Source organism: Panthera tigris, chromosome E2 (genome assembly GCF_018350195.1).
Source record: "Panthera tigris isolate Pti1 chromosome E2, P.tigris_Pti1_mat1.1, whole genome shotgun sequence".
Lineage (NCBI taxonomy): Eukaryota > Metazoa > Chordata > Mammalia > Carnivora > Felidae > Panthera > Panthera tigris.
In genome coordinates this window covers 44,216,452-44,329,749 of record NC_056674.1, presented here as the reverse complement: position 1 = coordinate 44,329,749, position 113,298 = coordinate 44,216,452, and the positions used below count along the sequence as shown (strand labels likewise).

Genomic DNA, 113,298 nt, shown 5'->3' with positions numbered 1-113,298 from the left:
CAGAATTTCCGTAGGCCCCCAAAGAACCTTTTGTCTATGCATAAAAGACTTCTATTACTTTGGAAGAGGTGACAGAACATTCAGGTTCCAAAGGTGTATATATGACTGGCATAAAGAGGGGCTCAAAAACTAAAACAAAGCATTTGCGTCAACCGCACGGAGCTAAGATTACAACAGAACTGAGTAAGGTACTTAGAGGACTCAGAAGTTAGAAATCTATCAGGGTAGCTAATCTTACAATATAATAAAGTATCGCTTCTCTAGCATAGCTTTTTAGCTTCAACCAATCTATTTTGGAGCAATTCAAGAATTACAATTCAGATGGTGGATTTTGTTGAATATAATCAAATGTTCATTAGAGAGCAAGCAATCATTTGCAAACGGCCTTCTTTATGAATTACATCAAATTTAGATTCACTTTTAAAACTTAAATATACTTTGGTTCAGTCACCTGAAGTGGGAAGAATAAGAGGTGGCAAGAAGTTTATGTTCAAGTTTATCAGTCTGAAACAAAAGAAGAAATCTCGTTAAAATATTTTGTTGAGTTAATACATAACAACAACCATTCTTCTAGTTGGTGGTTTAGCTAGTGTAAAAAAAAAAAAAAAAAAAAAAAAAAAAGACAACAGATGTACAGGTGTGCCCCATGAGCCTAGTTTTGGTTACCTTAACTTGAAATTCTATCTTTGATAGAATGAACTTGTATCATTGATCTGCCAGATGTGTTGTGTGTGTTGTAGAGAAATGGTTTCAAATCTGCCACTAAGTAGTCTATTACCAGCATAAAGTAAATTTCAGTTATCAGTACACCATAGGAGTAGCTAAATTGCTCAAAACCACATAATCCTGAAATACAACATAATTATTTTATAACTGTCTGCCATCACACATTTATTGTCTATACACCCAGCACAGGGAAGGAGACAGCTTTAAAAAAGAGGGAGGGGGGGACTGCTGCTGTCAGTATTAAAAGACAGTACGTAGAAAGTCAAACTAATTCTGGATTACCAAGCAATCTCGAGAGAGAGAACAGCAGCAAATGGCAGATTCTTATGCTTTCATCTTCAGGAGGGGGGTTGGGGGGAAACCGCAATAACATTTTAAACTTAACTGAAAGAGATTTCCAAACTTAAGATAAAATATAATACCACCTGGCATATTATAGACCTGATCGAGATCTACATACAAAAAGAATGAATGGGATTATGGTCAAATTCAACTTAAAGTTTAAGTAGAATCCCCAATTTAAAGAAGTCTTTTTTCCTTGGGTAGATGTTTGATCTGACTGGAGCAATTTGCTTTGAGACCAAAGAGATCTGACATTTCACTTCTTCATGATCAACTGAAAAAAGATGACCTTTGGCTTTCTAACCAGCCATTCATTCATGCCACCAATGGTGGATGGCAGCGACAAGGAAATGTATGCTGGATATTTGGACAGTTTAAATATTATGTACAATCAATAGCTTATAACCAGTGAAAATAAGAACAGTTCAGCGTAAGTGTCCAAGATACAAAACAGCAGAGAAAGTGCTTAAGTCTACAGGTCTTCCCTGAAAGCTTCAAAAATGTTTAACTTTTAAGTAGGTAGGGCTTTTAATAGAATTTGCATAGCAGCGTACAATATAATTTGCATTAAAAAATATGGAGATTCTTCCATGTTTCTGAAAACATACAAATATATCCACATGCATATAAATTAATAAACAAGAAGACCTGGAGGTTCTCACAAAATTAAAAAAAAAAGTTCATCATAACTTTTTCTCAAAGTGGTCACGCTTTTGTCCATCAAAACCATTTACAGTGAAAACTTCTTCTGGGAGAAACATAATCTTGTCCAGATTCCACACAGCTTAATTTTATTTTTAAGAAAAAATTCTAGTTTATTAGCTAAGTGCATCTAATCAACTGAAAAAAGCTTGGTTACCATTCTGCCTAGGAAGATAAATTAGGAAAACAATCAGGGACAACTTTAATCATTTGTTGGTTAGATTAGATTGGTAGGTTAGATTAGAGAAGAAATAAATAATTCAATCTCTCCTGCCATCCAATAATGTTCAATAACAAAGTTTGTGAGGGTATAGCTGATAAAAACATGCACTATCAGACTTCACCTAGCCTAAAAAGTGCTCAAACATGGCTTTAAAATAGGTGAATGACAAATAAGGTAATATTTTTGATTGCCTGTACAGGTCCCAATATGTAATCTGAACCTGTCTACTAGGTAGGTGAGTTTCAGTTCGAACTATCTAATAAATACTGTATAAACATACATTTAAGTATTACTTCATATAAAATAATAGATACTAATTTCTAGGTAAGGTTTGTTTGGTAACTTCAGGAAAGGACTTACCTTTTTCAGAATAAGAATGACAGCCTTTTTTTTCTTTCCTTTTCTTTCTTTTTTTGGAGAGGAAAGGGAGAAATTTTAAGGAATGAGAAGGAAGTATTTTCACACACCAGGTGGCTACTTCTAGGCTTCTGTGTGGAATATGGAGAAGATGTCTAAGCCCCAGGTCTGGGGGCGGGGGGGGGGGGGGAGGTCGAGGGGCACAGGAAGCGATCCATTGGAACGAGGCACACACTACTCTGCAGGTTCCTTTCCGTTCTACACAGGCAAGCCCACAACATTCTCAACAATTTTCCTGATTTGAAATGAAAAAGAAATGAAAAGCTGTTCTATAAAAGATGTGAAATATCAAAAATGCCCATTTTTAGTTATCATTTGAAAATAATTTGCCATGTTTTGGCATCTTAATACAAAATACATATTAATCAAGGCTGTCCTATCCGTAAAAAGCTCTTCATCTGTGGTTTGAAAGTTCCACAAACACACTTAGTTGAATAACAATCTGGTCACCCACGAGTGGAAAGCTGCTGATGTTAAACAAGCAGCTTAAAGGCTCTTGCTCTCGGGGGTGCTAGTGGTCAAAGGAAATCTCCCACACATTTTCATTTCACATTAAGACTCGAAAGATTTAAAAACCTTATGGACCTTGGTGACAATTTAAGCTGGAACAAAATGAGCCAAAATGGCTCACATGCTTTTCCTTCTCCTGCCCACATTTTCATCACACCTTTTTTAGAGTTCTTTTTCATGTAAGTGATGAGCAGGGTGGCTCAGAAGTTCCCCCTGAAAATATTCTCAGTGGCTTAGCCTTTCACACTAACAAAGAAAACCTCCACCAAATGGCTTCGCTGCAAAGTCTGTGACTGCATTGTGCAACGTTTCAGATTAATAATGCTCTCACTGCAAAGTGTCTAAGCTCCCTTATCTGAGGGTATTATGTGTTGAAATTCTGCTTCCAGAAATCATAGCTGGACCTTCAAGATATTTTTTTTCCTTCCCTATTTGCAAATTTACTTCAGCTGGAGCCAAATACAGGTTTATGAACCTTTAAAACGTTAAAAAAAAAAAAAAAAAAAAAAAAAAGCCCTTGAAACACATATTCTAGTGTAGATGTCAATTTCCAGTTTTAAGTGGACCACATCATTCATTGTTGGAACTGTAGCTGGGGGGAGAACAGTTCTCTCTCCCCAGCCTGTGCATGTGGTTATTCTCACCGTACACAAGGGGAAGGAGGACCGACTTATGGGCACAGGGAAAACAGTGGGGTTACAATGTCTAACTCAAACTCTGTTCATGAGTCTGCTCTTTCAAATGTCCTACCTAGGTCAGTCGGCACTCACACCAAATAGCTCGTGTTTTCCATAGGATTGTGGGGTTTTTTTCCTTCCTATTTGGAGTGCTACCTTCCTCCACTCTCCAAAGAGCTCACACCCTCTTACGGCATACCTCATAAATCTAGTGAGAGCTCGGCATAGACTTTTCTTCGGAGAACACAGAGAACATCCAAGTCAATATTACCTTCTCTTTCAGATCTGGGGACTGTGGTCATCTTGACATTTTAGACAGCTCTTATATTATTTTGAATGTTTTCAGATATATACCTCCTTCATAATTAGGAAAAACAAGCTGAATGTGTTTCTCTAATACTACAAAATCAGCAATCTTACTGCTACTATGTCCTAAAGATGATGTCCGGCAACGCTTAGCAAAACCCAGGTAGCTATCCCATGGTCTCGTCACCCTGCCCGCTGTCGAACGCATTACTACACCAACAGTGAGTCTTGAATTAGCAGCTGCCTGTCTGTACCAATCTGCTTCCACAAAGGGCCAGGGCCAGGGCCCTGCGTGGGCTCACAAAACCCAAAGCAACGCAACATGATGTTTGTGAAGAGCTGCCTTTATAGAGTCTACTCTTTAAACAAGCAGGCTCTCCAGGATTTATCTTCCCCAATGAGATCTGCCCACTAGAAAAGATACTACTCAGGAAATCCATCTTAAAGACTATTCCTCAAAACTAGGATGGATTATCTCCCTGGAATGGCAGTGATATCCAGTTATTCATATAGTGACTAATAAAGCTCCACTAACCCTAACCAAAGGCACATTTGGTAAGCAATAAAAAATGGCTTAGGCTAAAATGAGGACTTTCTTTTAAAATAAATCTTATCCCCTGGCTCCTACCAAAGATTAATCAGAAAAATCTAAAACAAGCAAAACTCTTCTTTCAAATCAGTGGCTTCCAACTCGGTTACCACTAGAAAGGAAGTGGAAGGCAAGGCAAATAAAAATTTGCAAGTTCTAAGTCCTAAAGTTAGCACTCATGAGTGGCAAAGCTTGTGATGTGATGGGAAGTGATGGCCAGGGTGGGATGCAGGAGAGCCAGGACACATGGAAGAACACTTGGGTGTGCAATTCCAGGACTTCCTAGGGTGGAAGGAATAAATGACAGCCAGCTCCGACAGAATGTACGACCTATCTGGAATGGCCAAGAAGCACAGGCTGTTGCCAACTAGCACCTGGGAAGAGACGGTCAAATGAAGCAAGAGACCAAGGCTACGCTCGAAACAAATCCTGTAGGAAGAAGAAAACGAAAACAACTCTTCGATATTTGATTACGTCCCCAAAAACCCCCACAATGAGCCATCCTTCTTAACAGGGGAAATAAACCTAGTTACTTAGAAACCACATTAGGAAACTATACAGTCAATCAACAGCTTCATGTTGGAGCTTATTAGAGTACTAGAATTTCTGGCCAAGGTAGCTTGTGAAAGGCAGGCTCTTCTTTAAACATGGTTACTGTTCAGCAGTGATTTGCAGGTCCTTGTCAAGGCACTGTGCTGGAGGAGAGAGAGCTTTCTTTTTGTGCTTTTTTTTTTTTTTTTGAGGTGGAAATACTTCTTGTGACATTCAAGACTCTTTTCTGATTTTCTGCTGCTCATACAAGCAGTCCCATACGAGTGACTTTGGCTGACAAGAACGTGTGCAACACAAATACAATCGGCTTCGGACAAGAGTGCAGGTCCATGGTCTGTGGAGAAAGCGCATCAGTTTAGCACTACCATACACAGAAGCTTTATTTGCAAAAAAAAAAAAAAAAAAAAAAAATTTAAGGTTTATTTTCAGAGAGAGTGTGTGTTGAGGGAGGGGCAGAGAGAGGGAAAGACAGAATCCCGAGCAGGCTCTGCACTGTCAACGCAGAGCCTGACACAGGGCTCGATCCCACAAACTGTGAGATCATAACCCAAGCAGAAACCAAGAGTCGGATGTTTAACTGACCGAGCCACCTAGCCGCTCCTACCCAAAAGCTTTAATAAACAGACACAAAATAAGTAAATTTGGACGTGATGTTCTACTTTTTAAAAAGAATTTGGATTAAGAATGTCCCAGATTTATAGAAATTCTTGGGAGTTTCTTAAAGCCACAAATGAAAGTATACTCTGAAGTAAGATCATTCAGTGGAGGAATTAAATACTGGTGTGAGCCCCCACATCACAATTAGAATACAACTGGTGGTGTACCAGATCCCACTATGCCTGGTAGAGAGAACTAAAAAGTAGAAGATGTAAAAGAAAGAGGAATATCCTATATGGAAACCATTCATTATGGTTATATTCCCAGGAGGAAATCACGGTGAACTCAACTGAAATGTGACTATGGATGGGTATGATTTTTGACATCCCTCATAGGTTTGTAATGGGAATGAGAGCTCCCAAGGCTCGTTAGAAGGGCTAGCTATACCCTCCTAAGCACAAGTGTCTAATCTGGATGGCTGACACCAGATGAACAAGGAGACCCGGCGTCAGGCTGAGTGAAACGAGTGATTCGTCAATCATTGGCGCTGATACATAGATTAGGAATTGGACCTTGTTAACTATGCCTTTTAAAGAAAAGTAAAACCTGATTCAAAATATAAATTACAGAGCACTAATTTCATCATTAAACTTTGTATATATTAAGTATAAAGCAGGAATTAAAACTATATAGCCAGGGGCGCCTGGGTGGCTCAGTCGGTTGAGCGTCCGACTTTGGCTCGGGTCATGATCTCACAGTTCGTGAGTTCGAGCCCCGCATCGGGGTCTGTGCTGACAGCTCGGAGCCTGGAGCCTGCTTCACTTTCTGTGTCTCCCTCTCTCTCTGCCCCTTCTCTGCTCATGCTCTGTCCCTCTCTGTCTCAAAAATAAATAAACATTAAAAAAAAAATTTCAAACTATATAGCCAGGATTGCTCTAACACCTGGCTTGCTAAATGACAACTGCTAATAATAATTTAATAGGTTAATTTAATAGAAGCATTTAACTCTCTCTAATGCTTCAGGCTTTTGAAAAGCCCTGGTCCATGCCCCCATCATAGTCTCCTAAAGGTTTATCTTTGAAAATAAGATTTTTAGACATAATTTCTTATTTGGAAGTTGAACTCCATTATCTCTAAGATCTCTTTCAGTTATAAAATTTCAAGATTCTGTTTTGCAAATTTCCACCTATGGTGATTATGTCAAGAGACATAATAGTTCATGTATAAGATTTGAACTACTGGCTGAAAACTGATAAGAGAGACAAGGCATTATTTTACTCCTTTATCTTAACTTATGATTTCTGAAGTATACTCAACACACTCTGTAGTTCACTAAGGGAAATCATGAATTCCTGTTGACATTTTTTTTTTAAAGACAAGGATATCAAAAAAAGAGCATAACTGTATGGAGATACCCATGTATCTTTTTTTCTGATCATCACAATTTCTGTAGCGACCAAGTCACTCTGTTACTTTTAACTCTTATCTCAACCAACTGCTAATAATAGCAATGGATAGAATTTATTTATTATAGTTTACCAGCTTTTGTACTTTATATCTCATATTCGATAAAAGCCTGTTTCTTAAAAGGGCTGTATTTTTTTTATACCAATCAAACAAAACTTTTTTCCTTTAAGTTTATTATTTTGAGAGAGAGAGAGAGAATATGAGCGAGGGGCAGAGAGAGAGGGAGAGAGACAATCTCAAGCAGGCTCCATGCTGGCAACAGTGAGCCCAGCACAGGGCTCAAACCCACAAACCGTGACATCATGACCTGAACCAAAATCAAGAGTCAGATGCTAAAGTAACTGAGCCACCCAGCTGCCCCCAAACAAAACTTTTTAAAAAGGGAATGATTTTTGGGCACCTGGGTGGCTCAGTCGGTTAAGCATCCAACTTCGTCTCAGGTCATCATCTCATGGTTCATGGGTTCGAGCCCCGCATCGGGCTCTGTGCTGACAGCTCAGAGCCTGGAACCTGTTTTGGATTCTGTGTCTCCCTCTCTCTCTGCCCCTCCTCTGCTCACACTGTCTCTCTCTCTCTCACAAATAAATAAATGTTAAAAAAAAATTTTTTTTAAAAAGGGAATGATTTCCTAATGTGGGGAACAGAAAACACACACACACAACCCCCTAAACCCAAACCCAATACATCTTGAAGAACAATTTTCTGATTGCAAATGGACTATCAGTCCATAATTTTCTATGCAAAAGGTAAGAAGCAATGAGAAAACAAAAGAATATCTATTAGAGTAGAATGGTTTTCCGTGACACTCTTACCAGTTCTCCCTCAGGACCACCAAAATCCAAATACAGATTTCTGATGCCATCATCAGCAGACATTTTCAGCCTTTCAAAGGGGTAGCGGTACAGTATGCTGCTGGAACCTCCATTTTCCTTGGAGACAGTGAACCCATTTTCATAGTGGACAGTGAGTCTTACCTCTTGGCCATTTAATGTGCAGCCTGTTGAAGACAAGCAAAAGCCATCATTAATAAAGTTACTGCTTCAGTTATTGAGTGGAAAAGAATTCTTCTGACTGCAAAAAAAAGGAAAAAGAATCTTCTTTTGAGAATGTGCAATACCTAACCTACTTGGAACTCCTTCAAGTAAATCTTTTTCTGGTTGCTTGCATCCACATCTTGATGGAGATGAGAAAGCGATGGCCATAACTCTCCACGACATCTGATTTGATTCAGTTTAATTCAGTGAGAGTATCAATTAAACACCTGTGCTGGAAGTAGGCTGTGTGAGGTACCGGAGGAGTAACAGGCATGGTCCCTGCTCTCCAGGACTTCATAAATGAAAGGCATAAACATGAAATCCCTAACCACATGAGGTAGAATAGACAGAACACGACTAACAATAGAATGAATAAGGCCAAAGTCAAGGAAATGTTTCCTGGAGGAGATGGCACTTCAGATAGGCCCTAAAGAATAGGTCAAACTGCTTAGGCAGTGAAGTATGGGAAGGTTTCAAGTATGGGAAGGTTTCTACCAAAGGAGAAAAGGCAGAAATGCCTTTCAGGGGCAGTAACATGGTTTGGTTGGTATCTAGGAAGAGGACAAAGATAGTGTTTATTATCAAAGGCAAAGGCTATAGTTGCCAAAAGTCATACAGTCGGACCTATCAAAGATAAAATTCAAAGGTTTGATCTGAATTGACAGGACAAAAAAAATTTTGGTCATCAAGATTGGCAAATAAATGTCTTCTCTCAACACTGGTAAAGTTTCTGTTCCATTAACACCTGAGCACAGTTTTGTTGTTAGTGCAGTGTTGTTGGTGCTACAAGTGTGAGGCCCTCTGAGACCTGGGAATTCACATAGCAGTTTGTCAGTTCAAGTCCCGAGTCAGACTCCGCACTGACAGTACAGAGCTTGCTTGGGATTCTCTGTGTCCCCCTCTCTCTGCCCCTCCCCTGCTCTCTCTCTCAAAATAAATCAACTAAGAAAAATAATCTCTGGAGGTAGAACTTGGGCATCAGTATTGTTAAAAAAACTCTCCTGGGGGCACCTGGGAGGCTCAATGGGTTAAGCATCTGATTCTTGATTTTGGCTCGGGTCATGATCTCTTGGGTTCTTGATATCAGGCCCTGCTTTGGGCTCTGCGCTGACAGCATGGAACCTGCTTGAGATTCTCTCTCACCCTCTCTCTCTGCCCCTTTCCCACTTGCACATGTTCTCTCTCTCAAAATAAATAAATAAACTTAAAAAAAAGCACAACTCTCCAGGCTATTCCACTGTGCACAGAGCATTAATACTGTTTTTTGGGCACCATTCCTGATGATTAGGCTAACCTTATTTAAATAAGTAAATATAAGACATTGGGATTGGGACAAGAGGGCCAGTAATACTCCATTATTCTCAGTCCTAGACTTCACAGAAAATCCTCAAACTAAAATTCTAATGTTTCTTCTAGCTTCTCGGTGAATATTACATTGTAAAATTCTTTAAAGCGATGGTTGTGGTGATGAGGTTAACTCATGGCTCCTTAGGCAAAAAAATAAAAATTACTGTTTTTTCCCATTATACAACTATGATATAACTTTAAAAAGTGAAACATAAAAGTAGTCTATTATTGCACTTGGAGTTAGGTATGGAATAAAAGCCAGGGATGTCAGGTGTATAAGACAGTATCTTCCTCAACAGCTAGGATGTGGATGTACACACCCACCCATCCTCTCCTCTCTCTGTCCGTTTGTCCCTCTTCCAGGGACAAGGCCAATCCCTCCATCTGTGCTTTGGATGCCATCCATTCCCACCTTCTCAGAAACTGTCCAAGGTTGATTATTCCTTCTTCCTCTGCATTTTCAACATTTCCCTTTAAACTAGATCTCTCCCATTAACCTTTTTAAAACTTCAGGTTTCTCTCATTATTGGAAGAAATGCCATCACTTGACTCCTTACCTTCCTCTTTCTCTCTCTCTTTTTAAAAGATTTTCTTTTTAAGTAATCTCTACACCCAGTGTGGGGCTCGAATTCACAACCCCAAGATCAAGAGTTGCATGCTTCATGGACTGAGCCAACCAGGTGCCCCTTGTTCCTTTCTTATAGCTATTTGGTCAAAGGCATGAAGTAGGTCTTACTTATTTTTATTTCTCTCATTACAAAACATAGCACTTTGTAATTAATAAAACAGTAAATATTTGTTGATTTAGTGAATTAAGAGAAACTGATACTGTATATGTCCCCCAGGAGTTTAATCTGGGCATAAGAATGAGTCATTGAGAGGGGGAAATTCAGGGACTTAAGGCACTGGTTTTGGAGTCAGAAGAGACCCAATTCAAGCCCTACCTACATTAACCCCAGTTCTTCATCTTTTTTAAGTTTATTTTGAGAGAGAGCATGTGCACAAGTAGGGAAGGGTCAAAAAGAGAGACAGGGAGGCAGAGAGAGAATCCCAAGCAGGCTCCACACGGTCGGCACAGAGCCTAATGCGGAGCTCGAACCCACGAACTGTGAGATCTTGACCTGAGCTGAAATCAAGAGTCAAAGGCTTAACCGCTTAACCAACTGAGCCACCCAGGCACCCCTCCAGTTCCTTCATCTTAAAAATGGAGGTGATAAAACTTGCCTTAGAAGGGTGTGTGTTAGGGTTACAGGAAACATGCATTCCACTCATGACTTCTAACAACTCTGATATGTACTCACTATTCTTTCTGCTTCTCATTATTCAAAGGCATTATTCTTTCTGCTTCTCATTATTCAAAGGCACGGGCTATGCCTACCGTATCCATTTTAGTATAGCCAGTAAAAGCAGAGTATATACTCAATCAGTATTTACCCAGTAGATGAATAAAAAGGGATCCAAGACGATTTTATAAAACTGAGAACATGGATAAAGCAAACTCTTTGGTCATATGTCCTAACAATATAAATACTTTAAAATGCTCATTTTTTTGGGGCGCCTGGGTGGCTCAGTCGGTTGAGCGTTCGACTTCGGGTCAGGTCATGATCTCATGGTTTGTGAATTTGAGCCCCACATCAGGCTCTCTGCTGTCAGCATGGAGCCTGCTTTGGATCCTCTGTCCCCCTCTGTCTGTTCTATCTGCTCTCTATTTAAAAATAAATAAAACATTTTTTTATGCTCATTTTTCTTCTCCTCTTGCAGATTTTCTACATATTTACTAATGCAACTCTTCCCATGTCTACTACTTCTTAGTAGTAGTTCTTGTTTGATTTAAAAATTTTAATAAGCTTAGGTAATTGGTATGATGAAATTAGCCTTTAAAAGCATACTTCTTAAAGCTCAAACAATTATACACATATATGTATTTTCCTATTTTGAATTCCTGTGGAATTCACAGGATGGAAAATGATAAAGCTTAATGCACCCGAGGGAAATAACTGTGCTCTGCCTAGTGATCCTGAAGTTCACATGTGCTAGAAGGAGAAAGTCTTTGTGTATCAGAAGGATTACTGGTCAATTCTACTGTAATCTAATAAAGGTTTAAAGCTAAATGAACATTATGAAGTTCATGTATTGCATTCACTAGTAAAATCTCATAGGTAGTCCCTAACATTTTCCTAAATGAGTAAACTATATAATACATAAATAAATAAAACATAATGAAACACAAGAGACAAAGAAACAGAACTTAAATGATTTCTTCTTGTCAACTTCCTTTCTTTAGGCCACAGATATCTGAATATGTAGTACAATGTGCCATAATTATAATTTTAAATAAACCTTTCTGAATCTCCCAACAATTTAACATCAAGGGGTAACGTGCATCTGAAGGACATGCTGGCTTACGTATGTATGTGTGTGTATACGTGAAGGTGGATGTGCACGGTAAGCATACACATATTAAGACATAACAGATCAAGTGTGTGCATGCACGCACATACAAAAACACATCTGAAAGGAATTCGGGCTCTCATCAAAGCAGTTCACCTTCAGCCAGTTTAATATATCTGACAGAGCTCTAAATACAGTAACGAACAAGTACGTTTGTTGACCTGAATTGTGGAAATGAAAGTATTACCAAGGTAAGATTAAAATACAGCTGTGAATGAGAATAAAAAAGTTCCAGATTACCAAAAAATGTTTCTTTTGTCTATTTTAAAGTATAAGGACCGAACCAGTCCTTATTCTCTCTCCCCAAGCCATCTGCATTTAAACAACTGTGAGCCAGGGACTGGACAGATTTTTATTTCCTGCCACAAGTGTAGCTGTCAGACAAAAAACAACATGAAACTAAAAAAAATGTTAAAAATCCAAGTTGCATTCTTTGTTTTGGGAAACATATCTCTCTGGATCCTTGAAGAGGATATGGTGATCCCAGATGCCAGTCAAGGGCCTAAAGCGTGTTCTTGGGCTCCCCAAAGGAACACGGGGCATTGTAGACCTTCACACTGAGGACACAACCCAGAAAGCACATTCTGTGGCCAAGACAAAAACCAGAGTCCTGCAGCCCTTGATGTTGTGACTAACATCTCCAAAGAGAAAATGGGCAGGAGACAGACAAGTGAGAAAGACAATGTGGATATGGTAGCCTTGGTCAAAATCCAATGTGTGGTCTTACTAGTCATTACTTGAATCATCATTGTGGTTGTGAGGAAAGTACCGAGCAGGTCCTAAAGAGTTGAAGAATTGGGTCATTTTGACAACACTTAAAAAACTGTCGCTGTGCCAGTTTTAGAAGATGACCCACAGAAATGCTGCCTATGCAAATTCTAAAGCCATGGAGATCCCTCACTTTCCAAAAGCAATGGAAAGGAAGATAAGTATCACAAGACATTCTGCTCTTCACACATTTTCTCTTTCTAAAAAATCCTATAAAGCTATGTTTATAGAATAAAATGCATAGAGAAGAGGGGCAAAATCAAATAAACTGACTTTGCAGTCAAGATAATCAAAGTAATTCAAACCCTATTAGAAACTCAAACATTTTGACTATTCTTTGTTCTTGCTAAAATGGAAAGTAATCTGGAAATATCTATACAGATGTATATATGTACATACACACAAATATATACAAATGAAACCATAAGGGTGCCTAGGTGGCTCAGTCAGTCAAGCATCCAACTTTGGCTTAGGTCGTGATCTCACAGTTTGTTAAGTTTGAGCCCCACATCAGGGTCTCTGCTAATCAGTGCAGAACCTGCTTTGGATCCTCTGTCTCCCTCTCTCTCTGCCCCTCCCTCGTTTTCTCTCTCTCTCTCTCTTTCTGTCAAAAACAACATTAAAAAAAAGAAACCATATAGACTAGCCACAAGAGGGCGTTTCAACAATGAAAAGACACCACCAGGCTTCTTTCCTTTAGATGCTTATTTCAGTAAGTGCTGAGCACACACTTTCAAACTTTTGAAGACAAATTCCTACTCAAAATTCCTCATTTTTCTACAGCCATAAGCCTTGCCAGATGCTTATATTTTAAGGATGTCTATCCATATCTTAGACACCAAATCTTCTGAAATAGAGGGTTAGTGCATCTAGTACTTCATTAATGAATCTTTATACTATCACATACAGATTAATATGAGGAACAGCAAAACTGCCATGTTGTACATAGGGTGTTATGAATGAGCCACGTACAAGGCTACTACTGAAACAGAAAAACCAGGTTTCTTTCTATCATGATAATTTTAAGCTGCCATATTTTGGAATATTTTTAAGTCTGGCACATATGTTAATAGTTTTTACTTTAAAATAAAGTATAACAGTTCCATTTAACTACTGCTAGAAGTGATACATCAGGATCTATACCTAGAGAGACTTCCTTAATTAGTTCAGCAGCAGCATGACAACCCTGAACGAGTATCCTGGTCCAGGTTGACAGATCCCGATGTGTCTCCACTCTGAAGAGATGCATCTCAATGCCCTGCCGAGAGCCCGTCCGAGTAGCAAATGTAAGGTCAGATCCAAGTGAGGGTGATCGACATCCAGAGCCAGAATGAACCAACCTAGGATCACAAAAAGGGCAAAGATCAAAAAGTAATTAATGTATCGTTACAGGAACATGTCAGCAATTTATACTGAAAAATAAGCAAAAAATTATAAAAGCCCTCAGCAGTTATTGGAAAAGTATATTTCAAAACAATATTATATAGTCTTTGAAGTATATACTATTCTGTTTTCCCATAAAATCACCCCTATTGTCACAGGCACAACACTGGGCTGGATGGGCTAATGCCCAATTTTCCACTGGCTTTTTTATGCTCTCAAAAGGCTATACATACCAAAAAAAAAAAAAAAAAAAAAAAAGATTCAGTTTTGGTTAGGAAGTGTTAAGCCCCCACACATGCACAGCCTCCCCATTACCATCACTCACTTGACGGTCATTTTTTTTTTTAAACCAAGAATGAACCTACACTAACACATCATAATCATCCAAAGTCCACAGTTTACTTTAGGGGTGACTCTTGGTGTTGTACATTCTATAGGTTTGGACAAATGTGTAATGACATATATCCATCATTATAATATGCAGAGTATTTTCAATGCTCTAAAAATCCTCTGTGCTTTGCCTATTCATCCACCTCTCCTCCTGGCAATCACTTATCTGTATACCTTTTACCCTCTTTTCTTAGTTGCATTAGCAACTAAGCATTGTTGGTATGATGTTGAAAAGGAGTGGCAAGAGGGGACAGGACATCCTTGCCATGTTCCTGACCTTAGTGGGAAAACTTCCTGTTTCTTCCCATTAAGTATGATGTTAGCAATAGATTTTTTGTAGATAGTCTTTATCAAGTTGAGAATGTTCCTCTCTATTCCTAGTTTACTTTTTTTATTATGAGTGGGTGTTGGATTTTGTCAAATGCCTTTTCTGCATCTCTTGATAGAGTCATATGATTTTTCTTATTTACCTTGTTGATATGATGGATTACTTTAATTGACTTTCGAATAATGAACCAGTCTTGCATATGTGGGATAAATTCCATTTGGTCATGGTGTATAATTTTTTTTATACTTTTTTTAATTCATTTTGCTAATATTTTGTTGAGGACTTTTGCATTTATGTTCATGAGAGATACTGGTCTACAGTTTTCTTATAATGTCTTTGTCTGGTGTTGATATTACGGTAATGTGAGCCTCACAGAATGAGTTAGGAAGTATTCCCTCTGCTTCTATACTCGGAAACGGATTGTAGGGAATTTTTTTTTTATATTTATTTATTTTAGGAAGGCGCATAAGTGGGGGAGGGGCAGATGGGGGGGACAGAGCATCTGAAGCAGGCTCTGCACTGACAGGCTGACAGCAGTGAGCCCGATGTGGGGCTCGAACTCACAAACTGCAAGATCATGACCTGAGCTGAAGTCAGGACTCTCAACCGACTGAGCCACCCATGTGCCCTGGAATTTCTTTCTTAAATGTTTGGTATAATTTATCAATGAACCCATGTAGGCTTGGTGCTTTCTGTTTGGAAGACCCTACACTTTTCACAAATATTAATTAAAAATGGATGTTAGATCTAAATGTGAAATGTAAAAGTATAAAATTTCCAGAAGACATTAAAAGAGAAAATCTAGGTGATCTAAAAAGATACAACACCAGGGGCGCCTGGGTGGCTCAGTTGGTTGAGCGTCCGACTTCGGCTCAGGTCATGATCTCACGATTCATGATTTTGAGCCCTGCGTTGGGCTCTGTGCTGACAGCTTGGACCCTGGAGCCTGCTTCGGATTCTGTGTCTCCCTCTCTCTCTTCCTCTCTCTCTCTCAAAATGAATAAACATTAAAAAAAAAAAAACAACTTTAAAAGATACAACACCAAAAACATGATCCACAAAAGAAAAAAGGTGTTAAGTTTGAATTCATAAATTAAAAACTGCTGCTCTTTGAAAGACACTGCTAAAAGAATGAAAAGACAAGCCAGAGTAGGAAAAAATATATGGAAAACAAATACCTGATAAAGGACTAATATCCACAATAAACAATGAACTCTTAAATTTCAACAATAAGAAAACAAAAAAACCCAGTTGAAAAATGGGCAAAAGAGTCACTTCTTAGTATATATCCAAAAGAAGTGAAATCAGATTCCTGAGATATTTTACATCTATGTTCACTGCAACATTATCCACAATAGCCAAGAGGTGGAAGCAACTTAAATGTCTACTGAAAGATGAATGACTGAAGAAAAATGTGGCATTTACATACAATAGATTATTATTCAGCCTTAAGAAGAAGGAAATCCTGTCATATACCATAACACACAAGAACCTTTTAGATATTATACTAAGTGAAATAAGCTAGTCACAAAAAGACGAATACTGCCTGACTCTACTTACATTAGGTATCTAAAGGGGTACAACTCAGAAACAAAGTAGAATGGTGAGTTGAAGCCAGTAAGTTGTATCAACTACTGTGCATCTCAAGGGTTTCAATGAAATGCTTACGTGAACATTTCTTCATCTAACTCCTGGTTGACTAGAGCAGGGACCATTATTTCTGATAAATGTTGTGCCTGGGGACTTTGAACTTCAGTCTGTTCAGAGAGCGTATATTTTTTAGGCTGTGCACATTATGATAAGAATGAGACATAATTAATTTCTGTTCCTAAAATAAATAGCCAGTGAAAACTGATTTTCTAAATTTCGAAGCTACTCAACTATAACTCTTGACTTCCATTCACTTGAAATGTGATACTGTTCCATTATATTAAAAAAACAAAAAATGATGTGCCATCTTTTTACTTAATTTTTTGCTTGTTTTTATTTTTATTATTTTTTTAAATGTTTACTTATTTACTTTTGAAAGAGAGAGAGAGAGAGAGCACAGCAGGGGAGGGACAGAGACAGAGAAGGAGACATAGAATCCAAAGCAGGCTCCAGGCTCTGAGCTGTCAGCACAGAGCCCGACGTGGGGCTCGAACCTATGAACCATGAGATCGTGACCCGAGCCAAAGTTGGACGCTTAACTGACTGAGTCACCCAGACACACCTTTTTGTTTGTTTTTAAATGTTTATTTCTTTTTGAGAGAGAGTGTGAGCGTGAGCAGTGCGGGCGGGGGGGGGGGGGAGAGGGGAGAGAGAAAGGGAGACAGAGGATCCAAAGTAAGCTCTGTGCTGATAGTAATGTGGGGCTTGAACTCACCAACCATGTGATCATGACCTGAGTTGAAGCTGGATGCTTAACCAACTGAGCCACCTAGCTGCCCCCATCTTTTTGCTTTAAAAAGTGAGTTCAAACTCATTTGTGGGGGGCTAGGTAGTGATGCTCTTGAAATACTTTTAGATGTAACAAAATGAGAGCCTGAACTAATGTTTTGGGGAGAAGGTTCAAATCAAGTATGAGACAGCAATGAAACAAAGTACAGAAGAGAAAATACTGAGAAACAATTAGCAAAAAACCCCAAAGTTTCTATCATACATTGTATATACTCTGTCCCATACTTTTTTTTTTTTAATGTTTATTTTTGAAAGAGAGACAGACCGCAAGTGGGGAGGGGCAGAGAGAGAGGGAGACAAAGAATCCAAAGCAGGCCTCAGGCTCTGAGCTGTCAGTACAGAGCCTGACGTGGGGCTTGAACCCATGAACAGTGAGATCATGACTTGAGCTGAAGTCGGACACAACCGAGTGAGCCACCCTGGCGCCCCCCCATGAGATTTCTTAAGAACAGAGTTTCAAGGACAAAGACATGTAACATTCATGAACTAAAAACTATTTTTAGATACAAGGGAAACAGCAGAATATTGTCTAAGAAAGTACTGAGTGTTAACAAAATATATTTTAAAAATCCCTTCAACTAACAATGAAAAACTTCCCACGAAGAAAAAATCTCAAGCCCAGATGGCATTGCTGGTAAATTCTACCAAATATTAAAAAAAAAAAAAAAAAGAATTAATGCCAATCTTTATGAACTCTTCAAAAAAAAAAAAAAAAAAAGACAAAGGAGCACTTCCCATCTCATTCTATGAAGCCAGTAGTACTCCAATACCACTCAAATATCCTCATTAAAATACTAGCAAATTCAATCTAGCATAACCAAATAAGATCTATCCTGTAAGTGCAAGGTTGGTTTAACACCTGAAAAGCAATATGGTAATATACCATATAAACAGATAAAGGACAAACCCACATGATCATTGTTATTAGACATGGAAAAAGCATTTGACAAACCCCAAACCCTTTCATGAAGAAAATACCCCAAAAACATGGAAGAGAATTTCTTCAACCTGATAAAGGGCATCTATGAAAAACCCATAGCTAACATCACACTTAACGGTAAAAGACTAAATGCTTTCCCATTAAGATTGGGAGACAAAGATGTCTGTTTTTGCCACTTCTATTCAACATTTACTGGAGATTTTAGCCAGAGCAACGAGGCAAGAAAATGAAATAATAGGCACCCAGAATAGAAAGTAGTACAACTACCTCTTATTTGAAGATGATATGACCTTGTACATAGAAAGTCCCAAGGAATCCACTAAAAACCTATTAAGCTAATAAGTTGAACAAGAATGCAGATCAAGATATAAAAATTAATGTCTTGATTATATACACTACCACCAAACAACCTAAAAAGGAAATTTAAAAAACAATCCGAGGCGCCTGGGTGACTCAGTTGATTAAGTGTCTGACTCTTGGTTTTGGCTCAGGTCACGATCTCATGGTTAGAGTTCGAGCCCCACATTGGGCTCTGTGCCACTGTGTGGAGCCTGCTTGGGATTCATTCTCTCTCTCTCTCTCTCTCTCTCTCTCTCTCTCTCTCTCTGTCTCTCTCTTTGCCCCCCTCCCTCCCCTCACCCCCCCACCCCGGTCTCTCTCTCTCTTTCTCCCATCTGAGTACTAATCAGGTCCAACCCTGCTTAGCTTCTGAGATCAGACGAGATCAGGTGCGTTCAGTATGGTATGGTTGTAGACTCTGTGTCTCTCTCTCAAAAATAAATAAATAAACTTAAAAATTTTTAAAAGAAAACAATCCATTTAGGAAATAAATTTAGCAAATGAAATATAAAACTTATACTCAGAAAACTACAAAGCATTGCCAGAAGAAATTAAAAACCTAAATAAATAAAAAGATACGCTGTATCACAGACTAGAAGATAATATTTTTAAGATGGCAATATTCCCTAAATTGATGAACAGATTCAATGTGATCTCTACCAAATTTCATGTCTTTTTTTTTGCAGAAATTAACAAGCTGATACTAACATCCAAATTAAAATGCAAGGGACTCACAATCACCAAAATAATTTTGAAAAACAAAATTGAAGGATTCATACTTCTGATTTCAAAACTTACCACAGGTATATAACTGATAGTCCAGAAAAAAAAAAAACAAAACCTTACAGTTATGATCAATTGATTTTTGCCAAGAGAGTTCAATGGAAAAAGAATAGTCTTTTCAACAAATGGTACTATGATAACTGGATATTCCCAAGCAAAAGAATGATATTTTACCACTACTTCATACTATACACAAAAATTGACTCTAAGAATTAAGTGTAAGAGTTATAAAGCTTTTAGAAGAACACAAACAAGTAAATTTTTGTAACCCTGGATTAGGGAAAGCCTTCTCAGATTAAGACACAAAAATGAGACACAACATATGAGAAGACTGAGAAATTGGACTTTATCAAAATTAAAAGTTTTTCTGCTTCAACATTTTTTTAAATGTTTATTTACTTTTGAGAGAAAGAGAGAGAGACACAGAGGCATGAGTGGGGTAAGGGCAGAGAGAGGGAGACACAGAATCTGAAGCAGGCTCCAGGCTCTGAGCTGTCAGCACAGAGCCCAATGCACGGCCTGAACTCACAAAGCGCAAGATCATGACCTGAGCCAAAGTCAGACGCTTAACCAACTGAGTCACCCAGGTGCACCAAAAGCTTTTGTGTTTCAAATGACACTATCAAGAAAGTGAAAGACAACCCACCGAATGGGAAAAACATTTGCAAGTCATATATTTAATAAGGTATTTGTCTACAGAATATATAAAGAATTCTTACAAATGAATAATAAAAAAGCAACCCAGTTAGAGGATCAAGGATTTGAATAGATATTACTCCAAATAAAATACACACATGCCAAATAAGTACATGAAAAGATGCTCAACATCATTAGCTGTTAGGGAAATGCAACTTAAAACCATGAGGATGAGCTACAATGTATCATGCTAAGCGAAATAAGTCAATCAGAGAAAGACAAATACCATATGATTCCACTCATATATGGGATTTAAGAAACAGAACGGATGAACACATGGTAAGTGGGGAGGAAGAGAAGAGAGGGAAACAAACCCCAAGAGACTCTTAAGGATGGAGAATAAACTGAAGGTTGATAGAGGGAGATGGGTGGGAGATGGGCTAGATGGGTGATGGGTATTAAAACAGGCACTGTTGGGGTGCCTGAGTGGCTCAGTTGGTTAGGTGTCCAGCTTTGGCTCAGATCATGATCTCACGGTTCGTGGGTTTGAGCCCTGCATTAGGCTCTGTGCTGATGGCTCGGAGCCTGGAGCCTGCTTTGGATTCTGTGTCTCCCTCTCTCTCTGCCCCTCCCCTGCCTGCTCTCTCTCTAAAAACTAAGTAAAAACATTAAAATTTTTTTAAATAAATAAAAAATAAAAAGGGCACTTGTTGGGGTGCCTGGGTGGCTCAGTCAGTTAAGCATCCGACTTGAGCTCAGGTCATGGTCTAGCAGTCTGTGAGTTCCAGCCCCACATTGGGATCTGTACTGACAGCTCAGAGCCTGGAGCCTGCTTCAGATTCTGTGTCTCCCTCTCTCTGCCCTTAGCCCACTCACGCTTCTGTGTCTCTCTCTCTTTCTCTCAAAAGTAAATAAACACTAAAAAATAAATAAAATAAAATAAAACAAAATAAAATGACATAACATAAAAAGGGCACTTGTGATGAGCACTGGGTGTTGTATATAAGTGGTCAATCACTGAATTCTACTCTAAGTGGTTTCATGTCTCACATTTAGGTCTTTAATCCATTTTGAATTTATTTTTGTGTATGGTGTAAGAAAGTGGTCCAGTTTCATTCTTCTTGTGTGTTGCTCTCCAGTTTTTCCATCACCATTTGTTGAAAAGACATTCTTTTTCCCACTGGATATTCTTTCCACCTTGTTGAAGATTAATTGGCCATATAATTGTGGGTTTATTTCTGATTTTTCTCTTCTGTTCCATTGATCTATAGGTCTACTTTTATCCCAATACCATACTGTTTTGGTTACTACTGCTTTATAATATAACTTGAAGTCCAGAACTGTGATGCCTTCAGCTTTGCTTTTCTTTTTCAAGACTGCTTTGGCTATTTGGGGTCTTTTGCAGTTCCATACATATTTTAGTATTCTTTCTTCTAGTTCTGTAAAAGATGCTGTTGATATTTTGATAGGGATTGCATTAAATGTGTAGATTATTTGAGTAGTATAGACATTTTAACAATATTTGTTCTTCCAATCCACAAGCATGGAACATCTTTCCATTTCTTGGTATCATCTTCAATCTCTTTCATCAGTGTTTTACAGTTTTTAGAGTACAGGTCTTTGACCTTTTTGGTTAGGTTTATTCCTAGGTATCTTATTGTTTTGGTTGCAAGTGTAAATGGGACTGTTTTCTTAATTTCTCTTTCTGCTACTTCATTATTAGTATATAGAAATGCAACAGATTTCTGCACATTGATTTTGTGGACTGTGATTTTACTAAATTCGTTTATTAGTTCTAGCAGTTTTTTGGTGGAGTCTTTTGGGTTGGCTGCATAGAGTAGCACATCATCTGCAAACAGTGAAAGTTTTACATCTTCCTTACCAATTTGGATGCCTTTATTTCTTTTTGTTCTTATTGCTATGGCTAGAACTTCCAATACTATGTCAAATAAAAGTGGTGAGAATGAACATCCTTCTCTTGTTCCTGACCTTAGGGGAAAGCTTTCAGTTTTTCCCCATCGAGTATGATGTTCGCTGTGGGTTTTTCACATAAAGTCTTATTATGTTGAGGTATGTTCCCTCTAAAACTACTCTGTTGAGGGCTTTTATCATGAATGGATGTTATACTTTGTCCAGTGCTTTTTCTGCATCTACTAAAATGATCATATGGCTTTCATCCTTCCTCTTATTGACGTGATGTATCACATTGATTGACTTGCAAATGTTGAAACACCCTAGCAACCTAGGAATAAATCCCATTTGATCATGGTGAGTGATTTTTTAAAATGTATTGTTTAAGTTGGATTGCTAGTATGTTGTTGAGGATTTATCCATCTTTGTTCATCAGAGATATTGGCCTGCATTACTGTGTGTGTGTGTGTGTGTGTGTGTGTGTGTGTGTGGGCGTGTGTGTGTGGTGTCTTTGTTTTTTTTTTAATTTTTTTTTTAATGTTTTACCTTTGAGACAGAGAGAGACAGAGAATGAGCAGGGGAGGGGCAGAGAGAGAGGGAGACAGAGAATCCAAAGCAGGCTCCAGGCTCTAAGCTGTCAGCACAGAACCCGACACGGGGCTCGAACTCACAACCCGCGAGATCATGACCTGAGCTGAAGTCGGGCGCCCAACTGACTGAGCCACCCAGGCGCCCCTGTCTGGTTTTGATATCAGGGTGATAATGGCCTCATAGAATAAATTTGGAAGTTTTTTTTCTTCTATTTTTTGGAATAGTTTGAGAAAAACAGTTATTAACTCTTTTTTAAATGTCTGCTAGAAATCGTCCAGGAAGGCATCTGGTCTTGGACTTTTGTTTGTTGGGAGTTTTTGATTACTGATTCAGTCTCCTTGCTGGTAATTGGTCTGTTCAATTTTTCCATTTCTTCTTGCTTCAGTTTTGGTAGGTTATGTGTTTCTGGAAATTTATCCATTTCTTCTAGGTTGTCTAATTTTTTTAGCATATAGTTTTTCTTATATTCTCTTACAATTATTTGTATTGCTGTGGTGTTGGCTGTTATTTCTCCTCTTTCATTTGTGATTTTGTTTGAGTCCTTTCTCTCTTTTTATAAGTCTGGCTAGAGGTTTATCAATTTTGTTGATCTTTTTAACAAATTGCTCCTAGTTTCATCGATGTGTTCTGTTGTTTTTTGGTTTCTATATCATTTATTTCTGCTCTAATCTTTATTATTTCCTTCCTTCTGCTGATTTAAGGTTTTGTTTGTTCTTCTTTTTCTAGTTCCTCTGACTGTAAGGTTAGGTTGTTTGAGATTTTTCTTGCTATAAACCTCCCTCTTAGAACCACTTTTGCTGCATCCCAGAGATTCTGGACCATCGTGTTTTCATTTTCATTTGTCACCATGTAATTTTTTATTTCTTCTTTAATTTCCTGGCTGACCCATTCATTGTTTAGTACCATGTTATTTAACCTCCATTTGCTTGTGCTCTTTCCAGATATTTTCCTGTGGTTGTAGTTTCATAGCAGTGTGATCAGAAAAGATTCATGGTATGACTGTGATTTTTTTAATTTGTTGAGACTTGTTTTGTGGCCTAATATGCGATCTAATCTGGAAAATGGTCTATGTGTACTTGAAAATAATGTGTATTCTGTTGTTTTAGGATGAAATGTTCCAAATATAAATGTTACATCGATCTGGTCCAGTATATCATTCAAAGTCACTGTTTCCTTATTGATTTTCTGTTTGGATGATCTGTCCATTGATATAAGTAGGGTATTAAAGCTCCCTACTATTACAGTGTTACTGTTGATTAGTTCTTTATGTTTGTTATTAACTATTTTATGTGTTTGCATGCTTCCATGTTGGGTGCATAAATATTTACAACCGTTATTTCTTCTTGTTGGATTGTCCTCTTTATTATTACATAGCATATAATAAAATACTTTGTTATATACTTTGTTAATATACTGACAGACTTGTCTCTTGCTACAATCTTTGTTTTAAAGTCTATTTCATCCAATATAAGTATTGCTACCCTGGCTTTATTTTGACGTCCATTTGCTCAACAAGTGTTTCTCCAACCTGTCACTTTTAATCTGTAGATATCTTTAGGTCTGAAATGAGTCTCTTGTAGGCAGCATATAGATGGGTCTTGTTTTTTTTTTACTTATTCTGTCATCCTATGTTTTTGGAATGAGGCATTTAGTCCCTTTACATTCAAAGTAAAGTGGGTGATGGGCATTGAGAAGGGCACCTGTTGGGATAAGCACTGGGTGTTATATGGAACCCAATTTGACAATAAATTCTATATTAAAAAAAACAAAGTAATAATTGATAAATATGTATTTACTGCCATTTTGTCACCTGTTTTGTGGTTGTTCTGATAGTTTTTCCCTGATCTTTTCTTCTCTTGCTCTTTCATGGTTTGCTGGCTTTCTTCGGTGATATACTTGGATTTCTTTCTCTTTATTCTTTACATATCAATTACTGGTTTTTGATTTGTGGTTACCATTCAATTTGTATATGATATCTTTTGTATATAGCAGTCTATATTAAGTTGATTGTCACTTAAGCTTGACCACACTGTTGACTCCCACTGCAATGTGTTAGGTATATGGTGACATATTTTTTACATCTTTTATTTTGTGAATGCCTTGACTGATTTTTATGGATATACCTATTTTTACTGCTTTTGTGTTTCTTACTTTTCATACTCATAGTCTTTCCTTTCCTCTCAAAGAATCCCCTTTAACATTTCTTGAGGGCTGGTTTAGTGGTCATGACCTCCTTTAGTTTTTGTTTGTCTGAGAAACTGTTTATCTCTCCTTCTATTCTGAATGATAGCCTTCCTGGATAGAGTATCGTGGCTGCAGATTTTTCCCTTTCAGGACTTTGAATATATCATGCCACTCCTTTCTAGCTAGCAAAGTTTCTGCTGAAAAATGGGGTGTCCCCTAGTATGTAACTATCTTCTTTTCTCTTATTGCTTTAAAATTTTTTTTCTTTATCATTACTTTTTGCCACTTTAATTACTATGTGTTTTGCGTGAACCTCATTGGGTTGATTTTGTTGGGGGATCTCTGTGGCTCCTGGATCTCGATATCTGTTTCCTTCCCCAGGTCTGGGAAGTTTTTAGCTATTATTTATTCAAATAAATTTTCTGCACCCTTTTCTTTCTCTTCTTCTGGGATCACTATGATGTGAATGCTATTGTGCTTGATGGAATCACTGAATTCCCTAAGTCTATTCTCATTTTACATAATCTTTTTTTTTCTCTAACCTGCTCAACTTGATTACATTCATTACTCTGTCTTCACGGTCATTCATTTGTTCCTCTGCTTCCTCTAGCTTGCTGTTTATTCCATCTAATGAATTTTCATTTCACTTATTGTGTTCTTCAACTCTGGTTCTTTTTTAGCTCTTTGTTAATGGTCTCACTCATGTCCTCCACTCTTTTCTCAAGTCCATTGTCTATCTTTATGACCATTACCTTAAATTCTCTATCAGGCATATTATTGATCTCCATTTCATTTAACTGTCTTGCTGTGATTTTGTCCTGTTCTTTCATTGGGGATATAATCCTCAGTCTCATTTTTTTTTTTTAATGTTTATTCATTTTTGAGAGACAGAGACAGAGTGTGAGCAGGGGAGGGGTAGAGAGAGAGAGGGAAACACAGAATCTGAAGCAGGCTCCAGGTTCTGAGCTGTAGCAAAGAGCCTGATGCAGGGCTCCAACCCATGAACCACGAGATCATGACCTGAGCCGAAGTCAGATGCTTAACTGACTGAGCCACCCAGGTGCCCCCCTAAGTCTTCTCATTTTGTCTAACTCTCTGGGTCTGTTTCTCTGTGTTAGAAAAGCCAGAGATGCTCTTCAAAGTAGTGGGTGGGGCATGTACATTTAAGAAGGTGGCACCAGTCCTCTTCCACAGGGGATGTGCAGCCATTGAGGACACTGGGGCCAGTGGGGACCACCTCAAGCCTGTGTGGTTGGAGGATTAAGGTTTAACAAGGTGCATGCAACCTCCCTGGAAGGTGGCCAAGTGCCACCACCAGGACCAAGGCCCAATAAAATGAGCAGGTTGGGAGACATGGTGTTGAAGTTTATGCAGGTCTTCTACGGGAGGGGACCCAAAGGCAAGTGTGACAGGAAAGGGTGGATAGGTGGCTCAGTCAGTTGTGTCTGACTCTTGATTTTAGCTCAGGTCATGATCTCATGATTCAGTTCATGAGATTGAGCCCTCCATCGGACTCCATGCTAACAGTGCAGAGCTTGTTTGGGATTCTTTCTCTCCCCCTCTCTCTCCCTGCCTCTCTGCGGCTCACACTCTCTCTCCCTCTCAAAAAATAAGTAAATTTTATTAAAAAAGAAAAGGGTGGATCCACCGAAGCACACGGTGAAGGGGTGGCTTGTTATAAGCAAGTTAGGTAGTGAGTAGTGATGGCCGTGTGTTTATGCTGAGGGGCAGGGGAGGGAAATGGAGAAATGGCACCTATAAGCTCCTTTGTTCCTGGAGGGGGTCTCTCTGCAATCCCTGCCTCTCTGGGACCTGCTTTGAGATAAGTAAATTACTCTCCCTCCCATATGACCCAGGTGTTTTTCAAACTGCTGCTTCTACATTGGATCTCCTTGGGTGTTTCTTGTGCTGTCTCTACAAGGGTGGGGTCTCAGCTTCCTACAGCCCTTGGGGCTCTCCCAGAGCCAAGCCCACAGATTTTCAAAATTCCAGACTTTAAGCACGGCTGGTTATAAGAACTCATGAAATTTAGCCCCTCAGTTTCAAAGCCAAATGTTACGGGGATTTGCCTTTCCTGTGCAGGCTTCCTGACGTGATAGCCTGTTTCTTGCCCTTCTCTGTGCCTGTGGCTCCCTCTGTACTGCAGACGGCCAGGGTCCTTTTAGCTCCCCACCATGTCTCTGCCCTTTCTACTCTCTTCAGTGTAGCCTCTTCTCTACCTTTAGTTGTGGGGTTTGTTCTGCAAGCCCTTGGGTCGTTTTCTGTGTTATCTACATTGATGTGTTATCTAGTTGTACCTGGGGGATGAGGTAAGCTTAGGATACTCCCACTCTGCCATCTCTCCATAAGTTGTTTTTTTCAAGTAAAAAATGGCAGTCCATGAAAAAACATAGGTACCTAAACCAGCAACTCCACCACACACTTGTTTTTCTTTGAGACAGCTATCATACTACAGTACATGGCAGAGGTGCTTTGTGAGTACTTCCCACCTCATCTTACAGAATATTAAAAATATGAATATTCAAGGATTAAGATTAAATAAACTCATAATTTGTACTTCTCCAACAAAGGCACTTTGAGGTTAAACTGGCATTCCCCATCTCCTCCCGCAAATCTATACAGTTTGGTGCCAAGTGCCTTGATTCATGCTAAGGCACCAGCAATTTTACCAACTCTCAGTACAAATATCAACAGGGAAAAAAGCAAATAATATCTTAGTATTACTATGAAAACAGTTTTCAACTCACAGACCCCCTGAAGAGGGGATCCTCAGAGGTCCATGAAAATATGCTTAGAGAGCTGCCTCCCTGAGCTGGTTCCTATAGAACCAACATGCCAATTAAACATGAATTATCTCAGCAAGAGTTACGTAGGTTTCAAAATTACTCCACATATGATCCAAGTAAGATACAGCATGGGGAAAGTGCCAGGGTGGATTCTACCACATTCAGTTTGATTGTTAATCCCATGACAGACGTTAAAAAATATAAGGTCTAGGAGAAATTTTCCTACAGGTTTTGATTATGAAATATCTGGCAGAAGAAATCTAATTCAAACCAGCTGCGGACTCTTGCTGAGCAGCAGTTGGTTAGAACATACTGCCAAAAGGCCCCCTTTAGTGGGGAGGCCAGATGAGCTCATGCAAAGGCGTTTTAGCAGCTTTTGTCCCCTAAGTCCCATAAGCACAACACCACTTCAATTTTCCACACTGTAAAGTAGCCACACTTTCTTTGGATCTTTTTCTCTTTCAGTCAAAGATCAAAGTTTATAGGAAAAGACTACAAAATGCACATCCTGCAAAATCCACAGCCTTTTTAAAACCATTGTGTTTTTCTACCTGTGTCATGTTTCTGACTTACTCTCTAGAAATAAGTAAAATAAAATTAAATAAATTAAATAAAAATTCTCTTCATTTATCACTCTCATATTTTATTTAATTCGTCACCAATGTGAAGTAATAGCTATTAGGTACACAATACACATACACACACCTTGGTTTCTAGGAATCTGTAAATGTGCAAGCCAATAAATGATGTTAATTTATATTACTCTAGCAACATTCTTTGATTTTTAAACCACAATTAACTCTTATCAGGGACCACCTACCTTTGTGGGTAATCAAGGTCCTTGATTTCTTTTCCTTTCCTATGTCTTTATACTATCTTTTTTTCTTTGTCTCATCTACCCATAAGAACATTTTCCAAAGTATTAGAAGTAGAATTAGTGAAAGTGAATATTCAGCCCTTTCTCATTACTCATAAATCTCAAACCCTCTCTTTCCCCCCACACTAAAAAGACATAAACGTACCACTTTCTGGCCTTGCTTCTCTCTGCGGGATACCTCTTGGTCTGGCTCCAGCCTTTGGTTTCTCTCAGTGGCCAAATTCTACCCGCTCTGGGAGGCAGAGGATGATTAAGCCCCACTTAATTCTATCTTGCAGTGACTTCAACCAGTTCCACCTGGCTGACAAGGCCACATGGAAAAAATAAACCTCTCATCTGCCTGTCATCTTAGTTCCTAATCCCCTGGTACCTCCTGAACAAGGAGGAAAGAATCCCTACTGTTAAATTAATTAAACCTCTTAAGAAACAACATGTTCAGAGAACTACAGGCTCCACCCATTTAATTGATGGCCAAGTTCAATTTGCATGTCTAGGTTGATCCAAATAATACATTTTAGTTCCTTAAGTTTAACATGAAACTTTCACTACTTACACAAACTAAGTTCCTCTTTTAACAATGGAAACAAACCATTTATACATTTTACACAGAATTTCTCTTTGACAGATTTTCACTCAATAAATAATAATAATTATAATTAAAGCAGCTAACATTGACTTGAGCATTTACAATGTGTCAGGTACCATTGTAGGCATTTTACAAGTACTAACTCATCTAATACTCACACCCACCCTATCTCATTAGGATTCACTTAATAAATTAAAATTCTACAGCACAAAAAGGTTAAGTAACATGCTGCCAATTACCCACTATACATGGCAGAATAAGGACTCAAACTCAATTTATTAAGGATTGGTCTTAGTCTCTTCTATTACATCTTTGGATTTTGGGGGCGGGGGGAGGAGTTGTTTTAATTATAATAGCTTTACTGAGATATAATTAATGGCTTTCAGCATTTTCAGAATTGTGCAGTCATCGCCACACTCAAGTTTTAGCACATTTTCGTTACCCCAAAAAGAAGTCCTATACCCATTAGCCATCACTTCCTATTTCTCCCAACCCCTGCCCCTTCCCAAGTAATGAATAATCAACTTTCTGTTTCTATAGATTTGCCTATTTGGGCCATTTCACATAAACTAAGTCATGAAATATGTGGTCTTTTGTGTCTGGCTACTTAGCATGTTTTCGAGGTTCAACCACATTGCAGTGTATTCTTTTTTACTGATGAATAATATTTCATTGTATTGATATACCACGTTTGTTTACCACTTGGTAGACACTTGGGTCATTTTCATTGTTTGGGTGGTATGTATAATGCTGTTATGAACATTCCTGTATAAGTTTTTGAGTGGACATAAGTTTTCATTCCTTTTGGTGACTCAATGTTTAGCCTTGCGAGGAACTGTCAGACTGTTTTCTACATCAATTGCACCATTTTACAATCCCATCAGCAGCGTATATGGGTTCCATTTTCTCCACAGCCTGGTCTACACTTGTTTTATAATTATAGCCATCTTGTGGGTAGGAAGTGGTATCTCAATGTAGTTTCAATTTGCATTTCCCTCATGTTGAGCATCTTTTCATGTGCTTATTGCCCATTTGAATATTTCCTTTGGACAAATGTCTATTCAGATCCTTTCCCTATTTTTAATTGGTAATTTATATTTTTATTATTGAGTTGTAACCGTCCTTTTATTTTCTAGATACAAGTCCCAAATTAGATGATTTACAAATATTTCCCCCCATTCTGTGGGTTTTTTCACTTTCTGGATGGTGACATTTGAAGCACAAAAGTTTTTAATTTTAATTAAGACCAATTTATTTTTTCTCTTGTTCCTTATGCTTTCGGTGTCCTATCCAAGAAAGCTCTGCCTAAACCAAGGTCATGAAGATATACTCCTGTATTTTCTCCTAAGAGTTTTAGAGTTTTAGCTCTTAAAACTTACTTATCTCTTTTCCCTATTTGCAAGTTAATGCCACACTGATAGTATACACAGAACAACCCCATTTCCTTCTGTAGTACGAAGTACTTTCGGGATCTAGGCCCTGTATGTCAATGGCCAGAACTTATCTGTTTATAGGACTGTACCTTCTAGTATTGAACTCATCTATGGGATGTCACAGATTTCTGCTCCATGCCTCCAGTGACACACAATTAGGGAAATGTGTAAGGATAAAGCTACCCTCCTTGCATTGCATGATCATAACTGAAGTAGAAGCTTCTTCCATAAAATTTAAACTTAAGAAATCTCAATAGTCATATTCATAAACTCTAAATTTTGGAAAATACAAATTTAATTGATATAACTACTGATAGGTCTACATGTTTTCATAGGATTCCTGTCAGACTCCCAATGTAACCATGACCAAGAAACTATAATTTAAGTAATAGAATTAAACTCAATTAAGATTTATTGAGGGCCCACTATATGCAAAGCATCATGGGAGTGCTGAGATGACAAAGTCATAGTTCTTGACCTCAAAAGGTTATAATTTAGTGGGGATTAAAAAAAATCTGGAGGGGGGCGGGAACAAAACCAGAGAAACTCATAAATTCAGTCTTTCTGCAGGACCCTTATGTCCTCAAGGAATTAATGAGGGTGCACCTGCCTAATTCTGAGGCTCAACAAATCTTTTATCACTATTCTGTGATCTAGGTGCTCCAGCTCTAAATTACAGAGAAATTCCTAAAAGCTATATAAAAATTATATTTTTATGAGGGGCACCTGGGTGGCTCAATCGGTTGAGCATCCGACTTCAGCTCAGGTCATGATCTCACAGTTTGTGGGTTCGAGCCCCGCATCAGGCTCTGTGCTGACAGCTTGCTCAGAGCCTGCAGCCTGCTTCAGATTCTGTGTCTCCTTCTCTCTCTCTGCCCCTCCCCTGCTCATGCTCTGTCTGTCTCTGTCTCTCAAAAGTAAATAAATGTTAAAAAAATTTTTTTTAATTATATTTTTATGAAAATGGCATATATAAAAGAAATTGGCAAATTGAAGGAAATCCTATAAAACGTGCAAGTCTTCCTATAATTTAAAGAATATTCTTCTTCACATGAATCTTTGTCTACTCAAAGCAGGAACCCCATCATCCCCCTGACCCCACAACCACACTGCTCCCTGGGGGACACACCAGGGGTGACTCCATCATTTAGCTTTTTTTTTTTTTTCTACCCAATACTTTTCTGTGGAGCTCCTTCTTAATGTGTAATTTTTGAGTTACTTCAAAACTGGATTATTTTTTTTAAGCCCAAATAAAGCTGAATGTGAATATGTTTTCTAGTCTCACACCAGTTTCCAGTTACATCTGAAGAAATCTTGGCCCCCAAATCTACATATCTCTATTCTTTTCCCTTCCAACTCTCCACATCTGGCATGCTAGAAACATCCTGTTGTTTCAGGTCAAATCAATGTTTATTTGCTGGCACCAAAATTGTGTGCTCTTATGCCAGAGACAGAATTGAAGAATATTTTGGCTGAGTTATGTGGTTTATCCACAGTACCACATTCTGGTTTAAATGATTTCATCACTCAGTCAAAAGGCTGCCACAATTTCAGTGGTTTTCTAGTCACAGTCAATAAAGTAAAGGAAGAAAAAAACCCTACTATTTATCTTCATGACTAAGCAAGATTTGAAGGGAGCAATTAGGAATCTGCTTCAACAACTTAAAAAAAATGCTAATGAAAGAAAACATTTATTCTGAGCTAGGAGCTGCAAAATAATAAGGTTGTGAAAGATAAGTTTTCGTCTCAACCAACTATATCTCAACCAACAACTTAAATGCTATTTTAAATAACGAAGATAATAGAATTCACCTTACATTATTTTTAGATTTAGAGTAGGATAGCTTTTTTTTTTTTTTTTTGTCATTATACTTACCTTGTAGCAACAAGGGGGTAGCTATGACATGGTGATGCCCAGGCATCCCTTGTCCATGGCATACAGTCATAAAGCAGCAAATCCTTCTCAGTCACAGCCATAAGGACAGGTCTCCACTGTTGTCTTCCACCATCTAGCTTTGCCTGTTACAATGGTAAAATCCAGAAAGCAGAGCTAACTATAATGATATATAGCTGTAAAAGTCCCTTCAGTGATGGTCTAACATTGTGGGTCTCCATTTTGTTCCCTGATCCTAAGAGACTTGAGGAACAGGAAACATCCCATCAGGTTCCTTTCCACTGGCTGGGACTCTCCAATAGGAGTGTGAGGTGGACCGTGCAATCTGAAAAAAGCTCTCCCAGAGTTACAGACATTATCTAGTGATAGGACTCTGTTTTTACAGAGTTGCCCATTATATTTTAGGAAGTTTCTGTTTCTGTTTTAAATGTACCATTGCATTTACGTACATAAAGTTCAGTTAACCCTGTGAGGGCTTAAAAATGTAGGAAAACAACTACTCTTTATCCATACTGTCAAGGACCCAAAGCCAAAAAGCAAAAGACGATGCTCAAGAAAAGCCCTGGTATATCAAAAAATTTCCCCCATGAGATGAGGAACAGGGAATGCTTAATGATAGTGTTATTTTTTAACAACGATCCTTCAGCTATCACTGGTGGCTTCAAGGGATATCGAACTGATGAATCACTTATCTCTCAAAGAGTTATCTTTAAAGCTACTTCTTATTTTTCCTTCCTTAATGATTTCTGAAGGTAATTTGGACATGTCAGAGCACCTTAAGAATGTATCTATAATCTGAAAAGTGGCCTGAGTGGTTCGGTTCTGTGTTATAACATCTATTACCAGAACTTTCCCCTCTTAGTTACAGCCATCAGCTAATTCCAGGAGTTGGAAATGAATTCTATCCAGGGAAACGCCTCATGTTCTTGGATGTGCTGAAAGCACAAAAGGTATGACCCAACTCTGAGATTCCAGCAAAGTACTGTAGAAATAGTTATGCTTCTCTGGACAGTGAACCCAAGCTTTCTAAGATTCTATATTTAGTCTATGGGTAACTCTGGAGGGAAAATATCAGTTCTAAAGAGGTTGTCTTGGATTCTTACATTTTTGGGTCAAGATAACCCAAAGGGATTTCTAAGTCTTTGTCTCTGAGATTGTTATGGATAATATTGCAGTAGGAAAGATATGGTAGTCTTCCCTAGGCATGGTTTTGCTTTTCACGATTTCAAAACCTACAGTCAACCATGGTCAGGAAGCAGATGATCCTCCTTCTGATGTATGGTCAGAAGGTCAATCATTGCCTAATGCTATGTCATGATGCCTACATCATTCACCTCACTTCACCTCATCACACAGGCATTTTATCATCTCACATCATCACAAAAAGGGCTAATACAGTACAATAAGATATTGTGAGAGAAAGAAACCACATTCATATAGCCTTTATTATAGTATACTGTTATAATTCTTCTTTTTCATTATTAGCTATTGTTAACCTCTTACCGTGCCTAATTTATAAATTAAATTTTATTACATGTACATAAGAATAGGAAAAAACATTATATATATTTTACATTCAGTGCTACCTGTGGTTTCAGCCATCCACTGGGGGTCCTGAAACAGATCCCCTCACTTGGGGTGCCTGGGTGGCTCAGTCTGTTAAGTGTCTGACTTTGGCTCAGGTCTGATCTCACAGTTCATGAGTTCAAGTCCCACAGCAGGCTCTGTGCTGTCAGTGTAGAGCCCACTTCAGATCCACTGTCTTCCTCTCTTTGCCCCTTCCCAGCTTGTGTGCTCGCTCGCTCTCTCTCTCTCTCTCTCAAAAATAAATAAACATTAACATAAAAAAAAGAAGAAATATATCCCCCATACAGAAGGGGAACTACTATAACATAAAATCTATCTTTCAAAGAGGTTAAAATGGCAACCTGACTTTTTAAAATTAACTTTTCCTCTAAGTTACAAGAGAGATTTTAAAGGCTCGATCAGAGTATATGCAGCTGGAAAACCCAAATTAAATGCATTTGTTCCCAGAGAAGATATTTTAGGCAATAAAGGAAAATCGCTATTATCAATAGAAACAATATCCACTTTTAAGATAGAACTTTTTGTTCAACTAACAACTTTTAGGGGCACCTGGGTGGCTCAGGCGGTTAAGTATCTGACTTTGGCTCAGGTCATGATCTCATGGTTTGTGAGCGCGAGCCCCGCCTTGGGCTCTGTGCTGACAGCTCAGAGCTTGGAACCTGCTTTGGATTCTGTTTCTCTCTCTCCCTCTCTCTCTCTCTCTCTCTCTCTCTCTCTCTCTCTCTCTCTCTCAAAAAATGAATAAGCATTAAAAAAATATTTTAAAAGACCCACAATTTTTCAAAACTATTCTTTGGACCTTTGGAGTCAGTGTTTGGAGAACTTCTTTTCCCTCTTCTACTTACCATTGTAGAAAAAAGAAACGTCAATTCAAGTCATTCTGTTTGCCTATTTGCCTGAAGTTATAAGGATACTATTTGCTCTCACTGGAGTCAAAATGCTGCCTGCTCTATAGACAGCATGTATTTTTGTTGTGGTAGCAGTCCAAGCAGCTTTGGGGCTCCACTATTAAGGTTTTGGTCAGAGAAAAAAGGGATACTAATGTTAGGGTTCTGGTCTGTTTGGGTTTCAGCACCCACACATACACACACCTGGCCAAACAACAGCCTTCTCCAGATTTTATTTTTTAATAAAGTTGTAGAGCACTAAAGATGAAAAACTAATGGTTACTATTCATTCCCTAAATCCTTAATCCTATAAATCAATCTTTTTGACAGGTGATGTACTTCTGTTCTTTATTTTGTTATGAGGATAGAAAACAGAGAAGAAACTAAATAAACCATTCCAGTAATGCTCATTTAGTGTGTATGTTCTAATTTGAGTCTTTACACATTTTGAGAATGATCAGGAACAAAGCTGTGGAAACAAAGCTTTCTTTGGCTGTCTTGTCTTTTCTAATGAATACTCAAAAGCCTAAAAACTACTGGTCTTAAAGGCAAATACGTCCCCCATTTGGTGGACTTAAATAAAATTCTCTTTTAAGACTATAACCAACTAAATAAACTATCAGTCACATAAAAATCAGTATCAATGAAGAGACAGAAGTCCCTATGGAGAGAAGAGCTTATCTATTGGTTATCAACTACCCGTATTATAGGTTTTCTCTGTTTTAAACAAACTGAGTTTTTAACAATGTGAAATAACAAAACAGATAAATGAGAGACTATTTAAAGTTAAATTAATGATCCTTCCTAAATTTATCCCTGTAAAATGACTATCTTTTCTAAGTACAACTGAAACAACTTCATGTATACAAGATTTTCAATAAATATATCTCATGCCAAAAGAAATGCTTATCTATATTGAAAAGATTATATAATATAAAATTATTTTGACCATTTTCACACTCAAAGAATTAAACAATGTTCCAATTAGAAAAGTTTTGGCATTTGCTTAGTCCAACCTTTATCAGATACATAAACTCAACATAACACTTCTGAGAAATGTATCCAGTCTTGCTTGAACACCCTATACTCTGATTTGGATAACCCCCCAAAAAAGTAAAAATCAAGAGTATTTTAGAAATAGTACTTGCAATTAGTTCAGTGGTACGATTTTTCAAAGTGATTAAACTTTCTCACTTAGTATTATTTCCCAAACCTGAGCTTGTGTTCTTGGATAATATTTTATAGTTAGTGACTTCTCTGCTTTTCTTATACATATGTATAAACATACACAAAAAAATTACTGAGCATCTACAGTATACATAGCATTAGGCTAAGTTCTTTGGAAGCAGGAAAGATTTGGGGAAAAAATGTGCTCCTGTGTTCTAAGAGCTCAAAATTGATCGGAAGACTCACCACATAAATATGGCCCATAAAGTACATATTGTAATGAACTGGTGGCTTTATTTTTCTCCTTTCTACTTGTCTTTGTGTAGCATAAACTAAATTAATTTCACTTTGAAAGTCTGACAGCTCTCATGTATTGCTGGTGGGAATCTGATGGAAGGCAATTTGGCAACATTTATCAAAATTACAAATGCATATACCCTTTTTAAAACATTACGTCTGCAAATTCTTTACTACTCTTCCCTTTAAGAGGTGGAACCTTTGGGTGTAGAGTGAACTTAGTAACTCGCTGCTAATGAAAAGAAAAAAAGCAGAAGAAACTACGTCAAAAAATGGCACTGTGGCTTCTATCTTGTTCTTTCTCTCAGATCACTCACTCTGAGGAAAACCAGGAGCTATGTCTTAAGGACACTCAGGAGGCCCTGCACCAAGGCCTCCATGGCAGATAACTGAGGCCTTCTGCCAACAGCCACGTGAATGAGTCATACTAGAAGCGGACCTGCCAACACCCCAGTCAAGCTGTCAGATGACTGCTCCCTGGCTAACAGTTTGACTGCAACGTCACAAGGGATCCCAAGCCAAAATTACCCAGTTATACCACTACCCTATTCCTGATTTTTAGAAACTATATGAAGTAAATATTTATTTTAAAGCCACTAAGTTTTGGAGTCATTTTTCATATAGCGATAGATAATTCACACACCCTGGGACCCAGCACTTCTGGAGATTTCTTCTCCAGGTATAGAAATATCCCCTACTTTCTAAGCTCTCAATATCCAAATACAGGAACTGTTGCATCAGTTACATTTTTGGATAAATCCCTTACTAACCAAAGTTTTACTACTCACTCCTGTAAACTGAAGAACCAAATATATTCAGATAATACAGGTTCCCTTATTATCTGGTATATATGAACTTGGAAACCAAAGACCATGGATCGCATATGTATGGAAGGATAAACTACAAGGTCATTCACAGTACCATCGCCTATAATGGCAAAAGATTGTAACAAAACTGGGAGGAGTGCTTATTTAATTATGGCCACACAATAGAAAACTATACAGTTATGAGAAAGAATGCTCTCTCTGCACTGATACGGAAAGACTGCCATGATATATTAACGAAAAAAAAAAACAAGGTATAAAGTAGTATGCATAATATGTTGTCTTCTTTTATAGAAAAAAAGAATATGTGTTCATATTTGCTTTTATTTGCATAAAGACACTCTCAAGTGATTGTCTGGAAGGGAATGAAAGTGATTACCTCTCTAGGGGAAAAGGGTGGGAATTGGCTAGATGGGGGACAGAAAGGAAAGTAAGACTTTTCACCTATTAACTTTTTATTCTGACCTTTGAACCATGTGAATGTATTACCTTTTAAAATCATGAACATTTCTAACATGGCTGAAAGCACAGCACAATTACTACTCAATTGAGTTTTTCAATCAGCATATAAAATTTTATTTATTTATTTATTTATTTATTTATTTATTTTAAATGTTTATTTATTTTTGAGAGATATTCAGACAGAATGAGAGTGGGGAAGAGGCAGAGAGAGAGGGAGACAGAGAATCCGAAGCAGGCTCCGGGCTGTCAGCACAGAGCCCGACGCGGGGCTCAAACCCACGAACTGTGAGATGATGACCTGAGCCGAAGTCGGACGCTCAATGACTGAGCCACCCAGGCGCCCCTCAGCATATAAAAATTTAGAAGCAATGAACTTATGTAACTCAACACCCAAAAAACAAATAATTCAATTAAAAAACGGAGAGAAGACATGAACAGACACTTCTCCAAAGAAGACGTTCAGATCGCCAACAGACATAAAAAAGATGCTCAACATCACTCATTATCAGGAGAGTGCAAATCAAAACTACAATGAGATATCACCTCATACCTTTCAGAATGGCTAAAATAAAAAACACAAGAAACAACAAGTGTTGGCAAGGATGTGGGGGAGAAAGGAACCTTCATGCACTGTTGGTGGAAATGCAAACTGGTGAAGCCACTGTGGAAAAGTATGGAGGGTCTTAAAAAAATTAAAAATAGAACTACCCCACAATCCAGTAGGATTGTAATACTACTGGGTATTTACCCAAAGAATACAAAAATACTAATTCAAAAAGATACACACACCCCTATGTTTACAGCAGCATTATTTACAATAGCCAATCTATGGAAGCAGCCCAAGTGTCCATTGACAGATAACTGATTAAAGAAGATGTGGTACAGGGGTGCCTGACTGGCTCAGTCAGTAAAGTGTACAACTCTTGATCTAGTGGTTTGAGCCCCACGCTGGGTGTAGAGATTACTTAAAAATAAAATCTTAAAAAAACAGATGTTGTGTGTGTGTGTATATATATATATATACACACACACACACACACACACACACACGTATACACATACATATATATACATATACATATACATATGTACACACACACACACACACGGAATATTATTCAGCCATAAAAACAATGAAATCATGCCATTTGCAATGACATGGATGGACCCTGAGTATATTACTATGCTAGGTGACATAAGTCAGAAAAAGACAAATACCATAGGATTTCACTCATATGTGGAAATTAAAAAATAAAACAAATAAACAAAGGGGAAAAAAAAGAGAGAGACAAATCAAGAAACATTTTTTTTTGAGGATAAAAAGTGCATTTTATTTTTTTTTAAGTTTTTATTTTAATTCCAGTTAGTTAACATACAGTATTATGTTTCAGGTGTAATTCAAACAATTTCATACATGACCCTTGTGCTCATTACAACCAGTGCACTCCTTAATCCTCATTACTTATTTTACCCACCCGTCCCTCACTTTCCCTCCAGTAACCATCAGTTTGTTCTCTATAGTTAAGAGTCTGTTTCTTGATTTGTCTTAGTTTTTTTCCTTTGCTTGTTTATTTTGTTTCTTAAATTCCACATGAGTGAAATTATATGGTGATTTGTCTTTCTCTAACTGGCTTATTTCACTTAGCCTTATACTCTCTAGCCCCAATCATGTCATTGTAAATGGTAAGGTTTCATTCTTTTTTATGGCTCAATAATATTCCATTGTATCTATATACCACATTTTCTACAGACATTCATCTATTGATGGATGCTTGGGCTGCTTCCATACCTTGGCTACTGTCAATAATGCTGCTATAAACATAACAGTGCATGTATACTTTTGAATTAGTGTTTTTTGTATTCTTTGGGTAAATACCCAGTAGTCTGATCATAAGGTAGTTCTATTTTTAACTTTATGAGGAACCTCCATACTGTTTTCCACAGTGGCTGCACCAGTTTGCATTCCTACCAACTGCACAAATGGTCCCCTTTCTCTCCACATCCTTGCCAACACCTGTTGTTTCCTATGTTTTTTATTTTAGCCATTTTGACAGGTGTGGGGTGTTATATCTCATTGTAGCTTTGATTTGCATTTCCCTGGTGTTGAGTGATGTTGACCATCTTTTCATGTGTCTGTTGTTGGTCTTCTTTGGAGAAACGTCTGATCATGTCTTCTCTCCATTTTTAAATTGGATTATTTGCTTTTTGGGTGTTGAGTTTTAGAAGTTCCTTTATATTTTGGATACTAACCCTTTATCGAATATGTCATTTGCAAATACCTTCTCCCATTTGGCTACTTTTTAGATTTGTTGATTGTTTACTCTGCTGTACAGAAGCTATTTTTTTTTAACTTTGTTTATTTATTTTGAGAGAGAGAGAGAGAGAAAGCACGCGAGCGAGCATGAACAGGGGAAGGGCAGAGAAAGGAGAGAGAGAGGATCCCAAGCAGGCTCTATACTGTCAGCATGAAGCCCAATGTGGGGCTCAACCTCACCAACAGTGAGATCATGACCTAAGTTGAAATCAGCAGTCAGACACCTAACTGACTGAGCCACCCAGGTGCCCCAGTGCAGAAGCTTTTTATTTTGATATAGTCCCAAGAGTTTATTTTTCCTTTTGCTTCCCTTGCTTCAGGAGACATATTTAGAAAGGTGTTGCTATGGTCAATGTCAGAGAAATTACTGCCTGTGCTCTCTTCTAGGACTTCTATGGTTTCATGTCTCACATTTAGGTCTTTAATCCATCTTGAATTTATTTTTGTGTATGGTGTAATAAAGTAGTCCAGTTTCATTTTTTTCATGTTGCTGTCCAGTTTTCCCAGCACCATTTATTGAAAAGACATTCTCTTTCCCACTGGACATTCTTTCTGCCTTTGGTGAAGATTAATTGGCCATATAATTGTGGGTTTATTTCTGATTTTTCACTTCTGTTCCATTGATCTATAGGTCTACTTTTGTCCCAGTGCCATACTGTTTTGATGACTACAGCTTTGTAATATAACTTGAAGTCCGGAATTATGATGCCTCCAGCTTTGCTTTTCTTTTTCAAGACTGTTTTGGCTATTTGGGGTCTTTTGCAGTTCCATACATATTTTAGTTTTCTTTGTTTGAGTTCTGTGAAAAATGCTGTTGATATTTTGATAGGGATTACATTAAATGTGTAGATTGTTTGGGTAGTATAGACATTTTAACAATATTTGTTCTTCCAATCCACAAGTATGGAACGTCTTTCCATATCTTGGTGTCATCTTCAATCTTTCATCAGTGTTTTACAGTTTTCAGAGTACAGGTCCTTGACCTCTTTGGTTAGGTTTATTCCTAGGTATCTTATTACTTTGGGTGCAAGTATAAATGGGATTGTTTAGTGTATAGAAATACAATAGATTTCTATAACTTTTTTTTTAATGTTTATTTTTGAGAGCAAGAGAGAGTGAGCGAGCATGAGCGGGCAGAGAGAGAGAGAAAGAGAGAGAGAGAGACAAAGAATCCGAAGCAGACTCCAGGCTCTGAGCTGCCCACACAGAGCTTGACGTGGGGCTCGAACTCACAAGCTGTGAGATGATGACCTGAGCCGAAGTTGGATGTCCAACCGACTGAGCCACCCAGGCTCCCCAAAATGCAACAGATTTCTGCACGTTGATTTTGTAGACTGTGATTTTACTGAATTCGCTTATTCTAGCAGTTTTTTGGTGGAGTCTTTTGTGTTTTCTACATAGAGTATCACATCATCTGCAAACAGTGACAGTTTTATTTCTTCCTTACCAATTTGGATGCCTTTATTTCTTTTTGTTGTCTTACGTCTATGGCTAGGACTTCCAGTACTATGTTGAATAAAAGTGGTGAGAGTGCACATCCTCGTCTTGTTCCTGACCTCAGGGGGAAAGCTTTCAGTTTTTCCTCATTGAGTATGACGTTCAGTGTGGGTTTTTCATATACAGCCTTTATCATGTTGAGGTATGTTCTTTCTAAAACTACTTTGTTGAGGGCTTTTACCATGAATGGATGTTGTACTTGTCAAGTGCTTTTTCTGCATCTACTAAAATGATCATATGGTTCTTATTCTTTCTCTTACTGATGTGATGTATCACATTGATTGATTTTCGGCAAATACTGAGTCATCTTAAAACCCCAGAATAAATCCCACTTGACTGTGGGGAATAATTTTTTTTAATAATATTGTTGAATTTGGTTTGCTAGTATTTCATTAAGAAGTTTTGCATCTATGCTCATCAGGGATATTGGCCTGCAGTTCTCTTTTTTAATGGTGTCTTTATCTGGTTTTGGTATCAGGGTAATGCTGATCTCATAGAATGAATTTGGAAGTTTTCCTTCCTTTTCTATTTTTTGGAATAATTTAAGAAGAGTAGGTATTAATTTTCCAAGAAACAGACTCTTAACTATAGAGAACAAACTGATGGTTATCAGAAAGGAGGTAGATGGAGGTATGGGTGAAATAGGTGATGGGATTTAAAGGGTACACTTACCATGAAGAGCAGTGAGTAATGTATAGAATTGCTGAATCACCATATTGTACACCTGAAACTAATATAACACTGTATGTTAACTATACTGAAATTAAAATAAAAAACTTAAAAAAAATTTAGAAACAATGATAAACATAACTAAAATACTAAAACTTTCAAAGTCAAAAGTACTTATACCATGACTTTCATTAGTTTCTTCTCTTCTTAGTTATCCTAATTATACTTCCTCAAAATTATCACGGCGTTAATTCTGTGTTCTAATATATTATAAATTATTATCTGAAATGTTTATAAAATCTTAGAGTCATAAGAAAAACAGATTAGTAGAGTCCAAAGTTGGTCTCTATACAATCTCCTGGGAAGCTATCAAACAAGACTGCTGGGCCCCACCAAAGATCTATCAAATCAGAACCCTGTTGAGGTGGAAGGCCAGACCTCACAAACTGTAGTTAAAACAAAACAAAAACAAAAGAACAAAATATTCCTGGGCTGATATTGACATAATCCCTGCCCCCCCTGGACACACATGAGGGATTTAGGATTCAAAGTGATGAAGAAACCTTTAAAAAGATCTAAAACCAGTGAAAGCCAGAACTACCACTTGAACACTCATCTTGGAACCCTTAGTCCAGTCTTCCTTTTCCAACAACTTTTGCCCCAGCTGACAGTGAAAGACTCAAAAGAAGGATGTACTGTAACATCATGTATACTCAGAGTCTCCCTTCCGTCAAAATGGGATTTAATCTAACTTGGATTAATTTTTTCTTTCCTTTTACCCAATGTCCCCTTAGGTTTTGTTTCTCCTTTTTTCATTTTGTAGTTGTGGAAGACAACTGTACATTTGTATCGAATGGCTTATAAGATAATTTGCATATTTTATGCTTTTCTCAGAACAGGGGAGTAAGCTTTCTGGCCCTGAAACTCTTGACAGTAGACTAGAACAGGGGTTGTGAAACTAGGGCCTATGGGCCAAATGAAGCCCAGTACCTGTTTCTGTAAATAAAGTTTTATTGAAACAGAGCCACACCTCTCCATTTTCATACTGTCTACTACTGTTTTCTTGCTACAACTGCAGAGTCAAGTAGTTGTGACATTGTCTGGCCCTTTGCAGAAAAATTTTGCTGATCCTACTCTAAAATCATGAAAATTACCCTCTGTCATTAAGGACAGAGATGGTAATAAGACTATCTTTTTAGTTATGTTGTAATGATGATTATCATGACAGTCAGTTCTTCTGGTGCAGGTGATAATTAGCAACAAATAACTAAATGATAGGGAGGAGAAACACAAGACCGACAAACAAAAGATCTGCAAGCTAGATATCCAGGACCTGACCACATGATAAATATTACAGATATATGAAATGGGGGAAACACTTTGGCTCTGAATGGTGACCCAGGGGGACCCTGCCCTGCCTGTCAACCCACCTGTTCTGCCAGCCAGGCAATGTGCTTGACCTCCTTGCTGCCTCCTGCTGTACTGGTTGCACCAAGCATGGCATTGAGTTCAGCCAATACCTGTGGGAGGAGAGCCATTATGTTGGTGTGGATAGCTACGAACCAGGAGTGTGCTGTGGCTGTATCCTTGCAGCGTAGGATCAACGTGTTCCTGCTATCAGGAGAATGTAGTTCTATCAATCTGTGTGGAAAAAGAAAAAAAAAAACAAACAGTAAGCTAGATCAGAAGTCATCAAACCTGCCAGAGTGCAACAAACATAACTGGAAATCTATTTTAATTTTAAATCCCAGAATAAAGATACTTTCTCTTAATTCCTTAGGGTCCAGTTCCAGAGAAAACTACATATGGAAAGATAATCATCAGAAATACTAACTGCTGGGTCTGTTGTTTTAGTGTGTTAACGTAATGACCTAAAATGAAGGAACCTATTGTATGGCCTATAGTAAAACACCTCACTTTGCTTTAATTTCCATGTCAAAGAAATGGAAACCATGCTTGTTGAATGTCATAGGCACATTGTAAAGAAGGAATTGATATTTTTTTAAATATGCAGAAAATTCTGGTATAAGGTATTGCTTGGTAAATACATCTGACTGCCAAATAGTGAACTGAAATTTCCACCATGTGGAATAAAGAAAAGAGAAAATAACTGAAGAATATGACTCTTTATGAAAATATGAAACTGTTTTTTAGTATCTGGGTAACATTATATGATTAAATCAGCCACTGAGTCATAGTAGAAAAACAGTTAAGATATCTTCAACTCTATGACTATTACTTGTCAGTGCTCAACTGAGAACAGTCTATACTTCAAAAGTAACCTTTAGGAATCTGCTAAATTTTTTTACAAGTACATTGGTCAAATTTCTTAGAAAGCAACTTATTGAGTGCTTTCTTCTGCTTTGGTCAAAGTTTTTGCCAAGATGAGTTTTAAAAGTCAAATAAATGTTGTGCTCTAATGGGGGAACATATGTACCTTTCAAAATGGGAAAAAGAAAAAGCTCTTAGGAGTGTTCTTCTTGGTGGGTTAGAAACTGACCAACTGCTACTGACCAAGGACAGATCTTTTTATTCTTTCATCTTTCTGAAGACAGTTTTTCCTGCCTTGAAGCACTGTCACGAGATCCTACATCACCTGTCAAAGATAAGCAGTTTACATGATACTAGCATTCCTGCCTTGAAGTTTGCGCCCCTCTCTTTTGCCACATTTCTAAACCCTTTATGATTACAAGTATTTTAATTTGACACAGTTAATATGGCAAATATTCACTCAATTGGTCAGTCTGTCCTTTCTTAAATAAACATTTATTGAGCACCTACTATATGTCAGTTAGTGTGAGACACTGACATTGGAGATACAGTGGTGAAAAAGAAAAAAAATAATCTCTATCCTCATTGGACTTATTGTCTAATGGGGAAGGTAGAAATTACAGGTTACACAAAGTGCTCCTATAAAGGACTGTGATTACTATGAAGTTCTTGTTTAAAGGAGGCAAGATGGTAGGGGTGAAACAGGACTGCAGGGGAGGCCCCTATACCTCTGAGGCACACTTACTGAGCTAGTGTCCTGCTTTGAAGCAGGTTTTATTTGTTTATTATTTTTTTAAATGTTTATTTATTTTTGAGAGAGAGAGAGACAGACAGAGTGTGAGCGGGAGAGAGGAGGAGAGAGAGGGAGACACAGAATCTGAAGCAGGCTCCAGGCTCTGAGCTGTCAGCACAGAGCCCAACATGGGGCTCGAACTCACTGACCATGAGGTCATGACCCGAGCCGAAGTTGGGTGCTTAATCGCCTGAGCCACCCAGACGCCCCTGAAGCAGGTTTTAAACACATCTACCTTATATTACCTACTCACCTATCTATTCACTTGCCCTCACACTAGAGTTAGTCATCTAGTTATCAGTCTATCCATGTTTTATATGCCTTCAAAGTTCTAGGGCAATAGCCAAAAGACCAAGAAGTTCTAGAAAATAGCCACAACATAAAATAAAATCTGGGAACAATCAAAACTTCACTTAAGCCCATACTAGAAAGTTCATACTAGTCAGAAAAAAATCTTTAGATAGCAAGTCATAAGCTATTTGCTTTTATTTTACAGTTTTAATGAATTTATTTATTTGATTTCCTATCCTATAACTACATATAGTGAGAAGTAGCTTGAGACCAAAATTTAGGGGGTTTGAGTAGTAGGTTAAGTCTGGATACTAATAGGTAAGCAATGTGGAATCCTGAGGATTTTCAACAGGGGAACAACATACCAAAACAATTAAAAAATAATTTTATGAGGTATCTGTACATCCATGTTTATAGCAGCATCATTCATATAGCCAAAAGGTAAAAAACAACCCAAATGTCCACTGATGGGATGGATAAACAAAATGTGGTATTATATAAACAATGGAATATTATGCAGCCTGAAAAAGGAAGGAACTTCGACATAAGCTACCACATGGGTGAACCTTGAGGACATTGTGCTAAATGAAATATGCCAGCCACTACGGGAGAAATATTGTATGAGTGCACTTTATATGAAGTATCTATAGTAGTCAAACTCATAGAAACAAAAACCAGAAGAGTAGTTGCTAGAAGAGGGGGGGGGAATAGGAAATTGTTGTGTAATTAATAGGTACAGAGTTTTAGTTTTGCAACATGAACAAGTTCTTGAGATTGTGGTACTATATATACACTTAAAATGGTTAAGATGGGAGGAGTTTGGGAGGCTCAGTCAGTTAAGCGTCCAACTCTTGATTTCAGCTCAAGTCATGATCTCGTGGTTCTTGAGTTTGAGCCCCATGTACAGCTCTGCGCTGACAGTGTGGAGCCTCCTTGGGATCCCCTCTCTTTCTCTGCCCCTCCCCCACTCATATTCTTTCTCTCTCAAAAATAAATAAACTTCAAAAAAATGGTTAAGATGGTAAATTTTATGGTATGTGTATTTTCCCACAATTAAAAACTGTAAAATAAATTAATCAGAAATAATCTTATGGTAGCATGTAAGATGGATTACAGTAGAGAGAGAAATGGCCTGGGGAGATTTAATTGGACCCAAGAAAATCTACACAGAGCTCACCAGGAGGACAGACTCCTAGATAGGAGGAATTCATCCATCCTAAAAGGCAGCAAAAGTAGAAAGAGGAAGATAAACAAATACCTTAGTATTCATATTGACCTTTATCTAGTACTTCATGTTATTTTATCATATTTATTATTTATTATTTTTGATGTTATTTTTCACTATATCAATTGTTGCTGTCATGGTATTTAAGGTATTTATTTATTTTTTATTAAAAAAATGTTTTTTTAATGTTTATTCATTTTTGAGAGAGAGAGAGAGAGAGCACAAGCAGGGAAGGGCAGAGAGAGGAAGACACCGAATCTGAAGCAGGCTCCAGGCTCCCAGCTGTCAGCACAGAACCCGACATGGGGCTTGAACTCACGAACCACGAGATCATGACATGAGCCAAAGTCAGACGCTCAACCGACTGACCCACCCAGGGACCCCTTCAAGATATTTATTGTCTAAAAAACTGATTATATTCTCTAGAAGAAAAATAGCTATACATCTGTTATGGGACGAAGATTTAAAACAGTACATTATACTCAATAACAATAAACTATTACACTAAAAGGTAGAATAATTTCTATTTTAATTCTTTGGATGAGTTAATAATTGTATTATTCAGAGAAACTGCTTGTCTAATCATTAAAGTAGCCAAACTTAGAGTAAATTTACTTAATGACAAGTAGTTATCTATAAAATACAATGCTAGATTATTAGATAATGTGTGAATATAAACACAAAGCAAGCTGTTTTATATTTTCTTTATTACTTATACTAATCTTAAAAAAAAAAAGTATTTCCAGTATTTCTAGAACTCCCTATATACCACATCAATTGAGCAGCACACACATTTAGTCTATTCCTTCCTGAAATCCCACTAAATACAATTAAAGGGGATTTCTGAAAAACTTAACGGACTTTTTCTTTTAGCAGGAGTAGGTTTACATAAAAAAATGAGTAAGAACTATAGAGAACTCCCAAATACCCCTCTTTGCCTCTCCATAATATACCTTAATATTAACATCTTGCATTAGTAGGGTACATTTGTTACAAATGATGAGTCAATTCTGATACAATATTCCTTTAAAAAAATTTTTTTTAATGTTATTTATTTTTTGAGAGAGAGAGAGACAGAGAAACAAAGCACAAGAGGGGGAGGGGCAGAGAAAGAAGGAGATACAAAATCCGAAGCAGGCTCCAGGTTCTGAGCTGTCAGCACAGAGCCTGAGGAGGCACTTGACTTGAATTCACAGACCATGAGATCATGACCTAAACCAAAATCAGACATTCAACTGACTGGGCCACCCAGGTGCCCCTAAGAATTGTTAGTTAGGCGCCCCTCAATACAGATACAATATTAGGAATTAAAATCCCAGTTCACTCCTTGTGTTGTATATTGTGAGTTTTGACAAATGTATGGCATATCTCTACCATTACTGATAGAGAATAATTTCACTCCTCTAAAAATCCCCTTTGTTCCACCTATTGATTCCTCCATCATTCAGGCTCTGGCCCTGACTTCTGGCAACCACTAATCATTTTACCATCTCCATGGAATCACACAGTATGTTGCTTTTTCAGACTGGCTTCTTTCACTTAGCAATATGCATTTAAGGTTTCACCATGTCTCTTTTGGCTTAAGGGCTTATTGTTTTTGTTTTATTGCTGAATAATATTTCAATGTCTGGATGTACCACAATTTTTTTTATCCATTCACTTACTGAAAGACTTCTTGGTTGCTTTCAAGTTTTGGCAATTATGAATAAAGTTTCTATAAACATCTGTGTGCAGGTCTTTGTGAGAACCTAAGTTTTCAACTCCTTTGGGTAAATACCAAGGAGCACAACTGCTAGGTCATAGAGTAAGACTATGTTTAGCTTTGTACAAAACTGCCAACTGTCTTCCAAAGTCTCTGTACCATTTTTTATTCCTACCAACAATGAATGAGTTCCCATCGCTCTACATTTCTCTCCAGCATTTGGTACTGGTCAGTGTTTCGGATTTTATGCGTATTGTGGTATCTCCTTGTTTTAATTTGCAATTCCCTGATCACATAGGAAGTTGAGCACCTTTCATATTCTTTAAAAAATTTTTTTTTCATGTTTATTCATTTTGAGAGAAAGAGACAGAGAGAGAGAGAGAGAGGGAGGGGCAGTGAGAGAGGGAGATACCGAATATGAAGCAGGCTCCAGTCTCTGAGCTGTCAGCACAGAGCCTGATGCAGGGCTTGAACCCATGAACTGTGAGATTGTGACCTGAGACAAAGTTGGATGCTCAACCAGCTGAGCCACCCAGGAGCCCCAGCACCTTTCATATTCTTATTTGCCATCTGCATTTTTTCTTTGTGAGGTGTCTGTTCAGATCTGTTGCCCATTTTTTTTTTTAATATATGAAATTTATTGTCAAATTGGTTTCCATACAACACCCAGTGCTCATCCCAAAAGGTGCCCTCCTCAATACCCAACACCCACCCTCCCCTCCCTCCCACCCCAATAAACCCTCAGTTTGTTCTCAGTTTTTAACACCCAATTAAAAATGGGCAACAGAGTTTATAGCAGCACTCTGTTGCCCATTTTTAATTGGGTTGGTTTCTTACTGTTGAGTTCTAAGAATTCTTTGAGGGGCACATGGGTGGCTCAGTCAGTTAGAGTCTGACTCTTGATTTCGGCTCAGGTCATGATCTCATGATTTGTGAGTTCAAGCCCCACGTCTGATGTGTGGAGCCTGCCTAGGATTCTCCCTCTCTCTCTGCCCTTCCCCTGCTTGCGCATTCTCTCTCTCTCTGTCTCTCTCTCTGTCTCTCTCTCTCTCTCTCTCAAAATAAATAAAAAACATTAAAAAAAATTCTTTGTATATTTTGGATACCAGTCCTTTATCTGGTAAGTATTTCACGAAAGATTTTCTCCCAATCTGTGGCTTATCTTTTCATTCTCTTAACAGTGGGTGAAAATTAGTTTTATGTGTCACCTTAACTGGGCTAAAGGATGCCCAGATACCTGGCAAAACATTATTTCTGGGCGTGTCTGTCAGGATTTTTCTGGAAGAAAGTAGCATTATCAATAGAAAATGGCCTTGGGGTGCCTGGGTAACTCAGTGGGTTAAGTGTCCAATTTCAACTTATGTCATAATCCTGTGGTTCATAAGTTTGAGCCCTGCATCAGGCTGTCTGATGTCAGCACAGAGCCCACTTTGGAGCTTCTGTCCTTACGTTCCCTGTCCCTCCCCTGCTTGTGCTCTCTTTAAAAAAAAAAAGGGTGACTGGGGGGTTCAGTTGGTTAAGCATCTGACTTTGGCTCAAGTCATGATCTCAGTTCATGGGTTTGAGCCCCACATCAGGCTCTGTACTGATGGCTTAAGAGCCTGGAACCTGCTTCGGATTCTGTGTCTGCCTCTCTCTCTGTCCCTCCCCCAGTCACGCCCTGTCTCTGTTTCTCAAACAAATAAAATAAAATAAAATAAAAATAAACATTAATAAATAAATATTTTTTAAAAAAGAAAGAAAATGGCCCTTGATAACGTGAGTAGGCATCATCCAATCCAGTCAGGGCATGAAGAGAACAAAAATGTGGAAGAAGGGTGAATTTGCTTTCTCCTTGAATTGGGACATCCATCCTCTCCTGCTCTTGCACACTTGCACTCTGGGTTCTTGGGCCTTTGGACTCAGACTGAATTACACCAATGGCTTTCCTGGTTCTTCAGCTTGTAGACACCAGATCATAGGACTGGCCTTCATAGTGCACTAAGCCAATTCCTATAATCTAGCTACCTCTCTATCCATCTAACCATCCATTCATCTAACCAACCACCCATCCATCTATCCATCCATCTACCTATCCATCTATCCACCCATCATCTATCCTACTATTTCTGTTTTCCTGGAGACCCTATTACAAGTGTCTTTTTTCAGAGCAGAAGTTTTTAATTTTCATGAAGTTCAACTTATCAATTTTTTTTGTTTTCTGTATTGTGCTCTTGGTGCTGTATCTAAGAAGTCATCAGCAAACTTTATTTTTTTTTTTTTTTATTTATTTTTTTTTTATTTATTTTTGGGACAGAGAGAGACAGAGCATGAACGGGGGAGGGGCAGAGAGAGAGGGAGACACAGAATCGGAAACAGGCTCCAGGCTCTGAGCCATCAGCCCAGAGCCTGACGCGGGGCTCGAACTCACGGACCGCGAGATCGTGACCTGGCTGAAGTCGGACGCTTAACCGACTGCGCCACCCAGGCGCCCCTAAGAAGTCATCAGCAAACTTTAAAGGGGATTGATTGATAGATTGATTGTAAGTAATCTCTACCCCCACTGTGGGGCTCGAACTCACGACCCCAAGATCAAGAGTCACATGCTCTACTGACTGAGCCAGCCAGGAGACTCTAAAGGGGACTTTTAAACAGCATAATCCTGGGGCACCTGGGTGGCTCAGTCAGTTGAGCATCCAACTCTTGGTTTCAGCTTAGGTCATGATCTCATATTTCATGGGTTCAAGCCCCATGTCAGGCTGTGCGCTGACTGTGTGGAGCCTACTTGGGATTCTCTCTGTCCCTCTCTCTGTCTCTGCCCCTCCCCTGCTTGTGTGCGCTCTCTCTCTCTCTCTCTCTCTCAAAATACATAAATAGGAGCACTGGGGTGGCTCAGTCGGTTAAGCATCTGACTTTGGCTCAGGTCATAATCTCACGGTTCGTGGGTTCAAGCCCCGCATCAGGCTCTGTGCTGACATCTCGGAGCCTGGAGCCTGCTTCACATTCTGTGTCTCCCTCTCTCTCTGCCCCTTGTCCACTCACACTCTGTCTCTCTCTCTCAAAAACGAACATTAAAAATTTTTTTTTAATAACAAATAAATAAACATTAAAAATGTTTCTAATAAACAAAAAGCATAATCCTGGGGTGCCTGAGTGGCTCAGTCAGTTATGCATCTGACTCTTGGGTTTTGGCTCATGTCATGATCTCATGGTTTCGTGAGTTCAAGCCCTGCGTCAGGCTCTGTACTGGCAGTACAGAGCGTCCTTGGGATTCTCTCTCTCTCCCTCTCTGCCCCTCCCCTACTCATGCTGTCTCTGTCTCTCTCAAGTAAATAAATACACTTAAAGATAAAAATAAATAAAAATAAAGAGCATAATCCTACAAGAAAGAACAGGGAAGAGCAACTACAACAAAATTTTGGAGGCTGGCAAACAGAAAGAGGAGTGAAACGACTTAGCAGACTTAAGAAAAATGGGGAGAGTAAAATCCCAGCCAATCCATATTACAGAATACTGAAGAGGATGAACAAATTAGAGGCACCAGTTACCTCTGGAAGTGGGAGTAAAACACAAAGCTAAAATGAAGAGGCTGGCTGAAAGTCTCTTCCAGCATTTCCCACACCCAGCAGCCAGTGACTGCCCCACCCTCAACCCAGCAAAAGATGCATATCCGCTCTCATCCCACTCAACTGGTAGAAGAGCCAGTGATGTCCCTAATTCAGTTCTTCTGTCAGGTTGGTTGTTCAGGGCCATTTATTTCCACCTGGCTGCTTTGGCACTGTAACCAGCTTAACATCCTTTAAACACATGCTAAAAAGTTTGGTCGCAAAACCATGACGAGAAATTTCTTTCACTCCTCCTACTGACCTACTTAGTACTAAAGATAGGAATCTGTTCATCCTTCTCTAGGCACAAAATGTTCACCTTCTGAAAAAGCCTTTACACTTCATACTGTTTCTGGGACAGTCTCTCAGACTCCTTCGACACAGTCTAAAGTCTGAAAATCCTGATGTCAAAGATCCTAGTTATTAATAACTGGAAGAATGGAAAATAAATCTGTTATAAAATAAAACTAAACCTGATTAAACAGGATAAGATACTAGGACCACTAGGCTGGAAAAAGATGAAAACAGACAGTACATTAGTTTATAAGGCAGGAGCACCAATTTTTCATGAAAAGAGAAATCTAAGTGGGTTTTTTTTTTTTGTATTTTTTTAAATGTTTATTTATTTTGGAGAGAGAGAGAGCGAGCGAGCAGGGGAGGGGAGTGGCAGACAGAAAGGGAGACACAGAATCTGAAGCAGGCTCCAGGCTCTGAGCTGTGAGCAAAGAGCCCAATGTGGGGCTCAAACCCACAAACCGCAAGTTCATGACCTGAGCTGAAGTCAGACGCTCAACTGACTGAGCCACCCAGGTGCCCCTGAAATCTAAGTGTTTCTTAAGAACAGATTGTGAAATAGAAAATTAACTTACAAGAAACCGAAAAGAGACTCCAAAACAGGACTGAGGATTCTAGGATGCAGAAGACTTTGTCTTTGGAAAAGGAGCCCCAGAACTGATAAAGGAGACAAAGTATTTCAGAAAGTCTACTACTGTTTTAAAAGAAAAACTCGAATGAAAACTCTGCTAATAAAAATTTGAAGGCAGTCTGCCAGTAATTGTTCAGCCTACAGGAGAGAGGAGGAGACAGCTACAGTGTGAAAAGTTTTGGCTTCTAATCAAACCACTGAGGATTTCCTGAGAAATGCAAGTACATTTTGATCAGATGAATCAAATCAATGTTTAGGTACACCGGAACATAGGATTCTGTAAGTCTAGCCTGCCTATTTCTTCTTTTAGTAAAGTCTTGGAGATAACATATTTTATTCAGTAACAATCATATTGTTTTATAGGTCATAAAGCCAAAATTTAGCTTTTACGTGGAAAATAGCCAATGTGAAGATGACCAAGACTTTGTGAACCACCTCAAGGTTAAAGATTTATATTTCTGAAAAGTAGCATTTTAAAAAAAATGTTTGTTTATTTTATTTTTCAGAGAGAAAGAGCAAGCACAAGTGAGGGAGGGGCAGAAAAGAGGAAGACAGAGAATCCCAAGCAGGCTCCACACTGCCAGCACAGAGCCCCACACGGGGCTTGAACTCAAGAACTGTGACCTGAGCCAAAACCCAGAGTTGGACGCTCAACTGATTGAGCCACCCAGGTTCCCTGAAGAGCAGCATTTGAGAACATCTTGTCCTTGCTGAACTCCGTACTGCCCACAATGCCATTTGTGAAAGAATGGGCTCGTGTTCTCTCTCTGGACTTAATCATTATTTATTTAGCTTTCACTTCCCACAGTGAACTGCCTAAAACTATCAGAAGCATCTAGTGAGGTCTTGAGAACAAACTTCCTCCTCCTTATTTACTCATTCTGATGATCAGCACTTTTTTCAGCTCTAGATGTTGAAACTAAATCAAGGTAGTAAAACAGAAAAAAAGGATGTTTCCCCTCTCATGTCAAATAAACTTTATGTCGAAATGAAAGACGATCCAAAAAGAGATTCCACTACATACCACCAGAATAGTTAATATTAAAAAGACTGACTCCACCAATGTTGGTGAGGATGTGGAACAACAAAACCGCTCATATACTGCTGGTGTATTTAATTTGTTAATACAGTATTAATTTACTGATAATAGTATTCATTTAAGTGGCACAATCACTTTGGGAAAAAAGTCTAGCAGTTCTTGGAAAACTAAACCTGTTTCTTTTAAAGATTTTATTTTTAATAATCTCTACACCCAGTGTGACACTTGAACCTATAACCCCAAGATCAAGAGTCGTATGCTCTACCATCTGAGCCAGCCAGGCACCCCCAAAACTAAACTCTTAGACCCTGCAATTCCACACCTAGGAATTTACCCAAGAAAAATGAAAATATACGTCTATAAAGGGGTGTACAAAAATATTCATAGTAACTCTATTAATATTAATTAATATTAACTCTGAACTGTAATTAACTGCTAAACTCTAACTTTATTAACATTAACTCCCATCAATGGGAAAATAGACAACGAAACTGTGATATATTCATATAACACCGTATCATTCAGCAATAAAGGATAAAAAATTTTTGATATATGCAACAAGATAAATGAATCTCAAAACTTTAGGCTGAGTAAAATAATTCTACCACAAGAGTACATATAATTACATTTATACAAAGTTTTAGAATAGTTAAAACTGAGGCGCCTGGGTGGCTCAGTCGGTTAAGCGGCCGACTTCGGCTCAGGTCGTGATCTCGCCGTCCGTGAGTTCGAGCCCCGCGTCGGGCTCTGTGCTGACAGCTCAGAGCCTGGAGCCTGTTTCAGATTCTGTGTCTCCCTCTCTCTGACCCTCCCCTGTTCATGCTCTGTCTTTCTCTGTCTCAAAAATAAATAAAACCTTAAAAAAAAATTAAAAGAAAAAAAAACTGATCTATACTAGAAAGTCAGAACAGTGGTAACCTTCAAAGGTGGGAGAAAGAATTGACTGAGAAGGGGCACAAGAAGACTTTCCAGGGTGATGGCGATGTTCTTTATCCTGATATGCTTGGGTTACAAAACTATATCCACTTGTCAAAGTTTATGATTTGTGCCTTTTATTATATGTAAATATTTCCTCAAAAGGAAAAAAAAACTACAATGAATCACCCAACTACTTATTTATATGCATGCTTAAGTATTTAGGAGGGAAATATATTATCTGCAATTCACTTTGAAGTGTATCCAAAAAAAAGTAAGAGGGAGTAATGGATGGATAGATGGGTCAATCTGTGCTAAAGCAAGTATAGTAAAATGTTCATGGAGAATCTAGGTGGTGGGAAAATGAATGTTGACTATAGAAATTCTTCTGACCTTGCTACATGCTGGAAGATTTTCCACAATAAAATGTTAGTAAAAAAAAAAAAAAAAAAAAAAAATGATGGGAAACCACATGCCTACCAAGGGCTTAAAAACCATATTAAGTATTTTCCACATTAGGAACATTCAGGCCTATTTCTTGCTCTGAGTTTTACAAGAGACTGTGTTGAAGATTAAAGTTTTCAAACAGAAATATGGTCAGTTATATAAAACTGCAACTTGATAAATGTTTTGCTCACAGATGTCCTAACGAGACCTGTTTTTACTGTTACCACAATGGACTATTTTTTAACATGGCTTTAAATGTTGCAGCTATGTTACTTGTCATGACATTTTCCTGTGACAGAGCTAAGATAAACTTAAGGATCAAAGAGCTTCAGGTGATTTTATAGATATTATCTTATTTATCCTTGAAGTAGTTCTAAAAGACTCTAGTTGAGCAAGCGTTATTATGTCAATTTTACAGACAGAGAAAACAGGACAGGGGAATTAAGGGATGTATTTAAGGTCCTAAGGACATGGCCCCTATAATAACAGTATACTGAAAGCTTACTATGTCAATTTTACAATCATTCTCTTATTTAATCTGCACATAAGCTTTCATTTTATATAGGAGGAAACCAAGGTTTACAGAAAACAAATAGCTTGGCTAAAGTTACAAAGCCCATCATCCTAACTTCTATCTAATTAGTTAATGGGTTCTGAACACTTAGCAGTTCTGACTGCTAAGACATACAAGATAGATGTTCACATTCTTGTGGACATAACTGAAGTTATGCATAATCTTGCCAGGTACTTGTAATTCTACTTCTTCTCTTTTTGTCTAGTCAGCACACTGAAATGCAAGTAAGAGTGATATAGAAATAACTTTGAATCTCTTCCAATTTATATTTTATAAAAAGCAAACTATCTACAAATTTTAGTACTTCAAGTAATATGAGAAATAAATTACTTTGCAGCATTAAGACTGAGAATCTGCAATCACCTGAATCTTTTAAGACCTTTCCTTGTATTTTATAACACGGTTCAGAAGACTAACACATCTTACTGAAGAGCAAGGTGTAATACAATTCTTGTATCCCAAACTGCCCTCTCCAATTGGTTTTGAAGGCCTATTTCAAACCTGATCATGCACCCAGTGTCTTTAGCATTTACCATTTATGCTACAGAGAATGCAGCCCCAAGTTTTAATGAGCTCTAAAAGATGTCTAGGTAGAAGATAAAGTAGCACAACCTTCAATAATACAGCCAAGTCACATCACCTTCCTCCTTCTTTTTCTCCCCACTCCCGACACCCCAGAGTTCTACAGAAACTTTATAATACTTTAGCTTTTTCTCTAATATCCAGCTATATCAGCAGCACTAAGGGTGCTGTAGACTGAATGCTTGTGCCCCCCCACATTCATATGTTAATACCCTAACCCTCAATGTGATAATATTAGGACATGGGGCCTTTGGGAGGTGATAAGTTCATGACAGCAGAGACTTCACGAATGGGATATGTGTTCTTATAAGAGAGACTCCAGAGAGCTCTCTAGACTCTTCTGCTGTGTGAGGACATAGCAGGAAGATAGCCACCTATGAATCAGGAAGCTGGCCCTCACCAGACACTGAATCTGCCAGCGCCTTATCTTAGATTCCTATCCTGTCCCAGAAATGTGAAAAATAAATTTCTGTTGTTTATAAGCCATTCAGTCTATGGTATTTTGTTACAGCAGCCAAAACAGACTAAGACAACAAACAGTCTATTCTCATTCTCAGAAACGATTTACAATGAAGAGACTTAGCCTGAAAACTTTGGTCAGCCTGACAACCAGTTGATAAATTTAGTTGCTGTTCGCTCTTTATCACATTGTTTCTCTATTCTAGTTCCTTCTTTGTGGTCCCTACTAATTTTTTTAGGTCCATGATTAACCAAAGGCTCTATATAAGTATATCTCATTTGAAGAAAAAAATTAATTTTGGCTTAAGAGGCAGAAGTGATTCTTTACAAATTAGATTCTTACTTTATGAAAAAAATAGAGCATTTCATTAAAGACTAACGTTTACTGTATTTTGATATGATTTAACATGCACACAATCTTTCAAAAATAAACCTATATGTAACTCGAAACAATTTCTATAATATCTTGAACTTTTAAAAGAAAGCAAACTGAGCCTGGGTGGCTCAGTCAGCTAAGCAGCTGCCTTCGGCTCAGGTCATGATTTCACAGTTCGTGGGTTCAAGCTCCACATCAGGCCTCTCTGCTGTCTGTGCAGAGTCTGCTTAGGATCCTCTGTCCCCCTTTCTCTCTGTCCCTCCCCCCCTTCTCTCTCTCTTTCTCTCAAAAATAAATAAATTAAAAAAGAAAAAAAAAGAAATTATCCAATCCAGAGGTGCCAGGGTGGCTCAGTCCGTTAATCGTCCAACCTCAGCTCAGGTCATGATCTCACAGTTTGTGAGTTCGAGCCCATATGGGGCTCTCTGCCATCAGTGTGGAACAGAGCTTGCTTCAGATCCTCTGTTCCCCCCCTCTCTCTACCACTCCTCTGCTCTCTCTCTCTCTCAAAAAATAAATAAATTAACACTGATACTGAATCAGTAATTACATTGGTTGCTTTAAAATTAGATTGGGGGCACTGACTGGCTTGGGCAGTGAAGCATGTAACTCTTGGTCTTGGGGCTGTGTGAGCCCCACATTTGGTGTGGAGATTACCTGAAAATAAAATCTTAAAAAAAAATTATTCAATCCAGCTCTCTCTTTTTACAAATAAGGAAACTCAAGGGGCGCCTGGGTGGCTCAGTCGGTTGGGTATCCAACTTCAGCTCACGTCATGATCTCACAGTTCGGTTCATGAGTTCAAGCCCCATATCAGGCTCTGTGCTGTCAACAGAGCCAGCTTTGCATCCTCTGTCTCCCTCTCTCTCTGTCCCTCCCTCACTTGCACTCTCTCTCTCAAAAATAAACAAACTTTAAAAAAAATAATATGGAAACTCAAGAGACATTAACTTGCCAGGATCACATTGCTAGTTGATGCAGCCATACCTATGATCAAATCTCTGACTCTATACACTAGCCACAATATAAGGAGTTTCCATCTAAGGGGACATTTAAAAAAATTTAACAAGATTTTTTAAAATTATAGAGTAATTTCATATTGAGAGAAGGACTAACACTCCAGAAAATATAAAATGAAGAGCAGAAGCCCTTCCTCTCCTACCTTCTAATCCTATTTCACTCCCTGGTAGTAACCACCATTAAATTTCCTGCCTGTTTTTCCAAAATATTTCTATATAAGTACATGTACATATGTGTGTGAAGTAATTTAAATATGGAACTCCAAAGATTATTCACTCATCTCAGGCTGATGTTTTCCTCCGTATAATATAGTCAACAGTCATATTATTAAAAATATACATAAGTTATATTGCAACATGTCCTTAAGTTTATAAAGCTGTAAATGATGTTCTTCTTAGGTACAGCTCACCTGTTTTCCAGATCCGGCATGCTTAGGTTTCTAGCAGCAAAGCACATTTTGAGAGGGATGACCTTCCTGTCCTTGGTGCTGTTCTGGTGTTTTGGAGAACCAGAGTCCTCACTGCCACTAAAGCTTGGTGACTGAGGAGATGCACCTTCCCACGGTAGATCTGATACTAATGATGGCTTCTTGATATATGGTGTTACTTCTCGGATGAACTTGACTATGAACAAAAATCAAAGAAGAAGGTTACTGTTTTTGCTTCCTATGAAAAAATGACAACTGAAATACACACATACACATAATATCTGCCAGGAAGTGAAAAAAATACACTAAGTTAAAGAGCTAGCACACAGAATCTTAGGATTGGAGGGTATTCTGAGGCCACATAATCCAAATGAAATACCACTACTATGTTCTAAAAAGTTTAACTTTTGAGCTTTTGCATGTATTGTTCCTTCTGCTTAGGACTCCTCTCTTTCTGTCTGTCTGGTCAACTCTACTCCAAAGTCACCTCCTCGGCAACCTTTCCTGTCAACTCTCTGCAGGGTATTACCATTACACCTCTATAACAACCTCTTGGCACCCTGGGTTGTAATCCTTGCTAATACTTCCGTTTGCTTGCTGGGTCTGAGTTCCCTAAGGGCGGAATTATGATTTATTCTGTCTTAATATCCAACACCTAGAGCAGTGTGTGCTCAATATATGTTTGAATAAATGAGTAAAGAAATAAATGAACAATTAAATACTTGAATTATTTCCATAGTTAACCAGTCACAAATGAATCTTCTGGTGATAGATTCCGTACCTCCTGAGACAGTGCTACCTAGCTTTAGACAACTCAACATTTACAAACTTCTTGAAACTTCCACCATTGGTTTGCCTACCCACTGAAGCCATACAGAAAAAAACTTAATCTTGGGGCGCCTGGGTGGCTCAGTCGGTTGAGCGTGTGACTTCGGCTCAGGTCATGATCTCGCGGTCTGTTTGATTCCCGCGTCGGGCTCTGTGCTGACAGCTCAGAGCCTGGAGCCTGTTTCAGATTCTGTGTCTCCCTCTCTCTCTTCCCCTCCCCCGCTCATGCTCCATCTCTCTCTCTCTCTCTTTCTGTCAAAAATAAACATTTAAAAAAAATTTTTTAAAAAAGAAAACAACTTAATCTCTTCCACATGAGGATACTTCAATTATCTAAAGACTGAGATTATTTTTCTCTCTCTTCTCCCAACTAAGCTAAGTATCTCTAGTTCAATTCAATTCAACACAATGAATAGCTTTAGCTATTGTGTCAGTAATTAGGCTAGCCACTAAAAATACAGTAACAAATGAAGCAAGAACCCTGCCCTCACAGAATGCCCCATCTAGTAAGGGAGACAGCTATGTAAACATCATTACAGATTTGAAAACAAGTACAAAAATAAAGTGTATTCAAGATAAGGTATTTTGATTAATGGTAGCCCCAAATTAAAACACAGCTTTAGTAGATGGAAAACTTTTTTCTTTTTAAGTTCATTTTTAGGACTCATAAAATACTTCTTTTACCTCAGTCATGACTGGCGACTGCTGTCATTTGAGGCATAGGGTTCTTGTTTCAAAAACCAGATAAACCGCAGTTTATTAAAATTTCAAATCGCATTAAAAATGTAAATAGTTGAATGCAGACGCATCAGTTATCATTACCTCTGCTATCACGATCTATCAGTATTCTACTTCCCTCTCAAATTCTAATGTGGTAGGTCATCAGAGTAGTATCATGGGAATCGAAAAAACTAGAAAGATGATCATTATCAATGTTTATCAATATCATAATAGTATTAATATTCTACAGCATTAGAAGCTTTACAAGCCTAAGAAACTAATAACAAATAGATTACTAAATCTAAAAAATAATTTCAGATGTTTCTAAAAACAGGCTTAACAGTATTTAAAATATTTTGTCTTTTGAACTAATGTACACACACAAAACAAAATTCAAAAAGTATAAAAGATTTTATAGTAAAAACTCTAGATTTCTAGCAGCCCAGTTCCCATCCCTTGAGGCAACCATATGGTCTTTGAGGGATATGCTAGATATGCTAAGCGTATGTAAAAATAAACACACACACGTGTACATTACTTCACATAATGGTAGTGTATAATAACTACTGTTCTGCACCTTGCTTTTTTCATTTAATAATATTGGTAAGTCTTTTATAAGCCCATTCTACAGCTCATTCTACAGCATGCTTTGGACTCAGATGGACCTGGATCAAATACCAACTGTGTTTTCCAACTCAGTTACTAGACTTCACTTGACTGTTCTAAGGTCCTCACCTATAAAATGGAAGCAACACTAAACAAGTAAAAACTTCAGGCATATACTAAAAATTCAATAAATAATACATGCCTTTCTTTTCCTTCTCTAAATTGAACAGTTAGAAAAGTTAAAAAATTTTAACAGCCATCAGTAGAAAAATGAAATTATTTTCTTGTAAATTATTAAACAAGATCTGCTGAAATTAAGTATAATCCTAGAAAATGTAACAATGTTAATGCCAGCATGTAGATACAGTTTATGGGTGTTTCTGTATGTGTGTGGGTGCTTTCTATGCATAGTTGTAATATGTGCATTTCCAGGTGGAGAAGGTAAAAGCTAGCTGCCTCGGGTCACCAAGGAGATTTTTTCATCCTAGAAAAATGAGCAGAGGTGCAGCCAGTATATCCCTTGAGTGGCTGACTCAGGCATTTCAGTACATTTTTTAGTTTTATGCTTTCAAGAAAGAATTAGATCACAAGAACTTTAGCAGAAATTCCTAAGTTTCCAGTCACTGCCAATGGTAGAGATTTGTTTTCTCAACATTTAAGACACTATAACCACTATTGGGCTACCAATGAAAGGAAATTATAGGCATTCTAAATGACTACTCTTGAATATTATAGTGGCTGGAAAAGGACCCTTCACGATATACTCAGAAGTTTATTCAGTAACACAGTCGATCACTGAACTGATGACTGCACGTATGTTTAAACTGACATACGTAAAGAGCCTATTTCATGGCCTTATGAAAGAGCAGTAGTTTCACTTGAGTTGATGACAATGATGTCCATATCCCAATCTAACTGGTCATCCATAATGGGTAAAGAACTGTTTCTTTTCTTTCTTTTTTTTTTTTTTTTAAGTTTATTTATTTACTTAGTAGGGGGAGGGGTAGAAAGAGAGGGGGAAAGAAAGAGAATCCCAAGCATTAACAGCACGGAGCCTGACGCAGGGCTTGATCTTACCGACTGTGAGACCATGACCTGAGCCAAAATCAAGAGTTGGACACTTAACAGAGCCAACCATGTACCCCTAGACATCTGTTTCTAATTTACCTGAGATTTGGGAAAGGTGGGGAGTTAACAGTGTTCTGTTTTAGTCTTATTAGACCTCTCCAGTTACCACAGTACTTTAAAATGGACACCTGGCTAGATAAGTAGACTCTACTACACCCCTTCATGGCAGTCAGGTCGACTCAGAACTCAATATATTTCACAATCTCATTTTGCCTGATAGCTGAAAATCATCCTCAAAATGTTTAATTAAACACTATTTGTAGTGTTTTAGGTGTTTAGATGTTTATCACACTTACTGAAAATGAAAGAGGCTTCCCTGCACCCTAAGAGCATCATTATAACCCTTTTGTCATTAGAGTGACAAAAACACATACATGTACTGTATATGCCTCTGGAGAGATGTCTGGAAGGATTTTCATCAAAATACCAACAGTGCTTATATATAGGTGTAAGACTGCCTTCTTTTTATAATATAGTTCTATATATTTGACATTCTCATGAATCCATATAATTTATAAAACTTAAGAAATGAAGATAATTTATTCTGAAACCTTGCTCAAACTTTAAAGATGGAACCACCTTAAATTAAAATCTTGATGAGCTTCAAAAACTATAATGCATTGGATGGGATCCAAGATCCAACTGATTCTTACCGAATTCCATGCTCAGGTTTATAGGAGGCCCATGTATTTTAATGAGGTACTCTGCTTTCCTGCTTTGGGGCATTAGGCAACATCGGATTTTGAGCTGAATGCCATTTTATGATTTTTTTTTCATAATGCAGACATAACTTACGCTGTAAACACCAGTGTTCTAGTAAATCAATCACCTTCTCCTCCAAACACCTTTTCTTCCAAACATCTCTCATACCGTAATTATCTTCCTCTTTATCTCTAACACTTATCCTTTTCTTACCTAACCTGGTGACCTTTACTATGAGTTTAAGTGAAACCAATGAATCAGACAATGCGGGCAGAATGGTGCCATTATTTTCCTAGATGGCCACCAGAAACATTAGGGAGGAATTATTTACTTTCAGTAAAAAGTCTTTTACATTCTCAACTTGCTGGTGTCTTTCAGCTCAAGTATCCTGTCATCTGGGGTTTGAGTAGACTGCACAATCTAGGGATTGGCACTATAAACCCTAAACATATTCAGAGTGATTATGGTTCCACTATACCTTTCTATTTTAAAGCAACATTGCATATTCACTAATTCACTGCACTCCTGGTATATGCCAGGAACTGTTTTAGCAACTTAGAATAATAAATCCATGAACAAGACATACAAAAAAAAAAAAAAAAAGGATAAATGTAATTAATAAGTAGAATACTACTTGGTGATAAAAAGTAATGAACTATTGATACACTGAGCAACTTAGATGAATCGCAAAGATATGCTGAGTAAAAGAAGCCAGTGTTGAAAGGTTACATTCTAACGATCCCATTATTGAAAAGACAAAAATATGTGACTAAGAACAGATGAGTGGTTGCCAGGGTTAGGAATGGGAAAGATGTGATTCATTTTTTGGAGGATGGAACTGTTCTGTATTATGACTGTGGTGGTCATTATAATTTATACGTGTGTTAAAACTCAGAACTGTATACCATAAGATGGGGAAAAAAGGCAGTTTTACTGCATGATAATTAAAAGATAAGAAAAAAAAGTAAAATATATAGTATGTTTTAAGATGTTAGGTGTTACGGAAAAAAAACAGTAAGAGAAGGCAGATCAGGAATGCTGCAAGGGGGGGTTCATTTGCAATTTTATTTTATTTTTTTCAATTTGCAATTTTAAATACGGTGGTTAGGGTAAGCCTCATTAAGAAGACATTTGAACGAAGACTTAAAGGTGGTGGGGGAGTTAGTTATGCAGATATCTGGGAGAAGCATTTCATAGGGAGAACAGTGTCAAAGCAGTAAGGAAAGTCAGTGTGACTAGTACAGGGTAATCGAGGGAGAAAGAGTAGAAAGTGGGGTCACAGAGACAGTGGGAGTGGGAGGCAGATCATGTAGTGACTTTTAGGTTCACTGTAAGCACTTTTGGCTTTTATTCTGAAATGGTAATACATAAGGAGTTTTAAAGCAAAGGAGTGACATGATTTAACTTGTATTTTAATCGTCCTCACTAGTATACTGAAAATAGAATGAAAGAGGAAAAAGGCAAAAGGAGGAAGATCAATTATTAGTGACAGATTACCGAGGCACCTGAGTGGCTCACCCAGTTAAGCACTGACTTGATATCGGCTCAGGTTGTGATCTTGCGGCCATGAGATTGAGCCCCGCAACAGGCTTGTGCTGGGTGTGGAGCCTGCTTGAGATTCACTCTCTTTCTTTCTCTGACCCTCTCCCCTACTCACACTCTCTCTCTCAAAATAAATGAAAGGAAGGAAGGAAGGAAGGAAGGAAGGAAGGAAGGAAGGAAGTTAGGAAGGAAGGAAGGAAGTTAGGAAGGAAGGAAGGAAGGAAGGAAGGAAGGAAGGAAGGAAGGAAGGAAGGAAGGAATGGGGCGCCTGGGTGGCTCAGTCGGTTGAGCATCTGACTTTGGCTCAGGTCATGATCTCGTGGTCCGTGAGTTCGAGCCCCACCTCAGGCTCTGTGCTGACAGCTTGGAGCCTAGGGCCTGCTTCAGATTCTATGTCTCTCTCTCTCTCTGTCTCTCAAAAATAAATAAACATTAAAAAAAAAAGTGAAAGATTATGGTAGGGGGACCCAGGGGACAGGAATGAATGTGGTGAGGGTGAGATTCTCTACTAAAGGTAGACCTATTTACATATCCTGACAGGATGGGGCAGGAGTGGGGGGGCGAGGGGTGAGAAAAAAGGGAGAAATGGAGAATAATTTTAAGATTTTTGCCCTAAACAACTGGCAGGACAGAGTTGCCTTCAGCAAGTTTAGGAAGAAAGATTAGTGAGTTGATACCTGTATTAAACAACCAAATCTAACTAGCAGCCAGATACATGAGTCTGCAGTTCAGGAGACAGGTGTAAACCCGAGCTACAAATTTGGGGACAACTGGCATATGGCTGATACTTTAAGCCATAAAACTGGAAAAGATTACAGTATAAGTCAGGGTCCCAGCAGCAAATGAGTGAATGGCACAGGATTTAATAAAGAGACAATTTATAAAGTTGTGGGCAAGAGTTCAGGGAAACACAAGGGAAAACAGAGTGTGATATCCTGTTTACATACCTAGGCCTAAAGGAACCAGGACAGGAAGTGGTTACCAGACCCAGGGGAGTACTGTAGGGGGCTGACTAGTGACCTTCAGTCAATTCAGCTAGATTGGGAGCCAAGGGGATAAATGCTCCAATTTCACTTTCGTCCTTCTTTCCCTCCAGGCCCTCTTGTTGGGACTCTACATTGACCAAACTCAACAAAAGCCAAAGGGCAAAGCAGCTTGTTGATGTAATTCATGCAGGTCAGCCTCCTGGGAAAGAAAGCAGGTAGAGAAGGAAGAGTGAACCTAGAGGGGCAAATGGAAGACTTCCAGCATGACCGCCAAGGAAGTAAGCATAGATGTGGAAGAGGACTCTCTACTATTAAAGGACAAGGGAGAAGAGAATGAGCAGCAAAAGAGACACGAGACTCGTGAGACAGAACTCCATGAAAATACTGGCCTACAATAGTTCCAAGTTCACCCAAACTGAAAAAGCCATGCTCTGATCTTACTAACCCTGACTTGGTTCCTTCCTCTCTTTACCACATTTTGGAAAAAAAAAAAAAAAAAAAGTTTATGCTTGTTTCTATTTTCTCCTTTTGCTCTTTAACCTTTCCTGAATAAAACTGCATTTGAAAGAGTTACTAATGTTTTCTCACTCAATCCAAATTTCTCAATCCTTAATCTTGCCCATTTCAACATGTGACGGTGTGCTCCATCAACTGTTTTTATTCCTCCTTTCTATGCCTTTATTTTCAAAAGCCTTGTTTCTCCTCACATACCTGCAATGTAGCTGCTCCCCAAGGCTCCAATTTTAGCGCATTGTTCGCACTTTGTCCTCTAGTCCCTAGCAACTTTCAATGCTAGATCCCCAAATTTAACATGGATCTCTAGAACCAGTTTCTCTTGTTGGTCCCAATTCCTGCCACTTGGGTGCTGTCCCAGCCCTTCAACATCAACATATCCAACTGTGAACTAATCTTCATTATCCTTAATCCTCTCCTGTGTGCATTGTTTTCATTGCTAGCATTAGCATAAGCATTTTTCTAGCCATCCAGTATCTAAACCAGTAGTATAGAAAGTTTAGTTAAAGCCCAATAATCTGTATCTTATTTTGGATTAAAGACCTAAATGTGAGACCTGAAACCGTAAAACTCCTAGAAGAACGTAAGAAGTTATTTCTTTGACATCAACCAAAGCAACAATTTTCTAGCTATGTCTCCTGAGGCTAGGGAAACAAAAGCAAAAATAAACTACTGGGATTACACCAAAATTGAAAGTTTTTGCACAGTGAAGGAAACAATTAACAAAATGAAAAAGCAACCTACTGAATGGGAGGGGAGAAGATATTTCCAACTGATATATTTAATAAGGGGTTAATATAGGAGATATATAAAGAACTTACAAAACTCAACACACACACACACACACACACACACACACACACACACACACACACACCAAATAATCCAATTAAAAACGGGCAGAGGACCTGAATAGACATTTTTCCAAAGAAGACATATAGATGGCCAACAGCCACATGATAAGATACTCAACAGCACTTATCATCAGGAAAATGCAAATCAAAACCAGAGTGAGATAACACCTTACACTCATCAGAATGGCTAGAATCAAAAGGACAAGAAATAACAAGTGTTGGCGAGACCGTGCAGAAAAAGGAACCCTCATGCACTACTGGAAGTAATGTAAATTAGTATAGCCACTGTGGAAAACAGTATGGAGGTTCCTCAAAAATTTAAAAACAGGAATACCATATGATCCAATAATTCCACTACTATTTACCAAAGAAAACTAAAACAGTAAAAACACTAATTTGAAAAGATATATGCACCCCCATTTTTACTGCAGCATTATTTACAATAGCTAAGATATGGAAGCAACCCAAATGTCCATTGATAGATGAATGGATAAAGAAAATATGAGGGGCACCTGGGTGTCTCAGTTGGTTAAACATCCAACTTCGGCTCAGGTCACGATCTCACAGTTCTCGGGTTCGAGCCCTACATCGGGCTCTGAGCTGATGGCGCAGAGCCTACCTGGGATCCTCTCTCTCCCTCTCTCTCTGTCCCTCCCCCTCTTTCTCAAAAATAAATAAACATTTTCAAAAATTAAATAAAAAAATAAGGGCATCTGGGTGACTCAGTCGGTTGAGTGTCCGACTTCGGCTCAGGTCATGATCTCACAGTTCGTGGATTCAAGTCCCACGTCTGGCTCTGTGCTGACAGCTCAGAGCCTAGAGCCTGCATGGGATTCTGTGTCTCCTTCTCTCTCTGCCCCTCCCCCACTCGTGCTCTCTCTCTTTCAAAAAAAAATAAACATTAAAGAAATAAAAGAGAAAAAGGCAGGAAATTCATGTCTCTTTATATTTTCTTTGTCTGAAGACATGGGAGGAATGATTTGTGAGGCTGTAACAGTGAGGAATAACAAGATGATCACCTGAACCTCAGATCTAATACAAATTTGATTTATAATACTTTGGATTTGCTTACCATCATTTCCAAAGTCATACTTATTTTCTCATTATTGCCTTATCATTTAACCCTGTGGAGTTAACTCATTCCTTCTTGCTAGTCACCAGGAGGGAAAAATTCCCAGTACAGAACCCAAGCATGTCCTCAGAAGCAGTTCATGTGCCTGTAAGATACAATTTCTACGTTTTCCAGTTAAAACAAATAACTATAGTTCATGTTGGTCCTGCGATTTTCAATTCATTTCATTACCCGTCTTTCCTTCTCCATTCAATCCAAGCCCTTTCTAAGTCAATAAAAATAGGATATATCCTTTTCAAGCATCTCAAATTACTCTTAGAAAGACAAGGAGAATCAAGTTTCTTTTGGAACCTCTGAGCAATAGTGGGATGAGTCTAAATAAGACAGAAACAAGGTAGCTCTGAAATTTGTTCCCAGTAATTAAAACTTCAGGATTTTTGAAGTATAGCCTTTTATAATACACTTATGCAAACTGGCAACAAAAATGATATAGTTTTTAGGCCTCAATCAAATTCTAACATGGATATCTATTACTTTTGTACAAAAGTATTAGCTTTCACACTTTGATATGTACAAGCATAGAACAAAACGCTAGATTGAAATAATTTGGGTCTTTGGACTCTTTATAATTTCTCCTTGGTAGTCTTTAACTACTAATCTTACATGGTAAAATTAGCTGTGGGTCATTTATAAAGTAAATATATTTTAAGTGAATTTAAAAGGTGATTTTCTTTAGAATGTTTCCTCAAATTGGAAAAAATATGCAAGCTTTTCAACTTTTTATTAAAAAAACTTTTAAACATCTTAGGTTTGCATTTTTAAATGTTTCTGTAAGGAAGAAAGCTACCAACAAACTTCCCTGTGGAAAGTGCCATACATTAAGTATGTGTGTTTAAAATCCTATATATAACTAATCCAAAAACTGAGAAACACTGCATCTGAAAAATGACTTCAAATTACATATTTTTCTTTTTCTAATTGCTTCTCGGCCTTTTGGCTAACATCAAGTGTAGTACATATTTCTCTTTTCCTTTTGGTGTTGAGATTTGTATTTATTTTCTATGTTCTATCTCTGTTGTTATGAGTCAATTCCACTTTTAGTACTTCTCTTTCTCCTAATAAAAAGAAGTATCACTTTATGAGAAACAGCCTTCCAATCTGTTTCAGACCATTCTGCTTACCTCAAAACGTACAAAGCAGAGAGAGAGGACAACTGACAACAGTAGAAAAGTCTTGACCACCTAACAGAATTAGAAAAAATAGAAAGATAGGACTTCATTTAATTTCATTTTCATTGAAGCAGAGGCAATTTGAAAAGTAAGCTGCATAAGAAGGAGGAAACTGGTTAGGAATAATTGATACTGCTTCTTAGTCTCCTGCTGAAATATTAAAATAGAGGCTAGTTTTTTGTGAGGAAAAAATGAACCCTACCATATTTTATAAAATACCATAAAATGACTCAAACACTATAAAACTAAGGACCAGACTAAGGGTATCAGAGTTTCCAAGTGCCAAAAGCGAGTTCTCAGTTTTATATCCCCCCCAAAATTATATAGTTAGTATGTCCATACAGTGATCAAGAAAATATGCCAATTTGCTAATAGCAGTTATATTTGCACTGCAATTATAGGGACTTCTATTTTTGTTTTGTTTTGTTTTGTTTTTGAGAGAGAGAGAGAGAGAGAGAGAGAGAATAGCTTAAGTAGACTCCACGCCCAGTGAGGAGCTGGACACAAGCCTCAATCTCACCAAGGTGAGATCATGATTTGAGCCAAAATCAAGAGTCAGATGTTTAACCGACTAAGCCACCCACGTGCTCCGGGGACTTCTATTTTTGAAGTTAACTGTTCCTATAATGTTTAAGCTTTTTACAATAAACACGTGTTCTATTAAAGTTAACTTTAAAACACATGCTGCCAGTTAATAAAAATGAATTAGAAAAGTAATTTCAGAAATAGATTCAATAGCAGAAATTAGGCAATAGTGGCAGAAAAGTCACTATTCAATAAATGCTGAAAAAAATGGAGTATCAGTATCGAACTGTCTTAGATCCACAGCTCACACCCTATAATGCACTTGCATTAACCTATAATCGATGCCCTTTGCATCATTTTTATAAAATCATTAAAGTATAAAAGCAGAGCATCAAACTTTAAAGTCAAATGACTCTCAGTTCAAGTCTTGATATCACATTTGCTTTTGGGGACGTTTGAAGCACATAATTAACCTCTCTGAGCCTCAGTTTCCTCATTTATAAAACATAAAATACCATTCCTAAAGGGCTATTGTAGGTATTAAATGAGATAATGAACGAAAGGTACCTAGGCCTGTGCTTGAGTGTCGTAGGTACTGAATACTAGTGTGTACGTGTGCATGCAATTATTACAACATACTTTGGAGGGAGTATAGTAAGATAGAGTCTAAGATTTGAGTTTGAACTGACCAGATTCGAAGTTCAATTCTGCCAATTATAAACTTTGTGATTTGGACAAATAATTTCATTTTTCCAATTTCTAATCTATAAAACTCTAATATTAATCCTAATGCCAGTTTTACTGAGTAAATGAGAGGATTAAATAACATTAACTAATAAAATAAAATAAAATAAAATAAAATAAAATAAAATAAAATAAAATAAAATAAAAGTAAACTGTTTGAGAGCCTGGAAAATAGTAGGTGTTGAACAAAAATGATTTACAGAATGGGATTATTATGCAACTTTAATGTTAATTATTTAATGAAAATCTGGAGATGGTAGTGAAGATATCTCCAGAAAAACAGCAATTGTTCTTTGTCTCCCCTTTCACAAAAAGACCAATTTTGACAGCACATAGCCTTCTTCATTTATATTCCTGTAACACTCCCCTTATCACTGTAATGGTACTTGTCATGTGTCACAGTTTCTGTTTTGCCCATCTCTTCCACTTGACCAAGGTACACTGAAGGGATTAAACTCAAGACACCATAAAAGTCCACCATAATTACAATACATCGCTTCTATAGTGTTTATCTACCTGTGGTTCTTTTACTTTTTCCTTCTAGTCACTTGTCAGAGCTATGTTGCAATTTGTGCAGGACTATTTAGGGCCCTAATACATTCTCTCGCACATTCATGAAGCAAAATCCATGTGTTTTTCTAGTATGCACACAATCTTTCTGTGACCCTGGCTTGACATTACATTTGCTTCTAACCCTTTAGAGTAAGTTGTACCCCACTCCATATGACATCATTATAACAATATGCATGCTTAGAGGGCGCCTGGGTGGCTCAGAAGCAGCCGACTTCAGCTCAGGTCATGATCTCGCAGTCCATGAGTTCGAGCCCCGTATCGGGCTCTGTGCTGACAGATCGGAGCCTGGAGCCTGCTCCTGTGTCTGCCTCTCTCTCTGCCTCTCCCCCATTCATGCTCTGTCTCTGCCTTTCAAAAATAAATAAATGTTAAAAAAATATCTGCATGCTTAGTTACTGCACAAATGAATTTTATCCATTAGTCAAAATTTGGCAATATTATCAATAGTGTTCATAGCAGCGATCACTAACACACAGAAGATGTGCTGTAAATAGTGGTTAGATGAAGTATGAGAAATTCTGTCACAAATATAGATATATTTTTGTAGTCCTAATTTCCCTGTCCTGGTGAATCATGAAAAGTATTTATGGCATGAGTAATAAAATCCAGTTAAAAAGTGTTGCTAATAATGGGTCGTCTGGCTGGCTCAGTTGATGAGGCATGTAACTCTTAATCTCAGGGCTGTGAGTTCAAGACCCGTGATGGATAGAGAGATTACTTAAAAAAAAAAAAAAAAAAAAAAATGTTGCAGGGCTCAGTCAGTTAAGCGTCTGACTCGAGATTTCAGCTCAGATCATGATCTCACAGTTCATGAGATCAAGCCCCAGGTGGGGCTCTGTGAGCGGAGCCTGCTTGGGATTCTCTCTCTCTTTCCCTCTGCCCCTGCCCCCTGCTCACACACACTGTCTCTCACAAAAAAAAAAAAAAAAAAAAAAAAGTAAAGGTTGTTAATAGATATAGATTAAAGTTTTTGCAAATATTTGGATAAAGGATTATTGCTCAACACTGTTAGGTGCCTTTTGGATATGTGGGACCGGGTCACTCCTTCCATATACTATAGGTTATCACATAACTTCTGTATGTATCATCTTTGTTGAGGTTCTCCTCAGCTAAATTTGCTATTTGAACAAATCTGCCATTAGAACAAAACTCTCCTTAATAAACTATTATTTACTTAAACACATGGCTTATGGATACACAGTTCTCGCAGTGACATAAAAATTTAATCCTATTACGAGAGGTCAGTAATGGATTAAAAAACTCCTTTATAAGAAAATCCTTTCCTCAATAAACTCAGGCTTTCATCTATTCCTAACATAAATGATAAGAAATAATTTCTTACTCTTAAAAACTATGTTTCCCTCTTTCATCAACAAAGAACTCTCTCTTATGTATTAAGCATATGGGATATTTACAATGTCTGATATATATATATATATTCTGTCCTCATGTTGTGTAGTTGAGAAGGAAAAAGAAAACATGTACCCTCAAAAAGACCAACTAATAAAGTAGAAATTATAAAAGACAAAATGTGATAAATGCTATAAGAGAAATAGAAATAAAATGTTATATACAATTGGATATAACAAAAGCAAATAAAACAATTGAAAAATACTTAATAAAAATGCTAATACAGTAACATTTTCCCATTAGACCAAAAAAAATTTTTTTTAGCTGTTTAAGCTTCAAGGAAATCCTTATCCTTATTTTTGTTGCTAAGTGGATGTGTCCTGGACTAGCTGGACACACCGGATGGTTTGTTTAGATCAGCACCTAAGTGATAACTATAGACGGAAACACAATATTAAGCAAGCACAATAGCTGTGTTCAAGGGGTCAGCAAGCACTCCATCCTGCACATCCAGTCAGAGTTACCAGTGGGGAAGGAGAATGCCATCCAAGTTTCCATATCTTTAAACACTTGGTAATTTTTTTTATTGTACAAAAGAACTGCTATTCGTAACTGCCAAGCTTTTGTTGTCATTAGGGATTTTCTGACCAAATTGGCAGAATTAACTGAGTTCAGGAAGAGGAGAAGAGACAAAGATGTGTTCATGTTCTCTTCCCCCTCATTCTTATGTAACAAACAGCTAAGGAGTCAGTTTTAGTAGCCTGAGAATTGTCAGAGTTCATAGGAATCAACTGGTGAACGCTGAGCTGAAGTGCAGTCCATTACTCAGTCCACATCAAACAAATGTATTCACTGATAATTTTTTACTAATTTTTTAAATTAAAAAGTAATGAAAACAAAAGCTGGAACACTTGAGCATCAAAATAAATCATAGTGGCATGGAATTATAACCTATAAAATAAAGAAAATAGCCATGAGTCCATATTGATATAAATAATTGAACAAATAAATAAATGGGGGGGGGGGGAGAAGGGACAGCTCCTAGAGAACAATTCCAATTAATAAGTGTAAAAGAATGAGAGAAATAGAAAATCATCATTAGACCACTATAATAATAATTGTGACAGGCATGACCCGTTGATGAATGCTAAAATTACTGAAAAGTTTAAAGAGTAAAGGGTGAAAGTTTAAAGAGTAACAGGATATTTGCAGTTTCAATTAATCTCCCCCAAGATATCTGTTAATTACAAAGGGGAAAATGTAACATTATGTGGAGAAACCTGACAGTAATCAAAATTTACAACACTGGTATTGAGACATATTGATGTCATGGGCCCTATGTTCTCATATACACTGAAAAGGAAGTATCACCTCTGTGGCATTCTTGCTATAAACAACTAGTAAGCTCAGTCTATTCATGATAAAACCAGACAAATTGAAATTGACATTCTACAAAATGACTTAAATGATTTGAAACTGAATACCACATAGGGTTAGTTAGCAAATCTATCATCTTACATAATTAGAATTTTTTTGTGTGGTGAGAAAATTTAAGATCTACTCTCACAGCACCTTTCAAGTGTATGTAACACAGTATTGTTAACTATAGTCCCCATGCTGAATCCCCAGAACTTATTCACCTTATAGTTGGAAGTTTGTAGCCTTTGATCAACATTTTCCCATTCCCCCCACCCACTTTTACTTCATTCTTAATGAGCCAGAGTAAATTTGAGGTGTGAGAATAATGACAAAAGCAAAAAATACCGTCATTCTAAAGGCATCTATATTTAATTCCAAAATTCCATTAAGGTACTATTATAGAGCAGCTTTGGACATTTGAGGGTTTGCCCTTGCAACTGACAGTCAATCTGTGTTAATATTAGGTTCCTATAATCAGTAAGAGGGCTTATCTTGAGATTATATTTATCTTTATGCATGCTAAATCCTCCTCTCTCTCTCTCTCCTGGAGATTATGCCAGGAAAGAAGAAAGATTCACCAGTGTAAGTACACATGAATTACAGAGGTACACTCAATATAGCCTAAATAAATTACTATACTTAGAGATTAATGAACTAGCTATCAATTTCAAGTGTATTATGTTTGGCCCCCTTCTCTCTCTCTCTCTTTCTTACTCACTCGCTCACATTCATCCAGTGTCTTGGGGACAAATAGTAATCTAAAAATAGATAACTTACAAATTGTAGGGCTAGCAGACACCTTAGTGATAATTCAGTCCAACCTGTTCATTTTTAAACTAAAATTAAAATTAATTGTAATTAGTTGAATTAAACTAAAGCCCTAGAAAAATGAGGCTGAGAAAAAAGAAAACTTCTTCAAAGACATACAATCTGTGGCAAAGCCATGGCTAAAAACCCATGTCATCTTTTCCCGAATATATCCTCAGCTTTCAGTTTGCTTTTTTATCTTCTTATTTTTATTTTTTTTTAATTTTTGCTTAATGTTTGTTTTTTTTTACGAGAGAGTGCACAAAAAAAAGAGAGAGAGAAAGCGCACGTGGGGGAGGAGCAGAGAGAGAAGGCAACAAAAGATCTGAAGCAGGTTCTGTGCTGAGAGCAGCAAGCCCATTTGGGCGCTCGAACTCACGAACTGGGAGATCATGACTGAGCTGAAGTTGGACCTGCAACCAACTGAGCCATCCAGGCGCCTCTGGTTTTTTAGATAGTGTAAAATCATAACTAGCTGGCTAACAATCTTGCAGAAAGGTAATTTTATTACTACTACTTTACCGTTAATATATTTTAAAGACTCAGCCAGAGTCCTTTCACCTTGTTATAATTCACCTTCTCTATATGAGACATAAGACTTTAAAAAAAATAATCAGAGGGGCGCCTGGGTGGCGCAGTCGGTTAAGCGTCCGACTTCAGCCAGGTCACGATCTCGCGGTCCGTGAGTTCGAGCCCCGCGTCAGGCTCTGGGCTGATGGCCCGGAGCCTGGAGCCTGTTTCCGATTCTGTGTCTCCCTCTCTCTCTGCCCCTCCCCCGTTCATGCTCTGTCTCTCTCTGCCCCAAAAATAAATAAAAAACGTTGAAAAAAAAATTAAAAAAAAAAAATAATCAGAGATCAATGTTTAACTCACTAGTACACCCACTCTGAAACACATGGTGCTTTCTGAGCCATCAGAAGCACAGTGGGGCTGGAAGAGTCACAGACACTGTCTCCTTCCTTGTCATGACCATGGCAGCAATGGCAGGGGAGAGGGTAGTTAGAATAGTGGCACAGTAGCCCCAGCCAAGTGAAAACTAAATAAAAATCATGAGGTAAGAATACAATTTTTCAGGGGCACCTGGGTGGCTCAGTCAGTTAAAAGCATCCAGCTCTTGATTTCGGCTCAGGTCATGATCTCACAGTTTGTGAGTTCAAGCCCCATGTTGGGCTCTGTGCTGATAGCGCAGACAAGGCTGTTTGGGATTCTCTCTCTCCCTCTCTCTCTGCCCCTCCCCTGCTTGTGCGTGCTCTCTCTCTCTCTCTCAAAAATAAACAAACATTAACAAAAAAGAATACAAGTTTTCAAAAGAAAGCTATTCCTTTTTGGAAAATATTGTGCTTCCCTGTGACCATCCCTTTAGAACCTATATCTCCGTAAGTGTCTTAATGACGTTTCTTTAGATTTCAGTTTCTTTATATGTAAAACCTATCCTTTTCTTCTTTTAACATTCATTTATTTTTGAGACAGAGAGAGACAGAGCATGAACAGGGGAGGGGCAGAGAGAGAGGGAGACACAAAATCTGAAATGGGCACCAGGCTCTGAGCTGTCAGCACAGAGCCAGACGCGGGGCTCGAACTCACGGACCGTGAGATCATGACCTGAGCCAAAGTCGGACGCTTAGCCGACTAAGCCACCCAGGCGCCCCTGTAAAGCCTATCCTTAAGGGGTCATTGTGAAGATTAAGTAAATTAAAGTATGGAAAATGATTTCAGAAATTATAAAAGCCACACAAATTTGAGAAATTACTGTTATTACCTAATGCAGAACTTGACAATCATTTCCACCAGGTTCAGAAGTTAGCATGGTATCTGGCAAAATGCAGATGCTCGGTGTTTATTAAATGCATAGTGAACAAACCTGGCTAAGACCTCCTCCCAAGGGCATTATCATAGAGCATAATGGATTACATGTGATGGGAATTCAGAACAATGACCGCAGTGCCTTTCTGAGTCTGACCTATACACATCAGAGAACTGTGAGAGCTAAGGAGATAAAGTTCACAAAGGAGACTAGGGCTCTGAGAAAAAAAGGGTCCTCTCAGTACCTGTGTTCTTGAATGTATAAGCCCATCACATCACACAAAGGACATAGAGCAAAATAAAGCTGAAAATTTAAGTGGAATACAAGCCTCTTAAAAGAAGACAAAATTGAATAATTCTTAAACTTGGATTATTCTGCTGAAATGTTCAGTGACTGGATAAAATGTTTTGATACCATACATACTAATTTTTAAAAATGCCTCAGTGCTCTAATTTTACAATTATATTTTTATTTTCTGTTGGTAGAAATCCCAAAAGTACAAAAGTGTGAAATATTATCTCAGCAATAATGCAAAGAGGATGCCTAGAATGAGTAGGAAAGCATACACATATGAACCATAATGGGATCTTTAATAGGAAATGTCTCCCTTTTTTATGTGGGTTAAAAATAAGAACTGGAAGAATACAAAAATACTAACTCAAAGGATATATGCACCCTGATGTCTATAGCAGCATTATTTACAAGAGCCAAATTCGGGAAACAGCCAAGGGTCCATTGATTGATTAATGGATAAAGAAGACGTGTTACACACACACACACACACACACACACACACACACACACACACACACACACTACAATATTACTCAGCCATAAAAAAAGAATGAAATTTTGCCATTTGCAACAACATGGATGGAGCTACAGTATTATGCTAAGCGAAATAAGTCAGTGAAAGAGAAATACCATATGATTTCACTCATATGTGGAATTTAAGAAAGAAAATAAACAAGCAAAGGGAAAAGAGAGAGGCAAACCAAGAAACAGACTCTTAACTATAGAGAACAAACTGATGGTTAGCAGAGCGGAGGTGGGTGGGGGGATGGGTTAAACAGGGGATGGGGATTAAGGAGGGCACTTGTGCGGAGCACAGGTGATGTATGGAGGGGTTGAATAACTATTTTGTATACCTGAAACTAACATTACGCAGTATGTTAACTAACTCGTTTTTAAATAAAAAAAAATAACCTGGAAATCTCTGACAACACATATGTCGGGCTCCCCAGCCTCATGCAAAATTACAAGTGTCCAGTTACTTTTCTCTTGTCTTCTTTCTCAATAATCTGCACCCTCCCCAAGAGACAATAATGTGGCTCCTTGTTCTCACATAAAATAACCCTCACTCTACAAGAACTTAAAATGCACTTCATAGATCCAAAACTGTGGTAAAATACTGAACTCCTGAGACCCTTAGGTCATGAAATCCTATTCTAACCCTGAACACAGCATATTTGAATTTATTTTTTAAAAATTTTTTAATGCTTATTTTTTTGAGAGTGAGAGATGGAGACAGAGTGTGAGTGGGGGAGGGGCAAAGAGAGAGGGAGATACAGAATCCAAAGCAGGCTCCAGGCTCTGAGCTGTCAGCAGAGAGCCTGATGTGGGGCTCAAACTCCTGAACCTCGAGATAATGACCTGAGCGAAGTCAGATGCTTAACTGAGCCACCCAAGGCCTCTGAAGCATATTTGAATTTATAATTATTGGTAAGTAATTCTTACTAAGGGTTAAAATCGATATTTTTTGAGTTTTATTTGTGCTGAAGGCACAACACACTGTACAAAAATCTTAAAATAATAGTATTTCTCATAGTATAGCCTATTGGAATAAGGAAGAAGACAAGAAGTACATAAGTAGGAACATAAAAGAAAATAGATATAAAGCTCTCATGGTGTTAGTTTCTCACTGAATCAGCATTTATAGATCAAACCTATTAGAGGCAAAATACTGGGAAACATAAGATGAAACATGACATTCCATGTCTTCAAGAAGCTCAAAATACAATAGAAGACATAATTACACAATCACCATCCTCACTACTCATCTGTGTTGTATGTGCCAAAAAGAGTTACGTGTTTTATGTGTATAATCTCATTTAATCTCACAACAAGTTGGGGTCACATTACCCCCACTTTACAAATGGAAACCAACATCTTAGAGAAGGTAAAACAAAACAAAACAAAACAACATGCCACTCTGCCATTAAATAGCAAAGATGGAAAGAAAGACCAAGCACATAACTAGTTAGTACTCTTATATTTTACCACTGAACAAATAATTAAGCATGATTATAGAAATATATATAAAATGTATTATACAAAGTAAAAAAGGTAACCTAAAAGAATACTTTACTTTGAAGACAGAAGATAGGATGGGGCCAGTCAGGAAAGGTTTCACATAGGACACTTTGATCTCTGAAAGATAAGCAGAAGTGCCTCAGGCAGACAGGGTAGAAATGAGTGATCATGGCTGGGGTTACAGCATAGAGGCAAGGAGGAACACGAAACATTCAGAGAAATGTAAGTAGGTAGGAAAGGCTAGAGTAGAGGCTGCAAGGTGGAAAGCAGTGATCTGCTATTGAAAGATTGGCTAGGGACTGCGTTCGCGCTTTCCCCTGGTTAAAAAAAAAAAAAAAAAAAGAAAGATTGGTTAGGGGTGCCTGGGTGGTTCAGTCAGTTAAGCATCTGACTTCAGCTCAGGTCATGATCTCACAGCTTGTGGATTAGGGCCCTGTGTGGGGCTCTATGCTGACAGCTCGGAGCCTGGAGCCTGCTTCGGATTCTGTGTCTTCCTCTCTCTCTGCCCCTCCCTTGATTTGCACTCACTCTCTCTCTCTCTCAAAAACAAATAAATAAACATTAGGGGTGCCTGGGCGGCTCCATCGGTTGAGTGTCTGACTTCAGCTCAGGTCATGATCTCGTGGTTTGTGAGTTCGAGCCCCACGTCGGGCTCTGTGCTGACAGCTCAGAGCCTGGAGCCTGCTTCAGATTCTGTGTCCCCCTCTCTCTCCGCCCCAACCCTGCTTGTGCTCTCTCTCTGTCTTTCAAAATGAATAAACATTAAAAAAAATTAAAAAAAAAACATTAAATAGGAAGAAAGAAAGAAAGAAAGAAAGAAAGAAAGAAAGAAAGAAAGAAAGAAGGAAAGAAAGAAAGATAGATAGATTGGTTAAGGGTTATCAGCCACCATGAAAAGTAGTCCTGGCTGTTAAGGATTATTCCTCCTTAAAGAGCTACCAAGGCAAGTGTACAAAAGGAAAGAAGGGCTCTAAAAACTACAAAAGAATTTTCTTTCAAAGCAGAGTCTGAGATCACTACAAAAACACAGATCACAAACTTCCTCAGATAATGCATAAATGTATATTTTATAAGAATTAAGTTAGGTATGTCTGGGTGGCTCAGTCAGTTAAGATCTGACTCTTGATTTTGGCTCCCAGGGTCATGGGATCCAGCCCTGAGTGGGGTTTGGCACTGAGGTGAACATGAAGCCTGCTTAAGATTCTCTTCTCACTTCCCCTCTGCCCCTCCCCTGCTAGTTTTTTTTTTCTCTCTCTCTCTCTAATAAAAAATTAAATTTTAAAAATAAAAGAAGTGAGTTAAAGAAAGTCCACAAATAGATTTTAATCATGCATCAAACATGTCACATGAGTTGTGAGCAGGACATTATAAGACACATACTACAGTGTTCCTGCCCTCAAGTAATAACATATAATCAGGTAAAGGGATTGTCTCTGTGCACTCCAAAGATACCTGCACAGGTTATCCCAAATTTAGCTTTAGCCTTAATCCACAAATCCAAGTAAAACAAACCGCAACAACAGAGGCCACATGGGAAAACCTTTTCAATATAACTTGCTTCTTTTTTATTTCAAGTTTATACTGAAGAATAGTTAAAGAATGATTAAATAGCATTAGAATCTTGACATTTATAATGGTTAATTAAGCAGCCTTAAATATATACACACAAAACAAGTTTTTTTAAGTACATGCCCAAAAGTACTATGGAATTTTGCCCTAAGCCTCAATCCAATAAATATAAGATTTCCTTTTTCCTTTCATTACTTTACAACAATTTCATCTCCCCCCTTTTTTTTTGAATCACAAAAGTAATTGGTCACCCTGTAAACATTTTAATATCACAGAAGTACATAATATAGTAGATGAGATGGCTCTGTGAAACTTCCCTAAATGATCATCGTGAGAACACAAACTGCTTATCACTATTATAATAAATCATGTAGGTACATCTATAAGAATATAATAATATATTCTCTTACCTTATAAAATGATCCAAAATAAACTATAAACAGAAGAAATCTGGGGAAAGGGGAATCTTTAATTTATACACTTTCCTATTGATTGCATTTTTAAAAATATTCAATTATGTTGTGACAAAGTTATTTTTAAAAATTAAATAATGGGGCACCTGGGTGGCTCAGTTGATTGAGTGTTCAACTTCGGCTCAGGTCATGATCTCATGGTTCATGGGTTCAAGCCCTGCATCGGGCTCTGTGCTGATGGCTCAGAGCCTGCAGCCTGCTTCAAATTCTGTCTCGGGCCCTCCCCCGCCCCGCCCCTGGCTTGTGCTCTGTTTCTCTGTCTCTAAAATAAATAAACATTAAAAAAAATTTTTTTTAATTAATGACAATGTCAAATTTACCAAAAACTGAGGAAATTACAAAATAGAGATCTCCAGAATTTTGCTGTGTATATCTGTGTATATAACTATCTTGTTAAACTTTTAGGGTTTGTCCTCTAAAGTTGTACATTTTCCTAGTTATGTAAGAATCAACATTTGGAATGAATTTTGATCATAATTAGTAAAACTGTAGGCTCTGGAGCCAGATAGCCTGGGTTCCTATCACACCTTCTCTACTTGCTAGCTATTCATACTTGGGCATATCTCAATACTTCAAGTTACTTACCCTTAAAATAAGGGAAAACAGTCACTCCTTCATGGAGTTGTTATGCTAATTAGTTAAATGAGGCAAAGCACTTAGAACAGTATCTGGAACACTGTAATTGCTCAATAAATGTTAGCTATTATAATTGCTACCCATTCTCTTAACAGTAGTAGTATTAATTTTTTAAAAATATGCCAGATATTGGGGTGCCTGGGTGGCTCAGTCGGTTAAGTGTCTGACTCTTGATTTCAGTTTAGGTCAAGATCTCATGGTTTGGTTCGTGAGACAGAGCCTCACATCGGCCTCCACACTGACAGTGCAGAGACTGCGTGGGATTGATTCTCTCTCCTTTCTCTCTGCCCCTCCCCACTCGTGCTCTCTCTCTCAAAATAAATAAGTAAAATTTAAATGAATGAATGAATGAATAAATACGGCTCACAGAAGGTATTCCTCCTGTAGGGAAACTGGAGATTAATTACCTACATTTTGCCCAAATAGTGTATTTACTGGAGACATGAGTAATGACAGCTAAACAAAAAGTTAAAAGGTAGGAGCCAAGAGTGGCTTCCCATATTCATTAACACTTCCTAATAGCATAACTATGCAAAGGGCCTGAATAGAAAGACAGGATTTCATGAATATACAATAGATTCTCTCTTGTTTTGTTTTATTTTGTTTTGTTTTGTTTTGTTTTGTTAGAGAGACAGAGCAGAGGGGCAAAGGGAGGGAGAAAGAATCTTAAGCAGGCTCCACACTCAGTGCAGAGCCTGACACAGGGCTCAATCCCACAACTCTGGGATCATGACCCAACTTGGAATTAGGAACAGACACTTAACCTACTGAGCCACTCAGGCGCCTCTACAATAAAATCTTTTTATTTGAGGAAAAGTTACTTACCTTTTTCCTCTCTCAAATTCATCTAAAGTTACCAGAACCCTGAAATTGTGTTTGGGATCACTAGGGGATCATGTGTGTGAAATGTCAAAGAAGTAGACTGTAAATGTTAGATGTAGGAAAGAAAAAATGGGAAAGATAGTATTATCCAATTAAAAGAAAAAGCCCGCTAATTCAAAGGGATACATGCACCCCTATGTTTATAGCAGCATTACTTACATTAGCCAAGATATGGAAGCAACTCAAGGGTCATTGAAGATATGGCACACACACACACATGCAACGGAATATTATTCGGCCATAAAAAAAATGAAATCTTGCCATTTGCAATAACATGGATGGAGCTAGAGAGTATAATGCTAAGTGAAATAAGTTAGAGAAAGCCAAATACCATATGATTTCACTCATATGTGGAATTTAAGAAACAAACAGGCAAAGGGAAAAACATATGAGAGAGAGAAATCAAGATGTAGATTCTTTTTTTTTTAATGTTTATTTATTTTTGAGAGAGATAGAGTGCTCACCAATGGGGGAGGGGCAGAGAGAGAGGGAGACACAGAATCCCAAGCAGGCTCCAGGCTCTGAGCTGTTAGCACAGAGCCTGATGTGGGACTCAAACCCACGGACTGTGAGATTATGACCTGACCCAAAGTCAGACCCTTAACCAACTGAGCACCCAGAGGCCCCTGTAGATCCTTAATTATATAGAATAAACTGATGGTTAACAGAAGGGAGGTAACAGGAGCAGGGGGGTGGGGTTTGGGGGTAGGGGGAGATGGGTTAAATAAGTGTTGGGGATGTAGTGAGCACTGAGTGAAGTATGAAATTGTTGAATTACTATATTTTACACCTGAAACTAATATTACACCGTATGTTAACTAACTGGAATTAAAATAGAACTTTAAAAAAAAATAAAAAAGAAAAAGCCATTATGTCACACACACCAAACAAGATGCCAGAACACACACCCAAGGATCAATGGAGAGAGGGAGAAGGAAAGAAGGAAGACAAAACTGCTGGTCTTTCTCCCTGCCTTATGAGGGATCACAAGAAGTATCTGTGAAATTTGAATTCCAGTAACAACCTCTTCCCTGGGATAGAACTGAGGGCAATTACAGAGAAATTACTGAATATTTCTTCCCTTGAGAGTAAACTGGGTCATGCATATGTGGATTCCCCTTTGGTAAGGGTGCCACTCTGTACGCAGCCAATTTAAAATACAACTTTAGGGAAACAAAACAAGATTATCAGTACATAAAAACTGAACATATGTGGATGATGCAGCGGTAACATCACTGAATAATTTCCATTACTACTTCCATAACTGAATTCAACTCAACAGTTAAACAATTTAAATTAAGCAGAAAGGTAATTTGATGCCAAGAAAGATGTGGTAAACTGGAGAGTGGAAAAATACTTGCTTAAGCCACAGACTATTCATCTGAGATGGATCATTGAAGGGGCCCATGCTGTAAATTTCCTTATGCTGGTATATCATCTGAAAATATCTGGCTTCAGTTTAAAACAGGATATTCTTAAATGTCTTAAGTTTCCCAAAGCTTAAATCAGCAGTCAGTTCATTTAGTTTGTGGGCAATGCACTAACTTAAGATCCTTTCTTTCCACAAACCAAAATTAATCAATCATCTGTCTCTGTAAAGAATCTGTGCTTCTGAAAGAATTTTAAATCTATGTTAGGAAAGGCCTGAGGTAGTAAGTCTAAAAGGAGGAATTGTGGCAAAGTCTCACTTCTTAGAAACTGCTGTCTCAACATGTTTTTCTTCTGAGGAGCAATAAAATTCCATATATGATATAAGACTTGATGTGGGATGCCTGGGTGGCTCAGTCATTTAAGTGTCTGATGATTTTGGCTCAAGTCATGATCATCTCATGGTTGGTGAGTTTGAGCCTCGCACTGGACTCCACGCTGACACTGCAGAGCCTGCTTGGGATTCTCTCTCTCTCCCTCTCTCTGCACCTCCCCTGCTTTCTCTCTGTCTCTTTTTCAAAATACATAAATTAAAGGGGTGCTTGGGTGGCTCAGGTGGTTAAGTGTCCCACCTTCGGCTCAGGTCGTGAACCCATGCTTTGTGGGTTTGATCCCAGCATCAGGTTCTGTGCTGACAGCTAGGAGTCTGGAGCCTGCTTCAGATTCTGTCTCACTCTCTGTTTGCCCCTCCCCTGCTCGTGCTCTGTCTCTGTCTCTCTCTCTCAAAAACATTAAAAAAAATACTATTCCAAATAAAAAAATAAGAACTTTAAAACTTTTTTTTAACATTTATTTATTATTGAGAGACAGAGACAGAGCACAAGCATGGGATGGGCAGAGAGGGGAGGAGACACAGAATCTGAAGCAGGCTCAGCACAGAGTCCGAAACAGGGCTTGAACTCACAAACTGTGAGATCATGACCTGAACCAAAGTCGGATGCCCAACCAACTTCCCCCAAAAAGGGAAGGAAAGGATTTAAGGAAGCTGCTTTAAATGGAAAAGAAACAGCAAAAATCCAAAGATGAACATTATTTTTAAAAGTAAAATTATTTTAAAAAATAGTGCATAAAATTCATGACCTGCATTTAGTATGAATAGTAACCATCATATTATATTTGTTGTAAGCTCTATCTATCTATCTATCTATCTATCTATCTATCTATCTATCTATCTTTAATTCAGAGAGACAGAAAGTGCAAGCAGGGGAGAGAGACAGAGAAAATCTTAAGCAGACTCCAGGCTCAGTCCAGAGCCCAACACGGGGCTTGAACCCATGACCCTGAGATTATGACCTGAGCTGAAATCAAGAGTTGGATGCTCAACTGACTGAGCCCCCAGGTAGGTACCCCATAAGCTCTTGAAAGGTACGAACTTTTGTTTGTTCAAAATAATGCCTACTAAATGGGAAGATGTGAGGAGTTACTCCTGCTTTCTTCATTAGCCTTGAGTGAAAATTGGGAAGGACAAAAACAATGAAAAAGCCTCCTAGCCAAAGAGAACAGAGGAGACAGGGCCAGAGGCTATAGCCCCTTGATCATATAATATGAGGCTGCAAAAAAGTGTGCCTAGCTCAAGGTTAAATTTGATATGCCTGTAAGGGATCACAGAAAGGCTGGGAACAAAAAGATGTAACTAAACATCACAGATACTCAGGTAATAGCTGAAATTATAGGAGCAAATGACCTAAACATAGGTTGTATACAAAGGAGATGAATGAGGATCCTATCACCTTCTATTGCTTCACTGACCTCCTAAACTAGCTAGCACCAGTTTCTCCCAATAGGCAGAATGAGATCCTGAAACAATTTTCCATGCAGATATGAAGTACAGAAAGGAAGTGAGGTTAACATTTTTTGAACACCTATCATGTGCTAGGTTATATAAAAAACTTGACATAACCTTCACAATCATTTGACTGAGAAAGAAACTGAGGCTTAAAGTTATTTTCCTGACATCATGCAGAACACTAGGTCTCCTTGGCTCCAAAGCCAATGCTATTTCTATAATATAACACAATCATCAGCACAGATTCACTTGGGTATATTCTGCTCAACAGTACTTTCTCTTTCCCTGGAAGAGAGGCAGCCCTGGCCTGTTCTCGTCACCTTACTGGGTCATAATAAGCCACTGATTCTCTAGCTCTTGCCTTAATTATGGCTCTCAGGCTGTGCCTCGACTGGTTCATGACAGCTGTTCAGCTTACTCCTACTGCTGAGGAGATGCTGCAGAGACAATGTCATGGAAAAGGCATGCGTGAACTGCTGGTAAGTTAAAAAACACGTAAGAAGCAGAATTCTACCAGGGTCAAGACTTCTAATTCTATCATTCTCACTAGTGGAAAGGATAAGGAAACAGTCCACAATAGTGGATATTTCACAAATAATTTACATCTTCACTATTTGTTGTTGTTTTGTAGCAGCAGCTTTACCTCTCTAATTACACTGTGCTCAAGCAAATATTAAAATTCATCTTCCGTCTCAGAGTAAATGCAGCAGATTGTGGCAATTCAACGCTCCACCCGGAAACAGGACAAAAGAAACCTGACGGAGATGAAAAATTCTAGGAAAATAAGTAGCAAAACTGATCCATCTTACAAGAATCATTAAGAGTTGATTGCTCAGAGAAAACGTTTTAACCAAACATAAAACAAAACAAAACAAAACCAATTTATAAAAAAATAAATTCCGGGTGCAGTACAAACTTAAATATGAAAAATAAAACTTAAAACACACGAAGGAAAAAAGAAAGAAAGAGAATGTTTTAACCAAATTTAAGATTATTATCCTCCAAATAAGAAATCCAAAATAACTTTTCAAACTTTTTTCCAAAAATCTGGGAATAGCTTCTCAGGGGAATCTCCTGGGAGGCGGAGAGGGAGATGTGTTGCTGTTGACAATAAACACAAAAACACAATCTAACAGGGTTAAACATTCCTTTCAGATGCACTTTGTTCCCAAACTGGTTAATACCCAATGATTTACTAACAGTCCCCACCCCCAACCTAAAAATACATTTCTCTCATAAATAATTTTAGATTTCTTCAAATGGATATAATGAATACCTTACTAAGCAGTATTAAAGGGTTTTATGTCCATGCCTTTTTAATCCTTCCTATTTCGCCACATCCTCCCCTCCCCATTCAGCCTATCAACTTGGCAAAAATAAGTTAGCCTGGTATTTTAAGTACAGACCTGCATTTGAGACAGTCTTACAAGTTCAAGACTGCAACTTTTGGCTCACTGCATTCTCTCCCATTTATTCACGTTAATGAGTAGTCCTCCTAGTTTTGTGGCATTAATACCATTACAATGCTACAACTGTACAAGATGCTTAAACAAAAGGTAAAGGAGGCATCAAGATCTTTTAAATAATCATGCATTCACAGGTAAGACTTCATTATTCCAGGTAGCAACTTCTAGGCCAGGATGCTGTTTTCCTATGGCTTTCCTGAATATTCTGCTTCAAAACCAGACCCTAAAAGTGTGATAGGGAGTAATTATAATAAAACAGAGAGAGAGGACTCCATTTGTCTGATACTTCAGTGATCCATTGCTGAAGAGGAAACACACATAAATAGGTCAGGAGCGTAGAGCAAAGTGTTTGCTAAAAGTTACACAGCAGTCTTCTGCCATCACCCCACAAAGAGAAAGAATGAAGATCTTTAGGGTAGAAGAACCTGGTCAACCAGTTGAGGACAAAGTGATAGCAAAGAAAAACAGTCAATATGAAAAAATTATTTCAAGATGGATCATAGGTCTAAACTTGAAATGCCACCATAAAACTTCTAGGAGAAAACACGGAATATCTTCGTGACCTTGAAGTTGGCAAAGATTTCTTAGACAGGACACACAACACCAACCGTGAAGAAAAAATTGCAGCTCAGCTAAATATCCTTAATGGAAATGAGTAGACAAGCTACAGATTAGAAAAAAAATTCACAACACACTCTTCTGACAACAAACTTGTACCTGGAATACAGAGTTCTATAAGAATAACTAAACAACCGAGTAAAAAATATATCTAAAAGAACTTGAACTTTAAGATATAAAAATATATCTTAAAGAACTTGAACTTTTAAAGATACATGAATGGTCAATAAACACGTGGAAAGGTGCTTTTTCTTTATTCAACAGGGAAATGGAAATTAAAAACCACAACAAAATACCATTTCATAACTATTACAAGGGCTAAAATAGTAAGATGAATAACATCTGATGTTAGCAAGGATATGAAGCAATTGGAACTCTCATACATTGTTGTTAGGAGTGTAAGATGGTACATTTACTCTAGGGGATTGTTCTGCAGTTTCTTTTAATGTTTGTTTTTTTTTTTTTCACGTTTATTTATTTTGAGAGAGAGTGACAGCAGGGGAGGAGCAGAGAGAGGGGGAGAGAAAGAATCCCAAGCCGTCCAGAGCCTCACTTCCTCAATTTCATAAACCATGAGATCATGACCTGAGCTGAAACCAAGAGTGAGATGCTTAACCAACTAAGCCATCCAGACACCCCTAGAGCATATGGGGGTCATAAGATCGTGCCCCACGTTGGGCATAGAGCTTACTAAAAAAAAAAATTGATACAGATAAAAACTATGAATCTCAAAGGCATGATGACAAGTGAAAGAAGCCTTATGCAAGACAGTGCCTACTGTATGGCTCCATTCCCACATAAAATTCAAGAACAAAACTGGTAAAAGAAATCAGAAAGTAGTTATCTGGGCTGAAGATAGGGAGAGAAATTGACTTGAAAGAGCAAAGAGAACCTTCTGGGGGTGACAGAAATGTTCAACAGCTTCTGTAGTGGTTACACAGGCATATATAATTGCCACAACTCATTGGGCTGAACACCTAAGAACATATTATTGTATTAATTATATTCCAATTTTCAAAAATGTTAAGGAATCAGAATTAATCCAAGTGATAAATAGTCCAGCACAAAGAAAAATCTGACAGCTTTTTAATTTCATCTGAATTTTCAAGACTGAAATATTTAAAATATGCTAAAGGGGCGCCTGGGTGGCTCAGTCGGTTAGGCGTCCGACTTCGGCTCAGGTCATGATCTCACGGTTGGTGAGTTCGAGCCCCGCGTTGGGCTCTGTGCTGACAGCTCAGAGCCTGGAGCCTGCTTCTGCTTCTGTGTCTCCCTCTCTCTCTGCCCCTCCCCTGCACATGCTCTGTCTCTCTCTCAAAAATAAATAAAGAGTAAAAAAAAAAAAAAAAATTGAAAAAAAATATGCTAAAAAAATGTAGTGTCAATATCATGAACATTCATATAACTCAACTTGATCAATCTTAAACATTCTGTCATATTTGTTCAGGTTTATTTCCTCACAAAAAGCCCCCATGAACCTCTCTTTGACTCCATTCATCTTCTCATGCCCTAGTAGTAATCATATCCTGAATTTGGTGTATAACAAGTTCATTATTTTTCTTTTATTTCAACTCCAGAGACCTAAAAAATGAACTACACTGAAAGAGAATTTTTAGGGACCTGTATTTTAAATAACCTTTTTATACTTGAGATTTAATGCTCTGTATATTCCATCCTTCTTTCATTTAGCAAACATACATGGTAACAGTGATACGAGTGATGTTTTGCTAGGTGCCAAGGACACAGTCTACAGGAGAATGCCTGGCGTAAAAATAATTTCATGCCAGTGTGCTAATGCTAATAGAGAATACATAAAACTTTTTCAAAAGATGTTGATTCCTTACCTAATCAGAATATTCCAAACATCTAAATCATTATGAGTAGATTTGCTTGACAACAAAGGCCAACACAAATATAATATTTATTGCAAATAATTTCCCCCTTTCTCTTGATTTTTCACACTAAACAGGACAAAGAGAAAGGAATTATTTGGCATCTAAGTCCTAGAGTTTGGTCTTTCTTTGCCAATATTCATTAAGAGAGTCTTGCCCTCATTCACTAAAGAACAATGAAGAAATCTCAAGTTACACAATAATCAGTGGCAAAATTAATTGCAATCTAGATTACTCAATATTCCTTCTTCCTAAGTGATTCTTTTCTGCTTGAAGAAGACAGCTTTATAAATGCTGCCTGTGTTGGTCCAAAGGAGATTAGTTACAATGAAAGATGGAAAAGCAAAGGCTGATTTATCTGCAGATCTACAACATAAAATCTCTTATCTGATACTTGTGTTTATCTCTATCACAACAATAAAGTTCACAATAAGGTATTACAAATCCTGAGGCTCCATCTGAATGATCAAAAAGAGATTAAATTGTATTTAGGGTATTTTTAGTGTTAAAGATAATTTGATTATATTTTAACCCTCTGACAATCCATGATGTATTTGTACACAATCAGTTTATTTAAAAAAAAATCTTTTTACATTTATTTATTTTTGAGAGACAGAGCACAAGTGGGGGAGGGGTAGAGAGAGAGAGGGAGACACAGAATCTGAAGCAGGCTCCAGGCTCCAAGCTGTCAGCACAGAGCCCACTGTGGGACTCGAACCCACGAACTGCGAGATCATGACCTGAGCCAAAGTCGGACGCTCAACCAACTGAGCCACCCAGGTGCCCCTACAATCAGCTTATTTTAACAACAACTCTTCATTCTCTATCTTATATTTAGAGTGATAAAATATGAGAACTAGAAGGCATCCTATTTTTAATAGATAAGAAATACAATGCCTTAATGCTGAAATTATTTTTTCCAAGGTTACATAGAATGCTAACGGCCGTCAGAAATGCTTTGCTTTATTTTTCTCCCAAGTATCTTGTCCTCTTGTGCTTGGGTTTAGAAGTATTTTTGGTGTCAGAAGACTCAGGTAGTTTCTGTAACGATCACGTCCCAAGGACTGGAGATATCTTAAAGATCCCAAAGACTTCTTTTGAGACCCAAGCACAAAAGAAATAGAAGAAAATATAAGAAAAAAACCCAAAAACAAAAAGATAAGAGCGGGAGGAAACTGGTTGGTTGAAGAATAACAAGAGTGGACCAGATCGTTCTCGCAACCACAATCTCCCTAGAGAGAAGCAGAGGGAAAACATTTTTCTTGTCAAAATATACATATGAAAATATATATACAAATATATATGAATATATTTATAAATCTGCCAGACCTGGCTACTAAAAAACATCTTGGCAGCATTTAAAATTATTTTATTTCTTTATTTACCAATATCAATGCCATAGACTAATCTTGTAATATTATTACTCCATATCCAGAAACGAAATTAACAAGTACAAAAATCAACTCTATGACACTGTAGGTAGACAAAGCAGATCAATATTAAAACATCTGTGGTAAGCAGTGACTTGCAGAAATATCACTTTAGTCTTTGTCTTATTTTTTGGCAGAATTTATATTTGCCCAGAGCCAGCTTAATTTTTTTCAATTACTTTTACTTTCTGTTCATTGAAAAACAAATGCAGTTTTATTCTACAATGTAATTAATAATCTTTGAAGAGACTAATGCCAAACATTTATCCTTAGCACCTAAAACGTAGTACTGTTTACTAGGGTTTTTAAAAATATAGATAGCCCTTATTGCAATGAAAACAGCTAACAATTTAAATACTTCTACTGGCCACCAATTATAGCAGAATAAGGAGGTAAATCCAAGACGCTTAGTGTTCAGTGAAACAGATTGTATTTCATTTGGGCAAACATTTATTTGTAAAAGTAAATATGGTTTAGAGATGTTTTTCAAAAGTAAACTAACACAGGGGCGCCTGGGTGGCTCAGTCGGTTAAGTGTCCGACTTCAGCTCAGATCATGATCTCACAGTTCGTGGGTTTGAGCCCCGCGTCAGGCTCATGCTGACAGCTCAGCGCCTGGAGCCTGTTTCAGATTCTGTGTCTCCCTCTCTCTCTCTGCCCCTCCCCTGTTCACACTCTGTCTCTGTCTCAAGAATAAATAAACACTTAAAACAACAACAACAATAGTAAACTAACATAGTAATATACCAAAAATGGAAGAGCACCAAAAAAGTTTGGCTACGGGGTGCCTGGGTGGCTCAGTTGGTTGAGCATCTGATTTTGGCTCAGGTCACGATCTCATGGTTCGTGAATTCGAGCCCCATATCTCTCTCAAAAATAAATAAATAAACTTAAAAAAAATTAAAAGAGCTTAGCAGAGTGAGCTCTCAATAACATCATTATTATTTCCATTGTTTTAATTTTTAATTTACAATTTAGTTATAAAATATTTTGAGGCACCTGGCTGGCTCAGTCAGTACAGCATATGACTCTTGATCTAAGGGGTCATAAATTTGAGCCCTACGCTGGGCATACAGATACCTTAAAAAAAAAAAAAAGTTTTTTAATTCTATAGCTTCAACATTTGCACTGTAATAGCAGAAGCAAGTTTGCCTAGAAACCACCCCATTCCACATTTCAGTTTGGCGAGGATGCCAATCTTGATATAACAGCGTTGGGCACATGACCCAGGTCTAGATCACAGTCTCCATCACCTTAGAAATAGTGCTAGTTTGAAGAGGTGGACAAAGCAGAGCTAATCAGAGTCCTTGCCAGAGACTGAAATGCAGGTGCCAGAAGAAAAATGTTTCTTTTTTAACAGGGGTTATTAAGTTAGGGTGATATATTCCTAGACTGCCAATGCTATTTTAGCTGACTAGGCAGAATTAGACTCCACAGCAGGAGATGTTGCAGCCAAGATAATCTGAGCCTTTGGATCCCTCTGGACCTAAACCTAGATCCGCCCCCAGTCTTAAGAACTATGTGAGGCAATACGTTCCACTTCTGCTCAGTTTGGTATGGGTTTCTGCAACAAAAATACTTCTTACTAAAAACTGTATGCATCTATTTCAATAGACAAAGATTTTTCTCTATCCCAACCTACTTCTACCTTCAAGGCCTGCCCCTGAGCTCTATCTATACATTTTTGTTGTCTATACATGTTTGTATACATTTTGTTGTCTATACATTTTTGTTTGTATAGATGTATACATCTATACATTTTGTTGTATCTATACAGTCATGATGCATACTTGTGAAGTTGCTTGAAATTCATACAAAAGTAATGTTCAAAAACTCAAATAAATGCTGGGAATGATTTATTAGTCACTTCAGAGTGTCAAAAGTTTTTGAAAATTTCCAACTAGCTCATCTGTACCCAAGTGTATTCTTCTTGTGTTCCTTTTATATCTGTCTATAAAGTTTCTAAATCCCTCAACTAATAGAGTAATTAAGACCATCTTCTGATGTTTTTAGAACATCATAGTAGATCACTGTTGTTTATGTCTGCCTGGTATCCATTTTCCTTTCTTCTAGTAACACCATGTTGACTATCCTTGGAGACACCCCACTTGCAGTCCACATAGAACCAGGGGAATTACCCTATTCCCTGACTCCAAGGTGAGTACATGATCTGGGCCTGGCCAATCAGAACTCCTTGCCACATGATTGGAACATGGATGAGTGGGGTCCAACTTCTGGCAGAATGATTGGGAAATAGGTGTTACAAAGACATTAGTTTTCTTCAAATGAATTTATGAATTTAATACAATTTTAATCAAAATCCTAAAGGATTTTTTAATGATAAAATCATTCTAAAATTTACCCAGAGAATTAAGTATACTCTCATACCACCCTGCAATTGTTTACTGTTATTTTTCAAATTTTTCTTGACTGGTATAGTTCACTTGAATGATCAGATATTAAATGTTCAAGGTTTAGTATGTTACAGTTTAGTATGTTACAAAACACTCAAATAGAATATAATACAAAATCCAGAATCAGACTGCAGAATACAACAAATTAATTATATAAAAGGGTCCATTTCAAATCAATGAGGAAAGGCCAGGTCATGCCTACGGTGACAGATACACAGCATGTGTACTATACCTCACCTGTGCGGCACACTCATTGCAGACATCACTAATTAAGCAGAGCATGCTTTCCTGTTGGACCCAGGTATGGCTCTGGAATCTTTCCCTACATGGCACTCCAGGCAGCCCCATCAATCTATTAGACAACTCATGCAAGAGCATTATTTGGCAAATAATGCTAAGATAATCAGCTAACTGTTTGGAAAAATAAAGTTAAACCTCTATGGCAGACCATATGCCAAAATAAATTCTACGTAGATTAAAGAGTTAAATGTAAAAAAATGAGACCATAAAAAGACTAGAACAAAGCTTTTGCAAAAGATATTCTCTGAGAGAAGCATAAGCTCTGAGATGAGGAAACGTGAGAGGGAGTGATGGCAATGCCTTGGTTCTTGACATCACTGATGCAGGGCTGCTTAGTTTTTTCTGGAGTCCTGAGACTTGTCTGTATCTTTACAGTACCACCACTATTTTACTTAAACTAGTTTAAATAGCCTTCTGTGCTTTAAAACCAAGAGCACATTAAATAAGGCATATATACTTTCTTTCAGAAATTTTTTTGTTGATCAACTCCTTTTACTACTAATAAAGAAGTTTATGATTTTTTTTTTTTTTTTAAATAAGAGAGAGGGCGCCTGGGTGGCTCAGTTGGTTGAGTGTCCAACTTCAGCTCAGGTTGTGATCTTGTGTTCCAAAAGTTCGAGCCCCGTGTTGGGCTCTGTGCTGACAGCTTAGAGCCTGAACCTGCTTCAGATTCTGTGTCTCCTTCTCTCTCCCCATCTCCCACTCATGCTCTGTCTCTCAAAAATAAACATTTAAAAAATTTTAAACGAGAGAGAGAGAGAAAGAAAGAGAGCACGCATGAGCAGGGGAGGGGCAGAGAAAGAGGGAGAGAGAGAATCCCAAACACACTCTGCACTGATGGCCCCTGTGGGGCTTGATCTCACAAACCATGAAATCGTGACCCGAGCCTAAATCAAGATTCGGACACTTAACTGAGACACCCAGGTGCCCCAGTCTATGACTTTTCTGAATCCCTTTCAAATCAAAGCTTCCCATTTTCTGACTGTGAAGTATAACATTTTATATACATGACAGATTATTCTTAACTGTAGTTATAGGTCAAAGCATTCTAGCAACTTCTAGCGAGCCAGATTACAGAAACAAACCAAGTTGGAGTTTAGTAACTTTTACTCTTTCCAAAAAGCCAATCTACTGACACCATAATCACTGGCACTTTGTTCCTATACAAAATCATTTCATGAGATTTGTTTTTAAAATGAAATCAAACACAAATTGTATGAAGAAATCAGCGTAGCTTCCTTAGAATGGCACTCACATAAAGTGAGTAAATCAACTGTCTTTCTCCAGACACAAAACCTTAAGTGTACCAGAACATACAATCATTTCTCTGAAGCTAACAGCTCCTTTCTCTAATCTAGGGGGGGAAACCCTTTAAAGGAAGAATATGCTCTCATGCTGTGTGACCAGATGTAAAGTACTGTTTATAAAACTAAAATTTTTCTTCTCAGTGCCCAGAGCCAGCAGTCATATCACCTAAGTGCTTTATAACAAAGCTAAATGGTATAAGCTTAACACCCTCCCAAAGTATTCCATTTTTTCCCACTGTCAACAACCATTCTCCTATTATCCCCGGAGAGAAATCTCAGGGCTAATTGATGATATCCAATCTGTACCCAAAGCCCATCATTTCTTCCTTGAAAACAGTGGCTCTCAATTTTCCACCCAATGTCTCTGATGGATCAAATGCCTGGCTAGCAACAGAGGCGCACTGCCAGAGATTCTCCACACGTGTCAAATCTTTGGGAGCACAGGCAGTCAGAAGGAGGCTTTCTGGGTGGAAAAAGGTCCCCGGCGGATTCTGCTGACCCCTGGCAAAAATCATCTGCTTTAATATGTTTCCTGAATTGCATCTTCGTATCTATTCCCTGCTACCACCACTACCCCATTCAATGATTATCATCTCTGCTTTGGGTTGCTTTTTACTCTAACAGCTGTAGTTTTTCCTACCTTTTGTCTTTCCTCTTTGCATTGGATCCAGATCATCCACTGCTGCCAACCCAAAATTCTGTTCCCATCATGTCACTTCCTGGCTCAAAAATGGATTGCATCAGTTCCCCACTCCTTCTATCTCTTCAGCCTCTTCCCTTGCCTGTTGGCCTTGTTTCCTTGCTCTACAAATATGTCCCAATTATTTCCCATGTAAAACAAAATAAAGAACAACCAACTACAAAACTAAAACGTTCTTTGGACACTTCATTCAACTCTAGTTACCATCTTTGCTTCTTTGATTTTTCTGAGAACTTTTAAAAAGCATAGTCTATTCACTGCCTTCTGCTCCTGTCATTCTGCTGAAATTGCTCTTATGAGAACTTTAATGATCCGGTTCTCTAATTACCAAATCCAACAGATTTCATTTTTGTTCTTTACTTTCTTGGCTTCTGATGCTGATCACATCCTCCTTTTCAGATTCTTGCCTCACTGACTTCCACAGGACCATTTTCTCCTGGCTCTCTCCCTACCTCCTGGACCATTTCTTTCCAGATTCTTCTCCTCCCACTCCTTGCTTCAAATGTAGGGGTTCTGCAGGGTTCCATCCTGGTTCTATCTCCCTTTTTTATTTGCATCCTCTCTTGATGATTATATCTATCCTCATGGCATCAATTACCACCTTACCCTAACATCTCCTAAGTCTTCATTCAGTTCTCACATTTCTCTTCACTATAGACCACACTCCAGACCCGCTATTGGACTTTTGTGCCAGAATGTCACACAGGTAACTCAAATTCAACACGTCCAAAACCAAACTTATCTTCACCCAAAACAGAGTTCCTCCCCTGTCAATTTTGTTATCTGGTTTCCTAAGCCAGAAATCTAGGAGTTTCCTCCACTTTCCTTTTTCCCTCAGTCCCCAAACCGATCATTTAGACCTGCTGTTTCTATCTCAATATTTTTCAGTCTCAATATCCTTATGGTGTCACAACAGCTTCCTAACTGCTTTCCCTTACCTCATGTCTTGAGCTCCTACACTCCATCTGCCACTCTGAACCTCCTAAGACATCACTCCCTCACTTATTTTTAGTATTTTCTATTTAATGTTTATTTATTTTGAGAGAAAGAGAGGGAAAAAAACATGAATGGGGAGGGGCAGAGAGAGAGACTCCAAGCAGGCTCCACACTGTCAACACAGAGCCTGATGTGGGGCTCAAACACATGAACGTGACATCATGGCCTGAGCTGAAATCAAGAGTTGGACACTTAAATGACCGGGCTACCAAGGCACCCCATCACTACCTCATTTAAAGCCCTTTAAATTAACCTGGTGGCTCCTAGGCCTAAAACTTCTGACAGCACACACCATTAGGAAAAGCGTGAGCCTACACTCTCAATCTGTGAATATTGTCTAATATATGTATATTATTAAACATCCATAAAATATAGAAATCAAGAAAGAATGAGATGAAGATGAAATAAAAACACTAACATATTTCTGATGATGTCATACTATCATTGTTACTACATTACTCAAACTAGAATATACTCTTAGGGTCAAGTTCATTAATAATGACAATGTATTAATCCACATTTCAAATAAGTCTTCTTGGCAATTTCATTTTTTAGGCTGACTTCTTGACGATAGGGTTACCTTGAGATGTGACAAAGAGCTCCTATTAGGAGAAATGTTGGCTTTGCCTTTTTGTTATTGTTTATAGTGTTATAATTGCCTTCAATCCACGGTTTCTTTGTGCAAATCTTTAAGGCACTCATTTATTTTGTGAAGACTAATTTAGTTAAAAGCACATGCAATATATCCATTCAATCATGCTCAAGAAAACTGCAGTAAGTCGCGGTATGAAAATAGCAGACTAAACAAACAAACAAACAAATAAATAAAACAAGAGCAGACAAATTAGTAAGGTCGCCACTAGCAATCCCTTTGCTTTGTGAAGCTTCCACTCTTTCCTTGAGATTTCACCTTGTGTACCAAATGTGTAATGGCCCTGTCTTGTAAGACTAAGAGAACAAGTGTCACCAATACATTAAATATTAATAAAGCTCAAATTCTTTTTTCAGGTTGAAAAGCAAATATAAGCCCTACTGAGAGACCATTGCTTGCACTGCACACAAGGCACTTGATGATCTCTGGCCTCCGCCCATCTTCCCAAGTACACACTTCCCGTACCTTACTTACCACGCTTTACTTCTCTCAACACCCCAGCTACTTATCACTTTCCAACCTTTGACACGCTGTCTCCTTTGCACTTCTTTCTCTCCTCTAGGGCACCAAATTCTCACCTCTTTTAAAGCACTTATCACAAACCTATTATAACTATTTCCTTCCTAGCCTAAAGGGTGGGGATTACTCCCAATTTTTAATTCCCGGCATCTACCACAACACCTTGTTTGCAGTAGCTACTTAATAAATGTTGACTGACAGAATGAAAAAGGTCCAAATTCCTCTGGCTGGCTTTCAAGGCCTTGCATAATCTGGCTCCAATTTATCTTCCCAGCTTTATTTTCTTCCAAGTTCAATCCTATTCTCCTCGCTTCCTATCATATGTCAAGTTCATTTTGGCTTTTGCTCAGGTTATCCCCTCAATTTGGAAGGACTTCCACCTACAGGGAAGCAACGTGTCCCTCAAGCCTCCGATCAAACGATCCTTTCCCCAGGACGGCACACTCTGCTCTTCCACCCTATAACTGATCATTCCCCTCAGGGAACTCTTGAAGAGGGAGTACTACCCATTTGATCAATTTCTGTGTGGCAGTTTTCTCTTTCCAATTCCAGTGTCAGCTCTTAGACACCAGGGACTACCTTCAACTTATTTTGCACGCTGACCTCTCACAACACATTACAACATGATAATGTTCAGGAGATCCTAAGAGACCTGAGTGACTGGCTGTACGTAGCACAGTACAAGGCAGAAAGCAATGACCTGGGTTTTAGTCCAAGTTCCACCACTAATTAGCTAGTTGACCTCAAACGTGTCGTTTAACCTCTCTGGTCATTAATTCCTCATCCAGAAGATGAGACTTTACAACTTTAAAAAATCCTGGTAAGAGTTTTCCTTTTGCCCAAAGAGCATTAAAATTTTTCCTCTAAAAATCAAGAGAAATTCTGAGACCTTTAGTAACTCACTTAACTTTAATGAACTTTAGCGTAATCATTTGTAAAACAAAGATAAAATGCCCATCACTTCCAAGGACTGTGTAAAGGTCAAATGAGAAAATACAGATAAAAGTGCATGGATAATTTAAAAATGTTAATAAAAATGTAAGGCATTATTATCTTATTTAGGGGAAAATGCAAGCAAGTGGCATTATTTGTTGTTCAATTAGGATAGGATGTAAACCTAACCAGGAACAGTGATTGGATCCTTGAATAGTCAGTCAGCTCAGAATAGCTGGACACTTCCACAGCCACAGGCTGTACCTCATTCCTTATGTACAAAGACACACATTTGATCACAAAGTAAAGCAACCTTTATCCCGGAAGAATTACACAGCAGGTAATATATTAAAGTTACTGAGTTATCAGTTAAGATCTAAATTAAAGCCTGGTTTTGGTTTCTAAAAATGTTCTTAGAATTTTCATAACCACTCCATATTAGAATCAATAAACTTCTCATATTTGATAATAATTTGGGGGACACATTTTAGCACGAGACTCTATGAGAAGTGAACTGGTTACAAAAATATAGTTTCTCATATAAACATGTCTAATCATTCAAGTGAAACATGATGAGGCTAGTTAAACAAAAAGGAACACAGAAACACAAACTTCCTGACAATTTAGATGTTCTTGTAGAGATAAATGAATGACTACACACACAAAATCTCAAAGAAAATGTAAAATGTTTTCCTTAGAAGACTCCCAAGTCGTCCAACATACACTGAAGAAACTGGCAGTATAGGAATCCAAACTAGCTTCTTTAACTTAGCAGCCTAGTAATGTCAGCAATATGTTACATGTCCCCTAACACACACAACGAACCATATTATATAGAACAGTGAAAATCTCAAGCCATTCTGGATACAAAAATTATTTTCAATTTTCAAGATACGTTTCATGCCAGTCCACTTCCTCTATACACTTAACCATTTTCTTTTCAGTAGATTTGATAACAAAACTTAGAATTACATTTAGGCAATAAATGATTTTCCAACAATATTCCAACGAGAATTGCTTCAAAAGTACTGATCATTTCTCAAATTATCAAACTTTTTTTTAATGTTTATTTATTTTGAGTGCAGGAGAGTGTGTGTATGCCAGCAGGGAAGGGGCAGAGAGAGGGAGAGAGAGAATCCCAAGCAGGCTCTGTGCTGTCAGCACAGAGACTTAGGTGGGGCTCAAACTCACGAATCCTGAGATCATGACCTGAACTGAAATCAAAAGTCACATTCTTAACCAAGTGAGCTATCTAGGCATCCTTAAAATATCAAACCTTAAGTTGAACACTTTAAAACTGTCTTCCCTAACCTCTTCTGGAACATTTTCCAATGTATAGTCTTATTTATGTTCACTTAGTTTATTTCATAGCCCTAAAAAATATAAATGCTAGAAGCTACTTAGACCCTATTTTTAGCACTCAGGATACACTAAATTCAACATCTAATATCTGACAGGTGAGTAGTCACCTCTTTATGCTTAAAATCTGAATAACTCTGCATGACATATCTTAGTATCAATGCTAACAGTCACTAGCTAAAACTGCAAGTACACAGTGAGTAGCAAATTTTAAGGTTCTGAGTGATAAAATCACTTCTTGACCTTTTGGCTAAAATCAAGGGTAAGGTATGGGGGTGCCTGGGTGGTTCTGTTGGTTAAGTGTCCAACTTCAGCTCAGGTCATGATCTCATAGTTTGTGGGTTTGAGCCCCGCATCGAACTCTGCGCTGACAGCTCAGGGCTTGGAGCCTTCTAAGGATTCTATGTCTCCCCTCTCCCTGCCCCTTCCCCGCTCATGCTCTCTGTCTCAAAAATAAAACAATAAAAAAATTTAAAATCAAGGGTAAGATTCTACAATAAATAAATAAATACATACAATAACAATAAATAAAATAAAAAAGAAGAACAAAAAAATTAGAAAAAAATCAAGGGTAATGTTCTGAATGGTAAATGTGAAGAAGAAAAAATCAGAGGAATAGGAAACTAAATGCAAAATTTTTTAAGTTTATTTATTTACTTTAAGAGAGAGAACACATGAGCAGAGGAGGGATAGAGAGAGAGGGAGAAAAGATGAGCAGAGGAGGGACGGAGAGAGAGGCAGAAAAGATAAAGAATCTCAATCGGTCTCCACGCTGCCAGCCAGCGCAGAGCCCAGGGCGGAGCTCAGTGCGGGGCACAAATTCAAGAGCCATGATATCATGACCTGAGCTGAAATCAAGAGCTGGACACTTAACCGACTGAGCCACCTAGGTGCCCCTAAATGCAAATTAAAAATAAAAATGTTGGCCTATACAAGAGATGTTAGGAAAATAGGAAAACAAGAATCTTTGCTTCTAAGAAATGCAAACTCATTTCTTTCTTTCTTTTTTTTTTAATGTCTATTTATTTTTGAGAGAGAGACAGAAAGCAAGCAGGGGAAGGACAGAGAGGGAGAGGGAGACACAGAATCCGAAGCAGGCTCCAGGCTCTGAGCTGCCAGCACAGAGCCCGACATGGGGCTCAAAGCCATGAACCATGAGATCATGGCCTGAGCCAAAGCCGGACGCTTAACCAACCGAGCCACACAGGTGCCCCACAAACTCATTTCTTAACCTGTTTGCCTAAAGTAATTCTTTTTCTTACCATGTTTTTCTTTTCAAGTAAAATGGAACCTTGGATTTTAACTTGTTATCCTGGCTATTCTGAGAGTGCTCGTGTTAATTCAGAGCATACCTTCATGACCCAGTCCTACCTTCCTCATTCAGAGTTTTGTTTTTGTTATTGTAGATTACTGCCATATTCCCAGATATCAAAAAGTATCAAATGAATAACAACCCTTTGAAGGCGGTATTATCATCATCCTGGTTTTTCAGATGAGGAAACCAAGGCTTAGCAAGGTTGAGTAACTTGCCTAGGGGTTACAAACCACTACTCAGAAACAGACCCACGTCTGTCTGACCACAAAGTCCTCACTTGTACTTACCCTCACCGGGCAGAATAACTTCGTAATGTTTCTCATTTGTGTGTATTTTCTGGTGGCAGCTTTCTCTTAGGGGAAACTTTAGCTTCACCATCAACCTTTTCCCAGGCATCCTCAACCTCTGATCCCCATTAAGGTCTTCTATACATCTCTCCTTCCTTTGTGTCCTCTCCAGAGTTCTATTATAACATCACTTTAGCCCTTTGCTGCGGTTATTTCTCCCCTCTCTCTCTTATGTCAACTCCAAACTTCCTGAGGGCAGGAATCAGGGAACTTCAAGCGCCTCTGACACATGGCAGAGTTGAGTAATGTTTGATGTATGAATGAATAATCCTGACAAATCCATGGGATAATAAGGAGCCCTTTAGCTCAGTTCCCTAACCACAGGCAACCAGAGACTACTGCTTTCCTTTACCAGGGGGTGGCAAGGGCATGCCTAAGATTCCCTGCCCACACCACAAAAGAGTATCACTGTGCTGCTTAAGACAGCTTTTCAAGTTTTGAGACATCTAATGGAGGAACACTACGGTTCCAAAACTTGAAGGGCTAAGCATAAAATCTATCTTTTAGCTCTCGATTTTAAATAATGTTTGCTTCAATTAAATGACTGTTTTCAGTGATTTTGCATATTCTAAGTAATTTTATTTTTATATCTCTTTGTCTTCAAAGTGCAATTGCATACTTCCACACACATATAAGGACAAAAACTACTTGCCCTTTTTTTTTTTTTTTTCCAAAAACTACTTGTCTTTTACAAATTAGGAAAATAAAGTAGAACCTGTGTGTTAGGTAAAAAGGCACTCAATAAATATGTTATTATGCTGCTGTTTGTAAATCCTCCTCCTAAAAACACATGTGGCCTATTTTAGACTAATGAATACTGGGAAACATTTACTAGATGATTTTCATTTAACTGATATGAATACCAGGTTCAAAATATACCTAAACAAAAGCTGTGTTTTTAAAAAAATATATGGTGTAGGGGCACCTGGGTGGCTCAGTCGGCTAAGCCTCTGACTTCAGCTCAGGTCACGACCTCACTGCTCCTGAGTTTGAGCCCTGCATCAGCCGGCCTTCTGCTGTCAGTGCGAGGTCCCCTTTTGCTTCCTGTCTCCCTCTCTCTCTGACCCTCCCCAGCTCGTGCTTTCTCTCTGTCTACAAAATAAAAAATAAAAATATGTGGTGTAAAGAGATGAAATATCTGTCTGTTACCACCGAGTACTACATAAACAGTACTACTTCAATATTCTGGCTCTGGGGCTCCTGGCTGACTCACCGAGTGCTGACTTTGGCTCAGGTCACGATCTCATGGTTTGTGGGTTCCAGCCCCGAGTCCGGCTCTCTGCTGACAGCTCAGACCCTGGAGCCTGGTTTGTATTCTGTGTCTTCCTCTCTTTCTGCCCCTCCCCACCTCAAAACTAAAATAAACATTAAAAAAATTCTGGCTCTAAGAATTTATAACCAAATGCACATCGAGACCAACTTCAAGGTACATATTTAAGGTTACAATTTTTAAAATAATTTTTTTAAGTTCCTTTTACTCATTTTGAGAAACAGAGAGAGCACAGGAGGGGCAGAGACAGAATCCAAAGCAGGCTCCACATTGTCAGCATGGAGCCCAATATGGGGCTCAAACTCACCAACCATGAGATCATGCATGACCGCTTAACCAACTGAGCCACCCAGGCATCCCGGTTACAATTTTTTTTTACATACCCACTACCCAAGCCACAGTCTACAATTTTACTCCATTTATTAACACTAATTTCTGAGAAGTGTCTGGTCCCACCTATAGTGAGATATAAATAATACTTGTAAATAGAATATTATAAAGATGGGACACGGAAATTTCACACTTGGAGCACATACAAACTAACATTTTCCCAAATATTTACAAGCAGATTTGGAAAGAAAAAAAAAAAAAAAAAAAGTGAAAATCACTTTGCCAAGCTGGACTTCTGACCTCTCAGTTTGTGACTGGCCTCCCATTCCCCAAGTCCCTTCTGTTCTTCCTCTGCCAGGAATACCCTCCTGACTCATCTCTGCCTATGTCCATTACTTCCTTGGAGACCTGGCTCAAGATTCAGCTCCTTGAAAAAGGCCTCCCTGACGAATCCTGATTTCCACTACTTCCTAACTTTGCATTTCCTTGGCATTTATATATAGTTTGCATTACATAATCAGTAACTTGTAAGTTGTTTTGCATTTTTCCATCATGTCCCCAACTAGAGACCAAATACAGAAACATTATCTGTTATATCCTCGTCTATATAGCCAGTAATAAATGCTTCTTGAATGACTGAATCACCAGTGAAAGAAAGCCAATTGCTCACAAATTTCTGAAGTAAGCCAACTGGCTTTTCAGATCACATTTACAATACTCTACCACCTCCAATATGGATGGGTCCTTCAAAGAAATGAGATTTAATTTGGCCTGCCATAAATTCATCACGAAGGATCCAGGTTACAGATCACTATACACTTAAAGTAAAAGTAGTGGCTATTCAAACCTATCTTGAGATTTAACATTTCAGGCTTCATTTAAAGCCTTGAAGCAGCATGCCTGTGAATGGTAGGAAGCTGGCACCAGTCTCGTGCAAAAGGGGCAAAACTCTAGTTGGCAGTAAATGTTCAAACACGTGAGCCTCCACTGTTAAACAAGGCTCATTAGCCACACGAACTTGCTGTTTCAGCTTTCCGTCTTCAATGAAGTGCTATGATCTCTTTTGGTTATTGTTGAGAGCCAATGATGGGTTAAATTCCCATAAATTAACCAGTAGTTTTGGTGGTTTGCCCAAGCATACCACTGGCATGGGTGTGGGTGATTTTTTATTTATTTATTTTAACAGACCCTCTCGCCCCAGGAAGCCAGATGTGAATGAAGAAAGCGCCAACCGAGCACTTCTCGGGAGGCAAACCGAGACCTCCAGGACTCGAGCCCTTCAGTTTCCCCCTAGTTCTTAGTGTCAGCTTATCGTGCAGAGGCGGGGCTTCAAGCGCGGCTGCTTTTTACTAAATCTCAACCGACTCTTCCTTAGGGACTGAAAGCCAACTTCTCCTGCAAGGACCATCAGTTTTTCCATACTCCAAGCCCTAGCAAGCAGAGTCAAGGGGGAGCCGGGCCACTAGCGCAAGGAAGCCGAGGACGCGGAGGGGGAGGGACCGGACCCGCTCCGTAAAGGGCAGGATAGAAGAAACAAAGTGAGCGCCGGCCGGCCCAGCGCCGCCCGCCCGCCCGCCCGCCCGCCGCCCGTCGGCCCCGCTCACCCTCCAGCAGCACCTCCTTGCCCGCGCGCTTCAGCGCCTGCACGGCCTGGTCGTGGGTGGCCTGGCGCAGGTCGGTGCCGTTCACCGACAGGATGGCGTCGCCCAGCCGCAACGCTCGGCTCTGGTCGGCCGCCAGCCCCGGGAAGATCTTGGAGATGAGGATGGGCATCCGGTTCTCGCGGCCGCCCTTGATGCTGATGCCCAGGCCGCCCGCCTCCTGCTTCACTACCCGCACCCGGCGCACGGGCGGCGACGCGCCCGCCTCGCCCGCCGGGCCCCGCGGCGGCGCGGGCGGGCTCGGGGGACCCAGGCCGCGGCTGGGACTCCCGGGCAGCGAGTCGCCGGCGCCACCGCCGTTCGGGAGGCCGTTGAAGGCGGCCGCCGCCGGCCCTAGAGAGGGCTCGGACTCAGCCGCCGCAGCGTCGCCGGTGAGGCTTAGGCTCTCTCCGCTGAGCTCGGCCACCACCCGAACCCAGCGCTCCCTTAGGAGCAGCTCCACAAGCCCCGCTTTGGTGGCCCGCGTCCACACCGCCATGGCCTGCCCCGCTCCCGCCGCCGCAGTCGCCGCAGCTACCCTCATTCCAGTCAGGCAGCCTCGGCGCTTCCCCCTTCCCGCCCGAGGGGGCGGGCCCGGCCCCCCCCCGCGGTCGTTTATTATTCATGAGGGGCCACGCCCATCGTCCGGAGGGGCGGGGAGAGGCGGGCGGAGCTGCTTCCGGAAGGTTAAGTTGCAGCGCTTAGGCTGGTTCTTTGCTGCTCGCTGGATATGGACAGCCTGAGCGCTTTGGGGCTCCATCTCAGGTTCTCCTCCTTCGTTTCGTCTCCAAGGGCCACCCCCGAAGCTCCTGACCTCCACCGCGTAGCTCAAGGGAGCAGCCCCGGCATTGAGAGCAAAATCAGCTTCAAGAAGCACTTTGCAAGTCTGCAAGACTGGGTTGCACGTTCACTCTTGCATTGATTGGTTCATTATGTATTTACTGAGTGCTCAGCCCTGTGCTCCTTTTGATGCTTGGAGATGAGCTGAATAAAATGTACCACAGTTGAGAGCTGGCGGTCTAGTGGGGGAGGAGAGTGGAGAACCAACCATCCTGGTGTGATACTGTGTTGTTAAGTAACATGTAGAAAACGCCCTGAAAGCAGAGTAAAAGAAACATTCGTTTGGGCTTGGGGTCAGCTTCACAGAGGTATAGAAGGTGAGTAGGTGTAGCAGAGGGAATTGCATAAGGAAAGGTCTGGAGACAAGAATACAGGCATTTGTTACTCTGCTTTGTAATCACCCATTTGCTTGCCTAGAGTGACAGAGGGGTTTCTTTTTCAGCCCTGCAGCCACTATAGGTAGGCCTCAAAGATATTTACAGGATGATGATTACTTAGGAAGATGTCAGAAATCCACTGTGAACAGAGCATAGGGTCAGTGGAGGTAAAAGGATAGGACTGTGAAAAGTTTCATATAATTAAACATGGAAGAGTTTGGACTTGGCTTATAGATCTAACCTTCTTGCCCTGGAGGTCATGGCCTTTTGCTGTGGCAAATGTTGGTGGGTGTCCCCAGAAACTGTATGCACACTGCAGAGCCTGCAGTGGCTTTTATCCAAAGATAAAGGTGGTGTAGTCCACCCCCTTGCAGCTTCATGCGCTGGGAGAGCTGAGGAAACTGAGGCCCAGAGAGCCAAAGACTCTGGTCCGAAGTCCACAGTGAGGAAGGAGAAAAAACTCAGGTCTCCCAGATTCCTGGGCATGACTACATACCTCAAGCCTCGAAAATGAGGATCCAGAAATCACACTGCTGAGATAGATCTCAGCAAAAACATGAGGTCAAGTTGCCCTCTAACTTCCCTTCAGCCCTAAAAGCACAGTCCCCATGTTTTCACTTGTTGGGAGTAGGGCTACAAGCAGAGGGAATGTACACCGATTCCTGTAAAAGGGTCTGTATACCTGCTTGCTCATGAAGTACATGTTGAAGCTCGTGAGCCATGTTCTTGCACCTCTCTATGAATGCACATTCATGTGTGGGCAGGAACTTTCAAAGAGCCTCCTATACTAGGAGTTAAAACGATAAAAATGGAGACTGGAAAGTACCCAGAGCCCAAATGAAGAAAGAATTCAAAATGATAAAAGTATCTTACTAAAAAAAATCGTTACAGCAGAATCCTCTTTGCAATTAGTGGAGCAGGATTTTCCAAGCTACAAATGTCAGCAGAAGCTCAAACCTCCAATCCTCTCCTAAATCAATTGTAGTGAGGCCAGTTCCCCGTTCCAGCAGGTCCCAATGTGCCTAAGTGCATCTGCAGTCACAGACGTTTCTGGCTTTGCTCCAGCTGAGGTGTGAGCCCCCAGAGGCCTGAGTTACATGAAATTTCTGCTTTTGAGAGAGCACTTGACAGCTGATTCCTTGGAGTATAAGCATTATTTTGAACACTTTTACATGCATAATTATCCAGAGGTTGGGCACTTGAAGACACCTTTATTAGCAAAAGAGAAGTGCTATAAATTATTTCTAAAAGTATCAATACTTTTTGATCAATAGAGCTGGAGGAAGTCATAGATCTTCCAAATAGTAAAGGCACTTACATAAGATAGTAAGTTATGTAACAAAATACTTAGCTCTAGGAACAGAGAAGGTAATGAAGATTGCTATTTGGATTATTTGGGAGTTTTTAAGCTATTTTTAGGGACACCTGGGTGGCTCAGTGGGTTAAGCCTCTGACTCTTGATTTTGCCTCAGGTCATGATCTGAGATCTAGCCCAGAGTAGGGTTTTGCAAAAACAGCATGGAACCCGCTTGGGATTCTCTATGTCCCTCTTTCTCTGCCCCTCCCCTGCTGGTGCTCTCTCAAACATTTAAAAAATTATTTGTAAATATATCCATTTAAAATTCCAAATTTATTGAACTGCTTTCACAAGGTCCTCCATCAGAATCTAAATTTCAGTGTTCTCTCTCATCACTACTTTCAGATTAGCCAAACTCATCCAGTCAGTGTCTCCCAATGATGTCCTGCATGTTCCCCACTGAGGCATCCTTCCAAACACCTCCTTGCCTCTCTCAACTACTTTCCCACCTAGCAAGATCTCATCGTAGTTTTCACTGTCTACCCAATTTTGGGGGGATTTTTCCTCTAAACAATTTTATTGTATACCTGCCTGTTTTGCCCAAGTAGGTTATAAAATACAGAAGGGCAGGGACCACCCACTGACTTCATTTCCTGCTATTCCAAAAATATTGCCTTGCTGAGAAGAAACTCATTAAACATGTGATTGATTGAAATTCAGTGCCTCCTGTGCTGTAGTCATTTCAAATAATCCCTCTGAAGGTTTACTGGTTCCTTGCAGAGTGAAAATTACCATCTAGGAAATCTCAAGTAGTGGGAATCTACTTACTGTGGATAATGAAATCTGAAACAAAAAGAGTACACATCTGTTTCCACGGTTTCTTAGGGACAGTGAGACAAGATTAGATAATTCTTTGAACATGTTATTTTATCTACCTCTAAAAAAGGAAATGGCTGAGATAATTCCTAATAAGCTTTCATTCCTGTCACCTATCAATATGTAATAACAGGCTGTTATTACTATTCTGTTTCTCAGAACAAGGGATGGATCATTGCTAATTTATTTTTTATTACTCCTTTGTATATTTTTCTGTTTATCTTAGAGAGAGAGAGAGAGGCATAGGTGGAACAGAAAGAGAGGGAGACAGAGAATCCTAAGTAGGCTCTGCACTATCAGTGCAAAGCCTGACGTGGGGCTGGAACTCACAAACAGAGTGGTCGTGACCTGAGCTGAAGTCGGACACTTAACCGACTGAGCCATCCAGGCACCCCTATTTTTGATTACTCCTTTAAAATGAGGGGGTTAAGTGGCGCCTGGGTGGCTCAGTTGAGCCAGTTGACCGCGAGATCGTGACCTGAGTCGAAGTTGGACACTTAACCAACTGAGCACCCAGGCGCCCCATGAACCTGTTTCTTATTCAGAAAAATTCAGATACCTTCTGCCTCTAATGGGGGTTGTAAGGGTTAACTGGGATGTCGTATGCTGTTTTACAATACTGTACCTTCCACCCTTTAAGAATTCCATAAAAAGTACCTGCTCCTGATATTGTTACCTGTTGATCTTAAGCAGCAGCAAAAATACAGCCTTTGGTAAGAAGTCTCAAATTAAGAGTCTATACTTTATCTAGGAATGTGTCTGCCATAATACCATTTGATTCCAGGATTAAAAAACAAATGGCCAAATTAATTTTGGTGACAAACAGATCTTGTATAAAGCTACAGTTTGGTTGAAAGGGAGTACATATTGCCAAGAGTCCGTCAAAGGAAAGAATTAGTGGATCTGGGGTTCGTTCCAAGGTTTGAGTGTTGTGTAATTTCATAAGGAAGGAGGGCCCCAGGCAAAATTGCAGCCCTTAGCAAGCCTGAAGGTCACCACCACAAAGGCGGCCAGATGCCAGAGGAGCAAAAACAAGAGCTGCTCAATTACTACTAAAGAAGAGACCAAAGGAAGAATGAAGCTTGTAAGAAAACCAATCCAACATGCAACTTTGAAAGTTTATCCATGCGTAACTCTTTCCCAGTTACAAGACAGTGAGATCAATTGTCCCTTTCAATAGGCAGTACTCCTTTGCCTTCCAGGAGAAATATCCTAAAATGTGTTTTTCTTTCCAGCACAAACATGATGTGAAAAGAGGGAAAGGTGCATATATCGTTTAGCTGATGCAAGCACATTTTAAAATTCATCCCACCAAGATAAACCACTATTTATCTGAAACCCACAAAAATGTATTAACTATCTCATGCGTTATGACTATGAAAACCCACATCTGCTAACCACATTCTTAATGAGCAGCAGCTGGTGACAGTTTTGTAGCTCTGTGACTTTCTTTTTAGGAAAATATTCATAAGGACATACTAAGCAGAAGGTTAGTTTCATTGAATCCACTTACTTCTGGAAAACCATCAGTAGTTTTTTGTTGTTGTTGTTGTTGTTTAATGTTTATTTATTTTGAGAGAGAGAGAGCAAGCAGGAAGGGGGAAGAGTTTATTTTGAGAGAGAGAGAGCGCAAGCAGGGAAGGGGGAGAGAGAGGGGGAGAAAGAATCCCAAGCAGGCTCCATGCTGTCCACGCAGAGCCCAACACAGGGCTCCATTTCATGAACCATGAGATCATGACCTGAGCTGATATCAAGAGTCAGGCACTTGACCAGTCGACTGAGCCACCCAAGCACCCTGGAAAATCACCACTGTTTTTAAGTCACAGTCATAGAAATTGCACAATTTGCCATGAAATTTAAATAAGTTCCTCAAATAAAAATCCCCATTCCCTCAATACCAGTTCCAACAGAATTTCCAGTGCCTCACCATAAGTCTTGCAGTCAGCTTCACCTCTTCTTTCCTAGGTCACCGAGCTCCATATCATGTTTACTGAGGCACATGGTGTATTTAGGCCTTCATCTCACAGCTTCAACTCCTTCTTCAGTCAGTTAACACAATGGCCCATTAGAGGATCCTAGACCCCTTTGAAAATCAGCTGTATGCTGTGGACACACCTCAGACAAGTATTCACTTATGCAAAATACAGCATTCAAGCTCAGGGGATCAGGAAGCCTCTAAAGCCCTTCCATGGACTCTTTCATGGGCTGAATTGTGTCCCCTCAAGGTTTGTAGGTTGAGGTGAACCCACAGTACCTCAGACTGTGAGTGTATTTGGAGATAGAGTTTTAAAGAGGTAATTAAGTTGAAATGAGGTCATTAGGGTGGACCCTAATCCAACATGACTGTTGTCCTTATAAGAGGAGGACAGGACACATATACATACATAGGGAAGTCAAAAAGATGGCCATCCACAAGCCAAGAAAAGGCCTTAGAAGGAAACAATGCTGCTAATAATACCTTGATCTCAGACTTCTAGCCTCCAGAACTGTGAGAAAATAAATCTCTGTTGTTTAGGCCCCCCAGCCTGTATTACTTTTATGGCAACTTCAGTGGACACATACAGAACCCACATTAAGAACCTACACAACAGCCTGGTTTTTTGCCTCCCTAACTGCCAGTCTCTTCTGGCCCTTACTTACACAAATGGGCATGTTTACTGTGTCATTCCTTTGAATTTGAGTAGTTCACAACTGTGTTTTCTACTGAATGAAAATTCTTTTTATTTATTTGAGATGGGGGGAGGGGGAAAGACAATCCCACGCAGGCTCTGCACTGTCGGCACAGAGCCCAGCACAGGGCCTGAACTCACAAACCGTGAGCCTATGACCTGAGCCAAAACCAAGAGTTGAATACTCAACCGACTGAGCCACCCAGGTGCCTCTGGATGAAAATTCTTAACCACAGACTTCAAGGCCCACTCATACCTGGTCTTATTTCTCACTACCTGTTGGCTTAAGCGTTCTTTATCCAAAGTTTATTTACCTTTTCTACACACTTTTCTAAACTGCTTAGCTTTCCTCTGTGGAAATTGCTCTACTCTTAGCTTTTATAGGAACCTCACCTGCTTCTTAGCTACCATACGCAAGGGAAGCTCTCACCCTACGGGGCAAGCTTTCCTAAATAAGACATGCATGCTCTCATTACTTTGGTAGGGTCTGCCTGCCATTTTGGCCTTATTTTTCTCCATTCCCAATATATACGCTGTGTTTCAACCATGTGGAACTACTGGTAGTCCCTGAACCAGGCTATGCTCTCTCTTGCTTCAAGCCTTTGTACTGAGAATGATCTAGGAATGCCTCTTTTCTTCTCTCTTCCCCCTTGATCATTACCACCCAATTCCAAGAGTTATTAGCTCAAGGACCATCTGCTACCTTCACCTGATCTGCTAACTCTACCAGTTAGGTGCCCCTTATCTGTGCTCATCTCTAATGTAGCATTGTTGATTTAGTTGTTTCTCCCCTTCCAGCTAGGCTATGATGTTCTTGAGAGATGAGAACATCTTTTATCTGTTATGGGTAGACAGCATATAGTAGGCACTCAATAAAATTTCAGTTCTGTAACTTCCTAAAGACAAAGGACACAAAGCTAAGCCTTCATATCTGCATCTTTGCTGTTCATATATGAAAGCTACTAGCCACATGCGGCTATTTAAATTAAAAATCAAATAAAAATAAAAATTCTGTTCCTTTGCTGCACATTTAAGTGCTCAATAGTAGGTGGCTCAATTGGTTGGGCATCAAACTTCGGCTCAGGTCATGATCTCATGGTTCATGGGTTCATGCCCCACATTGGGCTTGCTGCTGTCAACACAGAGCCCACTTTGGATCCTCTGTCCCCCCCCCCCCCGCCCCTGCCCCTTCCCTGCATGTGCTCTCTCTCTCAAAAATTAAAAAAAAAAAAAAAAAAAAAAAAAAAAAAAATATATATATATATATATATATATATATATATATATATTAAAGTGCTCAATTGTCACATGGGATAGTAACTATCTTATTGTACAGCACAAACAGAACATTTCCACCACCACAGATAACTGATCTGTACCTTAAAACACCTTAGAATATGAAAGAAAAAAAGCCAACACATTAGGGAAAAAGAAGAGGTTATGAATATGTAATTTAGTTAGCTCAACAGCCAAAACACATTTTAAAAAAGTGAGCAATCTCTTTAGTAAACAAATGCAAAATAAAATGAGATATGATTTTTCACCAATTAGATGAACTGAAACTGAAGTCTTCCACTACACTGGCAGAGCGTAAAGAAATGAGTACTTTAAAACACTGTGGATAGAAATCTAGCCACTCCAAAGGGCAATGAAAAGTGAAAGAAAACGAACACTATATGAGCTAGCCATTTCACTCCCCAGAGAAACACCCCCAAGGAACACTACCCCACTACAACACTCTGTATGATTTACACACAAGCCTGCCCAAAGCACTCAATAAATCAAGTTAAATCAAGCTAAATCGAGCTAAATCAAGCACTCATTCAGACCAAGAAATGCTTAAACACCTTCCCTGCAGCCTGTGAGATGGAAAATCTTTGGTGTATCATGCTTGCTAATCATATTTACAATTGGGTCCCTACAACCAAGAGACAGTAGGGGAACAACTGTAAGGATGCCACCTTGGCCTCTCACGAACTGTTGTGTCACCATGGGAAAAATAACTTCCCCTCTTGGTCTCCATTTCCATAAGTATAAAAAGGAGGCCATGAGGCAGTTTCTTTCGCAAATCTTATTTCTTCTACCCTCAACCGCAACAACAGTCAGAACAGCTTCACTTTTATCTGTATATTATGGTTCAGAGTACTGTTTGAAAAAAGTTTTGATGCTTAAAAAAAAAAAGCTTAAAAAAACCTCCACGCTATGCTTCTTGCCTCCAATATTCCAAGATTTTAGTTTCTGTCTAATCTGCTATAAATCTCCAGGCTAAAGGGTACATTATCCATCTAGAGATCAGATTACTAACTACTATATAAGAAAAGTGAACTTTTAAAGCATTTAAGTTGGCAAAAAAGACCTTTTCTAGGTTAGTTCTCAGATCAAAATTTTTCTGTAGAATCCAAGTAGGAGCCATAGTCTGCAAAATGCCCAGAACAGAAACAGGCTGCTTCTAGGTTTCAGAGATTCCTGAAGATAGAGTCACCCTGGAACACCACACATGCACCGAAGTGTTCCTCTTATTTATAAAAAACTGCTTTGCCTTCCCTTCCCCTGATTTCTCTTAACTTGCCCCAATCAGTTTCTGCTTCATTGGTATTCAAAGTTCTCTACTTAGGAAGAATTTCAAGACCCAAAGATCTTACTTCCCATACCATTTATGGAAATCCAAATCACTGACTGGAAATGTTGCAAAGGAATGCTTTCTACTTTCAAAACTTTTAC

The 113,298-nt window shown here is 38.7% G+C and overlaps 1 protein-coding gene, 1 long non-coding RNA gene and 1 other non-coding gene across 3 annotated transcripts; 2 read left to right on the top strand and 1 right to left on the bottom strand.

Moving 5' to 3' along the window:
• Positions 1–266: 266 nt before the first annotated feature.
• On the bottom strand, positions 267–105,085 carry SNTB2 (syntrophin beta 2). Its single transcript, XM_042968168.1, has 7 exons — positions 104,483–105,085; positions 58,525–58,738; positions 43,343–43,553; positions 32,191–32,333; positions 13,852–14,048; positions 7,921–8,105; positions 267–5,378 (listed from the first exon to the last, which is right to left on the bottom strand). The coding sequence occupies exons 1-7, from the start codon at positions 105,060–105,062 to the stop codon at positions 5,286–5,288; spliced, it is 1,623 nt and encodes a 540-aa protein (XP_042824102.1). The 5' UTR covers positions 105,063–105,085; the 3' UTR covers positions 267–5,285.
• Positions 64,335–64,419, top strand: TRNAQ-UUG. Its single transcript has one exon. It is a non-coding gene; the product is annotated as a tRNA-Gln (tRNA).
• Positions 104,803–105,526, top strand: LOC122234016. Its single transcript, XR_006211701.1, has 2 exons — positions 104,803–104,910; positions 105,311–105,526. It is a non-coding gene; the product is annotated as an uncharacterized LOC122234016 (long non-coding RNA).
• Positions 105,527–113,298: the final 7,772 nt, after the last annotated feature.

Bases quoted from the DNA above. Each gene is read 5' to 3' on its own strand.
- SNTB2 (XM_042968168.1), bottom strand. From the start codon at position 105,062: ATGAGGGTAGCTGCGGCGACTGCGGCGGCGGGAGCGGGGCAGGCCATG. The intron at 32,334-43,342 runs GTGGGTTGACAG...CCATTGTAACAG, and splicing joins TTGCCTGGCTGGCAGAACAG to GCAAAGCTAGATGGTGGAAG. The intron at 8,106-13,851 runs GTATAGATCCTG...TGTCTTCAACAG, and splicing joins AATTAAGGAAGTCTCTCTAG to GCTGCACATTAAATGGCCAA.